The 135,034-nt window shown below is 41.3% G+C and overlaps 5 protein-coding genes across 10 annotated transcripts; 2 read left to right on the plus strand and 3 right to left on the minus strand.

Annotated features, from left to right (window-relative positions):
• Positions 1-1,012: 1,012 nt before the first annotated feature.
• Positions 1,013-12,953, minus strand: dis3l2 (DIS3 like 3'-5' exoribonuclease 2). The gene is made up of 21 exons (XM_062404443.1): positions 12,850-12,953; positions 11,286-12,062; positions 11,070-11,200; positions 10,548-10,601; positions 10,208-10,309; positions 9,945-10,128; positions 9,674-9,723; positions 8,980-9,209; positions 8,728-8,901; positions 8,121-8,200; positions 7,868-7,980; positions 7,591-7,698; positions 7,234-7,467; positions 6,563-6,642; positions 6,207-6,390; positions 5,440-5,526; positions 4,962-5,109; positions 4,542-4,672; positions 4,114-4,218; positions 3,723-3,827; positions 1,013-3,270 (listed from the first exon to the last, which is right to left on the minus strand). Exons 2-21 carry the CDS (start codon positions 12,034-12,036, stop codon positions 3,169-3,171), a joined length of 3,153 nt encoding a protein of 1,050 aa, XP_062260427.1. The 5' UTR covers positions 12,037-12,062; positions 12,850-12,953; the 3' UTR covers positions 1,013-3,168.
• A 7,876-nt stretch (positions 12,954-20,829) lies between these two features.
• On the plus strand, positions 20,830-81,976 carry gpr158b (G protein-coupled receptor 158b). Its single transcript, XM_062403568.1, has 13 exons — positions 20,830-21,798; positions 28,138-28,243; positions 47,220-47,322; positions 51,009-51,220; positions 52,492-52,560; positions 62,354-62,463; positions 64,036-64,274; positions 68,817-68,955; positions 74,156-74,261; positions 76,822-76,968; positions 77,206-77,449; positions 77,943-78,499; positions 79,147-81,976. Exons 1-13 carry the CDS (start codon positions 20,948-20,950, stop codon positions 80,116-80,118), a joined length of 3,855 nt encoding a protein of 1,284 aa, XP_062259552.1. The 5' UTR covers positions 20,830-20,947; the 3' UTR covers positions 80,119-81,976.
• Positions 81,977-83,088: 1,112 nt separating this feature from the next.
• Positions 83,089-89,920, plus strand: anxa13l (annexin A13, like). Of its 2 annotated transcripts, none has more exons than XM_062405244.1 (11): positions 83,089-83,237; positions 83,888-83,963; positions 84,879-84,973; positions 85,059-85,229; positions 85,862-85,895; positions 86,313-86,392; positions 86,857-86,925; positions 87,871-87,972; positions 88,075-88,150; positions 88,240-88,352; positions 88,782-89,920. In XM_062405244.1, the coding sequence occupies exons 1-11, from the start codon at positions 83,223-83,225 to the stop codon at positions 88,899-88,901; spliced, it is 951 nt and encodes a 316-aa protein (XP_062261228.1). In that variant the 5' UTR covers positions 83,089-83,222; the 3' UTR covers positions 88,902-89,920. The 2 variants fall into 2 exon arrangements, with proteins under 2 accessions (XP_062261228.1, XP_062261229.1); XM_062405245.1 differs by having other exon boundaries at positions 85,062-85,229.
• A 3,302-nt stretch (positions 89,921-93,222) lies between these two features.
• Positions 93,223-98,243, minus strand: si:ch211-252f13.5 (uncharacterized). The gene is made up of 6 exons (XM_062404329.1): positions 97,526-98,243; positions 97,188-97,393; positions 96,738-96,908; positions 96,244-96,396; positions 96,029-96,095; positions 93,223-95,915 (listed from the first exon to the last, which is right to left on the minus strand). The coding sequence occupies exons 1-6, from the start codon at positions 98,241-98,243 to the stop codon at positions 94,342-94,344; spliced, it is 2,889 nt and encodes a 962-aa protein (XP_062260313.1). The 3' UTR covers positions 93,223-94,341.
• Positions 98,244-113,016: 14,773 nt separating this feature from the next.
• On the minus strand, positions 113,017-133,335 carry LOC133968681 (abl interactor 1-like; the record flags this gene model as incomplete). 5 transcript variants are annotated; one of them, XM_062404852.1, is given in 10 exon segments in its annotated part: positions 113,017-116,166; positions 116,279-116,464; positions 119,336-119,425; positions 121,419-121,628; positions 122,467-122,567; positions 123,576-123,716; positions 123,885-123,988; positions 124,557-124,571; positions 127,487-127,663; positions 133,168-133,335. In XM_062404852.1, coding segments are annotated over 10 exon segments (1,368 nt in total), but the record flags the coding sequence as incomplete, so codon positions are not given.
• Positions 133,336-135,034: the final 1,699 nt, after the last annotated feature.

Here is a 135,034-nt window from a genome sequence, read left to right on the forward strand (position 1 = left end):
GGAGAAAACCTCCTGCTTTTCAGCAATCAGCTGGATTCTCCATTTTGTTCAACAGGTAGTTGCGAACTTTGATATTTAAAACTGGACAAGTAGGGAAGATAATGTGTGGAAGTATTATTCATCGGGTGGGGAGTATACAGCAACTATAGTTTCAACTGGTGGTCATAAACTGGGACGGAAGTCCAATCACAATCTGCGTCACACTGTTGAACTGACCTTATGGTTGATTAACAACAGGCCCTCCTTGGTAATAAAGAGCACAGTTTATCTGTGTATTCACTGTATCAGCTCAACAGGGGAGGGCAGTGCCAGTGTGGTTCATTAGGTTGTGGAGTCATAAATGCATCACTCACAGCAGGCGTGATCGCTCACTCACACGCAGAATGGGAGTTCCCTCACTCATCTTCAGTGACTCACCTCCAGGTTTCAGTCGTTTTAAAACAAAACTGCTGCCCTGAAAATTAAAAAACAAAATGATCTGTACCAGTGGTGAGATGTAAAAAAGTATATTTACTTAGTTACTTACATTTTTTATGCATCTCTAATTAAGTACATTTATTTTCGATTACTTTTTACTTTACTACATTTATATAATGGATTGACATAGTAGATTAAAAAAAGTAATCAATAACAAGGAGAATTGTTCTACTGATCCAATCAGAGCAGGCAGGCATTATTAAACCCTGCCTCCTGCAGCAGCATTGCTGGTGAAGAATACACAGGGAAATGAATCAAAATGAGGACGAGACTCTAGTCCATAATGATGTAGTGCTGTAATAGGATACACTCTGCAGAAATGAACAAATATGTCCTCATACAAATGTTGCAATGTTAAAAAATATGTCCCAGATCTGGATCTAAAACAAAACGTAAAGGGGTCATCCTTGACCCTACAGTACCTCATCCTTCATTAAGTTTGCTAGTGATCCATTAGGTCGTTTTTGCTCAATCTTGCTTACAAACAAACAAACAGATGGTGAAGACATAAGCTCCTTTGCAGAGGTAAGAAAGAAACACAATTGGAGTCGTTATATTCCCAGTGGATGTCATGTACATATTTATTTACTTAGACACAAAGACAGCGCTCTATTTCTCTGTATAGTGGTGTAGCAGAGAACAAATGCACTTTGAATTTTTAACCAGAGTGTAAGATAAGGGTGAGTGTATTTTGCAGAAGATACACAGAGGTTGTTGTTAAATCTCATTCTGCTGTAACTGGATTCAAAGTTTAATCACAAACACACATTTACGACTACAGTTGTTTTCGACTACAAACCACTTACTGGTTTAAATATACATTTAAAGCTCATGCCACATAATGTCAATGTAAAACTAAATAAATTGAAAGCATCAGCTGGGAGGTATTTGAAAAGAAAACTCTGTGACGGGCCTAAAAATTATGGCAATGAAAAGGAATTAAAAAAAAATTGTGCAGAGGTAGCAGCTAATCTGTACGACTACATGGCACAGTTCAATTAGAGTCAGAATGAGGAGGCAACTGAAGACAAACACTGACTCGAAGCAAAGGTGGAGCCCACGGCCATTTTAAAATGTGCAGCTGGAATGAAAGTCAGTCCGATGTTGATATTTAAAAGGTCTATCAAGTACGGGTGCTGCACAAATTTGATCATTAAAAACCAAACAAACAAACATCATTCATTCCAAAGAACACATCAGCCAACACAGAATTAGTTATGATCTTAAGGCAACTAAACGTTTTCAGCAGCAAATCACATTCATACGCTGGCGGAGACGCCTCACACAACTGGGTTAACAGACACAAATGCAAAGGTTACAACACAACGGAAACACAATCACAACGGATGAGATCGACTACAGATGTTGAGAGTAAAAAGGGCAGACTTACTTTGCGTTGTTAAGTGAGCACTGAGCAGTTGTTTGTGAAAACCTTGACTATTTGATAGCTAATAGCTGTAAGTAACTCTGCACTTTTCCATCATCAACGTCCATTGTTGCTCACTTCCATTGTGATTGGATTTCTGTTGTGTTTTTTTGCGTTCAGGTTTTCTGTTAAAGTGTTTGGGTGGGACGTCTCGGTCACCATACATTCAAGTCATTCCCATCGTTTGTAAAAGAAAAACACTGAGTTGATAAATAATGAAACTTTGGCCTCTCTTGCACACCACTGCTACCTTCTGTGAGAACATGTTAGATGCATGAAGCCCTCATTTAAAAAAATGATCATCTCCTGTGAGCTGGACTTCATGACTAAGACATGAAAAGCCTGAAGTCGTTCCCTTGCCATGACTGACACCCGAGACACATCCAAAAGAAAACACGTCCTGTATAAAACTCTATAAATACACAAAGGTTCTATAAAAACTCACAGATGACACATGGCAGGAGGTATTATGTTCCTAAGCAAACGTTCCTTTACCTGTTCTTTGAATCGGATGTAAAGGCACGTTCACACATACACAAGCGTGAAGCGAATGTTGTGGGGCAAAGTCAATCTAAGTGGAACTCCCCTGAAACATTTGCATGTGTGCGAGCGGGGCCTTAGTCCTCTACGCCCACCACAGCCAAACATAAGTAGTGATATGGTTTGCAAACCCAGACATGGGCGTCCTCTCTATCAATGATATTAAACTAAAATTAGTTAAAAATCAGTTTTCACACAACATTGTGCGACAGTTATATCACATAAACGCTGACCTCATTAGGTCAATAAATCATCAGCAAAATAAAAGTCATTGCTGCTTTGTTTCTTTCACAGTCAGAACTGAGCCCAAGTTCAATTTGAAATCCTTACTGAGTTACATAAAAACTGAAACATTTGACCATTAGGGTTTTATCTAAAACTTGAATGGATTGATATTATCTTAAAACATATTTGTTTCAAATCACTTATCATTACATACATAAGAGGAATTCCAAGTTGGAGCATGAATATTGGTGGTTTACAAATGTGTGCTATCTGTGGGTTTAAACTAGACTTGCAATAGGTGGGTTGTTTACATTGAGACAGAAACTCAGTAGGAACTTCAAATGAAATCTGACTCTGATCTGATCTGTGACATCCCCGCCCCCCCCACACAGAAATACTGCTTTTAAACTAAACATCAAGTCTACCCATCAACAAAAGAAAAAGTGCAATCCCAAACTTCTGTGTAAGTGTCGGTGTGCACCAGCACACATTCCCTGTATCTATGGTGCGCTGTCATCGGGCCTCTTGAGCACTGCGCTGTATTTCATCGGAGCGCTGTCGTCTTGTAGCTGCACCTCTACCAGAGTGAAGAGTGAAATGATCTGTAAAGGAAACAACAATGTTATGCTGATTCTGCAGATGACAATGAAACTTGGTGAAAGGGAGGAATATAGGTCAGTAATGAACCCAGAACATTTTGAGGAGGATCCAAGATCAGGGGGCAGAACTAGGATTTTTCACCCCCCATTTTCTTTAACATCGTAGATAAGGCTTTCTCAGAGAATAATGAATGAATCTTGATAAAAGATCCAAAAAAAGAGTTCAATTGGTTTCATTAGGAGATTGTTGGGCCTTAGGGTCCCTGCTGTACTGAGTTTTCTCCTGTCACTTTCATATATTATCGAACCATGCTTAGGTATTATTTTAAAAAGAAGACGTACATGATAGATATGAAACCTTCAATCTCTTTCTCCATTTGTATGTGCATTAAGTAACTTAATCTAAGCGCTGGTCAGACTGTAACAAAAATCCTTTTAGTGGCTGTGGTTCTCACCTGCTCCACTGGAGCTTTCTCTAAGTCTTCTGGTGTCCAGATCAGGGTCAGCTCAGATTTCTTTCCCACCCTACGATGGTGAAATGAGGCCAGGCCCGCAACAGACTGAAAGTGAAAACAAATGGTTTCAAACCGGTCAAGATGAAATTGTCACAGGACACTCACACTTTCGCTCTCTGGACCACCTCATTTCTTTCCTTTTTTTAGTAAGTAAAAGTGAGCGTCCATCTACACAGTTACATGATTAAGAACATATGCAATAATGTGATTATGAAGCAAAAAACTATAAAAGTTTTCCTTAAATTGAGTGCATCTGAAAAACTAAAAGTACTAGTATGCACAAATTTCCTGAATATATTTAAAGCTGTTATTGGAGAGAATTGCAGCTGACCTTGCAGTAGATGCGTTTCTGTACTCCGTAGCGGAGAACCAGCACATCAAACGACTGATCCAGCACCCCCATCACCATAGCCTCAGAGTCCAGGGGGCCACACTCCTGTGGAGAACAAACAGACCTTTGAATAAACTATATCACATTTAAATCATGCAGCTGAATTGCTCAAAGCATTTCTATATTTAAGGACGATACATTATAACCCACAACTCTATGATCACAGCCCAGGGTAGAAGCCACAGGAAATACTACTCTCAAAATATAATAATATGAAACTGTGGTGAAGAATAAATGTCCCATATCAAAAAATACTAAATGTTTCCTAAGACTTAAAGATTAAAAAGAAATATCACAAATGATGAACTTGATATAGAAGTATTTGGTTAAAATCACACCTGACGGTGTGTTGTTATTTTGTTACCCACCTTTACATAAACTCCAAAGAAGAGCTCCGAGCTGAGCTCCTGGACTCGCTTTGACAACGTCTTCTTGTCATTACAGTGCGATGCCTGTTTTCCCACTTCCTCTGATGACAACCTTAAGTGAGGCCCACACTCTGTATGAGAAAGTGGAGAGGAAAGACATGAACAAAATAAGAATGAGCCAGACAAAATAAATAATTCATACATACAGGTAGGAAGTGCGTAAACAACGACAAAGGCAACAGGAAGAACATTACATCAAGTCAGAATCAAGACTGAGGCTGCTTTGATCTTTTCTACATTAACAACCAGAAATGTCCTAACCCTAACACAATGAAGCATTGTCCTTGACAAAGAAGGCATTCTGTTATCTGCTGAAGTGTGTGTGTCTTAGAGAGGCTGTTTCATAATGAAGGTACACACTCAGGGAAGAAGCCAGCAGCCGGTGCACAATGATGTCAGCGTAGCGCCTGATGGGCGAGGTGAAGTGTGTGTAGAAAGGAACGTTGAGGGCGTAGTGCTTGAACAGAGGCTCGTCCTTCACTACGCCTGTGGAGAAGTACAGCGCCATCTGGAAAACACCAACAATCCAGATTAAATACATACACAGATCCTAGAGATTAACAGTGTGTAATCTGGGAGATAAATAACATTGGTTCATTAAATATTACAGATTTATATTCAAGTTGTCTTCACTTATCAATCCCATAAATATTATTTTATATTTATAACTGATTGAACAACCATATCAAAACTTTACATCACAATTGACTCATTAGGTTATTCTTCAGTTTACATGCAAAAGTCAATCCATCACAAATTGATAATAGAGCTAAATATTTGTCTTTATATCGATTATGAATATGGACAATGCTTTTCTGCAGTACAACTGAGCTCCCACCTGCATGGGTCTGGAGCACATGTGGGTGAGGACTTCTTTTCTGTAACTGGAGTACTCATCATCACCAAGAGTAGTATTGAGGCTCCTCTGCATAACAAAAAATAATTCCATCATTAATATTTTCAGGTTTCCTTTAACATCTTTTTCATTTGGGGACTGAGATGAATGATTGTATTAGGACAACAAATAACATATGTATATATAAACAGATAAAATAAAATAATGAATAGTTTGTGATGAAACAGGCCATTTCTGTTTTTCTACATGTAATTATTATTACTTTATGCATTTCTGTGTCCATATGTTAATTGTGTGGGCGGGGTTGACTTAGTCTACAGCCAGATTGGTTACAGAGGTGTGTCATCGGATCCACTTCTTCGGTCTTAAGTCGGTTGGTACACAGGAGCTTTGCCTAAAGCTCAGTATAATCTGCTTTCGTTTAGCCAATAGTTAAGACAGCGAAGCTATTAAATAAAAAAATATATGTAGGTATACAGAAATACAAATAAATGTAGGAATGTATTAATGAATGAATTAATGTCGAAATTAGTTAATAAATGCAGAAATAAATATACAAATGTAACAATACACAAATAGCCTTTTTCATCACGTAATTATTTTTCATTTGAATTTAACGATTTTATTCTTTGTGCGATGATGCAACACAGATGACAAACATTGTGAGAAAAGGGACAAATGGACAATTTAACACAATTTCCCCCCAATTTTGAGCCGAATCAGGTGACATCTGCATCATGAGCACCTACATGCAATGCTCCTGCAGACGACAGGTCAAGGTCGATGCCCAACTGCTCACACAGCTCCTGCAGCTCATCCACCATCTTGGCTTTTGGTGGAGGGTGGCGCCTGAGCAGGGCCAGGTCAGGAAATTTGCGGTAGATGTGCTTGGCGGTGGCGATGTTCGCAAGCAGCATGAATTCTTCCACCAACCTAGAGAAAACAGTTAAAGTGCAACAGAGGAGGAATTTAAGAAGAGGGAGGAATGGAGGTTTGATCAAAAGAATGCATTTGAACATAAGTTATAAATCTGCCTTGTCAAATATTTGGGAGAGAAACAGAAGAACACAGACACAGATGCATCTGAGGAGGGTTTGTTACTCACTTGTTGCTGTCTCTGTACTGATAAACATAACAGCCCTGAGGCATCATGGTATCTCTATCCAGGGTGAAAGAAAGTTTCATCTAGAATGAAGAACACAATGCAGGTACACAAGATAATGTTATGAAGCTGCCAAACAGGAAAATCTGGATAATTGTCAATTTATCTTTGATAATTGTTCTTATTTGGAAATAAAGTAAGAAATATCAAAAACATTGGCAGGGTTCTATTTATGAAAAATGAAAGAGATTGTAAAGATTCCAAAAAATATGATGAATTACAAAGACCGTATGAAATTCTCTTTAGAAATTCACCAAAAAGTCAAAAACCCTAAAATGTTAAGATGATTGAATTGAATATGCTTCCTGATATGTTTGAAGAAATGGTACCCAGTTACCTCAACTGTATTGATTGGGCTGCAACCCCTTAATCTCCCGAAGTGTATTGTGGACTCAAACACTACCCTCACCCCTTCATCGGCACAGTGTTGAGTAGATAAAGTGGATTTTTCTTTTTCTTTGAACTATCCCTAATGGACCTGTATTGAAAACTCAAATAAGTTGAGTTAGGAGACATGATGGTATCTTTCTGACATTGCTGTCATGGACCAGTGTGTAGTACGTTGTTTAGAAAAGGCAGCACAGAATAGTCAAATAGCAGCATGTGGTACTGACCTGGTCGAGCCTGAGGGCTCCGCCTGAGAAGCGTTGAGCTCGGAGGTTCTGTGCAATAGAGTGCAGGTTGAGCACAGCCTGGTGGATCTCATCGATGGGGTGCACAGGGTCCACAGGGGGCAGCTCCCCAGCGGAGAACAGTTTCTCAGGGGCCTCGATCATGCTCTGAGCATGGTCATAACTCAATTTCACACAGGAGCGGATCACTGAGCGGCCAAACCACTCACTCAGGATCTGGAGAGTGGGCAAGTGAAGTGGAACCAAAGAGATGAAATAAATCAATCAGCAATCCTACCCTTCACCCCTCTATATCTGTGACAATTATAAACAGCTCAGCCAATTTTTAATTTATCGTACCTTCCCCTCGGGTGTCATTTTCCAAATGACAGAGAAGGTAAGTCTGTCGGTGAGAGGGTTGAGACTGCACAGCTCCTCACAGAGCAACCGAGGTAACATGGGGATCACCTGGATGATGAAAAAACAGGTGAACACACGGAGTATACATACAAACAGTTAGGCTGCAACAGAGAAATTGACAGTCACATCAGTAATATGTGGATTGCTGCGAAGGTTATGGTCAAATACTTTGATGAAGCATCTTGTTATAATTTTGTGTTGCAGCAGGTGTCCTCACCTTCTGAACCATGTACACACTAGTTGCTCTTTGGCTGGCAATGGCATCCAGAGCATTGTCCTCCTCCACAAAATAGCTTACGTCAGCAATGTGAACTCCCATCTCAAAGTTTCCTGTTTGAAAAATATCCAGTGTAAACATAATATAACCAAAGCGTCATAAAATAACAACCCTTCATCATGAGCATCACACATCTTTAATCAGAACACATCATCATCATCATCATCATCATGAGAGTCAGACAGCAGTTTACCATCTGGGAGTTGTTTACAGGAAAGAGCATCATCCAAATCTCTGGCAGTGGCGGGGTCGATTGTGAAGATACACTCGTTCCTTTACGTAATGAAAAAACATTGCACAGTGAATCTTGTTGTATGGACACATGGTCTTAATTAAGATTTGATACACTTGCCTGCTCTTATTGGATGAAAAAGCTTGAAATTATAAGTAGTCCTATTATATTGTGCACTGTAAATAATATACAAGTGGTGTAACAGATCAATCCCAGGAAGCATTTAAAGTGCGGATTAACTGCAAAGATTACATATTAGTGTAAAATGCAGTTTTACTGGTTGCGACTTTTTTAAGTAATGATAGACTGTGAAAGCCATGGGTATGGACAAAAGCGTGAGCATTAGGCAATATGAAATTGCTGCTCTGCAAAATGATCAAATCCTCGACTCAAAACAACCATCTCATCCAATCATGAGTTTTGGTGATCCAGAGCATCTCAAATTATCCTCAAGTTAAAATCTATATCTATTCAAAAAGTGTATATATATATTCCAATTCAAAAAGCATATTTCATAATAAAGAGGGAGGGAAGGGTACATAGACTTGTAGTGATTTCACAGTTGTACCTCAGGTCTCTCCTCTTCTTCAGCTCCTCAGGTGGGATGGTCCAGGGAAGGTTCTTGGGCAGGCAGTCCAACACGCTATCTGAGAACTCAGAACAATCCACATCATACTCCGTCAGGATGCCCTCTGTCTCCGGTTCGATTTCTCCAGCTTGACCCAGAGTCTTAGCCAGTCGTCTGAAGGGGAAATCATTAAGAAACAATCAGAGTGGTTGCAAGGTTAAATCATTTACCGCTACGTGAATCTATACACACCCTTCTGCAAAGTTGCTGTCGGCTGACCAGTTGGTGATGCGACAGATGAACAACGTGTTAATGTAGTCCCCCGGGCGGGAACTAAAGTCGGCAGGGCAGTCAACCAGGGGAACGTTAATGCGAGGCACCCGGTGGTCCACGGGGGCAAACATGGCAAAGGGCTTGTCTGGTAGGAACTTGATGAAGCCTGTCGCTGCTCTGGAGTGTTTCTTCTCAACAATGTAGACCACCTGGTAAACAGACACAAAAGGGAGAGAGGAGAACAGTGAGGACTCATTTCCAGAACAGTAGCATCTATTCTGTGGGATATTTTTTAGCAACTTGTTTTTCTTTTCTAAATCTCTGTTGTTTTAACCACTTAGATAAATTTAATGTGCACAAGAATTATGAGGAAAAGGCACTGCTGATGAACAAGAGAAATAAAAAGCAGAACCTTTGTAGTATAAGAATGCCATCTGTAAATCCCCAGGTTTTTCAGTAAAGGCATCTCAAATGGGTGAGTTACACTTTGTTTTATTATCAAGTATGAACATTAGACTAAGGATATAACAAATTAGCCAGGCAGGGTATGGACTGAAATCTTTAAAAGACAGTTGGTTTGTTAGGTTGGTCGCGTTAGATTTTTTACACTGCACGTTAGTAATTAGTGAAAATCTGATCTTGCTCTGCATATTGAAGATAAGTAGAAACTCACTTTAGCTGTCTTTTGGAGTATTTCCCCGTTGGACCGAGGGGTTGACGGGTCTTCAAGGAGTCCAGTGAGGAGGAGAAAGATGATACAGATTATGAAACTATTAAAATTAAAGATCATCTGTGATTGACACGCTCTTCAGATTAGTGAATAGTCATTGAAACAGTGTTTTACTGACAGGTACCTAATTGAAACAGAATTATAAGTTTGGGTAAACACACTTCCTGAATTATGATTTGCAATGGCTGCTACATTGACTACTTCTTCACAGTACCTGTGTCAGTGAGGCTGATATTCTGAACCTTGCTTAAGAGTTCATCCTGGTCCCTACAGCGATCGCCCACAGTAGCACCAGGTCTGGGGGTGTGCTCTTTCTTCTTCTGGGGTGTTTTCACCAGATGTTCTCTCTGTGTATCTGACTCACTGGTGCCCTCACAGTCAGTATCTGACCTCACAACCTGGACCGACACAAAGTTTGAGATACGAAGCTTCACACTATAAGAACACTGTACTGAAAAATAGGTAATTGTACTTTACCTTCCACTGCTCTCGAGGAAGGACTTGTAACACCACCACATCTCCGTTCAGCGCTCTGTTGCGAGCTACAATCCCATCCAGAAATATGTCCCGCAGGCCATCCTGCAAACACACAAGAGATTTCTAACTTCTCTGAAGACCGATGTTCTGGTAATGGCTAATACAATGAAACCACATGCAAAGTCACACTTCCTCATATACAACCGGATAGCAACCAGTCGGTTATACAGAACTAAACCAGCTACGGAGGCTGGAACAATTATTTACTGAATTCATTTGCGGTGCAAAATACCTGGAAATTAATAAAATAATTTAGCCCTATAAGCTAAATGAAACTTACAGGAGAGGGGATGAAAGCTTCCTGGTACTTCTTAGGGTTGATTCTTAGTTGTCCCTGTAGAGGAAGTAGGCAGAATTTGACAATTAACTTGAAGAAAGTGTCCTTGAGGCTGAATTATCAGAGATGGTAAAACAATCTGCCACAGGTTCCGGAGGCTCCACGCCTGTTGTATTTCAACTAGTTTCGTGCTCATTTGCCTTACATTGACATTGAGTGAAATGACAAAGGGACTCAGGGTGGGTCTGTATCAGTCAGGTAATTTCAAGACTTCACAAATTTGTGATTGAATGTTACAAATTCATGGTTTACCCCCCCCCCCCCCCCTTTTAAAATGACAGTAAGGTAAAGGGAGTTAAACGGGACAAAAATACAAAATAATCCTAATAATAATTTTCATTAAGTTGCACTCATGACATTATAATCAAATAGATTATTAAACGTAGAAAAGTAGCATGTCTATATCACTTCACCCCCTGTGTAATGTTGTATGTTTACTATGGTTTAGGAAGAGTTAGAATGTACTTGAATAAGCTCTCCTCTCTTCAGGCCATGGGAAACGTCCTCAGCTGTCATGTAAGGTTCAAACACTTGTTTCCTGGATCCTTTTCCTCCTTTGTTTTTGCCTTTGTCTGCTGGAGAATTGGTTGTCGAAGCTAAAAAGAAATGGAAATTTATATAATCCATGACAATACAATGTGTCTACACCTGCTGAGAATGAATATGTCAACGGCACTTTACCTCTGATCTGCTGCGTTTTCTTGTCTTTACCATAAGGAGACTTTGGCCTTGAAATTTGAGTAATCGCTCCAGGCACTTCTGGGCTCTTCTCTTCTTCTGCATTCTGGGGCAGATTCTTTTTCTTCAGCTTCTTCATCTTCTCTTGTTCCTGTCCACTTGTGCCGGCTTTCTTTGGGGATTGGGGACGTCCATCAAAGTTGGGCTCATTAGAGGCAAAGAAGTCCTTATTTTTCTTCTGCTGCTTCTGTTGTTTGTGGGAATCACTAATCGTGACAGAGCTAAACTCCTCTCCAGACTCAATGTCTCCATCTTGGCTGGTGGTGGTGTCCCTCCTCTGTCCCCGTCGCTGTCGGTCAGTGATATCTTCCTTCCTTTCACAGTCCTGCAGCACAGTGCGCCCGCTCAGCTTCTCCATGTGCAGAGCCAATGAACTCTCCTCTCCTTTACTTTTCAAAGATGAGGGGGAGAAGTCACTTGAATCGGAGAAATCATTAAGCACTTGGTCCCTTTTGCGCTGGGGTATATTCAGCCTGTCACTCTGGGTTTTGACCAGCGTGCTTGGCAAATTTCCTTCCCTTTGAAATGACAAGTCCTTTGCATATTGGTCGAGATACGAATTGAACTTGCTGCTGCGGTGCTGGCTGAGAAGTCTGGCATAAGCATCTTTCTGAGGAGGGGTGCTTGTCTGATCGTGTTTGCGCCTCGGCTCTCGATTCATGTGAGCCTTCTTAGATTGCTGAGGAGAATCCATGTGGCAATCCGTTAAAGATGCTGCCTCTGAAAAAGCACAGAATAAAACAGATTTAAATGAGAAGGTGGCAAACACCAGGGAGCCCAGACTGGACTGGTTTGCTGAGATCAAGCAAAGTTGCCTCATATGAAATATTTGATTCCAGAGCATTGAAAGATGGGACAATTAATTTGATTAATTAGAAAAATTGAGTAAATATGCTGTTATTCTAAAGTCGTAGACATCACAGTTCTTTGAATGTACTGCTGTTTGTTATTGTCATGTTATGGGAACTATTCCTCTTTGTCCTGCGTATTGTGTTAAAATCTGAAAAGCTTCAAAACGATATTAAAAAATAATGTGTTGCCCCTCGGCATGAGTCAATAAATGTGACTTGCATTCAAGTAGCTTTGTTTCAGGATTAATGCTCATCATTCGGGGAACTCGAAATAGAAAGGGGAGATCATCATGTAAACCTCATGTGAGGAATGAAAACAGCTGACATGACGTAGTCCACTGATCTAAACTCACATGGCCATCGCATCAACATGGCTGTCATGCAACATAGTTACTGTTAGCTTAGCACCCACGAACGTTAAATGAGAGTAGAGCTGTGTCATCTCATCGTCTTTGGTAGAGCCTTTCTCAGGGTAAGCTAGCTAGCAGCTAGCCGCTCGCTAACATTACATGGCAGATGTTAGCAGAGCAGGACTAGCATCGGCTAGCAACTTACAGCGCGGAGGGTTGGTTCAACGTTGAATAACAACTTGTACGTCAGACAACGACAAACGAGTGAAAACCACACAGGTGAACCCACAACATGTCTGACATTACCTGTTCCACTGGGTGTTAAACTGTCTGCTTGCTGTTCTACTGGCTGTTAAACTGTTAGCTTCAGGGCAAAGTGCTAACTGCTACTCTGCCTCCGCTGACATGAGAGGTTTCGGGCAGGCTGCATTTAGGTGCAGTCGGAAATGTCACAATCAGCCGACATCACAGAAATGTCCCGTCTAGATATCTTTTCAAAAACGTACCCATATACTATCAACAAAGAATCACAAAATAAAATGTAGCGTTATGTACTTTTAAAGTGATTAAACTGAAGTTTTTTTTTTAAGTATTAGTAGAGCAAATAAAGGAGTGTTGATGATGTTTGAGTGGAGGCTCCATCGACATTGAATGTAGACAGATGTTAGAGCAGCTTGTTCATGAACATGGCGTCACATGTTACACTGACACACGTGTGTTGAGTATCATAACAACGTATTATAAAGATCTCTCCATACAGTGACAATTTGAGCCTGTCAGGTAAATAAGGACAGAAACTGACATTGTCCAACATTTCTTATCCTGAAGTCAGAAATAACTGAGATGAGCTTGAAAATAAATCCAGTGAAATCCTCATGTTGGGACAAGTGTCTCCACAAAATACACAAACTGTTCATAACAACAGGCCCAACATGTCCACTTTTTTCAAGACATCATCTCTCACACACTTTCTCCAGCTGTCACTTTTCTCTGCTGTGAACCTCCCAACATTACACAAACTGGACAGAGGGTGGTCTCTGGTTCGTATCCACGGAGTGACAACAAAAACAACATACCTGGACGGACAACACCTGGAGAACACCTGGATCTGTTCCACACTGTCAAAGTGCCTACCCCACCCCACTGTCTAAGTGCCCCTGAGCAAGGCACCTTACTCCCCTAACACATGCTCCCCGGGGCGCCGTGCATGGCTGCCCACTGCTCTGTGTGTCCTCCTGTGTACACCAGATGGGTCATAGCAGAAAACAAATTTCCCCCCTTGCATGTCGTGTGTGTGTGCATGTGTGTGGGACATAAATGTATCTTATCGTATCTTATCTTACGTATGTATAAAACGTCACTGTGTCAATTTTCTATTGATTATCTTCAAATATTTATTCAACCTTTTCCGCTCTGCTGTTTATAGACTCTTATTCAAACTGTAAATTTGTTTCCATTATGTCAAATTGGTGATTCTGTTCATTTATCTACAGCAATGAGGTGAGCTTCTCACCTGTTTGTTGGTTTGTTAGCCAAATTAAATAAAAAACAAGACAGATGTTTATTGTGTATTAAAGCAGAGATAAGTAGAAACAACATAACTTTTTCTTCTAGTTACACCTGGTTTGTCACAGAGGATATGATCCATGTGTTGGACTCATGGACTGTAAAGGCTTTGCCTGGGATGTTCTGCTGTTATACTACAGCACCACCTGTGGGTCCTGTTGTCTGATGCAAGTTCAGAGTTTTGATATTTTGTGTCAAAGAAAAACCCTGATTTTAAATCTCAGACTAAAAGTGATTTAAATGTGTTTAACTTTGTGTCGAACAAAATCAATTTGTGATCTGAATCCAGGAACTTTAAGCACATAAACAAACAGATACCCAGAATGTGGTTTTGCACACACATGGATATATACTGACGAACGAACGTTGAAAATAATGAAGGCAAACTTAAATACACTATATGTGACTCTTTATAGAGTGTTTATATATTCTGGTTGGTGTAGTGTCATTTCAATGAACAGATTCTTCATGTGAGTAAACACAATTGGTCACGAGTGACAATATTTTGGGGCTGTGTGGTGGTTGGCACTGTCCCCATAACAGCAAGTAGGTTCCTGGTTTGAATCCCGGCTCAGAGGGGGTCATTCGTGTGGAGTTTGCATGTTTCATCTGCTGAGTGTGTTTGTGTTCACTATATCGGACAGAATAAAAGAGTTGGAGGAGGTGGAGGAGTGTGAGAGTGTCTGCAGACACTGTGTCAAAGGACAGAGCAGTGGCAGAGCAGATACACTGATGTGTCCCATCCAGGAACACACAGGGAGCATTGTGGACTGGACACTGTGTGACAGTGGAGCTGATCCCAGAGCGGCTAACCTTCTCTGATTCCTCTAAAGCTCTGTCTCCACTCTGCCTCCCAGCAACAAGGCCCAGTCAGAGCCGCTCTACACACAGGCTGCTGCTTCTTCAGCCTCTGCGGATCATAAGGACACAGCTCAGCCTCCATCCACACAGACACTGTCCTCTTCACACTCACCTTTACAAAGATGGCGGCTACAATCTGTTAAGTAGAAGAAGACGTCAGTGTTTAATGAGACTCACTTCATCAGCTGTGGGTCAGTGATGCAGCACATCAAGTATAAAGAGCGGCAGGGACTTGAGTCCTGTTCAGAGGTGGAACAGCTTCCTCTCTGCTTCATGTTCACATGTCAGAATAAACACGTTAAGAGCTGCATACACTTTTACCATCAAGGACCTATGGACCTATTTTCAGGAACCTGACTGAGTTCATCTGGTATTTTGGTGACAGGATGAGTCGGAGCATCTGGAAACAGAGAGATCGAGATGCAGTGGGTGAGTTAGCGGCTGAGATCAACATAACCGACCAGACATTGATTTAAACTTCCCTTATCCTTCCCTTTAAGGAGAGTGTGCACCACATAACAACGTGGTGTCACTTTGGACAGTGGTCGGTTATCAGATTAAACCTGAAGTTAATCTGAAAACCACAAATCCTGTTTAGTAGTACAGACTCTGGATCTTTAGTGGGATCCAGTTCTCTCAGAGAGGGGTTGGACCTCAGGACCTCGGTAAATTTACATGCGGTATATTAACATAAGGTTTATTTACATACTTCGTAATTACATAGTTTATATTTAATATATTTAAATTCTTCATATTTAAATACTTCATATTTAAATACTTTATATTTACATCAGGATCCTCTCTACGGAGGCAGCCATGTTTTTTTTTTTTTACAGTAGTCCAAACTGGATAAACCAACCTTTTGAGTTTTTATAACAACTGAAGCTACCACAGCTTGGAGGGGGATGGTGCGTTGAGGGATGTTCAGCTGCAACATGACACTTCACCACTAGATGTCACTAAATCCTACACACTGCAACTTTAAATGCTTAACAGACTTTTACTTCTTCAGAGTTTATACGATCATAATCACTTCATTTCTATCAAGGAAATACGTGGACATCAGCCTCAGGTAATCTCTGTGAAGTCTCACTTACTATTATTCATTTTCAGGTGACAAACAAACAAATACATTATTCTGCATGTTGGCTTATTTAACACACGCATGACACATTCAGTAAAGTCTGTTTAAGATTAACGACGTAAAAATTGGATGTAGCCGACAAGTTTAGTTTTCACACATCCAAACTAATACTCTAAAAGAGCTTTGGGAGAAGTAATGCTACTTAAAACAGCTGCTCTCAAAATGCAGATTTGATGTTAGATATTCACGTTTCAGTTGATCGCAGTAAATCAGTTTCTGCATGATGATAATCTGTGTTTGGGGTAAAATTAAACTATTTAAATCAACGTTACTACACTGTACAGCCACAATAACAAAGTCTACCTCAAAGAGTATCCCACTGCAGCAGCTGCACTACCGTTATTTCTGAAACAATCGTCTAATATGACATTAATACGGCCCCGTTAGATGGTATCTTGCCTGGAGGCTAGCGGGGCTAAGCTAACAAGTCAGGTACAGAGACACATGCATTCTCCTCACTACAACACATATATCAAATACAGTATTTTACTTAATAGAAACTTGAGCACAGACGTCTTAGACTCCTCAACCAGGACAAGCAGCCGAACAACAAATTGTAAATATTAGTGCTGTCACTTTAACGCGTTATTAACGGCGTTAACGCAAACCCATTTTAACGCCGTAAGGCCGACATGAAGTAAAAGGAGCGGGCGAGTGTGTGTGTGTGCGTCTGTGTGTGTGGTTCCAGATAGCGCACCGTAGCCCCGCCCCCTACCCCGCGCACTCGCTCAGAGAGACACAGTGAGATCAGAGTAGGCCGACACTTGCCTGTGTATTTTGTTTGTTTGTTATTTTGTTGCTTGTCTGTTTGAGAGGCCTGACTGCTATGTTCACAGCAAACTTGAAAAAAATAAAATATTAAACCATGGTTTAACTGCACTATAGGCCTTGTTTACCTGAAATGTGCACTTTCTAATTTTATTTTGTAGCGCCCTGTTTGGCAATGTTGTTTTTCAATAAGATAAAACATTTGCATAAAGCAAGCCAATCCACTTGTCCAATTTGATAGAGCATTAAAAAAAAAAAAAAAATTATGGGGAAAAAATAAATGAAGGGACATTTAGAATAGATACAAATTTGCGATTAATCGCGATTAATTTTGAGTTAACTATATGACATTAATGCGATTTATCGCGATTAAATATTTTAATCTCTTGACAGCACTAGTAAATATGCATCCGAATTTGTGAGTGAAAAATTCTCGACACACTCAGGTCCCGTTCAGTGCTTCTGATGTACAGCCTATGCTCCAGTGACCTGTTAGCTCAGGTGAGGGCGAGCAGGCAACAAGCTAACAGCTGTTGATGTCCATCAAGTGACAATTATGCATAATTTCAAACCTCTATATTATCTAAGCGAGCGAGTTAGAAAAAGATTCACTGCCCCTACAGTGATCATGAAGAAGGACCCGATTGATTGAACCAGGCTCTAAACAGGTTTAATTCTGCTCTAAACCCTGGCTTTTTAACAAAGTCACTTGGAGCAAGCCTCAAAGTGGCCACTCTTCAGTTTTCAGCTTTTTGCACTTCCGCTCAGCCCGGGATGTTGCTGCTTGATTGAGAGAGATCATTAGAAATCCAGTAACAAACCCAGTTAAAATACCAGTAACAAACCCATAAACAAACCCAATAACAAGACCAGTGGTCCATTATTCCTGTGTTTACTGTGAATGCAACAAAACAATTGAAATAACCTGGTTACAACCGCTAGAGGGCAGCAACCACCAATCATTCTATTTATATATATATAAATAGCAATTATTGTGTGTGTTTTTGTGCAGTAGGACCTTATGCAGCATGAACACTGATTTAAAGCGCACCAAAGCCCGCTCACAAGAGGTTGGGTTAAGCTATAGAAGTTGTAAAATAGGTAGAATAAAGTAAAAACAATTGAAAAACCAGAAAAATATCAGAAAATGAAATAAATTCACACACACAATGACTGTGTTGTCTACAAATATACAATGAAACACTAAGCCAGGACTGCAAATAGGAAACATCAGATAAATAGTGCAAAAGAATATAAATGGACCTGATACCAGAGGCACTGGCAGGGTTTAGTAAAAAAAAACGTGCTCTAAATACCTAACGAGCACTCTGAGCACCAGTGCCCCTCAGAGTGCTCATTAGGAATTTAGTTTGGATGGTTAGGTTTGGGGTAAGAGGCTAGGGAATGTATTATGTCGATGAGTGTCCGCACTAAGATAGAAGTACAAACATGCGTGTGTGTGTGTGTGTGGATGTGAATGTGCATGTGTATGTGTAATTTTATAGACAGACTATAGTTCTCCGTTACCCCTTCATTTGCTGGTGGTTCTCTTCTCTCTGCTGAGAAGTGGATTTCATATCCGTCTGTTCACGCTTGCTTAGTGGGTATGCGTGTGCGCTCGTGTGTGCAAATACACACACCCTTCACCATGAATCTCCAGGGTTAGTGTGGGAGTGCTTTTCGGTCAGACAACACTAGCTATGTGTTTTCGTAATCGTTCAGTTGGAGCTTTCAGAAATTTGAGAGTATGATTCACGTGAGGTTTACGTGTCTCACCTTGAGAAAGGCACAGGATTATTCACCTGCATAAATGAACTCTCACAAATATCCACACACACTCACAGGTTGTGATTAAGTTATTTCAGAGCTTTGCAATATCAAGGAGAATACATATCACGTCTGATGGCTGATCTTGTGCCAAAGACGTCATTTGGAGCCAGAGTCTGAACAGCGGTGATCTGGGGATGGAGCTGTAGTGTCAAGGTCCTGACGATGCAAGCTGTTAGTCTCAGCTGTCAATCCCTGTTTTTATGACATGAAATAACTAATCAAAATGTCACTTTCTGTCAAACAACTCCTAAGATTGAGGACAACAAGATACCACACTTAATTTGACAATAGATTTTCTTTCGAAAGATACATTTGAAAGCATAACAATGTCAACTTTTCTTAGGTAAAACCTTATTTGAGCCCTGGTCCCTCCTGCGTGTGTGTGTATGTTAACGCATAAGACCTTTTTTTCCTTCCCCCTGCTTTCTGGGGTAATCTGAAGGAACCTTGGGGAGAACAGAGAGCGTGGGTGAAGGAACGGCTGGTGCAGCAGCCTCGCTCAATGTTGCGGTCATACAGACCGAAGTTGTAAAGCATGCAGATGAAGCAGCAAATAACTATCAAATATTCATCAGGCCAGGGGAGGCAGTGCAGCTTGTAAAAGAAGATGAAATAGAGGGAGTGTGGGGGGGCAGGAGAAGTTACTTCATACAGTGTGTCTCGTCTCATTTCCATTCATGCTCCCCTTTAACTATTTTTCTGATTCAACTTCTCCACCATGCATCTTCTCTGATGGAGCCTGTAGGTTGCTTGGTTATTTATCTCGATGTATAAAATATAGGGAAGTGTTGATAATCATTTATGTCCTTTACTGGTACTTTCTTGTCAGCGGTATCTGTCTTGTTACTGGTTTTTCATCCGTCTTTGAGTGTATGACCTCTGCGTCATTACACAGGGCTGATTGGTGTGGGAGATGTGGATACTACCGTTTTAGCTTTAGACCCTTCAGGGCCAGGTAATACCTTCCGCTACACTGGCTGCAGTGAGCAGCGGGCAGATCTCTGTGGTCACCACCTTCCACTGCCATGGCAACGGCCTGCGAGTCACCCCGGGCGAGCTGCACACAGCAACGACCATTTACAGTCTGGGGCTGACTCCTGATCTGTGGTGTAGGGGGAATGTCAGAGTCATGACATGTCAGAATGTCCTAGATGGACGTATGCACTCAGGCACACACACACAAACACAAACATACAACCAATGCTTACAATGTTTTGTAACTATTATTGTACTTTTATTGTACATACTTGCCTGTTATGACTATGTAGCTGTATCTATATATATATAATAGAAAGTATGTCTACATCTCTGCTTGTCTGGAACAATGCTTAAAGAGTGGTGATGCTTAAAATGATATCACTCAGTTAGTGTTTTAATTCTTGAATTAATGCCAATTTTTACGTTAGTTTTTTTTATTTATGAAGCACTTTGTTACTTTGTGTTGAGAAGTGCTAAACAAATGAGATATAATAATTATTATGATTATCTTTGACAATTATTATTTTTATAGTGAAGACGGTAAGGTTTTTAATACAACATGCAGCAAATGTTCAAATGTGTGTCTCCATTATAGTTACCTCCAGCTTTCCTTATGATTCGGTCTGACAAACACGCTCCTCCATCTTAATCTTCATCATCACCACCCACCACCCTCGCATCTCTTCTTCCCACGGGCGCTACTTTCAGCACCGGACAGCTCCAGTCGTTTCCCACGCTCCGCCCACCTCCGGCAGACTGGCAGCGAGGAACAACCACACACGCCGGTGGGCGACACTTCAATTGGCCTATTACGGTTTTATTGGGTGGGACGGAACTTCGGGGGCAATTTGCCTCGTTCCTCGTCATCCTACTCTTCTCACATGGATCTCAAGAGAGAGACACTCGGCTCTAACGGCGCTGCATCTGAACGGACTGCTGAGGGGTCCGTGCTGTCTGATCTTGAGTTAACGCACCGCTGGATCTCCGTGCAGCTGTTTGGATTAGATGGTGGTGTTGTGACACGCAGAAGAGGGGAGAGAAAGTGTTGTGGTTTCTGAAGATGCGCTGGACGAGAAGTGGGTATCAATCATCGTGTTTAGCCTGATGATGGGTATGAAATCCAGGGCATCATCTTATGTGTGCGACTCTAAGTGTCTCATGCCGTGAACCAGCGGAACACCTGAGAGTGGCTTTGGTTATGATCAACACTTTTCCGAGTGTCCGCGCTGTCTTCTCTCTGCCCGTAAAGAACGCGCCATGGTGGCCCTACTGCTCCTGGTGGCCCCGCTGCTCCTGCACACAGGGCTTGCTCTGGGATCAAACTTCGGTTATGTGGAGTGGTCCGACAACGAAAAGGACGAAAAGAGTCCACCGGTCTTAAGCACGCAAAACATCAACAGGGAGCCGCCCCACCACCCGACCTTATACCCAGTGCCATCCACCGAGCGCACGGTGGTGGCGCACAAGATCGAGGAAGACCTGCCGCGGGTGGTGACCGCTTTCCTGCACACAGGCGACCCCTCGGCGCTGAGACAGGTGAACTGTTCTCGGAGGTACGAGCTGAGCAGCCTGCGGGGCGGCCTGCACGTCGCCTCGCACTACTCCCTGCACAGCATCCTGGACACCGTGGCACACGCCACAAACTTCCTGAACGCGATCCTGCAGGCCAACAGGTCCCGGGAGCAAACCCTGCGCAGGGACATCCACTGGTACCACGCGCTGGTGCAGAGCATCCTCGAGGGGGACCCCAAAATCCACAGGGCGGTGGTGTCCTTCCACACCGACGCTCCGACGCCGGGCCCCCACATGTTCCTGCAGGCAACGAGGACCGAAAAAGAGGTGGTGCTGCGGGACCTGTCCAGCTTTGCGCACCGGCAGATGAGGAGCAGGAGCCAGGAGTCCGACTGGTTTAACGAGTTCAGGGACGGCAGGAGACCGCACTTGCACAGAAGAGTCAAAGAGAGTGGAAGTTACCTTCTGGACAAGAACCAGATCAAGTGGTCGGCACCGTATCTCGAGTGTGAACACGGGGCGTTTGTGCCCTACTGGCTCCTGACCCTGTCTGCTGGTTTCTATGGACTGAAGAACAACTCTGCTCCGGAGTTCAGGTGAGAAAGTGTGGGTTTGAAACAGAGAGAAAGGAAGAGGAGGAGGAAAGATGTTTGGATTCGTTTTGGTTTCATAATGCAGAAATAGGATTTAATATATTCATTACATTAATAGGGTGTTCTACACACTGTAAAATAACATAAAAAAGGTATTTAACATTTATCTATTATATATATATTTGAATGTTAAATTACTCTACATTAATTCTATGTAAAATCATTCATGCGTATCTGTATCCTAAAAAATAAAACAGCATCACAGCCAAATCCAATACAATTGAAATAAATAATAACATAAACAAAATAAATAAAACATAACATGTCTACATACTGTTCATGTGGTGTCATCAAAGTGTCTCTAGACCCTGACATTCAAATTCGACTCAAAAGGGCAACATTTACACAATCTTGCAAGATCATTGAAGCTCACACATAAATGCATATATAAGTAAATAACATTTAGGTTGCAATTCATTTGTTATTGTTATTTTGCCACTATTATATTGGCAACAAAATAAAGTAGAATGAGTTGTTTTTGAGTTTAAATACTCACAAACTTTCCAAAGGGCGATAACGTCCATCCTTCAATTCATACCACTGCACTGATTAACGCAGTCAGCTCTCAGCCACAGCTATTAAATAGAAGTACCTCATATTGATTGACAATAATGCACTGTGTGATTTAATGTAAGTATGGATCCTGCTGAAGTGAGGCCTTGATGCAGGAAACAGATGGTGTAAAAGCTGCTTCACAGACACAGGTACACGCTTCATTTCATATGCTCACCTGTCAAAGCACAGCTGTGCGTCTCTGCTGCTGTATCCTGCAGCCTAATGAACACTGCAGGCTCAGGGTCTGCTGGGGAAGGGATTGACACAAGCTGGATTTTGTGTTCAGTGTGTGTGTGTGTGTGTGTGTGTGTGTGTGTGTGCGTGTGTGTGTGTTTGTGGGGGGGTGTAGGTGCATAAAAACAACGAAAGATCTCGTATTTCAAGGCTTCAGTCCAAGAGTGTCTGGAAAAGATCAATTTATTCATGAATAAACAATGAAAGATCCACAACCGCAATATACGGCCTCTCTGAATTTCATGCGCACTTGACTCTCACATCAATCTAAGTGGAGACGTATCACACAAGATGTGCAGTTCAAGATAACTCCACTAGTAAATCTTCGGGACACATTAGAAAAACAGAGATTGGTGCTTGACAATCACTCAATTTTTTTAACCAAAATTCTAATTTTGGAGGTTCGGATACATATATTGCTCCGTGGTTTGTAGGCAGCAGTCGTGCAAGCGCCATGAGCCTATGTTGGCAAGAACCCACGCTACTGACGTGTCCCTGAGCAATATGCTGCATCACCACCTGCTCCAGGGACACTGATGCCATTTTTATGTTCGCCTGACGAAGATTTCTGCAGCGAGACCAGATAATTATCCGTTTATAATCTTTATCTTCACTTTCAGCTTACATCCCATTTGCTGCAACAGCTCAAGAGTTAAGTGTCTGCTGTACATCGCTGTAGCAATCTGTCAGTGGTGTTCTGCTCATCTCCAAACATCTAACTCTCAACATGCTGTGATATTTAACCAGATGTGAAAGTTGGCAGCTCTGCTTTGTTGCCAGTCATCTGATGTGTCATGCAGGTGTCGTTTATATGAATCCAGTGAATCAATTCAGTCATTAAATAGTCGACTATAGTCAAACTAGGCCAAGAGGGTTTTGAGTGAGTGTCAAAGGACTTGTAAACTGTCACATTATTTTTACAAGGGACAGACTGGAGGTTTATTTCACACATTTGAAAATACAAAAAGAGGAGAGGAATCCAGAAGATGAACAGTAAATTCCAGTATGCTACAATAGAAAACAGGTTTTGGTTGACTGAATCATTAATTAAACTAGAATTACCAGCCTGCAGTTGGATGCCTACAACAACCCAAGCAGTTTCAGTCCACACATTTCTTTCCTCCAGACTCAGGTCACTGCGACCTTTGACCTATGACACAGTGACAAAAAAATAAAGAAAACCTTTTCAACATGCAGAAAGACTTTGACTTGGCATTATTTTATTTTGTAGCCATTTCTAAATTCAAAAAGTAATTTCTGTCTTTGTCTGTGACGTCAGAAGAGGGAGCCACAGGTGAATGAAGGGGGAACATAATAAAGTGGTTATTTACGACCAGCGTGCCTTTAAGAAGGATAAACACTCTATTTGGGTATAAAGGTCGGCTGCAGCGTCACAAACAGATGCACGCTGACGTGGTCTGCAACTTTAGGTGGGTTATTCCGTCTCACGCCTATTAGGACATTTCTACAAATAGAAAGTTTGTTGGTTTACGATAGAAAAACGTCAGCGAGTGTAGATGATGGATTCAGTTCCACCATTTTATCATCCTTCCACCTTAAGGCATCCACCTCCTCGTCTTTTCTCCCTCTTTTCTCGCTGTCCTTCCGGGCCGGATTTAGAGGAGAATACAAAAAGCAATGGCCTTCAAATTTCAATGATAGTTGCAGATGTGAAGAGGAGTGAGGAGTGAAGGAGGGAGAAAACCTTGAGGCACACTGTGTATATCCAGTGATGCTCTAACTACCCTGTCAATAAGAACCACAAGAATGTTGAGACATCCAAAATATCTAATGACACCATCCCTCTGTGGACTGAGCCCTCAACAGACTCAGCCTAGGTTGGATTAAACTGTAGCAGGCAGATGGAGACAATGGGTTTCAGGATCATCTGCAAAAAACAAAACCATAATAAAAGAGAGAGACAGGGAGAGATAATGTGTGAATCTGCATCTGGTTCCGATGGTGGAGGACAAGGGCAGGACAGGGTAAATCATAAATGACTAAATACTGACACATTTCAATACTTTGTGTAACATACAGATAATAATGCAGGTTATACAGCAGTAATATGTATGAGTTCAATATATATTTTTAATATTTGTTTTTTATAATTACACTTTACTCAACACACCTCTATAAATATGTGAAATGTGTGAAAAAGTTTCTGCAGCCCTCTCATCCACACCTACTTATAAGAATCTGTCTCCCACTTTACTGCTCTTCTTTCTGTTGTTGCTCTCGAGAGGGGCTCCACATATTTACAAAATTGACTGGAGGGTTTTTGGTCTCTGGCCCCTTTTGTCAGATTAAACACAAATCACCTCCAAAGACCTTCATGGCCGGGTTCCTTTCCATCAAATAAATCACAGCACAGACATCACTAGACCGGGTTACATCTGCACTTTGAATTAAGCCATATTAGTTGAAGTCCAAGACGGTTTTCCTTCAATGTAGTATTGCAGTCACATCCCTGAGCAGTATTTAACACAATTTATTTACCAGCTTAGAGCTGTAATGCCTCACTGCTGCTAAGGAGAAGTTGCACCACTTCCACTTCCTGCAGAGATGTTTGGGTCTACACAAATTGATACAAATTGATATATATATATCAATTTGAAAAGTTGCACCACTTCCACTTCCTGCAGAGATGTTTGGGTCTACACAAATTGATATATATTTATATGTATATGTGAAAAGGTGAGGTGCAATGTGATCCCTGTGACAGTAGAGCATATATACATATACTGTATATATGTACATACACATAAATTAAATAACATCAATATCTTCGCTATTCCTTTAAATCCCATGAAAATAGATAATCCAACAAGAATGACACTCACCGCATTTATCATTAAGTTCCAACCCTATCTCACAATGTTAAAGAAAATAAAAATAATATGCCTGGATCCATCCCTGGACCAACATGTAATGGGTTCTTCCCAGACCCATGCCTCATCCTTCAACCAGGTTTCAGTGAAATCTGTTAGGCTTTTTATATATTATCTTACAAGCGACATCTTCGGTACACTGTCTCTTTAACTTTAATGACCATAGCTGTTGTTTGTCCCTCTGATACAACCCATTGGCAGGATATTTGCCACAGATTGTGTTATTATAATTCTGACAAAGTAAATCTCTTGCTTGGTTTAGTCACGAAAACGGCCCGGTTAGTGATCCTTAGGGAAGGATCCGGGTCTAATATAAGTCTATGAAAAGTTGGCTTATAATAGCTATAACTAACAGAACTGATATACCCATGGTTAAGGTAGTAGAATCATCACGATCATGTCATGGTTAAAAGAACCCCTTTTTTCAAAGCAACACTGGATTGGATTTAGATTGACACTTCTCCAGATTACCAGGCTCACCAGGGCCATAGATGGGACCAAATATCACACTATAAGCTATTGGCTGAGTAAAGATAGAATCGCCAGCATGAGGTTACTTTATGTGTGTTTTATTTGCAGAGACAGAAAGCAGCACAATGAAACGGTCAGACCTCCCATCTGACCTTTCGCTGCAGCAAACAAACCTGAGCAGGCACGCTTCAGCGCCGCTCTCTGCAAAACAAGATGTGCAATTGAGCCCTTAAATTGAGTTCTGAAGAGGTGCTCCGCTCGCCTTTACGACTCGCCAGTGGAACCACAGCGAGTGGGAAGCACAACACTTGCGTGTATCGTCCTTCACGACATCGCTATACCAGACGCAATGACCCGCTCTGTGATGACTTATCGGATGCATCTGAGCCTTAGGAGTGTCTTCTGTTCTCTCCCAGCATGAGGCTCTGATTCATCCGTGATGATTGGGTTTTTTATATACTATTTATGTTTGATATTGGCAGTTTGAGAAAATGATCTTCTTTATCTGCTTTATATACTCCATTACAGTCACAGTTACACAAAATACAAACTAGAAACCAGGGGCTGATCCATGGGCAGGGTCAGGGGGGGCACTGGCCACAGCTGAAATCTGATCGGCCCCTAAAGTAAAAAAAAACAACAAGTCACTTTTAAACAAAACCAACAATAAATATGACAATTGGCTAAGAATAAAGAATGTTACACTTTATTGAAGAACAAATGTGCTTGAACAATTTGAAAAAATTGTTGACGAGTTGTGCTCAAAGCCATAAAGTCAACAGTCAGGCATGAATGACTTAAATGTAGGCATATACATATACATAAAAATCCTGGATTCACAACTGACTTAGAGAGTAATAACTTAATAATAATAATACCTTATCTTGTGTAGCACTTTTCAATTCAAGTAACAAAGAGCTTTACAACAAACAATACACAATTCACCAACAGAGTAATACATATCTCTGACAATATCTCCGCCTGGGTCTGGATTTTTATTTGGATCTGCACCAAATTGCACACACTCTTAAATATCTTAAACATGTCTGTATTTGTAACAGAGGTTCCATGAATTATTTTCTGAGAAGTCAACTCAAATTTTGCCAAACACCCAATCTTGCAGTATTAAAGAAACCATTATGGGTTCTTCCATGACCCATCCTTCCACCAAGTTTTCACTGAAGTTTGTCCAGTCATTTCTGCATAATCCTGCAAACTGACAGAAAAACAATCAAATGCAGAAATACGCAAAAAATGCTTGGCTGAGGGGAAAAGGTCTGCATTCAGCATGGTGTCCATTTAATCCAGATCCAGACATTGTTCCCAGTTCCAAGGCTTAATCCGATCTGACAGGAGAAATCAATTCAGATTACATTTGAATTACTGGGCCCACCGTTTTAAGAATAGAGAGAATACAGATAAAATGTTAACACAAACTGTTTACTCTATGTTGGGTTGGAAAATTTAGTTTTCTAAAAAATAAGGCAGAAAGCTTTGTGATTTCATATTGTGTTGCATTTTTTTTAAACCAAATAAATACTATACTATAGCATTTCTAAAATAGCATAACCTTGTTTCTCAAGTATTTTTTTAATATTTCAACCTCTTCTCTGTCTCACCTTTCTTTCCCCTTATCTCCCTCCCTGCCTTCATTACTCACCTCCATCATTCTGGATTTCTTTCAATCTATTTCATCAATTTCTGTCCATTACTACACTCCCTTTTCATTCCGTCCACCCTTGACCTCACTTCCCCTGAGCGTCGCTCTTCCTGTTCGTTTTAATTTTCCTCTCTTTCACTCTGACCTCCTCTGCCTCTTCCTCCTCTTTCATCCTCTACCTCTACTCTGATTTGCTTAACCCTGCAATTTCTTTTCCCCTCTTTCCTTTTTTTGACACCCTCAAAATTGCTTTCCCTCATTTTCTCACTTCTCACCTTTCTCCTCTGTTTAACCTCTCTTTACATTCCCATTAATCTCCTTTCTTTCTGTATTTTTCCCTTCTTATTGTTTTCACAATCTACTGATTCTGCATCTACCCCAATTTCATTCAATCCCTTCATAATTTCAATGTTTCCCTCCACACTCCGTTATTTCCCCCCTCTCCCCCCCCTTCTTCTTTCCTGGGCACAGAGGTGTCGTTCGTGTGGACGTGAACCTGCAGGACGTGGACATTGACCAGTGCTCCAACAGTGGCTGGTTTGCTGGAACCCACCGCTGCAATCTCACCAGTATGGAAGTGAGTCTTTCACAATTAGTAATAACTGGAAGTTTCTGTCAATTGGATGTATTGCAAAGGAAGTGAATCTCTTTCTGTGTTTCTGTTCCATTCAGATATTTGTTCAGCAATAGATCTTTCAGGGCCTATTAAGTAGATAAATCCACTTTAAAGCCCTGAAATTAAGATGGTGATAATTTCCAACAGTAGTGGTTTAGATTAACTGTTGGATATAATCACTGGTTTCTGTAATATTCTTAATTAAAGTGTCCTGGAGCTGCTCACTCACTCTAAGAACGTTTCTACACCTGAAAGTCCAAACTGAGGTTCATGACTTTGTTATGTTGGTTGATCTGGTTAGTGTTGGTGTCACTTAAGACTTTGTTTTTTCATGGCTTCCCTGGGTTGCTTTTATACTTGACATTGATTGTTTTGTGAGTCTGACGTTACCAACAAAGTTATTGTTCTCAAACATTTAAAAGAGGTGAAGAGCCGATCGCGTTTGTTCTACGTCTTCTTTTGTTTAATGCTGTCTCAAATTCCCTTAATCGGTCAGACAGACGGGAAATAAAAAAAAAAAGGGGGTTCCACATGGTGCACAATCCAAACCATAGTTTGGTTTGATCCGCACAGAGGCCACATCTTATGGTTAGACTAAATTAGCATGTTTCAAAGGCACCTTTCACACCTATTATTTTGATTCTGACTAAGCTGAATAGTCTGAAGGTCCCGACCAGACATGGTTGGTGTGAAAGAGGCCTAAGAAAAATGGTTCAGAGCATAAGCTGATTGACACTGAACCTAAAGAACCACATAGGTCTACAACTGTTTGATGTTGTCCAAGAATGTTTTTTACACACAGTCACCCCAGAGCACCCAGGCTGCAGCCGATGGTTAACGCCCCTGCTGCAGCAGGCACCCGGGACCTCTGCCATCATTTTGACTCTTTTGAACATGCAGAGGGAACTGATACCAGCCCTTCATTTTTATGGTTAATGAATACTGTGATGATGGAACAGCACTGATTGTACAGAAACATATGTTATTCAATTTCAATCAAAACCAGCATCAATCTTCATACCAGAGACTGGAAAATTTGTCAAATTAAAGTTATGCCACATTATGCCTAATGTCGCTAATTTACCTCATACCTTAGTTTTATATCTACTGTAAATGCGGTATTGTAATTAACAATCTCCACTTAATTTAGCATCTGTATGACAGCCAAAAACACAAGTAATATTTTTTTTCTATTATTGGAAATAAATTCAGGCAGTAAGGGAATAAAACGTTGTGGCGTGGGTTGAAATAAGTGCCATAAGAACGTTCGCCATGGTAACAGTCATAAAAATATGGTTAAGGTTGTGGAATTACATCTGGCACAAATGTCCACGTGGACTCAAGGGTGAACTGATCTCCACTGGTGAAAGGTCCCTGTGACCTCACAAAACATGTGTTTGGCCATTACTTTTGTATTAATATGCTAATTATGATTAATGGGACAAAATAATTGGTGACATTTTATACCCCAAAGGGTGAGGGTCAAATTCCTTGGGACATCATAATGTTCAGCACTTTTCTCGCCATCAACTCAAGGGGGGGGTTGTGACCATATTTCCTGCAATGTGACTGGTTACAAGAGGAATGGACCCGCAAGGCGATAATTCTCGTTACCTCTGCGACCACTGTGATGGAACCAGCAGCAGCTACACATCATGTTCTTGTCACCTTACAGGAAGAGGAAGACACAGAGAGCAAGGCCATAGTTCTGCACTTGTGTTTGCATGTGTGTGTGTGTGTGTGCGCGCCTCCATCAGTGTATGGACTTGCCTGTGTGCTCCGCCCATGTCAGTGCCACTGCGTTGGTTTTATGGGATGTATTGCAGGAGGCGTCTCTGACTCCAGCAGATGAGAGGAGCTGCTCAGGCTTGCATGGCATGTCGCTGGCCATATGATGTATAATAAATGCAGTATAATGGATTGCAGCAAGATGTGTGAATAATTGACTATGCTCTTTGTCTGTGTGCCCCCCCCCCCCCCCCCGCCTTCTCCCTCCTCCTGGTGGGTCATGATGGCGGGTTCCTTCTGAAGGAGACACGGGAGGTCTTCGTGTTCGTTTTGATCTGTTGTGTTGCTTCTTCTGTTTTGTCCTGTTTCCATGAGCATCTTATTCAAATGGGATGTCTGGTCAAACATCTGGTGCCACAGTCCTGTCCTGTGGTTGAGATCTTTATTAGTATATGAGTGGGCAAATGGTGTCTGTTATCTTTCATATATCATCACAGCTGAGAATAGAATAAGTGGGGGCTTTAAATTATCTTCGGTGGGTGATCTGTGTGTATGTACACAGATTAAAGTTATTTATTTTCCTCATAAAATGTCTGCATGTTGTAAATGAACTTGAAATAGAACCATATTTGTCCGAGTGATATTCAGTGAATCCTTGTATAAATTCACTACAAATATTTTGCTAAAGGGAACAAGAATTGACCACGAAACTGTATGAATCTGTAGCAGTGTCATTAATCTTGTCCTTCTATAGATTAATTCATAATGACCTCGTCAATTGGAAGAGGCCGCCTGCAGTGTTAACGTAGACATTTTATTTTTATTTCAAAACAATGCCCTTGTTTGGCTGCAGAGGTGCCGTGTTTTAGTTTATGCTTTAAAAAGCTTTACACGGGACAGAAATGTGAAACGCTAACCTCAAAATGCTGATTTGCTCATAACGGCGAAACTTGTTTTCGGGATGTATGAAGCTTGACATCTTTGATTCATCTTGTTAGCCTGCATACATTTGCTAATTGGTGCGACGCTGAGGCAAAAGAAAAAAACGGACTGTTCCAGATTTCACAGAAAAACATCAAGTCGTTTTGGAGATATTTCCCTCTGAACTAAAGTGGTGGAACAAACAACCGACTAACTAATCTCTGTAAACACATTCTGCATCTGAATATGCAGAACTCGAAGGTGAGGGACAGGATTTTGTGGTTGGAAGTCTTTTGGTCTCCGTTTCTAGTTTGGCCAATAACGGAGGGGCAGGCTTTGGTTGCCTGCAGGTAAGAAGGGTGTGTGGAGAGCCAAAGAGGCTGAACACCTTGATCGACATGCATTGGTTATCAGTTTTTTTTTAAATTGTATATGCATTTATATGCATATTAGCAAAACTTTTGTGTGGCCATAACCCCCTCCCCCCCAAAAAAGTACAGCTGTTACTGTTTTGTGTGGAGGAACATGAGGATAACTGCCTTCTGCACTGGAAGCTTTAGATATTGACCATTTGCCCCCAGAGGCTAAGTTGTTGTGAGAGGATGTTTGATGGGCTCTATCTGCTGATGGACCAACAGACTGATATCGGGCTAACATCCATGAAAATCACATGAAAACATTGAGTAAGTAAAATGTAGGATACAGTTAAAGGGCATGTCGCTGAAGGTGTTTTGAGTATTTGTAAAATACGAACAGAGGAGAGAAGCACACTGTATCACATTAGGTGACAAAGAGTTGTCCTAATCTTAGAAAGGAAAGTGAGTATAAAGCAAAGTATATCAATAAACAGCAGCTTTTAAGGATGGCTTAAATGTTTGCCTTCTAAAAAGGAGGTTCAAATATGTGGAAATGCAAGCACTTTTGTGTTAAAATTATAAAGTAGTCTGAAGTATATTATCTTTTTAAGCACATAACATTGCTGTATAAAATTTAAAAAAGCACATCACTCGTTGAATTTCTTTTCCCAGCTTGTTGCTTATCGCTGGTGTTCAGCCAGCCCATTATCCTTTTTATTATTTCTGGCAATACCTCAGATTTTTAGTCAATTCAATGACTAAAATTCCTTCCAGAAAAAAGAAATATTTAATCTGTCCATACACCACATATTATTTTCCATTTAACTAAAACCAATATACACATTTTGTAACTTGTTAAACCAGATCAAACCAGATATTTTTTTGTTCCAATATCCACATTAAAAACCAGCTTATTTCTGAAGCTCACAAAAACAATTTTTGGTAAATGGGCTGTGGAAAGTCATTGTAAGGCTTATTGCTTTTCCCATCGAGTACAAACACACCCTGAGGCTCTGTCTGCGGGAGAGAGATCATAACAAGACTGGCTGTGGTAATGTGACGGGTCTGTTCTGCAGAGTGTGCAGGGAGTATTACAACCTGATCTCTAATTGTGAATTATGTGCCGGCACAGTGATAACATTGCAAATTGCTCAATTAAGATTCAAAGTATTATGGTGAAATCTTCTCGCCACCCAGTTTTTCAAATGTCTTGGACCTTACAGGGCCAATGCTGACATAGAGTAAACTGTTTGGGACCTGTCTACGCCCCGCCTCCCAGCACTGTTCCAGCGAGACACATCTCAGACACTAACAGTTCCATAACGCTGAGAACATTTTTTCCAGTTACTTTGGAGCGAATCCTGATAAACGGGCAGATCCAGGAATTATTATCTTTTCACTTTTGTTAACATGGTGAGATATGAGGATGAGGATGAGCTCTCTGAACACCCTTCTTGTTTGAAATAGGATTTATGAAGCATAACATAATTCTCAGCTTGTTAGCTCGCATAATATTGGCTGGTGATGTTGAACTAAGCTAATCTTGGTGAGTTCATTTAAACGATTTGTTTTCGTTAATTACCCAGTTTTATTAATCGCTGTCTTGATTTTAGTGACAGCTCAGAAATGTCAGCTGCTGTATTAAGACTTGTTCCAAACATCTACATTATTGGATTTTCAAAAATTGGTCAAAAAATTTAAAATAGTCTTCAGGCAAATGAGAAAGTTGGGAGTGGTCTGAATTTTAAAATTGTTCTACAATCTGTTGACATGCCTGGGCAATAGAAAAAGCTGTCATTTCATATAAAGTGCTTCACATTATACCATAGAACATTTAAGTGTACTGTAAACAAAAATTGGACAAGTAAGCTGGTTTTAGTGAGGACAAAACGCCTATGTAGCCCTTTATTTATAAGCTGTGGGTTGAATTTAGCTGTAGACAGTTGAGCATTGTTCTGCTCAGATAGAGCTTCTTCTTCCTCTCTTTTCTTCTGCTTCTTCTTCGTCTTTTTCTTTCTTCTGCTCTGCCCAGAAACAGCAAGGCTGTGGAGGAAGGCGGAATGTGTCACCACGAACCAAATACAAGACTTCATGCATTATGGATAGTCAGTCGTAGGGAAAGTATCTTACATAAGGAGCCACTGCTTATATAATTAGACAAGGAATTGAGAGTGATTAGTGTGGGTGATTTGTTAGTAGATGCATCTAAGTAGGATTTACTATTTTCTCTTTGTTTGTGCTTTTCAAATGTAAGTAGACAGTAATGCGAATGTGAGGTATGTTTGCATATGCATGTATGCATGTGTGTTCTCTCTCCGTCCTGTGAAACGTGCCGCTGGAGATAAAGGGCTTCAAAGGCACAGCTCGGCTAATGAGTGTAAACTGCTGTGACAGCCAAGTAGGGTTACCCCCTCTGTCTCTCCTCTCGTTCCCTCTCCTCAATCAGCCTCACATCCTCTTCTCTTTTATCCGTCTCTTTTCCACACTCTCTGTTACCATGGCTATTCACACCCTCCCAAATTTATGTTCTTACCTTCTGGTAATTTTTTGGGGGAGACAATTAAAGGGATAGCGCAACCAAAAAAGGAAAATTCACTCATTATCTACCGCTGCAGTTCTTAGGAGAACTTGTGAGTTTGGCCAGAACTCAGGTACCATGAGTATGGTGAGAGCTCGCGATAGCTGCAGTTACTGCAGCAGGAACTTGAAGAAAGACAACAGGCTAAAAACATGGTGTAAATTACGCTGTTTTGAGTCGAATATGAATGTCAGGGTTTACGGACACAACAGGAGCAGTATGGAAGCATTTTAGGTGAAATATCCCTTTATCACCTCAGAGGAAAGACAATCCAGAAATGATCCCTCCATCTGTCAACATGTCATTCCCTCTTTTCTGCCAGCACATTAAAGTCATTAATGAGAAAAGCTTGTCGACTTCTTCTGCTGCTTCCTTTTCTGCAGCAGCATCCCTCACTGCACAAATTGGTGTCCACGCTTGTGCTCGCTGCAGCTTCTTCCAGGGGACACAGGTAATTTGTCGATTCACCTTTACGGAGACACGGACAGCACCGTCTGACTCAGGAAAGGCAGCAATGTCTTTATTTCTGCCTGCAGCTTGGTTGCTATTTTACAGTCCCCTCTCATCTGAAAAATTAATTACCTGGACATACATGGCCTGGTCTGCTGCAGAAAAAATAGCTGTGTGGGGGGAAATATACCAATGTAAATATTTATTTCCTTACTGTGTCTTTTGTTGTCCTTATCGTCTCTGGCACATTGTGGCGGAAGAAGAGGATTTAGGCTACAAAAGTCTAAATTCAGTAGAAATAGTCAAATTCCCAGCTGAATAAGACTCTATGTAGAGTGCTCACAGTCGAAGTGGAAGGAACATCATGGATTCTGGTGCTTCTGTGTCAAACCGAATTTGTCTGGAAAGCAGAAACTCACTAGATTGGTTATAGCTGCCTCATCTTGAGCAGGTAAAAAAGGTGACTTGAGGAGCAGCGGGGACAGAAAATAACCTGTCTTTTTCAGTTTCACTCTCCAGTTTCTGTTTTGTTCTGCCAGAGGCTCTCTGTCTCTCCTCGGGGGAATTTGAAGTTCTACAGCGAGCGCCGGGCTGAAGTGCTTAAAGACTCAGAGCATCTGCACACCAGTTGTCGATGCATATGTGTGTTTGAGAACATGTGTTTTCTTTTTGTTACATCATAGGAACCATTAGTGTTTGTAATGGAGCCCACGTGACCCACCAAGTTCAAGTCAAGGTAAATAAAGTGTCCCTTAAATGAAACAAGCTTTTTTGCTTGGAGGCTTTCCGTTTATTCATTTCTATAATCACCTTCGTCTGCAGGGAGGAAGATAACAGAACAGGAATTTACAGGCATGTCCAATAGTTTGACCGTAGCATCAAAGCCGACTCTGTAACTCCAAGGTTTATCTCCAAATGGGCCTGTTCAATGCAACTGAGCCAATATAATATCTGCTTAGTGCTTGTTGTGTGCATACTCTGACAACAGTATTTCTATAAGGGAGGGATACATATTTGTACGATACAGTTCTAATACAAAACTGATTAGCAGCTTTTGTCATGTCCCAATACAAATGTTAAGACAGGGCGATGATCAATCTAACAATCACAACAAACTAGAATGGCACTCCGTAGGGCACATACCTCCACCAAGGAACAACAGTATCCAATCAATCCATCCAAATTCAATCAATCAATTTCCTTAACTCATAAATATCAGCTCCCTAAATGTCCCTGATATTTCTTTTCATTTAGCTCCATTTCTTATTCCCTGGTAAAACAGGGGGAAATATTAAAAAACACCCCATCTCATGATAAAAAAAAAGAGAATTCTGTATCTGCACACTGACTATCATCTGTGCAAGTTTTGCGGTAATTGGCATTCCAGGTTTTCTTTTACTTTGAGAAGTCCATGTCATCGCAACCTTTTGGAAGTGATCAATTCCCCCCCCCCCCCGCTTTTTTTTGCTGCTGATGTTTTTATCTTTGTTTTTTTATGTATAGTTTCAATGAGTTGGTCTCGTCATGGCCAGACGATGCATGGATCCGTGGTAGGATGATTCAGTCCAGTTCATATCAGCTTTGGTCTCCTGTCAGGATTAACCACACAACAGGACAGACTTGACGTGGCTGTAGATGGACCTTAGTTTTTAAGCTGTACTGCTTAGACTTCCAAATGTTGTTGAGTGCAGAACACACACTCTTAGCTTCAAACAAATCGTCCCTATGTTCCTCTTTGTCCCACTGTCCTCGTTGATAAGGCTGTTTATTATCTCCGTCAAGGAGGTAATGTTTTCGTCTGGGTTAGGAGTCAGCAGGATTACACAAACACTACCCGACGGATTACCATGAAACTTGGTAGAAGGATGCGATCTGGGTCAGGAAAGAAGCCATTCAATGCTGTTGTTGATCCTGGATCAGGGGCGTATCAATGTAGTTTTGAAGCTTTAACCTAATCTATAAATATCTCCTATGAATAGGGTCCTCTACAAAGTCTGCTTTCTGGAAAGTGCTTTACACTGTGATTCACATACTACTGCACATATTACCAAGAAAAGAGATGTTTGTAAAGAAAACTGTAGGTAGCATTCCTCTCGGCAGTATATTCTAGCAGGTCCAGCATATTTCTTTGAGCTGTAATTAGGCTCATGAAACATGCATGATAGCATGTAGAGTGGAAGGAGAGTGGAAGGACACGGATGCGTATAGGATGGAGAGGAGGACGAGCTTGGGAGGGAGGAAGAGAGGGAGGGAGGGAGGGATGAGTAGTGACACAGGAGAGGGACAGTCGTCTGGGAGGACTCATCCTCCACAGAGAAACACCATTCACACTCTAATCTGTTGCCTGCAGCTCAGTAGCTGCCACGGCAAAATGTAAGAGCCTGTCAAGTCGGCAGCAGCAGTTGGATCTTAATTGAGAGAGGCGTCCCGTGAGTCCACGTGGGGAGCTGCGGCCCACCTACCCAGATGTCTGTGTGGGCAAACTGAGGGGCTCCAGTTTTAAAATGCCAAGTGAGACTTTCATTTCACTTTTGACACATTTCCTGAGGCTGCGCAGCCAATCCCAATGGTAACATTTTTAGGGATGAATTTCTGACTCTACAATTAAATCACCTCTGTTCCTTACGCTAAAGTCCTTTAGAGATGCAGGGGGACTAACGGCAGCACTCAGCTCGTCCCCCTCGTGGTGACACCCCCTCTGGTCACGTCACTGTTCCCGCGGCAATTCACCGATCGATAACCGGCTATATCTCTCTGGTTTTCGCCTCACAAATTGATGGGGAAATTCCAAATAGGCTCAAGTCCAAGGTATCGACTCCGCAGACATCTACTGTTAGCGGCTGGATGTCTTGTGGAACTGCAGCAGGCAGATTCCCCACCCAAGAGACAGAGTGATTGTAATGCTTTTAGGGGTTTAATGCTTTCAGTGTATTTATAGATCTCTGAGGAACGCAGAGTGCTCTCTCTCTCTCTCTCTCTCTCTCTCTCTCTCTCTCTCTCTCTCTGCCTCTTTTTCTCTCTTTGCCAACTCCCATCTCGGTGTCGTGTTCACAGCTCTTTATCAAATTACACGGTGGGAAAACAGGTACCACAGGCTGCAGTCCAAACATGAGGGGCCTCCATTTGAAAGTTACGGATAATTCGATTTTAGGTTGAAGGCATTTCTGTGGAGGAATTGTTTTCATGTGAAGAGCTGTGTGATGGCGTTATGTGATATTGTTACCTGGTTTTCTGCGCGAGGTTGTATTGTGATTGTGTGATCGCTGGGCAGACGAAGAGTTTAGGTTTAATTGCCTTGTTGTGTGGTTTTTCTGGGATTTGTGAAGTTTAAAGGGATTATTTTACACAGCAATGTCTATTTGGTCCCAGGCGCCTGCTGTTAGTCTGAGTGTGAATATCTGATAAACTTCCTTAAGTCATGTCAGATCAGGCTGTTGAAGCTCAAGGCAATGTCAATTTGTGAATTAAAATAGTGTGGATTTAAAGGCTGACAACCTTGGCAAATACAGACAAAAGATTAACGGTGTAACTGGAACTTTATAATTCAAAGTCATCCCAAAATTGCTGTGGTGGTATAGCGTTGGTCATCGAAGCACAAATCACTGAAAAGATGCTGGTATTCACCATATAGTGTTTCCTCTGTTACAGTATCCATCAATCCAAAATCTCATTTTAATGGCTTCTCTCCTCCTCAATGAAAAAATGGTCTGCTTCCCTCAAATTAATCCATTTCCCTCCCCCGCATTATTTACATTTGAGCACCTGTTGCACACGCAACCCATCTCCTACGTGTTGGTGGATGAGACAAAATATAAATGTAATATACTTTTCTCAATATTGTTTCTGATATATGAGGCAGTTATACGTCTTCGCTTTACTGGTAAGATTGGTTTGAGTTAGCTAATAGATTTTAGTTATTATTTACTTATTTAATGCTATAACAATGTTGACAGCTATGACTGACCAGTGATTGGCAGGACCTCGATGCTGCTGCTTCATCCATGAACACTACTCAGTCTCTCCCAATCCTTGGCGCAAGATGGCAGCGTTCGTATCCAGAATATTTTGACTTCATTCATTGTGGGAGGAAATGGAGACACAAATCTGTTTGACTCAAATCTGATGTAATATTAGATTGAAACACAGTTTGTCGACCTTGAGTCTTAAATCCAGTCTTAAATGTAGTTTTCACCTAGGTTTGCAAATATCGCTAGAGAAATGGTGCAGTTGTTCAGGCTGTGAAGAATGTTAGCAATCTTTACTACGACACATTTATAGTGGGCCGCTATGGGGAAAGACTAAACAAAATGTTTTCAGGTTAAAGGGATAAACATTTACATTTTTTACTGATTTTTAGGTTTTTCTTTCACAAATATTTTAGTTTTAATTATGATTGTGTTAATATCATAAGATCCCTGCTGTTACCAGTTATTCACTACAAAAATATCAACAGAGTTGTTTCATATTCCAGGCCATCTAAAACGTATGCAAGGATCAGGTCTCAGCTCTGTTATAAAACACCCCCTCCCCAGGGTGCCCTTCTTTAAAGTCTATCCATGATTGACAAGGCAACCTTGAACCCTGGTAGCCAAGTGGAATTAAATGTCCCCAGTCGGCATTCGGAGCAAGTTGCAATTATAAAATACTTCCTCACTTTCAGTCTGCGGTGTGATGAAGGTGATCCATCAAACGGGGACAAGTCAAACAGCCATCTCATAGCTCTTTCATGGGGCCATGCCTCGTGAGCATTGTTGTAAAAAGCAGCGGTGGTGATAGATGACATATGGAGTTGCTAAGGTAGTTCAGAGGTGCTGAGTGACTTATGAATCCAGTTTTGATGGCTCATGTCAATATCCTGCAATCTGCACTTGACCTTGGTCAGAGAGATTGGACAGAAAAAAATCTTATACTTGTTTACTTCAAAATAAGCAGGTATTGGTGGGTTTTTTGACTCCTTTTCCATCTGCACTTCAAGGAGTTTGCCCGTTTCTGGTTCTTACCCCAGTGAGTCATGTTCTGTTTCACAAACGCACCGACAACGAAGGAGGTCTCCTACCTTGCTGTCTTTCCCAGTGTAGCAGCTTGCATGATACAGAGACATTTTCTGTTGCTGTTGCCTATTGTTCCCAAGATGTAACATTAGGGAAACACAAAACGTACAATGGCCATTTACGAGCCAAAGCCAAAAGTTCAGTGCGTGTCATAACGTTACACACGCAAAGGTGCAGAGCCAGCATCCAGCCTACTGAATAAGAGAAGAGGAAGGAATTAACGCATTCACCTGGGTGCTCTGTTGCCATCAATGCCAATTGGAGACAATTAGAAGCACATGTCATTTTACCTGTGAGTGAATGACAATTGTTTCTATTTCTATTGCAGAAGAAAAGCGAGATGTAGGTGGCTGTTAGTGTTTATTTGTGAAAGGTGTTATATTCTTTTTCCCCTCTCCAAAAACGATGTTGCCACTCAAATATTCAAAGCAACACACTCAGGTGTTTATTCTACTCACTTCTTTGCGGTGCTTTAAAATGCCCTAGGGAAGCAAGTAAGTGCTTGTGGTGTGATAACTCAAGGCAGCCTTAACGGAGGCAACAATTCAGATTCAAGGGGTCCAAAAAATAAGCATCATGTTTTCTCCTTGTCTTATCTTTTAGAATAAGCAGAAAAGAAATTCATAACAAATGCTGCATCTGATTGGTTGTGGTATGGAGGTTTTTCCATCCATCCAGCCATCCATCCATCCCTTCATCTATCCATCCCATCCCTTCCCATCCCTCATCTGCTCAGTGGTTTTTGAAAGTTTCAAAGTTGGACTCTAGCTTTAACGGGAGGCCCAAGGGAGGCTGAGTTCTCCGCTCGCCACCTGCTCCTCCAGGAGAGACAGATACATTCTGGCCAAACCCAAAGTTCATTTTTGTTTTGGAGGAACAAAAAAGTGAAAAATAAAAAAGAGGAAGATTTAGTTCAAACCAGTGCCTCTGTGTTTGGTAGAGTTTCATTTCACAGGTATGATCAGATCGAGGCACAACTAATGAGACACATTCAAAGATTGTAGTCGTAGAACTGGTTGGTGGAAAAACTGCGACAAAATTAATGACACTTACGTGGCACAAGACTGTGTGAAAACGAGGTGTTAATCTTGTTTTACTGACTAACATCCTTTTTAAAGATTTATGTGAAATTCGAGGGATAAAAAGAATAAAGTAAAAAATGATGGAATCACATTTGATCAAATCTAGCTGCTTGCCAGTGTGGTTTGTTTCAGGTCCTGTAGCAGTCATGAAAATGCGCCAAATAACTCAAAGCCTCTTTCTCTGGGGTTCTTTATGGTTCACATCATAAATTTCTTGCAAAAAGACTGTCCAGTCTTACACAATGGCTGCAAGTGAATGAAAAATCTTATCAGGGATTCAGTTGATGCTTGTATTGTTGATCCTGGTCTTTGGTTGTTTATTTGCTTTCATAGGTAAACCAAAAGTAGATTTAAAGATCCCCACCTGACACAGACACTTCAGAGTAGTACCTGTAAACCTCAGTCAATCAATACCGCATAGAGCAGTGGTTATCAACTGGGGGTACTTGAAGGTACTCCAGGGGGTACTTGAGATTTTTATTTAATATATTTAAAATTAGAATCCATTCAAAAACCCTTGACATTTTTTTATTTAAAAAATATTCAATAAAATATAAGTGTAAGTTCATGAACTAAATTGTATATTCAATAGGCTTTTCAATTTCATTATCCTAAAAAAACAGAGTCTCCCCCATACCGATGGTTTGTCCCAACCTGGCACACGCCACCTGTCATCACCTGTCATCACTGCCGCCTTGAAAACTTCAACAATGGAGTCGAGTTGAAGTGCAGCAGCAATGCTGCTGAAACACGGAGGGACAAGTACCAAAGAAGGCGATACCAGAGCAGAGAGCCTTCCCTAAACAACACCGTGAGAGCTTGTGCCTCTTCGGAGGGTCGCTAAAATGTAAAAGTTTTCCGTTGTGAAGTTAATGATTCATAACAAGAAGTCCGCGTCTCTACCGGTACCCTTTCAAAATAAAAGCATGTAATACAAAAACGGAAATGAAATTGTATGACCTTAAAGCGAGCAAATATTTCACAATAAAATAACAGAATGACACTACAACAATATTAACAATAACATAGATTGGGTTATTTACACTTTTTGTTTTTTCTGTGGGGAGAGATTAGCCAACAGTGGCATTAAGCCACCATATCATCAGCGGTATCTCCAGACAAAACATGAAAGTCATGTTGGTAAGCCACCTGAGTTTTTTAAGAGGAAACTTTCTGAATTCAGGTCATCTCAAGACACGATGCGAAAAGACTCCCATAAGCAAACGGAAACAAGCTACCTGTCAGTATTCTTTTCGATCCTTAAAGAAGATATTTTAAGATGATAAATATTTAAAAAATATGTTTTGAGCTAATCTTTTATTTAAAACTAAGTTAATGATTTATTTTTTGGGAAGAAGTGTTTAGCTGTAATTAAGTTCATGAGTTCAACTTGAGAATATATCTTTATTATGATCCCAAAAGAGGTCACTTTAAGTTGATAATTATTTTGATGTGTACAAATCTTTATTTATATTTAGATAATAATAAAAGTCTTTAGTTATTTTTATATCTTTTTATTTCCAAATATTTCAAGAGAGACCACTTCAAATGAGCAATGTTATGGACATTGATGGAGGTTTAAATTTGAATGTGTCTAGTTACAAGGATTAATAAATCACATTACATCTTTCTTTCAACCAAAAATGCTTTGCACTGGTTAGGGGGTACTCTGCAGAATTATTTTTTTCAACGGGGGTACGTCACTGAGAAAAGGTTGAGAACCACTGGCATAGAGGATAAAGACATGCAGTCTCAAAGGTGTTATGCTCACATTTTCCTTTCATAAAAGTGGAAGCATGTTTTAAAAAACTCCCAGTCCTGCTTGTTTTCACTGGCGCAACACTGAGGTAATTATTTAGTGAATCTGTTTATTCTGTCAGCCATTTGCACTTCACTGAAGACATTCTACCCTCGGCAGCCCACCCCTCCGGCTGCTGCTTCTCAGTTAAGAGATTTGGGGGCCGTTTGTCAGCTTTGAAAATCAACTCTCTGTGCAGAAGTTAAGTCGGCAGCTGTAGCTTTCGGAACTCTGCCAATTTTGAAGAACATATTAAGACAGAAAGAGAATAACTATCCAAAATGACAGGCGAGGACCCATGAAATGTCTGTCTCAGAAATCTTTTGCTGTACATTGGATTTATATGCTTCTTGTTCGCATCATTATCTGCTATAAGCTGAAATAAAGTGTATATCTAAGCTTGCCTCTGCAGCGAATGAATTGCAAAAATAAAACCTTCATATGGAAGAAGCGGGGTCATTTCGTGGTCAAGATGAGATTGCAAACGTTTTTTCCATTGCAGCAAGTAAAACCCTTTATAAAAAGCAATCTCATTCTACATTTAAAGGACTACTTTGACAATGCCTTTAACACGCCACTCCATTCCAGTTTAGAATTGTAGCACTTTCCTAAACCAACAGTTCAACATTTTCACCCACTGCCCATCAGTGCAGAGCTGTGGTAGGAAATAGGGTAATATAAACCATTAATTCTAATTAAAATCTGGAGCTTAGTTAAGGTAATTACCTGCTGATTCTAGTTTACCTTGCACGCAAACATAAGAGAGTTTAATTATTAAAACACTGTATTTCACTGGTTTAATGCCTCCACAAATAGAAATGTACAACTGACAAGACATGTTTGTTTGACAGAGGATCAGCAGTGCAGATAGTCTTGGACCATGGACTATATATACAAAGATCCATGAAACATCCCTACTTATATACAAAAGTAGGAGGTCACTCTGAGAACACATAGCTCTAACTATAGGTCATCATGTCAAAGAAATGTTTCCCATTACCTAGTTTGTGGCGGTCTGCTATATTCTACTATGAGCACAAAACATGTTTTACACTTCTCATAATAACACAAGGGATCTCTAACTTGGCATTCTGCTCCTTTACATTGCAGCAGTGTGCTTGCTTGTGCTATTATCCGTAAAGTTGTTACCATCCCAGCAGTTAGACCTCATTATTTAAGATGCAGTCGTGTATGCATCTGCACCTGGCGTGTGAGAACTTGTCTGTCACTCTGCATTCAGTGAACCTGTTATTTAGAATCTGTTGTGCGTCGGAGCATCATATGTGAATGTACGTATGCACCCCCGCTACTGCCATTGATTGAACGAATTCTGTGGGAAACAAAGAAGGAAGAAAGTAAAACAAAATTCCTAAATCCACTCATTCATGTGGAGTGGTTCTTTCCTCACCCAGACTGTATCCTTTCACTATGGTTTGTGGTATCCATCCTGTTCATGTTGCGTAATCTAACTAACCTATGATATAAGCGCTCAATTTCAGTCTCAAATTCAAGACAATATCATCAAATAACTAATTAAACCAAATTTATCAGAAGCATGAACACTTGAGCATACATCAGTGTGATAAGAACTAACTAAAATGACAAAAGCCATCATGGAGAATTTCTTGTTCATGTGTCCATGTCAGCTAACATGGAGGAGGCGGGGTTCATGACTTCTACTGCAGCCAGCCACCAGGGGGCAATCAAGATTATTTGACTTCACTATTCAGGAGCTATCATGTCATTCATCTTCAGATTATCTTTATTTTGGACTGCTGAAGGTGCCAGGCAGGCTGTTTCCAACCTGCTGCTCTTAATGCCAAGCTAGGCTATCACCTTGCTCTTTTGCCAAACACAGTCATGAGAGTCGTATCAGTTTTTCTCAATGAACTCTTAATAGGAAGCAAACAAGAATATTAAATGAATATGGGCTTGTTTCCAAAACATGGGCGGTATTCTGAATAATTTTATACCAAAAAATCTAAAATCACTGATTCATGAAGTATAAATATGGCTGCAGTGTTCTTCCCAGCAGCCATCCCAGAGGATATATAATGTTTTTACTGTAAGCATGCAATATAATGCACTATTCATGCACGTTCATGTCAAATTGATTACAGCTGTATTTTGGTCTATTTTCTGTTCACATGAGTGTGTCCATCCTGGTGCCTGTGTGCGTGTGTCATTCAGTGTGTTTTCAATCCAGATGGTCTGTAAGCCGACGTCGCTCCCACAGTTATAGATGCGAGCTGGATCTATTCAGACGCACTTAAATTCTGCAAACAACCCTTAATTCTTAATTTAGATATTAATTAGTTTCCCTGTTACTTGGCAAAGCCCTGTGATTTCCCCCGACACCAGGCTTGTTTATAACTGGGGCGTCTGCTGCCTCACGCTGCAGAGAAGCATGTAGACAGCGTATAGGAGGCTCAATAACATGATTGAAACAAGTTCATAAACTGAGACCAACCACTGCAGTGGCACTGAGAAGGCGCATAATCATCAGACGGCAGGGAAAACACATAGGAACTGTGTTTTATTCAGTTTGTGATTCTGTTTTAACTGATGGGACCATGGATAATATTTGGATTCAGTAAAGATGAAGAGCACAGTGCAGCCTCTGTGTCTTTTGCATTATACATGTTATACTGGTTCTCTATTGGTTAGCTGTACTAATCCCAGTGTGAGTTGCCATGAATCAGTGAGTTCCTTCAAAATACAAATATTGTGAAACTGCAATGTTAATATTACTCAAAATGCATGGTAACGCATATTTTTGTCCGCCAGATGTGTTAACTTGACAACTCTTCTAATTGAGTTAAATTTTTGAAGGATATGTTTGGCTATCTTTAGTGCTGCTACCCAGTAAATGTATTCTTTATTTATTAAACAAAATACATTTTTCCATGATGAATTGGTTATTTTGAACGAAGCCTTAACTGTAAAAAGAAACTTCAAACAGCTTTCGAAGCGTGACACTGAATTTAATTAAAGTTTTCTCAAATCAAATTTGGAATTGTGCTCGTATCACATAACTTTGAATAGAACAAACTTAATCAATTTGTTTCACCAATTGAAGTAATTCTTTCATTCTTTTTTTTGTTGTGTAAGATAAACTGTTGAGATATTTGATTTCCTATAAAAAAAAAATAATAATCTTTCAACTTTATAACTTGGAACCATTGACTTTGTCACATTTGCTTAAAAACATACTTTAAGCCACAATATGTCAGTCAGCTCCTCCTCCTCTCCTTCCAGCTACCCCTTCACATGAATCACAAAAAAAAAACTTTTAAAGAAAATCTTAAAAATCGAATAATCTACATGTTACTTTGACAAAACTTCTTCACCTGCATCCTTGCCATGTTTAGCTGATGCAGGACTCTCTGATTAAGCTGTAGCAACATTTTTTTTTACAGAAGCTTTAACTCTCTTTAGACCTGGGTGTGAGAAGAGTATGATAACTCTTAGATTGACAGCTGTGAGCTCCCTTCCCTGATTGGTTAGAAAGACGAGGGAGGGGGGGGGGGAGTATCTCTGCACTGCTGCAGGGCTTTGGTTCACATTTCTACATTACAGTTACATATGTTAACTACCATGTGCTTCAGTGTGGTCCCTTCTGGCTGTAAGGTCAGGATGAGGAAACCTCCTGCTATGTTTCATCACTTAAACACATCACAGCGACTCTGAAGAAAAGGGGAAGTGGATGTGGAGTGGGCCACACTCCGAGAGAAACGCTCAGTCTGCGGGGACGCGCTCGCACTGATGAACCTGGCATCGCTAAAGAGAAGCAGTTCCAGCCGTCACACTAGAAAGGATAGCGTGATGTATGGTAATGATGATGATACTAAGTTGTCAGACTAGTCTGACATTTTACTTTCATCACAGCAGCTCCTCCACTTTAAATTCTGTCCAGTGACATAATATGTACATGTTCAATAATTTGGTAGGCTATGGCCCCTTTGTTATGACTGTGGTTATATAGCATTTGTATGAATGTCCCTTCTCCAGTGGCCTGAATGTTGGCATGACGTGTGAAAATGTGTGTGCGCATGCAAATTGGTCTGTGCCTGGATGGTGAGGTGATTGGACGACTTCATTAAATCCTGCAGCTGATTGACTCCTGCTTGTTTCGAAGATAAGGACCCAAGATATCGCCGTGAGCCACAAACGGGGAAATCATCTCCCGCCTGTCCCAACAACCAGTTCGCTGTTCCTTTATTGTAACTTGTGTTTGAGAGTCAGAGCCGGTGCCTGCCATTGTCTTTTGACCATGTTTTCTTACGTTTATGTTAGTCAGGAAGGTTAGTGATTGTAATTGAGCCCTGATGCATGGAGATCTGCTCTAGTAGTAAGCACTGTGTTAAGAATAACATCAGTTATCCACTAGAAAATTGTTTCCTGTGGCTTAGGACTTGGGGAAGATGGGGAGTTAATTTTGTGTGTTTGTCGGTATATCTATATAAATAAAATGGCCCTTACTTGGAAAATATGTTCCCCATCCTCCTTAAATTGAATGAACTCTTGCCAAAGTTGTTGCTTATTAATCTATGTTGATGAACGCATCGATTAAATTATCATTTCCATTCTTAATGTATGTCTGTGATTAATGAGTAGTATCACTTGGTCTGCTGTTGGTTGGCTAAATTAAATAATCCTTTCGAATGTGTTGCTGTGTAAAATGACAGCTAACCATCCGATTTTATTTCTGTCTGATGTTGTTGTCGCTGTGCCCTGTAATATTTAAAACCGTATTTTCAATTTCACTCCCACTTGCTGTTGGATTGAAGAAGCAGGGAGCTGCGTTGGCTGAGTCACCGAGTCGGTTGATCATCCTCCTCCATGCCGTTGTTTAACGTTCATTTTCTCCACAGCTTCTCAGTATTGCTTCCATGCAACTGTGATCTACTTGCAGTTTACCCAAATAGGTAAATAACCAAACACTCGTCTGTCTCTGCCTTTCTGTCTCCCAGTGCATGCCCATCGGTGGCCATGGATTCGTTTTGGACAAGTACAAGTGCCAGTGCAGGAGAGGATTCTACCACCCACGCAGAGTGGCCCTCAATGGCTTTAAAAGTAGGTTACAAATCCCTGTGTGACTTCATCTTGCAGCGAGTGCTTGGATGAAAAGTTTGAATCTTTCGAACACAACTCGTTTGTTTTTTTTTCAGTTTTAAGTGCAGCCACACATTTTGTTAGAAATTCTTGTCATGTCTTTGAGCAGGCGTACCGGGGCTTATGAGGTCATAGAAAACTAAATCTGCTGTCAAAGGATTTCTCAGTTTGGAAATATCTACTGTGGTTCTATCCAGAGCTCGAGTGGGAGCTACTGGTGGCATCTGGATCACAGATATGTTAAATCCATCCATTCATCCATTATCTATACCACTTATCTGTCCGTCAATCACAGCTGATATTGTGCGAGATGCCAGGGTTACATTCATATTGCTTGAATAAACCAGAATAGGTTCATTCACACATTAGATATTCAATGTTCCAGAGTGTTAGGGCCATGTTGAATTAAAAAAAATTCCAATCAATGATGCACTCAACGTTCTTACCAGTACAGTTTTGCCATTCATTCGTTCATACAAGAAATATGTGCATCATCATCCCTGCCAGCAGAGCCATCAGGGGCACTTCGTGTATCAGAATCTTGAGACAGGTATCAGACCACCAACTTTCTGATTAGTGGACGACCCCCTCTTCTCCTGAGACACCAGCCACCCCACAAAAAATAAATTGGAGAATAAAGTCCCAATTGAGGAGAATGTAGTAATATAACGAGAATAAAGTTATAATTTAACTAGGAACAGAATCATAATATTGAGAGAAAAGAAAAACAAGTGGATTAAACAACTATGAGAAACCAATATTCTGATATTTCCCATCTAACATGACATGCAGCTTTACATTCAACTGTTTTACTTATATATGATATAGTAAGACATTATTCTCGTAATATTATGAGTTCATTTTCATATTATTATAACTTTTTCAAAAAAATAATACAAACTTAGAACTGTTAAAATTAGAGGCTAAAACCCCTTGAGATGAACCATCTCGTTTTCAAGGGGGTCAACTTCTGTTGGCAGAGTAGTAAACTTGTTAGTGGGGCAGGTTAATGATTCCAGCTTATGTATTTAGGAGAAGAGACAACACATGTTGACATCCAATCAATTCACTTCACTTTTGTTTTTCACTTTTGCAAAGACATGTTCCGCCTGATGACGGATTCAATGAGCAGCAGATCGATGTTATCTGCCTCACTCATATATTTCCATTAGCTCTTATTTTTTTCAGGTAACACAGTTTTAATGAATTATAATTTGAATTAACATCTGCACGTGTACACACAACTTCGCTTTAGACCTTTTCATCCTTTCACCCTTGTAAATTGACCTTGTACCCATAACGTTACCCGCCTGCTGCTGCTTTGGATTTGAATTTGTGTCTTGCCACCGTCACTGAAAACGCTCCAGTGTCCTCGGGCAGAAATCTCGGCCCTGATGAGGGAGATAATCAAGCAACTGTGCTTGTTTTCATCCCTGACTCCAACACCACTGCACCTCGGGGGGATGATGTGCTAAGCTGGAGCTTTATTGTAATGCAGCGTGATGAGGCCTGTAGTGAAATGGCTCAGTCTGTGAAGAGGCTCATCATCAAAACCCTGTGCAGACCCCGTCATTAAAAACCACTGCAGCTCAGATTGGGTCGCAGTAGCAGTCGAGCCTGTCTCTTATTCCTCATATACCCCCCCCCCCCCCCCCCCCGAAAAAAACAGACCAGACTGGAGACAGTTTCTTTTGTTCCCTAGCAACAGGCCAAGGGACAGATATCAAATGGGAGAGAATATGGAGAAAGAAAAACTACAACATGCAATAATAAATTATTATAAACAGACTTATAGATAGTGGGAGATAGATAGATAGATAGATAGATAGATAGATAGATAGATAGATGGATAGATAGATAGATAGATGGATAGATGATAGATAGATAGATAGATAGATAGATAGATAGATAGATAGATAGATAGATAGATAGATAGATAGATAGAGAGATAGAGAGATGGATAGATGGATAGATGGATAGATGGATAGATAGATAGATAGATAGATAGATAGATAGATAGATAGATAGATAGATAGATAGATAGATAGATAGATAGATAGATAGATAGATAGATAGAGAGATGGATAGATGGATAGATGGATAGATGGATAGATAGCTAGATCACACAGATAGCTCAAAACAACCTGACAGCAGTTGAACTCACACAGTGATTGTGAGTAGATTGCATGAGTAGAGAAGATGAACAGACCAGATAAACAATGATCTGTATAATATTCCTCCTCTGAATTCACAGGGATCTAGAGCAAAAAGACAAAAGACAGTGCGAGGGAGAATCACAAGTTGTTATGATGGAAAAAAGATAAAAACACTGTGAGTTCTTACATCAGCCTGATTGCTTGATATGTTCATAACCATGTGTGTAAATGTAGCACTCTATTCTTATTTGACTTGTTTAACCATTAACCCCAACACTTCCTGTATTCTCTTGCAATAATCCTCTACTGAGGCACTTTAACACAGTGTTTTCATGCTCTGTGAAGTCGACTGATATTTATCTAGCATTATGTTCCAGAGGAGCTGCACAGTGTCTGTGCTGGAAATAGAAGAGTTAGATCCAGAATGATTCTAAATACAACCACACCGGACACATTGAAGAATCAGTGGCAGATCTCAGATTGTTCTAAATCAGGGGCCGTAAAGGGGCCACAATTCACACAAATGGGCCAATTACATGTCCAAGATCCATGCACAGTTCCTTATTCAGCATACCACAGTTTCAGTTTGAAAACGTCACTTTCAAACGAAAACTATCTCTGTCCACACACACGTTTTGGCTCTGGTCATACAAACACGCCTGAAAACCAATATAAGGTGACTGCTCATCTACACACGTGCCAGTGTACACGGTACTTGTTGCAGATTGCTTGAGTAACAGATATTTTCCGACGAATATATTGTATCATTCTAAAATGCAGAATTTAGCTGAACAACAGCTGATAGTAAAGACAATAGGATCAGCAACGCTTGAAATAGATTATCCATGATGCCTTCTACACTGATAGCCGAGGTTAATGCTGGTTGTTGGAGGTTTTGTGTTAGGAGCCTGACGAATCAGTGAAGTCTACGTCATGACTGGAAAGACCCAATCAGCAAAGGCTTTTCAGTGACATCGTTTCCAGGACGGGGCCCTTCAGGGGCCAAGAAGATTTCAGCCAGTGTCCCCCTGGCCCCACCCCTGTACCCGTCCCTGTGTTGAATGAGGACTCTGGCAATGTCTGTTTCTTTCAATTTAGTTGCTTTAACTCTTCTGTAGGAAGAAACACATCCATGCACCCTTTAAAATACTTTAAAATGATGGTGGCAGAAAATAAATCCTATACTGATATAAAACCTACACAGACTGTGGTGATAAGGTGAGCAGTGTCACAGATTTATCCGCCTTTCCCTCATTATTCCCTCATCTGCTTAATTAAAGTAATTATCACTCAAGGCTTTGGGATTTATTGGTTTGACATGATTGAGTTAAACACAAATTAATTTCAGCGATAATCCTTGAAAACACAAAAGTAAATCACTTCTGTGCTCTGACTTGTGATGAGATACAAAGTCGCCAGATTGATTTCTGTTATCGGACCATCGGTTACATATCTGATCATCATCCTCATCAAGTGCTCCCACGTCCTCAGGTAAGGAGCTGGGCTCTCACAGGGATGAGACCTCGGACGTGTCCAACAAGTGCCTGCCATGCCGCAAGGGTTGCCCCTACTGCCGGGATGACACGCCCTGTCTGGTGCCGGAAGACGGGGCTCTGCGGCTCGCTGTGGCCGCCTTCCAGGGTCTGTGCATGGTGCTGGACCTGGCCAGCATGGTGGTGGTCTACCACTTCAGGAGGAAGAAGGTGAGGAGGGTCAGTGGTCACTGTCAGGGGGGAGCGTTGGACATAGAAGAGGAGGAGAAGTAAGAACAATCTTCTGCTCTGTTCTGTGGCTCTGCAGAGCTTCTTCTCAAGTGAAGTGATGTCATCAGAGCTTATGCCGAGCCTCAGCTTGGTAACAGGAACATTTCAAAGAACCTGAGGGGCTCTACATCAAACCCACCCTTTCCCAAAATAAACTCCACTTGTTTTTACTAATATATTTATATCCCATGTCTAGTCTTATTGTGCAAGTAAAAGGATCCAGTAGTCTTGGAGCACCAAGAAGTAAAAAGTCACAAAACCTCAGACTTTGATTCTTCAGGTTTAACTGTAGTTTTATTTATTTTTTAAACCTGTCTCTCCAGAGTCTCCCTCTTGATGGAAGCGCAGCAGCAACCCCCCAGAGAGATCTTTGACTTGCACAGCTAGCAGAAGCTGGAAATGTCAGTGTCTCAACAGAATGTATCCCATTTATGAATGGAATGGAAAAGGACTTTTCTAAACTCACATTTCCACGAGTCCTTATAGAGAATCTAAAATCCAACCAAACATTATTAGAGATTGAGGCAGTCGTTGGCTGAAGACACTGGCTCGACAGGAAATAGAAATATAAATTTAGATAATAACATAGATAAAGAAGACTCTGTAATACATGCATTTTACAGAGGATCTTTATTCCTATATCTTAAGATAATTCAATTACTACAACACCTGAACCCTCCGTGAAGCTTCGTCACATGTTATAACACCGTGGTTGCATAACACACACTCTCGCTAATAGAATACAGTGAAATAGAAATGAGAACCTTGTGGTGTATGATAATTACAACCAGTCCTCAGGCAAAGTTGACTTGAATCGTTCCCTGTGTGCTATTTATATACGTTTGTGCTGTTGCCACAGAATCTCCCACATTTCCTCTGTTCACAAGAAATGTCCCCGGAGCATTGTGAATCTACATAAGAGACAAAAAAAAAAAAAAACATCTTCTTGGAGGAAATGCAGCTAATTAAACCCAATGCAGAAATATTCTGTTGTCTCTATTTTATATATTTGGGGTGAAGCATTATAAAAATATACTGTATAATAAACTCCTCTTTGGGTTTGTTTTGTTTTGAAAGGGGCATGAATTTGCATATATTAACATGTCATGTGTTGCATTACAGCCCATGAATAAAAAAAACGTCTGCCTGTCACTGAATGATTGATTCATTAATTCACTGATTATTCGTTCTTGCTCTTTCCTCATCGACAGAGCATCCGCACATCTGGTCTCGTCCTGCTGGAAGCCATCTTGTTTGGGGCGTTGCTGCTCTACTTCCCAGTAAGTCTCTTTTGTGATGTTACGTTTCTTTTGACTCAGGCTGTCTTGTTCTTCAAGTCATAAATTGTTCACATTAGCTCTACTTCTTAGTATAAGAGATCGTTGCGTCACAATTGTTCCTCACACGTGATGTATGTCTCTTTTCCATTGCACTGACTCTACATATTGGACATCACCTTTGAACTCAATAGAAAGTGTTCATCAGTGCCAACAGTTGAATTTTATCTTAATGTGTTGTTCTCTTCAAACGCGTCACATCTGTTAAATATGTAAAACCTAAGCTAAAAGGTTATGCATTTCATTAAACCATAATAAAGGCTAAAAGTACAAAAAAATTGCATTGTACATAACAAATATTCTGTGACACTCTAGAAGTATTCTAGTATTTGAGACATGCTCACTTTCCTCTTCTCCCCTTCCACCACTCTGTGGCCATCATCAACACGTTGTGCACCGAACAAAACAAAAAGTGAGACATGATCACAAACATACAACAAGAGTCGCCTCTCTGCTGCAAAATGTTTTCACTATCATGTTTTTTACTAAAGATAGATCGGCCAGTTGGGGGCCTCCTGCAGGAGGTCAGTCTTCTTTCCTTAGTATTTCAGTCCAAGCTCCATCTGAGCCATTATCTCCAAACTCCCTGACTCCCTGAGAATGTGCTCTCTATCACTCTCAGATCGATACAGTCGTTGTGTCACTGCAGAGTTCATTCCTTGAATGATACCCCCCAACCTACACACCTCAGGTTATAGTCACACATTTACATTCAAATTTAATATTGAGAACATTTTTGAATCTTAACTCACATTTTCTTATTTCTGGGTTGTCAAAGCAGAATTATTAATGATCCTCGCTCCCCCAAGCTGAGTTAATACGAGTCTGACACATGAGGGAAAAAAGATTTCAGCTACGTAGTTGAATTATATATATAATTATATATGTAGGTTGTCCATATAGAGTGGATTGGAGTGTCCCGCTGTCCTCGCAGTGAGCGTTTTCCTTGATTATTTTCCATTTGGAATGTAATTTCATTCAAGCCACTTCAAGATGAAAGGGATATGAGGAATGTGAATCCATTCACCACAGCCACTTCGATCTATTTTCTGTATCATTATTTGGGACAGTGTAATACCTTGAGACATACTCTGACTTTTTGTATTATAGATTTGAGATAGAGTTGTAGATGCTGCAGAAAACACACAGACTCATTCAGTTAAAATTTTATTTCGGAGCTTGTTATATCTAATTATTCTTTGCGGTTTTACACACGTTATGAGTTTTCCACTCTTTTATTATTGTTTTGATTAAGAGACCTGTAGCGGACAAAGTTACATATTGTACGTTTAAGTAAATGTCCCATTGAGCACATGAATTTCCGAATTAATGACATGCTCAGCCAAATTTTTAGATAATAACAATTAGTCAAAACTGTAAAGTCAAAATCTCACCAGTTATATGCATTATATTTGTTTTTAAGTGTAATTCCATGATTTGATCCTCCCACCGTTCTCATAATTCATTTTACAGATATCTCCTAAACTATTTGCAGCTGATTTGCTCTGTTTTGCTAACGGTACTGTAGCACTAACACAAACATCTGATGTTGTCGGCCTTGTTTAAACTCTTTAGATGTCAAATGTACCACTGTTGGTTTGTTGTCTTCGCTGATCACAGAAAAATATATGATGTAAATAAAACATCAAACCCTGCCTACTACTTTGTCAGTTGTAGCTCGATGTAGTGGTATAATGTACTTCTGATCATTTTTGGGATAATAAGTGAGAGTTGGATGTATTTACAGTAAGTGTTTGTCTTCTAGCGCGTGTGTGTGTGTGTGTGTGTGCCTCTGCCAGCCTTTGTGTTGTCTCATACTTGCGAGTGGGTCCATGTGGGTGGATGCCAGCCCAGTATATGTGTGTGCTTGCACTTGTGCACAAAGCCCACAGTGCACCTGGAGTGCGACGTCAGAGAGCCCATCTTTAGCAGGGACACAGATGGAAGAAACCTGAGTGTCGTGTAGCAGGAAGATCTGATGGAACCGGGGGAATTCACTCCCTTCAAATACTCACAGAGGCTGCCAACAGTGGGCCACTGCTCCCCTCACACTACACAGAGTCTGATGGCTGGACGTTAGCCATGGTGAGACAGAAGAAAAAAAGCAAGCGGCAGAGCCTTCGTCTGACTCTTAGAACAAAGGTTTTGTTCTTCTTTTCAATTTCTTGTTACCTTAACAGGGACATTTACACTAGAATAAAAAATCCTGGTAGTTTGGTTGCAGCGGGAATAGAGCTCAACAGCGTGGTTCGGAAAGTGCAAAAACTATATTTTTCTGAATAGAGATTTTTGATGATCATCCATAATATTGCAAACATCCGAGTTAGACTTACCACTTATCACAAGACTGTGAGACAATGCTATAAGCTCGGTCCTGTAGAGGCCCCAAGTATATACGACGTCAAAACATTTTCTATTCGCAAATCAAGAAGAGGAACTACATTACCCACAATCCTCGGGTACAATAGCGACAGCTGTAATTAACCACGCAAATCATGTCAGCTACGATCGGTTCGTTCAGAGAGACATTACAATTACTACAGAGCTGCCATGACTTCCCTTTCTAACCTGCTGCTGTTTTTAGAGATGATGAAAAGAAATTCAGAGAAGCTGAAAATCAATACAACAAGCTGGAAGTCGTTGGAAAGGAATCATTTGCAATGGTTCATGGGCTGCGTAGTTCCCTCACTCTTAAAATAACAGCCACACTGTCATCTGGCCCAGATACCATGTGGAATGATCGATATTTGCTCCCGTTTACCAGATTTAAGCCAGAGAAACACTGCTTGTCAAGTAAAGGTGCCAAAGATGGCCCAAATTAGTTTAGTGCTAAATGGGCCATATTCACCATTTACCACACGGGACACTTTAGGTTCACAATCAGATTACACTTTGCAAAGAGCAATGCATGTTTGCCACAATAGCCCCACATTTGCTCTAGGACATTTGCTTTTTGACAAGTGGGCCACTTTAGGCTCATATCCATTTAGTCCAGGCCACATGAAGGCCAGAAGGGCTGCATCATTGCCTGAAGTGCCCACTTCCGTGTGCCATTACTTTTTTTCTTCAAATCAAATGTTTAGTGGTCATGATTTACCGTGTAGCTGGTTGCTCTGGTTCCAGGTCTTAATACGTTTATTTTTTTCAAAGGATTTTATGAAACTTCATTTCATAAAATGAATGGGAAACGTAACCGCTCTAAAAGTGGGTGTTCACTGTTACGCTCTATAGATCTCCAGGCGCTGTACGCTTCCCTTTATGTGAACACACCTTGTGTATTTCTGCTGTGATGCTCAAAATAAGTTTGATGTTGCATCTGTCCATCCACTCTCTCCCTCATTCACCCTGACCAGAACTCAAGTACCAAAAATAACTCCACAAAAATATCCTGCCGCTGTCCTCTGCTCACACACACACACTTGAATACACTCATGTGTCTCTTTTCCCTTTGCTGAGCTGTTTCTCAGCACTTTTCCTCTCGTGCATTTCTCAGCACCTTTGCTGTCTGTCTCCACCTTCCTCCTGCCCCTTCCTTCCACCATTGTCCTCTCATTAGCACCCTCTCTTTGTGTCTGTCTCCTCTCCTGCAGTCCCAACGTTTGTTTCTGCCGTTTCCTCTCCGCTGCCACCACGAACCCTCCTCAGCCACTGCAGGCTCGCTGCAGCTGCTCTTCTCTGGTGCCCAATGCATTTTTAAACACTCCATCAAGTTCTAGCACAACTTGTTTTAAAAATACATCTGCTGATTAATTGATGGAGGCGGCATTGGGAGGTTGGATGCGAACCAGGAGGGCTACCTTCCACTCTGAGCGTTATAAACATGTAGCCTTTCTTATTGTGCCGTCCCCTGGGACTTAATAGTCCACATGGGTAGCACTGCAGAGAGGGTGTGACGCTGTTTGTGTCGGCCCATCTCTGGGTATATGTTGCCATGTGTGTACACAGGCAAAATGGAGGACGGATTATGAGTGCGCTTGAGTGGATTTGAGCTTTGCATTTTCCCACCACTGCGTGCATGTGGATTTGTGCATGGTTTTGCATTTCTGCGTTCGTGTCTGCGGATGGAAGAAACAGCGTGGCCTACTTATACCTCTTTACATTTGCTGAGGTGATGTGTTATTTTTGGTCCGTCATGTAAAGACCAGAGAGCTGGAAGGCTGGCTGCTCGCTCAGGGGGCAAAGCGATGGAAGAAGAAGCCAGGCGGGATGCTAATCCTAACCACGGGATGGCATGGATGTGAGACATGAGAGGAGAGAGGACAAAAGGAGGAGAGACACAGGAACAGTGATTGTTTGAAAGGACAAAAACAAGTGTCTGGTGAATTGTCTACATCTGGTTGATCCGTTGTTTCTCTCTTGTCTCCCTCCATCTGTGATCAATACGGTCTCATTTAATTTAGCACTCTGAGCTGCAGAGTGTATGGTACTGTAAAAAAAAATAGACAATTGTGTTAAATGGAAAAATCTTATTGCAGTTAGCTCAGGATCAAACCATTCTCCTTTTTATTTTCTGAAACTAAGTTAGGAACGACAAAAAACAGAACATTCATCCATAACTTATCCTTACTGCTTCATGGGAAGCTGGAGCCATTCCCAGCTGACACTGGGAAAGATACGGGCCACATATCATAGAGACAAACCACTATTCACTCTCACAGTCACACCTACACTTAATTTAGAGTCTCAAATTGACCTCACCCCAATCTTAGCAGTCAGAGTACCTGGATAGTACCCAAGCAGAAAGACCCCATGACACCCTCACAAAAATAACTAGAACAATAAATATAAAGGTTTAAGCTGCACTAATCAGTTGTTCTATACCTATCATCAACTCTTTAATGTTAAAGAAGCTGGTTGTAATAACAAACCCACAAAGACACACTAAGGAAACGACATTCTGGTGCTCTGTTTAGAATTGTTTCCTCGCTGAATATGACAAAAGTAAAAAGTTTATAATGACTTCTATGTCTTTTTGACTGTTCTGCAGTTTGACAATACTCCTGGGCCTGATTCCAATAATTGACAATACCGGTCAGGTACACACTTCTTCTCACCGGATATGCTTCCTGATCACCCAAAGTTATTCAAGGCAAGAGCAGGTGTTTGGGGTGAGAAGTGGAAATGAAAGTAGCATACCTCTCCCTATCTCAGTGAAATATCTAAAAACTTTTGAAACAATTTTGAGGAGTGAGTAATATTAACATAAAATGATATACCTGTCTGTTTCCATATAAAACTGATTTATCAGATCCTGAGCTGAACCAGCGACTCAGAGCCAGTGGTGGAGCATTAAAAAGTAACTGCTATAACTCCTGTTCTTGGGTATAAAATGGACTCCCTGCCCGCTCTCTCATGACCAGCATACCAATGACAGATTGTGGCTCTGCAAGGTTTTGATGGGGATTGTGGATGGAGGGAAATTGATGCTGCTGCTGTGCTCTGACAAATGACTGTCATGTTGTTAATCAGGTGAAGTGAATGAGGAGCGGACGGACTGAAGGCTGGAAAAATAACAACGTTACAAAGGTTTAAAGTTGTCCCCAGAAATGTCCAGCCTGAAAGGGTGACATACATCTGGTCAGGCTATATTAGATTATCTGTGTTTTAATTCCACAGATGTCTGTCTGTCTGTCTGTCTGTCTGTCTGTCTGTCTGTCTGTCTGTCTGTCTGCCTGTCTGTCTGTCTGTCTGTCTGTCCGTCTGTCTGTCTGTCTGTCTGTCTGTCTGTCTGTCTGTCTGTCTATATTGGTGTGGAACACGTCTCGAGAATCATTCAACTTATTAGCTTCACACTTGATGTGTATCGTTAATAATAGGTGTGATTTGGACACACAATGCATAATTATGAATAAGATGAAATAGACAGGCGGTGCCCTTTAGCAGACAGTGGGAGCTGGGGGGCGTCCATGTTGAACATGTTTCCTTCGACCAATAATATCTGTCCTGCCAGATCATTTAGATAATTTTTTATGCTATAATGCTTTATATTGAGTTGAATTACAGGGCTTTTATTTTGAAAAGTTGTGAACTTGGTTTTGAAGATCGTGTCAGTTGCTTAACAGACCTCTGCAATAGCCAACATGCAGTGTATGAAAAATACACTTCAATTAACAATTTAAACTTGAACACATGTGAAGAGTAATAAAGCAAATTCTGTTTCATTTTATGAAAAGCATTGGTTATAAAATCTTCATTGTAGTTAAACCAGGTAGGATGAACACAAAGTTTTCTATCTTCACTGTCTGCACAATATACTGTTTAACACAGGCCAAGCAACCGCTCATTTCTGACTGGAAGGTTTACAACAGGCACTGCATTGGCAACACAAACATTGAAGAAAGATGAGTTAAAGCCCGTAAAAGTTGTAGGTTAGTTCACTGGTTGGGATCCTGTGATATTTTTCAAAGCATCTAGACTCACGCCTTGTTGTAACTGTTTTACTGGTAGTTTCCTGATTCACTGTGGAAGATGGTCTCAGTTTATTTTCCCTGTCATTTCATCATTCCGTCTTTCCGTCTAACCCTAACCCTAACCCGTTCTCTTAACACAGCATGAATTGTTCTTTTTTACACCTATATAGTACTTTTCTTTGAACACATCTCACAGCCAGACTCTTGCAGCCTCAGGTCTGGCTGGTTGTTAAGGACTTTTGACGCTCAGCTTCGTTTTCTGCTGGAAAAGAGGTTACAGGTGCTGTTGTTTGGTAAGAGTAATTACGCTGTCTCTTGAATGCCAAGACATCGTAAGAGCGGGGATAAATCACGGCCTGCGCTCCTCAGGGAGGCGCTTCCACTACATCTGTAACTGCCTCACTACCTCCCACAGCTGGACATTAGTCAGTGTGATATACAGTGTAGTATGGATGAGAATCAACTTGACACTTCAGAGATTTACTGATTAATCATTAATGTTACACAGGTCGTGGAGAGTTTGACCCTGTACTAGTTCACATTAAGTAAGGCGTTAGCTACACTCTGGACAGCAGTGTATCACTGGGTTGACACATACAGAGACTATATAAAAGAATAGGCTGAAAACACAGTGTAGGTGTAGCAATCCTACAATTTGACTGTTATATATATTTATAGTGTATATACTCACTGTTATACTCAGGTAGCTACTCTCAGGTACAGAGTACAGGTGATATGAAATCTATATATATTGTGATATATAATGTATAATATATACTATTCCATACCGTTTCTGTGAATTATATTTTACCAATGATGACCTTTTTTAGTTTGTCTGAGCAAACCTTCCATTCATCACCCTCTGATAAACTCTTAATACACATAATAAACTTACAGAGCCACATGTATATTAAAATAATTAATGGTGGCTGTATTTATTCATCCTGTCCACACTGGCTGCAAAGAGATTCATATTTAAGTGGACATGATTGGGGAGAAAAAAAATCTCATGACTCATCACTCTGTGGAAAAAAATTAATTCTAAAGTTCAGCTGAATTTAATATACGATTTCAGCAGTCTAAGTTTGTTCGATCAAAGTGACTCAGAGAAGAAGTTTGATGGTAAAAAAACTAATTTTGGAAAGTGACTGGTCCAACTCAAGTCGCTGACGCCTCATCCCCATTTTTTAACAAAATGGGGACTTTGGAGGTTATCACAACTTTTATATTGCATGATGAAGATGTCCTCTTTTCTTCACCAAGACCCCATTTAACCCAACCCTCAACTTTTTCCTTAATCTGACTCTTTGTGCGTACCGCGAATAAATTGCGTGATTTTTTCCTGTTTCTGAGGGTAAAGGACAAATCGGTGTGGCTGCTGAGATTGAAGGACTTTCTGACTCAAACACATCTCTGACCGGATGCTAGTGCTGCTCTGTGTATCTGTTTATCTGTGTAAATGAGCCATGTCCTCTTTGTAAGATGATATTAATTCAAAGATTGATGACATCTTCCCGAAAGTGAAGCTAAAGTGCCTTGATCGCTGCCTGGTGGCTGGCTGCAGTATAGGTCATAAATCCCGCCTCCTCCATGTTAGTGGATGGGAAATGGGCCAAGTTTAAATGTCAAAGTACAGGCCTATTATGTTTTTCTCAAATGTGGTTTCTGTAATTTTCCATAATTTTCAAATATGCAAAATCCAGGATATTTTAGCTCCATTTCTGGATAGTAGGAGGAAGTGGATACTCATTGTCCATCTTTATATAGTTTATGGTTTACAGCTTGATGTGCTGCCCAAATCAATCAAAGAGTGCAGACAGTGACTTGGTAAAGGCAGTGACAGACAAATGACCACCTCTCGTGAAAGACATGCATCTTCTTTATCTTATAGCCTTGGGATGTGTTTGTTGGCATGTCTTCCATTGTAGCAATGTAACACAAGTTTTCGGGAACGTTTTTTTTCTTTAATCTCACTTCAACTCTTGATGTACTGGTTTGCAAGACTGCAGTAGCTCAAATATTACCGTGTGCTGCTGGCGGCTGCTACTCCTACGCTCTGCTGTGTGCGTCAACGTAACCTGAGGTAGCGCAATTCTTTCATTCTCTCTATTCTATTATTCTCATTCTCTTTTGCTGTTTGGGTTGTCTGTCAAAACATGGATGGAATGAGTTCTATTGACATTCTATCGACCAAGTCTTATATTTCTATCGAGGAAAAGTTATTACCCAATTAATTATCTTTATGGTTTTATCGAACAGTCCTAGCAGACAGAAATACAGCATCTTTAAACAGTGTGGATAACGGGTATCCACAAGCTGAGTGAATCAGCCATTGTGGAAATTGGCAAAGTCTTGAGCTTCTCTCAGGTCACTGAAGATTTGACGGGTGGCGACCTGCTGAAATACACACCCATGAAATGAAACACATTTCAAAATAGAAATTCTGATCTTTACAGCTTGATATGTGAGCCTCGTCTCTGTCGCAGCCTCATCTTTACCTGTTATACGTTCAAATAAACCTCGAACCAAGCAGAAAATGAAAGGCTGACATTTTACCAACCAAGGACAATTTCCCTACTTCCCTTCAAATCAGGCAGAGAGTCAGAAAAGACAAATACAAATACAATACCTGTGCACAGACACACTTGTTTATGTCAATGCATGAATAAAACACGAATCAATCAAGTCACACATTAGGCACGGTAAGGCACGTTTATTCATAAAACACATTTCATACATACGGGGAGATTCAAGGTGCTGTTAAAAACACAGAACACAGAAATATCAGAGAGCACAGTTCAAAGCAAATTCAAGCTGAACAAAAGAGATTTAAAAAAGAGATAAATAGAGTTAAAAGAAATAAAAGGGATAGAATCTATCTTTTATTTAAATTTCATTAACAAGTCGAATGTGTCAAGCAGTACAAATAAAATTCATAGAAATGTGTAAATGGATCAAATAGAATAATAAGGAAAAACTAATGGTAACAAACCCTTCAAACTCTTTTCTCTGTAGTGCGCTGGTAGCTGACATATGAACAACATACAGTTCAGAGATGTCAGCGGGGGCGGTGGAGGTGTGAGATGTTCACATGTTAAAACCTGCTCCCAGGTCTGGTTCTCACACGCTGCAGATTCACTCCATTTTCATTTGTGATTCCTTCTGTGTGACCATGAGGAACATGACAGGGAGGGGATTTGTGTGATTTACAGCTTACAAGACAAATAATTACATTATAATATGATAAGTGTGTCCCAGAGTGTGTGTGTGTGTGTGTGTGTGTGGTGTGTGTGTGTGAACACTGACGCTGCTGTGCCTCGCTGCAGGTGATGATCCTGTACTTCCACCCCAGTGTGTTTCGATGTATCCTCCTGAGGTGGGTCCGCCTCCTGGGTTTCGCCATCATGTACGGCACCATCATCCTCAAACTGTACAGGTACTGGAACCATCCCCACATGAATTCTTCTTCTCTCTAAAATAGAGAACTAAATATAGACCCTTTCCCTTTCTCCTTTCTCTCCTCAATTTGTTTCCTTATATCTCCAATGCTCTGTCTCATTTCCTTTTATTGTTTCCTTTTCTTCTCTCCTCCTATTTCCTCCCCTTGTCTCTACTTTCCTCTTCTCCTCTCCTCTCCTCTTCTCTTTTCTCCTCTCAATAATTCAGCCCCCTCTCAGACCACAAACCCCTGTGTGCACCAACTCATGCATGCAGTTTTGCCAATAAGCACATTTGAATTTCACATCAGGTCCAGTCTATCTCTGTCTGCCTCCTGAAGGATCTATTCAGACAAACACACACACACACACACACACACACACACACACACACACACACACACTTGCAGCTCTGAGCAGGTGTTGCTGAGATTGGAGAAGGGGGTCAAAGGCCCACCAAAGAGTTCTCTGGGCAAAATTACAAATTAGTTGATATTTTTCTCGAGCTTGCAGGGCGTGAAGTGTGCCCCAGGGCCAAGCTCTTACAGCCTGGTCCCACTGAATATATGAGAGATACGATATTAGTCATGTCTGGTAGAGGGAAGGCAGCTGAGCAGAGGGAGCATAGAGCTGACTGCTTTTCTGTCTAGAGTATGTGAATCTTTCTCCCCAAACAGTTATACTTCTCTAACATCAGATCATCTTGAGCTACTGCCATGGGCGGATCCAGGGGCAAGGCCAGGGGGGCACTGTCCCAAAGTGAAATCTGATTGGTGCCTGTCTTGTGTCAGTGGTCTCAAAAAAATAACTAGTCACCTACTAGCAACACCAACAATGGATCTGACAATTTGTTAAGAATTTGTATTCTTCGGAAAAAACAATGTGCTTGAACAAGGAACACTTATCTAAATATTTACCACGATGTGTGGCTCAAAGCTATAGAGCTAACCTTAAATAAGGATTGAACCAAATGTGAATCTTACTAAATGAATGTTGGACATTTAATTGGGCCCGCTGTGTCGGTTGTGGCCCTTTTATGGCCTTTGAGTTAGAAAAATCCTAGATCCGCCACTGGCTATTGCAACGGTTCTGGCTGAAGTGTTGCGTTTTAAATTCCCTTTTACGTCATGTTGTCATGTGTGCGTGCAGTGGTAACCACAACTGGGCAACCTATAAATAAGTTGTTCTGCATGCACTTCAAGGTTTATGTCAATCATCCGCCATGTCCATACACCTCCGGGTAAAAAACTACAAACAGACACCCACGAGAAATTTACCAAGGGGTTCAATTTCATGTGTTGCCCTGTGTTGCTCTGGTGTTACTCTATTTCACCCTGCAGCCAAAGAGAAGATATATTAGCATGAATTAAACTGAACATACTCAACAAACACGAATGAATTACAATATCATCATCTCCTCTCCCTGCTGCTTTTTAATTCAAGTGGGCATGTTAATGAGGTGTCAGTGTCGGAGAGAGCTTCTCTTAGTGACCTGTGCTGCTCATCATGATTTCCTGCAGCGGTCTCTCGTGTTCATGCTGCTGTTGTCGTCTTCTCTCACCTTCTCCCAGGGTGTTAAAGGTGTTCCTGTCCCGCACAGCCCAGAGGACACCGTACATGACCAGCTGGCGCGTCGTGCGGCTGCTGGCAGTGATTCTCCTGGTGGTGCTTTGGTTCCTGGTTGCCTGGACCTCAGCCGTGTGCCAGAACCCCGAGCTGAGTCGGGCCCTGATCGCTGCAGGCCTCACCCCTGAGGGACTCCAGTTCAGCATGTGCCTGCTGGACCGATGGGACTACATGATGGCCGTGGGTGAGTGTGTGTTGTGCACGTGGCCGCTGTTGACGTCTACAGGACAAGAAATCATCCAGAGTGAGGAAATGTTGGTGCCACTTTACTCTAAGAAGCTTTTGGGCTTATAGCTCGGGTCTACGCTGCCTGGGTGAGGATTAAGATTAAATTTAACTTGGAAACTTTTTGACTTGTGGTCAGGGTGAGGGGGAAAAATGAAGAATAGTGGTGGAACGTTCTGTAAATGCTTGTGGTAATATAAATCAACTTATTTAGGCTATTTTCATTTTTGATATTGACATTTAGGCTTATGTCTATTAAGTGTTCTAGATGCTCTGAACTGAACTTGAGGTGTAATGGATAGAGTTGCAACTACTTTAATGTGTCCAATGTATGATTACATTTTTCCTGCACAAACAGTTTAAAGATGTTACCACATGTTAGAGAGGAAGACTCTAATAAAAGAGATGGAGTGTCGCTGGCTCTTTTTGGACCCTGGGCTGCCACCAGCATGAAAGCAGAATATCTGCAGTGGGCAGAGGGCATCTTTAAAACTCTAATTTATTTATCCAGGCCTTTACCACAGGGAAGGCCCCAAGGATGTTCCAGAGGGTGAGCCTGCCTCCTATTAACCAAAGGCAATAATCTATTGCTCAATAAAATGCTGAAATGTTGTACACAACACATAAAACATATGAAAGTTAACAGTATAGTCACAGTCTATTCACCACATGTATAGGATTTGTTATTGGAACTGAAGGGAAATTAAATGCTTCCCTGAAATATTTTTAGTGTTAATCTGTCCTGTAGTTACTGTTGAGAATAAGTTCTAAGCCACACATAAAATGTAAATCAACCAGACTCTTTTATTGAGTTGTCCCTGCAGCCTTTTACCAATTTTGACCTGTAGCCTAATTACAGCCTCTTAGGAACTGTGCACAAATAACTGGGGTGGGTAGGGGGCTGAACCTTGTTTGTGATTTGACACTGACAGGTTTTTATTATTTGCTTTGAAACCTTGACCTTGAAGAGAACCGCATCAGATTATCTCCTAGTATCTTAAATCTATCCAAATTTCGACCTTATCCTGCTCATGTGCATTTAAAGCAACATGACATATGACATAGGTTTGTCTGCCTACCTATTGTGTAATACCAACCAATCAACACTCAGGAAATTTCAAACGACCTACCCATCACCTTGGAAACACTGTGTTCACTGGAGGATGGACAGAATGTGAATTCTTACCACACAAGTACAGCAAAAGTACAGTAAATTTTGAAGCGGCAATTGTTGTGATGATAATTTTCCATGTGCTCACATCCCATGTCTCTTGATATGTTACAATGATTTATCTCAATCTCTATAACATTGAGCGGAAGCAATTTCAAGCATCAAAACAATTCATCCACATGAGTAAAGGTGTCTTTTTATAAGGAATTTAAGCATACTTCAATTTTCCCCCTCTAAGGCCAAATGATCAGTTTACACAACACTCTATAGGTCATTTGAGCCTCACTATGAGAGAGCTGAGAATGTACCGAAAAACACACATGGGTATCCTGCTATGTGCAGGTGCCATATTAGGTATGTGGCCTGAATTGCACATGAAGAGTGGAATCAACAATTTCCAAATGTGCTAAAAGTTGGTGATGATGCTGCTTTTGTTGACAGATATCATGGTTCCAGCAGGTTCTTGTAAATTGAAGATCAGTTTGAAGATGCGACAGAGAGACGTGATGTTGTCCTCTAAATCTAGTGAAACACATCATTATTAAGATGGCCTGATCTGATTAGGACACATACAACTTGGGAATATATGCTCTGAGCTGTTAGTCCCTGGTTTGATTCCGAGCTGGCTGGACTGAATGTGTCATTCCCTCACACAGTCGTTAAAATGTAAGAATTTATTGCACTGATCCGCTAACATGTATAAAGAGTGGGTTAATTCTTTAGAACTTGGAGGAAGTATCCTTCAAGTGTCTCTAGACCCAGACGGCCTTGTGTGTGAGTCACTTCCTAATAACAGATTCTTGAAGCAGGAGGCAGTGATGGGCACCTCACTGAAGCCAGTCTGACAGCAGGGGACACTAATCCAGTTTGGAAAGAGGAACAGGATGGATCCCTGAGAAATGCTTGGTCTGCCACTGAAAACTGATAGACAGACAGAGAGTGAGAGTGGCAGGGGAAAAGACGAGAGGAGTCTGTGAAGTATAAAGCTTGTAGGGATGTGGGCAGTGGGGCGAGGAGAGTTTTCCAGCAGCCGAGGAGGAGCAGGAACGTTAGAGGAAGAGAGCTGCTGATGGAAGGACAACTAAGGACACTCTGGAGACGGCAAAGAGGAACAGAAACATCTTCAGAGACACGGCCTTTAAATGGAATGAAAGACGAAGCAGTGCAACAGTCCCTCTGTCTGCTTCCTGCATCTGAGTGTTTGTGTGCATCAGCGTGCATTTGTGTGTGTGCACTCTAGTCCTGTGAGTAGATGAGGGAGCCCCACTGTTTCCTCTGACAGCCACTGAGGACACCCTGGTGTTTTCTATGAAGGGCAGGAAGCAACCAGCGAAAGACAGCGATAATTAATCTAATTTCTGTTTATGCTTGTTTTGTCTTGGTACCAACAAGACAACACATCTGATAAAAAAAATGGATAAATCATCCAATTTTGTCCTGAAACTGATGCGACACAGCATTGATAATGTCAGCAATGAACAATTCATATGAATCAACAATTCATCTTCATTAATGGGATTGTTATCCTTTCCTTCTTGCATACAGCTCTCTGTGTCTCCCATTCAGAAGCTAAGTAGCATGTAATTAGTGATGATTTATAGACTGGGCCTATTCATAAATATTAATGTCTGTAATCACTGTAAAGACTTTATGGCCTTGTCTGCCAAAGCTGTTCTTGGCACATTCCTTAGTGCTGTTTGCTGTCTGGAAACTAAAACCACAAGTTTGTGTACATGATACCAGGAGAAAACCTCTGACTTTGCGGTTGTCATTTTCATACACAGCACATCCACCTACGAATTCCACAAACGAACGCAAACCCCCTGTCTTATCGGCTTCAGACAGTAATGTTAAAGGCCTGTGAAGTGCAGTGTTGAGTTTGTTATGATTTGGACACACAATACATTCTATATATTCTAAATATAATTTAAAAATGTTGTATTCTGTAGCAGTCAGTGGGGCGGGGGGCAGAGAACTTGGGTCTGAAGATTGTGTCTGAAACTTAAGTTTAATTTTATGAAAAAACATGGACTTTAAAATCTTGAAAATAATTGTGAATAAACCAGGTAGGATGAACACAGTTTTCAACTTCACTCTGCCGCGACTGTTTATAAAAAGCTCTGCACACAATGTCCAGCACACAAGCAATAAAAAAGTAACAGTATATCGTGTAACTGTTCGAGGAGGACTCAGAAATGACAAGGAATAATTCTGAAGTAGCACCAGAGCTTTTAACACAGGACAAGAGAACAGCACATTCCACGTATGTTTATAACGGGCACTGCACTAGCAGTAAAAGCATCATCTATTTGTTCTACACCAGAGAGCAGCAAGTACAAAATGTATTACACGCCTCTAAGACATATTTTCATGCCTCTAAAATGCTGTAATGAATCATCTTCATCACATCCAAAAATATAACTATTGATTTTAGAAAATGATGTTCTGTAGACTTTCATTACACTGACATTGTAGGTAATCATGAGTTGTCTGTGCACACACACTGTGCTGAATATTCCGAAATATCTTGATAAGGAACTGCAGAGACACCTGCGGTTTTTAATAAACGCATTCTCTGTGAATTGTAGTCGGGCTGTGTGACCTTGGTGAGATCAGACGATAGGAGGGATGAGTCAACAAGCTGTCGAGGAAGCAGATGCCTCGTTTGGAGGAAACGCTTCAAACACTCGGGAATCTCGCTAAGTTAGGAACTGCTAAATTTGAAACTTCATTATTGCAGTCAGCACTATCAGCGTCTCGTGGCAAAGCAGGTTTAATGTGCAGTGAATTCCAGGACAAGAGTTGTCCGGTTAAAAATACTTTAAATCAATAAGGGTATTTATTTTTCCAAGAGTGAGACAAGATGATTGGTGCCACTTTCAAGTCTGACCAGGAGGTGATTAGCCTAGCCTAGCATAGACGCTGGAAAAATGAAAGAACAGTTAGCTTGGATGTGTCCAGAGGTTTGAACATTTTAAAGCTATCAATGTAACATGTTGTGTTTTATTTGTTTAATCCATCAAAAAAAGTAAAAATTCCAACGTGTCTTTATTACAGTTGCTACTTGTCTCTACAGTTAACTTAAACCTTTGCTTACCAACTGTTTTTGGAGGGAGAGATGGATAGACTGTAACTCTCTTAAAACCACTGTTTTTAAAAACTAAGGTCAGGACACAAATGCTAGTTACAAAGGAGGTATATTATGCACGTCGCAATTTTTAAGTGGGGAAAGACACTCACTTTAAGACAAAGACAATCACACCTATAAATCACATATTTCCTCTTACCGTCTCTGTGTTCTTATTGTTGTTTGTTCTGTTTGTTTCCCAGCGGAGTTCCTGTTCCTGCTGTGGGGCGTGTACCTCTGCTACGCTGTCCGCACCGTGCCCTCGGCTTTTCACGAACCACGTTACATGGCTGTGGCCATATACAATGAGCTCCTCATATCGGCCATCTTCCACATCATCAGGTGAATACTGAAAACCGAGTGGAAACAGGCATGAGCTGGCATGAACAGTGAGTGAGAGAAAGCAATTTGTGGCCAGAAGTGCAGTCTGTCTTTTTGCATGATGACTGAGAGAGAGAGAGAAAGAAAGAAAAAGAAAAGAGGAAGTTGTAGAGAGGGACACGAAAGAGGCATGAAACAAGACTGTGGAACGATGAGGCATCCCACTTTGACTTGATTAATGTCTCTGACAGTGCAGGAAGTGGCACGAATAGTGACAGGGGGCCTGGATGACTTTACCCCTTCTCGCAGTACAAGCTGCTGTTTAATCATGATTATATTTCCCTGTTAGCTTGGGCATTACAAGTGTTGATCGTGTCAGATGAAAGGCAGAGGCTTCACCCGCCCCCTTCATCAGGCAAACGAACAGTGTCAGCCGAGTGCAGGGTAAACCAGTTGAAAGGAGGTGAATACAAAATGTCTTCCCGGATGCACAGCGTGGATCTTCTGTACCAGAGACCAAAATAAACTCTCAGTTCTGTGTAACTGTCTGTCTCGCATGGAGCTTTAATGCAACTGCTCTAGTTACGGAATTGTGCTCAATTAGTCAACTTTTAGGTTATCATAACAATCTTTTAAATTTAGTGACTCAAATGAAGTCAGAGAAACCAAAGACTTTCATTGAGTTATTTACCCGCTAAAGAGCCAAATTTGTCCCTCAGGAGTTAATGGAGACCACCTTAAAAATAGATTGAATATTGGACTCCATTTACTCGTAAAGGGTGATTTGAAATATGTTTTTTTGTGTTTCCAGGCAGCTCTTTGTTTTAATTTGTTCATGTGCTATATAATGTTTTTGAATCACTCTATTATTCATCTAAAGGCTCACCTATGCAGCCTCTACATTCAAAAAGAGATACGCCCATTTCATACAATGTAACCGTCGTTGCGCGTCTTACAAAGCAATTCCGCGCCAGAACACTAGGCGGAGTAATGCTTTTTGTCGAAGACGACCTGAGAGACGCCTTCTTTGTGGGTGTGGCAATCGTTGTTGACTGTTTATTTACCTTCTACCAGTCTTGTTCTCCATTACAAACACACGGTGAACCATGGCCGAGAGTGTATTCACGATTCCAACCGAACAACAATTGATTGAGATGGAGCTGCTGGACATTGAAGAGCAACTTCTTATAATTAGTCATCAGGAAAAGCGACTGGAGAGGAGACGGAGGCGTAGGTGGTCTGTACGGCCATTAAATTAAAATCTCAGTGTCCTTTTACTCGGACATCGACGGGTTATAAAGGTGCTCATATTTTCGGACCTCTTCCGACAGGAGTTCTTCGCGGTTGTCCATTCTTCTTTTTAAAATCTTCCGTTGTTTCTGCCTGTATTATGGGGCATGAAACCGGAAATGCAGCTCCAGAAGGGATGTAGAGCAGACCAATCACAGCCTTGCGGGCTGAGTGAGCTTGCGGAGCTTTGCCGTAAATTTTTGAAAAATGGGGCGATGCCTGTAAGCACGTAAGAAGGGATACATAAGCACGTAAGGGACCCGGAAGGGCTCTTGCGCTTACGGGCCCGTGAAAACGCAGAAGCATGTTTCAGGCTTAATTCTATTCCACGAGTCCTTTACGTTTGCAATGGTTTTCAAGCATTCAATACTGTGCCCAGGTGAAGTAGCCTGAATTTCATTTTACCAAGTCTCTCCTCAAAAGTTCCGCCATTGTTGAAAGTCAAATCTTGTGTGCCTCATTTTAGATTACACTGTATTTACCACCGTTGTTATTAATGTGTCTGTTTAAACTTATTGGAATATCTGTGTAAATAAGACAAATACAGCAAATAGTAAAGGTCACATTTGAACATGACTCTTAAACCACGGAACATTTTCTCAGTCCGGTTACAGTGGGACCAAATGGTCATGTGATCACAAAGCGCCTGCTGGAGCCCCGGGCAAAGCAATTCCATTTGTCACACTTCTTCCGATAAACCTGCTCCTGATTGAATATACTTTCATTTAGGCGGCAGTCCATTGTGCTCAGTGGGACAAAAAAACAAGAGACATTCTTCTAATTTGTTAAGAAACTGAAAAGTCCAGTGGGTACACCTTTGTCAGTGCTGTGAAACTGTTATAAATCAAGCTGTTCTTTGCTTTCTGGGGAATAAAAACATTAGAGTGTTTCTTTTTTTTCTCGGCGAGCTGACAGCAGTCTCCTGCTGCAGTCCAAAGATAACGCTGGACTTTTGTTTGTGTAGCACACACACACACACACACTGCTTTTAGATGTCTAATATAAATTATGAATGTGAATTTGCTTATGGGAGTAGAGGGCCAACGATCTCTGAGTCTCCTTGGTGGAACTTTGATGAATGAAGGGGAAACTCACGCCATCTCTCGTCCCAGTCTCATCAAGAAGTCTTGGTCCTGGCAGAGATATATTTTCACACACTCAACAGAATATCCACAATAATTATAGCTTCCATTGCTTCTTCTGTCATTATGTGTGGCTTTCACTGGCTGTGGAAAATTGGTGCTGAAATACAACCATTCATTAGAGCCGATTAAGGTTTTTGTGTATTTTTTTAATAGTCCACTAATAATAGCTGCAATTAGCGGCTCTGGTGCTCATGAATACAATATCAACTCTGCTTTAATGCACCGGCGATAAGAGTAATTATGGCATGAAATGTTAAACACAAACCACAAGCAACCAACATAACTGCTGTGAGTTTTGTCATAGGTTCTGCACCCGTCTGGATTGAGGCAGTGGTGACAGAAATAAGACAAGATTTACTTGAGCGAAAATAAATGGAGCTGCTGTTTTGCTGATGGGGACAGAAAACAATATCCCTCCTCCGTTCTATGAACTTTTATAAAATATCTCAACATCTAACTGATGTGAAAATCCCCAACCATGATCAGGCTGGAGGGATTAACATAACCATAAAAATAAGCTGAAAGTCTGAGCACGGCGACTTTAAAAGTAGCAAGATGCTTTAAAATCCATTTAAAAGTCATTAGGAAGGGCAGACCGTTAAAGGCAGCGAGGATTTATAAAATTACATCAGTCTGCATTCCACATAAAGTCTGCATGTGGAGTATAGGGAATCGTCTGCGATGCTCTTTGCCAATCAAGTCCGAGTCTATTAGGTTACTCTATCCATATTACACTTTCATTGTCTGGGGTAGCGGTCCATTTACCTGCATGCCATTACACAGCCAAGAGACCTGACATTTTTATTCTCAGCCACACCTGTTTAGATGTTAGGGAAGTAGACAAGCGTTACGGGAAATCTTAGCAACAGGATACATTTGACGAGTTATCAAGCCAGAAGACACGGGAATACATTATAGTATCATTTGAGATGGTGAAACCAGTTGGGAAAAGATGTACAATGAAGCTGAAAACATATAGGGCTCCTATTTTAATGATGGAAGGGCATGGTCCAAAGCACACAGCTTTAGGTTCTCTTCAAAAAACACTTTTTCTTTAATGGCAGAAAAAAGCATTTCTACACCTCGCTCAGTCAAATGAGTTTTACCTTGTCTCTTAATCATGGTTAGGCTTTGGGCAAACTTACGATAAACTAATCAGAGTGCCATCTCCGATTCCCTAAAGCCCGGTGAGCTTGCCCCTTTGTGGATTGTTTTTAAAAGGATGGATTTAAAGCCAGGGTTCGTAATTCTGGAAAAGCTAGCAAGAGCAAGCTACTCTTTGAAATGTGCACCCCATGATCTCACCCCCTACCATCGGCCCTTTCTTCAAAGCTATATGGACGTGCACCGCCCAACTTCTGCTAGAAGGCGACTTTTCCATGAGTTGCTCACAAACCATTGGCTATCATCTCTGCTTCAGTGGTGTGTGCCTATCTAGATGAAGACTCCAGTCATGAACAGTGAGAACACAGGATTTGTGCACCAAGGCAGGTCAGTTAGTGACAGACAGGTACACTATCCAATCATTTCATTTGGTCCAAATGAAATGATTGGTCTTGTTTATTACAGTCCTGCCTTGGCCACAATGGCTTTTTTTTGCAGACGACTTTATTAAGTGATATGTATTAGGACGTGAAGAGGGTTTCAACAAATTGTACAAAAGTGTTTCAGAAACAACTTACCTACCCTAACCTTTATTATAGAAGGGTCGTCTGCAGAGGAAATTATCTCTGTAGGCTGTTCAAAGGCTCTGGGCAAATGCTGATATCGCTGGCAGCACAACCGGGTGCTCAAAACCATCACAGAGCTGTTCTGTAGCACCGTCACCAGCTGCAGGACCATCAGCTTCACCAGAGCCAAGCCAGGAGCAACCCCTACAGCAACAACAGGGTTTATCACTGTACCGGACTGGCAGCTGACAGTTGATATGGGAAAGCAACTCAAGTTTGCTCAGCACAGCCCTCAGACTTGACAGACTTGACATCATTCTCTAATCAGACAGTGAAGAATGCTGTCATGCTGGAGCTGACCATGCCATGGGAGGACTGTGTGGGGAGGCTGTTAAACCTTGTCAATGACTGCTATAGACATGGCAAGGTGCTTACCTGGAGGAAAAGAGCTGTAGGGCTGACACTGCATCCTGCATCACAGGAGGAGGGCCACCCACAAACTATAACAACATGGATGCTGCTGAGTAAGCCTCCAGGTGGCTCTGGATCAAGACTGAGACTTGTTCAACGTCAGCTGGGCCACCTGACTCTTCTACATTTTATACCAGTGACGCAGAGGAACACCAGAGAATAATAGAAAAAACGAGATTGAAGAGTCCACGTCATGCCAGCTGTTCTCTGAGGCTGTATTGTGAAACCTGAGCTAAATGATAACCTCAGCATGTTAAAACCTGAAAAAAATATGAAGCATTCAAAACGAATAGTGCCTGAGCAGAAAATAACTGCACAAAACCAAATGTAGTTGTAAAAAAATGTCAGAACCTCTCAAAAGGAGGCATATAAATGCTACTTTTATACTTTTCAAACAGTTTTGCTTTAACGCCTCTCTTTACACTGGAGTCGAGATTACCTCTGGGTTTGTGGAACATTTCATTCCGTTCTCGTCCAGAGATTTGATAAAAGCTGCTTCTATGTCTGTGTGTGTACTTGAGAATGAGAGTATTTCACAGACAAGTACTCGGTTCAACTGGCCTTCAAATATACTTCAAATATGCCTTTGAAAAAGTGCTGGTGAATGAACAGAATCCCTCCTGCATGTTTGTGTTTTTCCCGCAGGTTCTTTCTGGTGCCAGGACTACACCCTGACTGGATGCTCATGCTGTTCTTTGCTCACACTCATCTGACAGTGACTGTGACTCTGGGTCTGCTGCTCATTCCAAAGGTAACAAACAGATTCTCCCTGGAGCTCACAAACCATGTCAGTTATTACTTTACTGGGTTGTAAGTTATTAACTGAAGCAAATTTCAGGACTCAGCCATATATTAAAGACTTCTATTAATGAATGGCCTATAACTCTAGTTATCTTTGTGCTAAAATCTAATGAATGAGTTTGTAAAAAATACATTTTGATGACAGAATATTTGTAAGAGCATTATTCAAGTACAATAAAGTACAAATTGGAGTATTTCCATTTTCTGCTACTTGTGCTCCATTACATTTATCCTACAGATGATGATTTTTCATAAGAACAAGATAATGATATGAACACAAACTGGTGGTTTCCAGCCTTTAGTTCTTTTGAGCTCTATATAAATTTAATGTGTTTCAGGGCTCTTGTCATGTGTCAGGTGTCCAAGAGATTTATCTTGTAAACTTGTAATACATTTTTGAGTCTTGACATTTTTTTATGTTAACTTAATTGTCCGAGGCTTCATTTTAATGATATATTCCTTGTTTAATTGAGATTTTGATTGCAGGACATTTTCTGGTATTTCTCATTATAATGTGGGTATATTTTTTCCTCAAATACTTATCTACTTCATGTACTATGCACCATGCTGTTGCTGAAGGCTCCACCAAATTCCTTCCAAAAACATCAAATTGATAAATGACCTCATGTTTTTATGTATATGCATTCTTGGCATCATCCATAGGCTCAGTGTGTGGGCGAGTCGATCAGTTAGAGCACAGAGAGGCGGGTTTTAGAGCAGGCAAAGGAGGAAAAGTGACTGACAGAGGTTGTTATTGCTGGTAATATAATATTAAAACTGTCAATACATTCAATGAGCAACATGTTTTAGTCTCTCAAATGCTACTGTCATGCTCCAAATGTGTCATTGTTTGCTCAGAATTTAGCTCCAGCTAAGATTTATAGGTATCTACAATAACTAGTCAATAGAAGAGCAGCTTATACAGAAGTGCAGCAGAGACGAAATCCATGTAGAAGTCTCACTTTTCTTTCCTGTAGGAGTTTTTATTTGAAAGTCCTGCCTTTGTAGTAGAAGTACTTTTCAGCACAGAGAGATTTCCATAATGGGCACTACTGCACAGTAACTTGCATAGCAGTTCATTCATCATCTTAACTTCATTCGATATTAGCAGTGTGCAACACATACAGACTTACAGCTACCATTTGCTACCATTAGCTTAAACTCATTCAAACTGCGTTAGTGGTTATTTTAATTTAGCTGAGCACTCCCGCGGGTGTCTTCATGTGCAGTCTCTAAGTCTGATGGAAAACATTAAATTCTCCTGCTGCGTGAGCAACGCAATACACCATCAGAGCTCTCTGTTCTTTCATTCTTTCTTAATGAGGCACCTCACAAGTGCAAGTCAGTTGAGTGTGCTGGGATAATTAAGCATAATAGGCGGATGCCAATCTCACACAGCGTCTGTTCCTGCAGCTCTCTGTGCTCCTGAGTTTGTTATTCCAGAAAAGCTAAACAGTTTGGCCACGGACATCGAGTCAAAACCAAACTGCTCTTTAAGGATCAGACTTTCTCCTTAAATGTGCTGTGTTGTTGCAACAATCGAGCCTCATCTCACCTTTCCTCTCTGCACATGGGAGTCCAAGTGAGCAGGGGATTAGTGCTTGCAAACATAAATTAGAATTTGTAATACACAGCTTGTGATGTTGCATAAAAAAAAGAGCGAAATTTAGCAATGTAACTAAGCAGAATAACTTATTAATCCTATTAGTTTTGCACATTCACTTGTTGTCAATCACATAAAACATGGGGATTAAAAGAGATCATCCTAATTTAGTGAAATTATTGCATGAAATTGGAGTCCAGATCGATGTGGTGGTGATTATTCAAAGCAAGAATCAATTACTGTCTGTATGAAATTGATCTCCTATCATGTTTCTTTTTTAATGCTCTGCAGTCAAAATCTCATGGTATTACAAAGACTATCTGTTTAAATTTATCAGAGTCGACTGCGGCAAGCAAAGTAGCTTTTTTATGCCATAAAGTTTCAGTAAATTATGCTGCAGGTAACTTTTGCTCATCCCCGGTCCACCTTACATGGACCCTGTGGCCGACATATTCATTCCGTCAGTTCAGTAAATAGAACAGAGGCTTCCTACTTTTCTTTCAGAATCAGAAAGTATTTCAGAATCAGAGCAAGAAAATATTTATTGCCTAGTAGATTTACACCCACCAGGAATTTGCTCTGGTAATTGGTGCATACAATGTACAAAAAAGTGTCAAATTGCAATATGCAATGTAATGCAGTATAATATAATATAATACAATGTGATAATTTAACACATCCTTGAGGCGTGGGGGCGGAATAAAAGTCAGAGCCAGGTGGGGGTCCCGGGCCTTGTTGATAAAGCCAACTGCAGCCGGGAAGAAGCCTGCTTGTGGCAGGCGGTTTTGGTCCTGATGGACCGCAGCCTCCTGCTCGAGGGAAGAACCTCAAAGAGTTTGTAACCCGGGTGGGTCTCTATGCAGTGTCAGTGATGCCTCCCTCTAAACTTGCTCTCCATTCGTCTCAGTTCCTGACCAAAGGGACGCAGGCCAGGGATGATATTGCCACAGAGGCGTACGAGGAGGAGCTGGACATGGGAAGATCTGGCTCTTACCTGAACAGCAGCATCACCTCGGCCTGGAGCGAGCACAGTCTGGACCCGGAGGATATACGGGTGAAGTAGCTTTTAGAAGATATTAACTTTGGTTGAGTCTGAATTTGTATTTAATGATTAAAGGATACATGTTTTGTTAGTGGATTCTTGATCCCAGTGGTTCTTCATAATGGCAGAATGATTTATGAATAGCAATCACAAAAATGTGACCATCAAAGGTATGAATCAAACAGTTTTGCAGTAGTAAACTAATTACTCAGTAGCTGCCCAGCATTTATAGTTTCCTTCCTTTTCCAGGATGAGTTGAAGAAGCTCTATGCTCAGCTGGAGGTCTACAAATGCAAGAAGATGCTGGCAAACAACCCTCATCTCCAGAAGAAACGCAGCTCCAAAAAAGGCCTGGGCCGTTCGCTGATGAAACGGATCACAGAGATCCCAGAGACCATGCACATGCACCGCCAGTGTAGCCGCGAGGACGGCAGCGAGCACGGCAGCAACCGCAGCACCTTGAAGAGGAACCCGTTTGAACCGAGTCATCATGGTACGTCTCTCGTTCCACCTGTTAAATTGAGGATGGGTGATATTACTGAGTTTGACCTGTTAGGTAGGAATTAGTTTTCAGATGAGTTAGAGGGGTTTTTAATTGTCTGCGTGTTTAAAAATCACCTTTAAGTATTAAAAAGTTTTTTTTTCATTTTTCTGAATTTTGCTGCTTTCAACGCATGAGGCATGTAAATATAGAGATTTATACCATAAGTGTTTAACTGAATATTTGACCATTGGTGGCACTAAGAGGAAATTTAAGCAATCATATCATGAGGATTTCTCCTCTGGGGACTTCAATGTCTGTACAAAGTGGCATCCATAGTTGTCTGGGACGATATTTCAGTTTTAACTAGCTCCAACGCTTGAATGGCTTACACCTAAATACATACATTCATTAATTTACGTAAACAGGTATTTTAAAATTAGATGTCAGTCAAGGTGGTAATACTTCCCACTTCATACAGGTCTGGTGATTATTCTTCCCTCAGGAAAAGCTCGGGATGACTCCCTGAAGAACAAAGTCATGGGCTTGAAGAAATCTCTCAGCTATGATCACGTTTGTGACCAGGATGAAGAAACTGGAAGCCAAACTGGTTCCACAGCAGGAGACAAAACGACTCCTGTCGGAGGCGGCGGGGAGGGATCCCTTCTGGGCTCCCTCATTGGCCGCAGACACGCCAAGAAGCAGCTGGAACCCGCCCTGACCCCACCGAGAATGGAACCGGCCGAGTCCACCGAGTCTGTGCCACTGTTCTGGAAGTCAGCCAGCGCTCACAACTTGACACACGAGAAGAAACCCGTCCTCCTGCGCACCTCCATCATGCAGAAGTCTCTGAGCGTGATCGCCAGCGCCAAGGAGAAGATGCCAGGGATCACCAACAAGACGCAGAGTGTGGAGGACGCCAGTAAGAAGGGCCTGAAGGGACAAGAAGGCAGCATGCTCTCTGAGGTGGACGAGATGCCAGAGCATTATTCAAAAATGATCGTCAGCCAGTCGGTGGAGTACTCCAAGACCCCCATGAAGATGGGCATCATGAAACAACAGGTGAAATTTAAAAAATATGACACAATTGATAGACGCATATTAACTCTAGTGCTGTTTTTCCAACTTAAATCTGACTTCAGGGTTTTTTGTGTTGTGATCATACGACACCCACCTTCTGAGCAGAACATACTTTCCCTACCTACAATATAGTTAGTCAATCTTATATTTGGATTGCATCTCAGTGGATGAAGACCCTCTAACACAGAGCAGAATATCTTATTAGTGAGGAGGAGGATAAATGGAGGTGAAGCTTGTTTGTTTTGTTTGTCTCTCTGGGCCAGTGTAAATGACGGGTGGATAATAAGAACCCTGCCCAACTTTAGACCGGAATAAACCAACACAAGTATCCCAGTGGGGCTCCTTTATGTGGCTGGAGAATGTTTGACCTGTCTTTAAACCTGCAAAAGTGGATTTTGTGTCCACTTAACAAGCTGTAAACACAACATATATATATTAACACCCTTTGAGTTGAAATGGAATGGTTTGTTTATTTCAAACATTGCAGTGTTTGCATTTGTTTATAAAATGTACGATCAGTCCAATCGTCACTTTTAGCTCTGTCGTAGGCAAACTACACTAAAATAACTTAAATAACACATACAATGACGGTTTAGGTTATTTACCTGTCTTTTTCCTGTTTGTAACAGGTCAGCGGCAGCCAGCCGTCCATTTGCTCTGAGATCGGGAAGAACCTTTATGACGTGTCCGAGGTTTGTCCCTGGGAAATGGAGGAACCTGAGACGCCCTCTGAAGGAAAAACACAGAAACATGTTTCTATCGCTCCTGGAGAAACCACCGGTGAAACCCGCAGGAGAGGCAGCAGCAGCAGCTCTGGGATCTCTAAAGGTAGCCGGTCCCAGCAGAGGCAGAAACCAGGGCAGTCGCCTTCCAACAGACGTCGCTCCAAAGATAAAGGAGGAGAAAAAGAAGAAGGAAGGGAAATGCGAAAAGCTCGGCCACCCAGGTCACCTCTGCCCCTCAAGCTGGATGTGTGCCCCTGGGACTTTGATGACCAGCCCATGCTGGGAGGAGATTCAAATTCCATCTCTCCAGACAGGATCAGGCGAAAGAAAAGCGTCACACCCACAGATGGGAAACCCAAGGGCCTCCACTCGGACCACTCCAAGTCCACAGGAAGCCTTTTACAGCCTCCCTCCCTGATGGTAGAGATCTGCCCATGGGATTACAACAGCCCGCCGTCCCCTAAACAGGAGAAGACCTGCAGCAGCCCCACGACGCACAAGAAGAAGCGGAAAGGCTCCTGCTCATCCAACCACAAAGCAGAGAAGGGGAGGGAGAAAAGCAGAGAAAGGCGGAGCTCCTCCAGCAAGCCACCATCAGAGAGGCGACGGGTCAGCCAGTCGTCTGAGTGCAGCGGGCCGGTGTCTGAGCGGCGAAGGAGCTCCACCAGAGACCCAGAGATGATTGAGGTCAGGAGGGCAGAGGTTTTCTCCCAGGAGAGCGAGCCCAGGAACACCAGCTTTGCACAGAAAACTAAACCCTCACCTGAGAGGAAGAAGGAGAGCTCTAGTCACAAACCTGAAGTCATCAGCGGAGCCCAAATGGCTGATGTTTGCCCATGGGACTTTGAGGAGCAAAACTCTGGGGAGAGGGCATGATGACTGGTGCGACGATTGTTATTTTTTTTTACTCACAGACTGACAACACACGACAAAGCAAAGAAAATGATTGACAAAGATCCAACATTGTATTTGATATAAACTTTTTTTTTCTGAGTCACCTTAGTGTAAAAGATCCTGCGAGGAAAAGAACATCCCTCCTGCAGTGCAATGATGCAATCCAAACACAACAGTTTGCTTTACATCGTTAAATCGCAGAGAATGCAACTTCAAAGTCACTTTCAAGGAATGTTTAGTCTGCACTTTTGCTTGCCCATTTGTCACTAAATTGTGTGTATGTTTTTATTACACTGACTACATGGAGGTGACATGTAAAATCAATCATATTTATCAGCAGATCAGACAATATTTTGGACACAAACAAAGTCAATGCTTCAACTAATGAGCTTTTTGTATGCCACTACACTGACGATACTCTACTTTACGTGGGAAACCAGCGGAGGCTTCATCCATCAGCTGCTGATGAGGAAAACCATCAGACCGGAGGAAAAGACTGTATGTTTAGAGACACTGGACCAAAACCCCAGACGGAGATCTGATGCTTTCCCTTTAGGTCAAATCCAAAATTCGTGACACGACGATGATCTGTTTGATTAGAGAAACGTGGGATCGCAGTGCAGCTCAATGAAGACGGCTGTATGTTTCGATAAACTCAATATAAATGATGTATTTCTCTAACAAAAGCCATAGCATGTGGTAAATCATCAAGCATCCAAATAACTAAATGTTTATTGGTTAACTTGTTCTCAGAAACAACAGCAGAACTGTTGTTATGGTATTTGTCTCACTCTGATGCTTCTGAAACGATGTACATTGCTATCAATAATGAACATGCGTATCTCAAATGGCTTTCAAATACATTTGAGTAGTACTGAAATATCTATGAAGCGCTCCCTTCTGTTTATTTACTGTTTACTCCTCTATATTTCTTCCCTGAATGTCCCATCTTAAAAAGGGGAAAAGAAACAAAAAACGTCTTTTGCATTACAGGCTGTAGAATCCACACACATAGAGAAGATGGAGTCTTTCAAGGACCAAACACAACCCTGACTACAGTGGTGGATGATGTGAATAATGCATTATTTTCTGTCGCTTAGTTTCCCTTTTTACATTTACATGAATGCACCTGCCTCCAAATCTATTTACGTATCCAAAACCACGACTATGCACGACCAAAGATTATGTTTTTGCCACTTTCTCCCAGACAGAAAAATGACAAATCTACCATTTCAACACAAGTAACGACAACAACAACATCATCCTTTCTGTTCTGTGATCAGACACCCACCACTGACACCTGTGATGCAACACAGTCACACACAATAATCAGCTCTGTGTCATTATTAGTGTGTGCATGACAGTGAAAATACATGGGGCCATGATACACTTAGATTCACCAGAAGTCATAAAAGAACAGGCGCACACAGAACACGCAGGATAACTTCAAATATAGATGTCATATGTCATCATATATCCATCAAGTGTTTTTCAGAAAGAGCTTCCCGAGTTGGACTGAGACGTGTTTTGCTGTCTCTCAATCGGCATTCAGTAACAGCATTCACAATTTGAAAGGCTCGATAAATAAACATGACCCACCGATGAAACTCTCACAAGGTGTTTTGCCATAAGACGGTTTTAAGGTTGTTGGAAAGGAAACGTTGCAACTTGCCCACTTAGTGTACTTCATGCTTGTTATACTGTATTTAAAGTGTTACTCGGAAAACGTTGCAAACTGTTGTAGCATCCACATGGGAGTATTTATACTGTACATTCGTAATGCGCTGCATGTACATACAGAAAATACCCTGTTCTCAACTCTGAATTAAATATTTCTATAAAACCCAAACGACACTGACTCAACTCTCAGTTTGCTTCTGGACAATAAAGTTAAGCGTTACAGTAGTAATTTGCATATATTGATCACCTACGAGTGTCTATCTGAATGGAAACACGGTGCACTGCTCCTCTTATGCATATAATTACTGTGATTAGATACAACATTTTAATTACATAAAAATCATACACCATCACAAATATTTACCCATCACAACCCATCAAAGGGTATTAGAGATTATCTCATTCACAACCTCACACACTGTAAATCCTACTTACAGGTACTTGATGTCAAAGCAGCTTGTACAACACTGCCACCAAGTGGACGAGAAGAATCACTACCATGTATAAATTGCTGAAAAAATTTCCTCGGGATAAATGTGTAAACCTAAACAATTCAAACTCTGAACGACATATTTTGTATCTAACAGTCATGGAATGTAGATCCAATACTTGTGTTAAAATGTAATTTATAGGTACTTATAATATTCTTTAGACGTCTAATTTACCAGGTCAGAGCGATATATAGTACACTTCTTATATTACTATATTTAATTTTGTAACTTTATGTACTTTGTATTCAAGCTCATCCTGTCTCTGTCTGTGTCCCCAAGGCACAAGCAGTACAACTGGTGGAGGAATACTGAGGTAATTCTACTAAAACAAAAATATTACTACCAACAGAAATGTTGAACATACTTTGATGCGTCAAGTAAGCAGCATTTAATTTTTTCAGCCCATAGAGTTGAAGCTTATTTTAGAATCAACTGTTCTACTTCAAAGCTTTACATTTAATGAGCTGCTCGTTCTCCAGGCAATTTTGTATTAGTAATGGAAGTAATTACAAATTAACACAATCAAAAAGTAGTAGAGTAGAATAGTATGTAAATTAAACTATTTAAATAGATTAGAAGTACCTTAACATTTTAATCTTATCAAGTTGTAAACCATTGAAGTTCAGTGCTTGATTAAACCATCGGTCACATGTATCCTTACACTAATGATATCATCAGTATCACAGCGGCTAGTGAAGACAATTATGCAGCCCCGCCTCTTCAATCTCCCAGCTCCATCCTGCTCGTGCAATGGAGAGCAGTGACGTCATCGCTGCAGCACCGGACAGGGCTGAGTCGTAGCACGGGAGGCACACACACATTAGCTGCAGTCACAGCACGGCACGGCACGGCATCAAAACACACACCACTCAGCGTTCATCTGTCTCACCTCCCAACTCCGAAGTCTGCAACATCATGGGCAACGTTCAGGTGAGGAAACTTTGTTTGTTTATTTGTTTATTCCAACTTCTACTGGTCAAACAACATTTCACTCTGAATGCGTATAATTGTTTTGCATATGTGGGGTGGGTGCGATTCCTCTCACGTACTGTAACAGTGCTGTAAGTTTTCATGTAACATCAGAAATGTCATAATCAACAGGGGCAATGTCATTAAAGTCCACATCCAGCACACATCCAGTGTAAACTAACACTGTGTACACAGTCATTGTGTGATCTGTTTGTACAGGGAACAGAAGTGGCGCAGTTTACTGGAGCTGAGGGAGGGTTCCCTCATGTCAGGCCGATGAGGCAGCAGCAGCAGCAGCAGCTACAGCTACAGCAGGGAGGAATTTCCCAGAAGCGCTGATCAATAAGGCCGCATTGTGTTAAATGAAGGGTGGGTGTTGAGAGGAGGAGGAGGCTGGTGCTGGTGCTGCTGCTGCTGCTGCTGCTGCCCCATGACTCAGCAGACACTCAGGCTGCACCCTTTTCCTACAGGAGAATATAAACAAAAACCCTTCCAGTCCCCAGTCGCAAACACTATTCTGCATTACTTTGAGTATTTTAGATTTAGCTGCTTTGAATAATACATCATTTCTCACATTATATGAATGATCCTGTCACTTGTTATTCCCCCAGCCAACCATCGTCCCCTTTGAGGACTTTGATGTCACAGCTGATATCAAGGCGATCAGACAAGCTTGTAAAGGTTTCGGTAGGTGCATGGTCGACTCATTCCTCTGTCAGTCATTGTGAAATATTCTCTTTTTCTTCAGTCATATCATCTTTCTCCTCTTTTTCTAATCGCTTAAAGGCAACCAGTTGCGCCCCGTTCACAATGAGTGATGACTATTATTGCAGTCTTTCATATTTACTTAATAAAGAATCATCTCACTGATATTAAAGCTAGGTTGATTTGTCTTAGTGCCGCAGTCTACCGAAATTAGTCATCGTAATTGAACATATTTTGATGAGAGAGTGAAAATTTCCACTGACATGAGAAGATAAATTTTGATTCTCCGGAGCAGCTTACATTCTGAGTTATCCTCCAGATTGAAAGGATAAGGCTTTATCATATTACTGCCTGTAACACAATCATCCTCCATCAAGTGGTTTTATTGTTGCGCGGTGGTTAGCACCGTCTCCTCACAGCAAGAACATTCCCTAGGTTTGAATCTTGGTTTGAATCCCGGTATGACCCGGGTCTTTCTGTGGAGTTTGCCTGTTCTCCCCGTGTCTGCGTGGACTTCCCTTCTCAGTCCATGTAGATTCAGGTTTGGGTAACTGAAGAGTCTAAATTGTTGTTCTCCCCCCCACCACCACCACCACAAACAGACACACAAACACACACACTATTCTAAAGAGAATAAATGGTAGAGATAATTGATGATGTTTTATTGTATATGTAGGCTAACGTAAAAATCAAATATATAAATATAAAAATGTAATCCAATATATTTCTGACTATTTCTTTCATCCAATTTAATAAAAGCCATGTGTAGGTTTAGTCACAGGATTTGTAGAATGCTCTTTAGATGTCTGGTACTACTGTGATATTAATATAATGGTTGAGCATTCGTACTGTGTTTGAATGTTTCTGATGTCCACCCTCATGGTGTCTCCTCTCCAGGCACTGATGAAGAAGCCATCATCCAAATCCTGGCCAATCGCTCTGCAGCTCAGCGTGTGGAGATCAAACAGGCCTACTTTGAAAAGTATGATGATGTAAGTATAGCTACCTCTCTCTCCTCCCTGCACACGTGGCAGTGCACAGCATGTTGTCTTAGTGTCCACCTCTGTGTTGGCTCAGGAGCTGGAGGAGGTGCTGAAGAAGGAGCTGACAGGCAGTCTTGAGAAGGCCATCGTCGCCATGTTGGAGCCTCCTCACATTTACTTTGCCAGGGAGCTGAGGAGGGCCATGAAGGGGGCGGGTACGGATGAAGCCGTGCTGGTAGAGATCCTGTGCACGGCCACCAATGAGGTTTGTCAGTATGTGGTACTGTTGGCCGTGCAATGTGTTGCTATTTTCATCAGTTCAACTGTGATAAACTCATCCAGGCCCCCTACACACCCACAGGGTTGCCTCCATCAGCTGAGGGACGTGAAAACACCGGTTTGGGTGTGCACTGTTAAAAATAACAGATACACCACTTCCTTGTTATAGATCCTGTTTTCATTCCTGTGTGATGACTGCCCCTCTCGCACTTCTTTTAATGCACTTTTGTTCATGTTCCTGATGTTAAACAGATGTTAATCCTGCATTAATGTGAATGTTTTACTGGCTGCTCAGGGGCGGCATAAAGGATGAGAAGCAGCATTTAGATCCTGAGCTTCTTCAATATTTTCAACAGCTTTGTCTGTCACAGTGGATTATCCGAGGTTTAACTATAGAAATTGAAGATAATAGATAAGATCAGTTAGACTGAACCAAAACTACAACATATTGGGCCATCGAAGCCATACATTGAACAAAAAGGTGTTAGAATTCTCTGTGGATTTGTTACCACGAGCTGAACGTTCCCAAACTACACATGGTCACGTGATCCATTTCTAAAATCAAAATATAAGTAACTTTACTGGGAGTAGCTGATCTCATCTTCCTTTTCCACACAGGACATCATGAGCTACAAGGAGGCGTATGCCCAGGGTGAGTCTTAATCCACACTGACGCATGCTGGAACATCATTTAGATGTTCCTCTCACATTGGAAACTGTGGTTATGGAACCTACGGAACTTGGACTATTTCTTTCTTTATGTTTGGGCGTATCCCTTTTGGGAATACTGATGAAAGGCTGCAGCACTCCCTTGTGGCAAGATGTTTAAACTGCAAAGCAAAAAAGCTTTACTGAATTAATCAATAAAAAAAACAAGTTTCGTCTGGTATCATTTTGTAGAGTAGGATAGTTGATAATTTTAATTGTTTCTAATATTTTAATTTAGTTTTAAAACATTCAGTGTATATTCTGTGTGGCCTATGATGAACAAATATAGAATATGGTTTATATAATGTTAAAGATTCAAGTTACAAAACATCACAAATGTATTTCTGGTTGTACTTCGCAGTGCAAGAGCGGGACCTGGAGGCAGACATCGAGGATGATACCAGTGGAGATGTGAGGAACCTGTTGATGTCACTGCTGCAGGTAAACCGCTCCTTAAATTGAAACAAGAAACATACTCATAGGATTTCTATGGCTGTAGCTCTACAGTACTTCTCGTCGTTTTCATGCTGGGATTCGCCCACTGGGACATTCAATACACATCACATCATTGTTTGGCGTTGCTTTGGCCCATGTGCCATCCAGCGCTCCCACCCTCCTCTGCTTCCCCTCTCTTTTCCTTCCTTCTGGAAGAGAAGACAAACACAGTGTGACTCATGTTGTACAGCGACGTCTATCCGAAGAGCTGCCGCTTTAACGGCCTTTGAATGCTTCCCATTCATGTGGAGCAGATGATGGTTATCCCATTTAAATCCTGCGATTATTTTATGTAATCTATCTCTTTGACCTTGACTTCACTCACTGAAGGTTTTACTTCACATTCTCCTTCCTCTCTCCCTCTCTCCCAATGCCCCCCTTCTTCTCCATGTCCCCGTTTGTCTGCGCAGGCGAGCAGGGATGAAGGCTATGAGGTGGACGAGGACTTAGCCGAACAGGATGCCACGTCTTTGATCGAGGTAAAGTTGTCACGTTCAAACTGTGCTGACAAATTAAAGCCCTGGTTCAGCATTTGCCTTTTTGAATCACACCGGCGTTTGCAAGGTAATGCGATCCTGGATTTACATGTCAGAGCCTGCGAGCCCAGGATGACTTTTAAATCTCTCGTGGAGGCGTGAATCAATCCAAGCTTGTTCTTGGGGTGATGTGGCTTATATTACTGCACAGAGCTGTGGCCGCTGTGTTGAAAAGTAGGGCAGTAATAATATAAAACTACGTGCAGGGATAATACTACATGGTGTGCTTCTCTCTAAGTGGGCCATTCACTGTTAAACTGACGTGATTCACAAATATTTTCAGCCACAACAGTTGTGGCAGTCAAAGTGTTTTTTCCGGTCAGTCCACCTGCCTCTAGAAGAACTCTAACAGAACATTTAATAGCTGGAGAGTTTTTTTCACAGCAGCCATTTTGAGATGAACCAAACTCAGGTGTTACTAATCACACAGAACCCTGATTACTGTCATCACTGACACCTGTGTTTAACTCTATCAAAATGGCTGCCCCTGAAAAAAATGTCTACAGCCGTTCTTTTCTGGTGGTTGGCCCAAAACAACTTTTAGGTCCATTACCACCAGCTTCTGAACTGGAGGGTTGAACACTAGAAGGATTCATATTTAAAAGAGTGATTTTCAAAACAATTTTTCGAAAAAAAAATTATTTATCTTGAGGGAGGCTTAATTTTAATATTTTTTGTTGTTTATACTTATACATATGTACACTGTGTGATAAAAACTGAATACATGAAATCAATCAATCAATTGAGCTCAATGCCCTTTATCCTATCTAGGAAGTTAATTTATCATAGGTTTAACTGGTCATGTTAAGGATTTCAATTAAAGTGACACATCTACCATTAAGACTATATAGATGCATTCATTCATATTCCTGTTTGTTTTCACGACAGGCTGGAGAAGGAAGGTTTGGCACAGATGAGTCTACTTTCACCTTCATCCTGACACACAGGAACTACATTCAGCTTCAGGCCACCTTTAAGTTCTATGAGTCTGTGAGTATTTACCTCTATCAAGAGAAGGCTGCTTTTGCACTATCTATTTTTAAATTTTTTTTTTTATGATGTTTTTAATGTGATATATTTTCATTGTTTCAGCTTTCGGGGACAGACATTTTGGACACCATTGACTCCGAGGCCACGGGGACCCTGAAGGAATGCTACATCACATTGGGTATGTTTTGGAGAAAATCACAAGCCATAGCAAAACCAGTTATTAATTCTAGTAATAACACAATCTGCCGCTGTGTGTGTGGTTGACAGTGAGGTGTGCCAAGAACCCACAGCTGTATTTCGCCCGACGCCTTAATGCTGCCATGAAGGGACTCGGCACTAATGAGGACACACTCATTCGCATCATTGTCGGCCGTTCTGAGGCAAGTATTGTACTGCTGTGTCGCCGAATGTCTAACCGAACTGAGGAACCGCTCCGTATTCAGAATGCTTCCAAATGATTAATTAATTTTACAGCATGTAAACTAGCTGGTAGGCACAGATTGTACATGTCCCACCGATGGAGTTCCACAAAACTCCACTCCTCAATTATATAGTTGGAAGAAAACAAAGTTTATTCCGTAAGTGTTACAAGAAGGTAAATTCATTGAATTGGAGTTTTATCAGTCAACAGTAGCTTAGATGTTGACATAGTGTATGTTTTTTATTGTTTCCTACCATTCATTTTTAAAGGAATATGTGTTCTGAAACTAAAGTTAATGGTGGGCCATGAAGAATCCAGTTTAAAGACATGAATGGACGAAGGCAGGGTGTTTGTGGTGACAGCAGTGTTGTGTTGTGTTAACACACAGATCGACCTGGAGACAGTAAAGGACATGTACCTGGAGAAGTATGACGAGACCCTGAAAGACGCCCTGGATTCAGAGTGTGGTGGAGATTTCAAACGCCTCCTCATTGAGATGCTGCACTAAACTCCTCCCACCGACCCCCGTACAGGCCTGGTTTAACCTCTGTGTCTACTTCCACTTTCTTCTCACTCCTCTTTCTTCCACTCGATTCACTCAATCACTTTGTGGACTTCTTTCTTTCTCTCTATCATCTCACGGCTGTTTTCTTCTCTCTCTCTTCACTCTTAGAGTCAGTTGTCTTTGCAGCATGGACCCAAAACCAACTCATCATTGTATCATGCAGTGTTGGACACAGTTTGCTAAGACCACCACACTCTGTGAAATTCCTTACTGATATAATCCAGTATACAAGAGCAGTGCAATGAATGTTTGTGTAATTTATATAATACTTGTGCAGCCGAAACCACATTATTGTATTTATTCAAATCAACGTCATTTATTCACATTTAGCAGCTTTACGCTCTCTTTGTATGTCAGCGCCAAAGCACCAAACATAGAGAAGCTTCTTACTTTATATTTATCACTTTACTCATCTCTGCCATCCTTATGTCCACTTCACTTCTATTTGCCTCAAAGATGCCTTTTATAGTCATGCAATTTCCTTTCTGCTGCAACACTCAACACTCAAGTGCCGAATTATCACATTTGATCTCTGACATCTGAAAACACAAGACGATAATAGATGAGGACGTTACCCGAAGCCTGAATGCTTTAGATATATAGTGAGTTTTTTGTAGTCACATCCCCAAAGGCTTGGTGGGGTTTTAACCATTTGTAGTCTTCTTTTTAATCACAGCTCACAAACTGCCTTCTTCTCACATTAGTACTCATTATTAGATTGTTCCCTTTTTCCTGTTGTCATTAAATGAACAATAAGTTTCTGTCATATACCAGTAAACTCTTATGAGATCATTGCTCTTTCAAAATTATTTAACAAGATATGAATTAACCCTTTAAGTTTACAATCACAGTACTCGCCCTGTCTGTATCCATGTAGTCTATCTGAATGAATGTCATTTGCTGTAATATAAAAAGACTAAAATATGCTGTTGTGTTATCATATTAATAAATTAATGCATTGATGTATGAGAATGTATCAATTATTAACCTGTTTTAATAGCAAGAAAATATGTGTGTAGTGATAATACATGTTAGCTTTACCAAACGTTACTGTGTTGTTATCTTTATTTCCTATAGGGGGCAGTGTTGTACCACCTGTAATATTGTTTGCTGCCTTTTAAGAAAAAAAAACGGTATTTGATCAGAGTCATAGTGAAATCAAAGGTCGGGGGTACAGTAAAAATGTATATATCTAGATATATCTAGATATATCTTATCTGGTGACTAAAAACTCAACAGAAATTGTATATTAAATCTGCCTCAAAACATTTTGAACTTTCTACCACGCACAGAAAGCGAGCGATGCCTCTGGGTGACTTGAAGACAGATAGAGGGAAAGAAAAGTTCAAAACAAGTGAGAACTGCTTCCAGATGCTCAGGCAGAAACCTCTCACTTTCCTTCTAGCTCCCTTCTCTCCCTCATTTCTTCATCTCCATCCTCCATCCACATCTTTCTCTATTTCCGCGTCCCTGACTGTGAGGTAGCCTGGCTCCATGAACAAGGCCAATGGCCTCCTGCACATTCCATCTACCTGTGTATGCAGTCTGTGCACCATATGTAGCCCAGTTCACCATCCACCTCACGCTCCACTCAGACTCTGGCATCATGTCTGCCTCTCTGTCATGCCTCTTAATAAACCTATAAGCTGCAATGTGAGCTTTTTTTAAATGCTGTGGATGATCAGTGTACATCTGTGGCCTGTTTTGAAAGATACTACCCCAAACCATCCGAAAGTATTTTAGTGCTTCAAATACCTCTGACAAGGACGTTATGTTACATAAAAATTACTGGATTGATTACCATGAAAATTGGTGGATGATGTGGTATGGATCAGGCAAGAACTTTTCTTAAATATAACGAATCAAAGCAAATTTCTGTTGATTCTCAGTGAATAATAATTCATGGATCAGACATTGCTTAGGGGGCTGTATTGTATACATATTTAGAATATTGTAAAGATTACAAGTGTGTTAAATTTGGTTCACATTCAAATATAAATCCAGATCTAAGATATAAGACAAAGGTGGTTGTTAAGGTTTCATTCAGTGTTTGAACACACACGTGTGAGGGGTGAGAGACACATCTGAGAAACATTTGTCTCAACATATTGTAGCTTTTGGAAAAGAAAACACTCCCTGCCCTCCCAAAGAATTCAGACTACCTATAACCTTTCCCCTTTTCTTACCCTCCTCCCTCACTGAAAAGTGTTGCTGGGTCCACAAATCGACATGACTTCACTGACTTGTGAATTAAATTGTCAATCTTAATTTAAAGACAGCACAGGATTTTTTTTTTTTTTACCTTTATTGCATTCAATTTCAGTTCTTTTTTATGTGTGGATCCAGGGCCTGGGCCACGGGGGCCAGGGGGGCCTGGACCCTGCTTCTGTTATCCTTAAGAGGCTGTGGAAATTGACAGTGGATACAAAATTGAATTCTGAAAGTCTCCAGATGATGTCTCTAATCAGGGGTCTTCATATTCAACATACAAACACCCATACATACCAACTCGGCATATTCATGCAGTGTGTTTGTCTCCCCCTCCATCTGCAGTCTATTACCCACATGTAGATGTGGTGGGCCAAACAGATGGAGCTCCTCTTTCTACACTCTGGGGCTTGGACCTTTTCCTCAAGCATTTATCATCCACCATAACTCAGCCAGCCACACAGCCGTCAACCTGGAGGTGGTTTCAGTTTGTCTCAAGATAAGATTTCTCTCTGTTCTCTCCTGTCAAGTCAGGTAGAGGTTGGTCTTTGGTCTTCTGTGTAGTTCTGTCTAGTTTTTGATACAGATCATACAAAATTGTAAGGCTTAAGACATAAATTCTGCTGCAAGTTCTTTATTCTTAGCAACGGTCTGAACTTGAGGGAGTTGGTTGACTGGAGTGGGAAACTGTCATGTCGGCACTCTTTTGATCCCTGACACTCCATGCAAGCCCCTTCAGGACATGACCCTGCATATTAATGGCACTAACCTGCTAAAAATCGCACACACTAACCTGGAGGTCATGACTTCAAAGGCTGAAATAATAGCATTAGCTGGTCTACTGGTTTTCATAGAACATATGCCGAAACTCGCAGTTTGCTTTTTGATCTTGCGCCAGCACACAGAATGAGAAGGTTTCTGGTGGAAGTGCGTAGGAAGGCCATCAGGAGGTTAACTACCCAGCTAATATAAGTTTGACTGTTTAAATTCATGATAAAGGACCTCTCCTTTTTTCCATGTAATGGGAAACACCTGGCAGCTTCTGCCAAGAGCAAACATCAGTTGAGGATCCACATCTGAGAGAAGCATGTAGGGATAAGCTCATTAAAGGATTATTGCACACAAGATTACCAGTTTCCTCAGACTTTCAGATGAAACATGTTAATGGCTGCAACTACAAAAACACATATCTGAGTACTAGCTTCGTCCTTATAATTATTTTAAATGCTAGTGCTGGTGAATGATATTAAAACGTGATAATACCAGATGCTTAGCTACCTGGGGTTGTACATATACTCGCTTTTAAACTACGGGCCGCTAGACATCCCACGGTGTAGGAAATGTACATTTTCCGATGTATACATTACTGTGGGATTCCTTTGGAGGGCGCGCCAGGTCCCTCAAACCATATAAAACTAAAACTACCATATACACATAGCATGACTGCAGGAGGAGTTATTTGATGCTATAAAAACAAGGTAAAAATACATGATTGACAGCTGAGTCTAACACGTGTATCAGCAAGACCTCGCTAGCACACCTCGATCACCCAATCGCTATAGTGCTCAGACTCCAAATGCGCAAGATGGCGGGATTCATATTTAATATTTCTCTTCATTTCTGAATAATGGGAGCGAGTGGACACATGTCCATCTTTATTTACAGTCAACGCTGCTGACGCACCTCTGTCTACTCATATATGTCCATACTGCCTCTACACTGCCCCTTCTGTTCTTCAGCATATTACATCTCGGATAGTACTGATTTCTGAGGATGTGCACAACTAACGCTCCAAATGGACAAAAGACACTCAAGGCAGCCGGTATGTGCAGGCAAATCCGTAGTTGAAAGCATGTGTGTTCCTGACCGAAGACTCATAAAAAGTATTAAAGACACTCAAGTATCTCAGGAATGTCCCATCACAGCAATCTCAAACAGTTATTACTCTTACTAACAATAGCCGCAAAACAATAAACTACAGCCAGACCCAGGAAAGCTGTAGGAAGTAAAAAACAGTAGTAAAATTATTGGTTTGTTTTGTTACTGAGAAGTTCAATTTATTTGTAAGACCTTACCAGACGTAAGTCGGGATTTAACTGATCACATTGATCATGAGTCCTCAGATACATTAAAAAAAAAAAAAGTAAAACAAATATTTTTATTGGCTTTCCTCTAAAACATAAAATATACACTTTGTTGCAGTTTAGTTTGAGTAAACAGTAACTATACCCTAATGTATTAATAACTGAAATATCCTGTCGTCTCTGCAGGACAGTTTAATGTCAGCAATTGCCTCAGTGATACACATGACTCTCGTTTAGTCCATAATACGCAGAGAGCGGTCATTAAACAAGGCATGCAGTTGATATTCACATCAGAAAATGGCGGCTAACATGAAACACATGCATTTAAGGAACAGTCCTGACTGAAACCAGCACCAAACGACCACTATCGATGACAGCACAAAATGCGGCAGTCACAGTGACAAGGATCTGAAGGTCCTCTTGCGTCAACAGGCTAACTGAATTACATAAATAAAACACAGACAATACAACACGTGGAATTCCTGAACATGAACAAAATATCCGGGAGCTGCATGAGAGGTTTCCAGAGCTGTGTCCTACATGATATTTGTGCTTAAAGCCATTATTTATACCTTTGTAGAGATCATTACACAGTACTATGCTCACATTATATAAATACAAGGAATTATGCCTAATGCTTCTTTTTTTAAATAGACATCTGCATTGGAGTTTTTTAAACACCAATTTAAAAAAACTGTCAATTTACCTGCTGTCTACTACTACAAAATAATAAAGCTCAAAGGAGTAGTACGAAGTTTGGGGAATACTCTTATGAAGAGTTTTGCAAAGTTAGATGAGTATATGTAACTGACAATTAGCTTAGCTTATCTTAACTTAGCTTAGAACAATGAGTGGATCATTAATCATCAGTTAGCCTAGCCTGGAAGATTGAAAGTCGCCTTGGATAAAAGTAAGCATCAACTAAATCACATGTAATGTAATGTAACTGCCTGGTCATTGTACCTTTGTATTTAATAGAGGGAAAGAGGAGTGGTGTCAATCTTCTCTTACTCTTAGCAAGAAAACAAATGACTGTATTAGATAGAAATCCTATAACGTAAACAACACAGCAGAGCGTTGTCTTTCTTTCATCATGCTTTCACCCACAGGACTGATACTCCACTTCCTGTCTGGTGACTGATCTGGTTGACCCGTCCACGCACACAGTCCAGAGTGAAGAACACTGCTGTGCCGTTGTAGACCTGGAAGGACGCCCGCAGGCTCACACCGGCCCACTGGCTTCCCTCTGCCATCTGGCCCTCCACCTGCTGGGCCAGGGTGACGGGCCGAGCTGCCTCTGCCTCCCTGCCTCCTCCGGACCCCTCTGGAACACTTCGCCTGAGCAGAGTAACTTTAACCAAGTTGCAGGAGTGAATGAGTTTGAGATCCAGAGCTATGCTGGCTGTGCCGCTCTCCCTGAAGACAAAATCTCGTTTCTGCTCTGTGGAACCCTTCCCCAGCAGCCCCATCTGGGACACCTGAGCACTGGTCTGACGGAAGAACAGCGGCTTGTTTCGGACAGCTCCTGAGGGAAGGCCGGTTTGAGCCACAGAGGCAGACAGAGACGAGGAAATGGCCGCAGGGACCCAAACCAAACTGAGGGTGCTGATGCCCGTCTCGTCGCCAAAGAAACGAACGTTACACTGAGCAGGAGAGAGGATTTCAAAGCCCAGTGTGTCCCCGGCACCGACAATGGTCGCTCCAGACATAGATATAGACGTATCCCGGTAGTGGACACCTGGTTTGAAGCTACGGCCCAGCTCTGAGCCGGTTCCATTTTGGCTGAGGTACGCCAACAGCTGGAAGCCTTCGCTCACACAGGCCTGACCCATGGAGTACAAAGCCTGCTGGAAGACAAATCGCACTGTGCCACCTTCAGTAAAACGGATCCCGCGGCCGTCATGTGTCAGCCCCACTACATAGGCATCTGACGTGGAGGAAGTGCGGAAGACTGGCCGATAGTTTGTGTGATAGTGGGCGGACACCACTGCCCTTGCTGTCATGGCGACTGCCCCGGTGTCGTGGGAGAGCCACAGCAGGCTGAGTGGAGCTGCTGAGGAGTCGTAGAGCTGCAAACCCTCTCGGCTTTGGTTGCAGTGCTCGCTGGCACTCCGGAGGAAGAGGGAGATGATGTGACCCGGGGCGACCTCTGCTACCCCACTGATGCTCACGCTCTGGAGTGACCTGGTCTCCCGCTGCTCCAGCCTGATGCCACTGAGGTCCTTACTTTCAGAGCCATCCGTGTTGTTCAAACGCAAGCACACCTGGATGAAGCTGCGGCAGCCGTGGCTCACCGAGAGATTCTCATCCAGCCAGACCAGACCGTGCTGCCGGAGCACCAGACGCCCGTCCTCGGCTGACACCAGACCTGCATCACCTCGTCCTTGAATGTGGAGCTGCACACCGTGGACGGCATGAGCCAGGATGTGGCCCTTTGTCCCCTGCAGACTCACCTCTCCGTTCCAGGACATGGAAAGGGCGCTGTCACTGACGGCGGGACCAGTGCAGGTTGCGTCTGTGACGAAGGTACAAGGTGTTGTTACAGGTTCTCCATCACACTCGTTACAGGCTTGACATTCATCCATGTCCGAGTTGAAGAAGTAGCCGTGGCCACACATTCCTGAGTTGGCGTCTCGCTCTGTCATGCCGTGGCACCTGAATCCACCTGGTGATACAACAGCAGAGAAAAACTACATGTTGGTTTACAGCTTCCTCCAATGTTTGGCATTACCTCTTCATATGAATCATCAACAAGTGGCTGTGGCTTTGGTATTTTACCTGGTGTGTTGAGACACTTCTGTTGATCTCCACACAGATTGGATATTTCAAGGCATTCGTCTCTGTCCTGTAATGATTCATAAATTATTTATTTATTGAGTATGAAAAGGGTCACTTGGAAAGCAGAGTTTTGTTAGGTCTTAGAGACTATAGCATCTTTCTGATCTTTGTTTTAATTTTTTTTTTGCCCTCTAAAAAGACAGTATAGTGCTAACCTGACAGATTCTGTCTGCGTGGACTGAACACTGAGCGACCAGGAAGAAGCCGGCTGGACAGATGGTGCACCTCTCACAGCGGGGATGACCGCTGCTGAACCCGCAGTACTCCTCAGGGCCGCACCTACCACAGCCCAGCGTAGAAGGACCAACCTGATGGCATCAAACATTTGTTCACGTCCATGTGATGATCAGAGATAAACTGAACATCAACAGTCATGTCTGTACATCATATAAATAAAGGTTGAGTGGAAGTTAACCAAAAGTTACATTTAGATCTGATTTGCTGGTAGTATCCATACAATACACGCAAGATGAGACAAAGTTTACATTAAATGAAATTAGATTTAGTTAAACTGTGATTAAACAGGTCAAAAAATGTTATCTGCATCTACAGTATATCTGTAGATTGAATAATACTGTGTTTTTAAGTTAAGTATCATATTTAGCTCTTTCAGTTTTTATTATCTCCCCCCCCCCAACGTGCAGCTCACCTCCATCACACTGGCCTCCATGTCCACCTTGTGAAAAGAGAGAGCCTGCTGTGCTTTGTGGGCTCCAGCCGGCCCATTCAGCGTTTCTGTGGGATTGTCAACGTCGTCCTGCAGGTTCTGGAAAGATGTTTGTTTGATGCCGTCCATCAATATGTTGTACTGGGCTTTCACCTGGATGTAGGGAATTGAATATGGACTATTACAATCCATAACCCAGGAAGATATAAACTGAACTAGCCAATTTGTGTTTTTTCTACTCCTTGTGTTCTCATTTCAACTTCATCATAACACAGAACATTCACAAACTCCACAGGGAAGTGTGTGTTTCATTTGACAAAATATTGTTTTACATTAATCTCAATTACACTTGTTCATCTCACTACCGTCCAACAAGGAAACCACAAACATCAAAATGAACATCTCTCTGGTCATCAGTCGCAATAGCCTTACTTGTTCCATCTGTTCGTACATCCTCCTCTGTTGATCCAGTATCTCTCTCTGCTGGTTCACCAGCGCCCCCTGCTGCTCACTCATGAGCCTCTGCAGCTCCCTGACCTCGTCCTGCTGGCCCCTGAGAGCCTCAACCAGCTTATCCTGGCTCTTCGACAACTGCAGCTGCAGCACAAGAGCGTCCTCTGAGGGAACCTCGTTCGTTCCTTCAGCAAAGAAAGAAAACTGTTACATAGTATGTCAACTGATAATAATGTCCTCACAGCAAAGGCTGTGCTTTGAATAAGATGAGCGTCTCTCTTTGTATTTTGTGGGCAATGACTCAGGCTGAAACTGACCTGGTTTCATGTCGCATGACAGCTGTATCCACGCTCCACGCTCCGACCCAAGGTCTGGAAGCTCATCCAGAAACTGTGCAGCTCTGTCCGTCACATGAACCGGAGAGGAGCCCCCTCTCCCTTCGTCTCCTCCGAAGGAGCTGCAACCGTCTCCAGCGCAAGCCCTGGGTTTCTGGCGCATCCGGAGCGGCAGCTTACATCCGATCCCTTTGCACTCCCGGGTTGTGCTGTCGTCGTTGGTTTGACTATGAGAGACACTGGTGGGACAGGACCCGCCGGCGCAGCCAGGGTGAAACACCTCGGCTGTGACGGTCCTCGGGTTCGTCCTCCTTGTGCCATCCGAGCCCGACTTCTGCGCAAAGCCTCCCTGCTGCGGGTGGATGATGTACGGCGCCAAGGGCGCGCTCTGAGCCTGGTGGTGGCTGAAATGAGCGTCCCGCTGGTGACTCGGGTAGACTTGTCCTTGTGTGGATTGTGCAGAGTGATGGAACTGCCGTCGGGGCCCAGAAGCCTCCGTGCGCCCCTGGCAGTGTGCTCCGACGCACGATCTGCTCCAGTCCTGCCCCGAGAAACAGTGCGCCCCTCTGCAGATCTCAGCAACACTCCCTGGGCCGACTATGGCTGTGACAAAGAGTACAAATATGGTCGAGATACGGGCCATGATGCGATGCCGAAAGGTAACACTGGAAACAGAGTAGATGATGTCACTGTTGCGCATCAGCCCCGAATACTTTGTCTGATCATCTCTTCAAGATAAATAATATCCTCAAACGATTTGTCCATCCGCGTGAATCTGTGTTGAACTTGAAGAAATGGATGCACAGACGTTCAGCTTGTCTCCATTGTGCGCTCCGTGGTTTCTGCCCCCTTTGCCCCTTCTTGAGATAGCTCCGTCTATAGCCCGCATATGGCGCTCACTGTTCCTAATTGGCAACAGGTTTTTCTCCTAGTCTTAAATTAACCCGTAGCTTTCCCGGCCGGACATACCACTCTGTGGAGTCACTCAAGTTGCGCTCATGATGGATATTTGGACCTTTACCGTTATTTTCATTCTCACACTCCAACAGGTCACACACAAACTCATGACTTGCTCCACGTGTCAAAATGGAATTCTAGAGGTTTAGTTCAAAGGGGTAAAGGTTGCTTTATTTCCAGCTTTCTTTTCTTTTGCCATCCATTTAGATGACAGGATAGGCCCTGAGGCTTTTTAATCAAGTTCTGCAGAATCGAAAAAATGGCTTTAAATGGCATCAAAGCTTGGGCCCCTTTAGTAGTTCTGAATTACAGTGGTATAGTACTCTTAAAATACAAACTCTGTAATATTCGAAAAATTGGAGCCAAAACTGCCTTCCCCCTTAAAAACGTAAACTTTTTAACAGTTTATTACCACTCTCATTTCCCCTCTCTGAACCCAGATGGCTCTAATTAAAGCTGCACACCACATGAGAAGCATTTTAAACATTTGCCCCCTTCTTCTCATGACAAACTTTACCTCACACACACTAAATATATGCAAGAGCTGCATAAATCATCCTGCCTCTGGCAGTAGTTTGTTATAAATCACTCAGAAACGCTTACAAACAGTCAACGTGGTTGATTTGCAAATTTGGGATTTTCTCAAGCAACAGTTGAAAGGCTGAACCAGCAGTGAGCACACACACACACACACAAACACTGATACTGTGTGTAGCTACTGTTATTAACTGGGTGCTTAGAAAGTAAGTGGCACAAAGTCTAAAGTCAGGACTTCTGAAGTCATCAATGTCCATCTCCCTTCTTTTCATAGTGATGGTTATCTTCAGTAGCATCTACCACATTGATTTCATTTTTTTTAAAACATATTTTTTATGATTTTTTACAAATATATACTCTATTTACTTACAACTGTTGTTACAAAGGACATCTCTGTCCCCACTTAACTCTTACTGTTGCTTTTCGAATGCATTTTCTACATTTGGCTGAAGATTATTGTCCATATAAGATTATAGTGTGTGTTTGTGTGGTCCAGGTATTACTTATTTTGTGGGGACTTAAATCTGTTTACACAGTCACGTTATGTGAACTTGTCTTTGTTATGGGGACAAAAATCAAGTTCCCATCATGTAAATGATAACCGTACACCCTAAGGTTGTATTAAGTTAAGTTTAGGTTTATTATAGTGAAAAGGTTAGGTTAAGGTCAAAGTTGGGTTTGTTTTTATTTCTCTCTCTCTTCTCTCTCTCTCTCTCTCTTTCCCTCTCCCTCCCTCTCTCTCTCAAGTGTGTGTGAGCACTGTATGTTTACATTACAGCAGTCCTTTGTCTGCGTCCTAGATTAGCCTGAGTTTGCTTTTGCTTCACATGCTGTTGTGCTTGAATTAAACTCATGTGGCTGGAGTCCTGACAGGTAATCAGTCACATCCATCTCGAGCACTCTGACATCAGGGCAAAGCTACAACATGTGTCTAAGCGTGTGACCTCACCACAGCCAAGCACAAACACGTCTGATTTACATACTGTTGGTTCATCTCTGAAAAAAAACATAAATCACTGACAGTTAAAGAAGGTTATTTAGGGCAACCACCAGAGAATATTAAAAAAATCAAATAAACATTGTTAGTTATTTGTTCATTTTTTGACAGTATACATTTTGAATAATAACGGCAAATAATATTAAAATTAAATGTCATGTTTCAAATCATGAATTAGCTTTTCTTTTGCTATACCATTAAATGTCTGCTGCAAAATTGACAATTAAACGCTCTCCTTATAAGACAAGACTTGTGAAGTGCCTTACTTCAGAATTGTTTAACTATTTATTTGTTATTACAGACAGACATAAAGACAAATAACCCTATATTTGATTTCCTCCACTTGTGAAGCTTGTAGTCTCAGGACTGTTGAACTGAGTTCTGAGCCACTTTTTCCTCACTGATCCACTGTGGCTTGTATTGTTTGTACACTAGCGACAAAAGCATCTGACAAAATGGAAGATAGATTTCATACAATTGAATTGTACAGGATTGTAAAGGAGGGGGGATGAGTGCGGTTACAGTGAAGTTCAACATATGAATGCATTGCTGCAAATTTAATAACAAAAGTTTTGTGGGTTATTCCCCCGAGATACTGTAGGCCCTGGCTGTGCATGAAAAATAAATGCTTCTCCTCTATGTTTTGTTTTGACTCTGGGATCAGTGAAGAGACGTGTCCCAGATGATTTCAGAGGTCAGGACTGTTCGTCAAGTAGCATCAGATCAGAGGTGTATCTGGCCATATAGTGCTTGGTAAACAACAATAGAGATGTTATCATAAATCCATTCTGACAGACAATGTAAAGACCTGAGAGTTGTGTATCACTTTCTTGTTCTCAGTGAGGACTCCCAATCAGCTGCTGCTGTCTGATTGACCTTTTAAAAGTTAAGGGTTGAAGTTGAGTCTGAAAATGACACAGAAAGAATGAACAGCACTCTATGTGCAACTGAACCAAGAGGCCGAGTAGGAACCTAATGTAAATCAATTATGTTGCATTCGTGCACACAAGTGCTGAAGATAAGTGAAGACACCTGTGTGACGGCACCATGAGGAGCGGGGCTGTGTGAAGTGCATTGTGGACAGTGGCTGGAGCAGAGAACCATATGAACGTAGCATATCTAGAAAATGAAACCCCCCCCTCTGGTTTACAAGAGATACAGTCAAATGTAGTTCTCGATTTCACAAAAAGTTCAGCTACTATCTTCAGAGGCAGTGCAGGCACAGCAGTTACAGACTGACCCCTGAGTGCTGCAGCACTGACACACGCCTCATGGTGCCCGCCATGTGTGAAAGACACAGAGAAGGTAAAACAAAAAAAGTGAGAAAAATTGGTGATTTAAGAGCAATTGCTGCAACTGTGTATTGAATAAATGAAAGATGCATTTCTCTGTTCAGTCGGCCCGTTAAAGAGTTAAATACTTGAGCCGTCACGTCAGCTTTGTTTAGGACAAACACATGTCCCCTCGCAGCGACCAGTGAACGGTCGTGCAACTAATTAGAAAACAGTAAGAAGCTCTCGACCACAATAAAAGAGAAAGCATTTTGGTTTACTGTCAGCAGCCAACGCTCTTTGGGGCCTTTCATGCATTTAAGTCTCATTAAATTGCTTTATGTGTGCTATGGCTCTGGCTCGTCCGCCCGCCTGGACGTCCCCCTCCTCGCCGTCCCTCGTCTTGTTGATGTGTGAGACCACAGTGGGAGAAAGCAGCACCACTCTGACATGCCTGATGGGAGCATGGAAATCCATAAACAAATGTGGTTTCGCAATAGGTTCCGTGATCAGCACATGCTCAAATATAGTATCACTGACATGTTCCAGTGATAATAATTGAGAATGGATTTTACTATTGAGAGTAGATGTAGTACGCCTTTCTTTAAATACGAGCAACAGAAGTCAGGATTGACTCTCACATGTGGGAGGCAGAAGGTCTGAGAGGCCGCAGAGGTAACGTTCACGTTCTGGATCCACAAATTTCACTTTCATATGGGAACAATAGTTCGACCTGTACCTTCCTCTTCACTGCTCCCCCTTTAACTCATTACAGTTTAATGGATGGCCTGTTTACTGTTCAGCATAAACACAGAATGAGGCCGGACAGCACAGCAGAGGCAGGCCTCTCACTATTTGTGTTTTCACAGTCGGCTGAGCGTAAATGAAGAAGAAGTGGTGCAGAGCAATAAAGAGCGAAACCTAGAAATTGTACATATATGAACCCCCATGTAGGAGTGACTGTACCTCCAGCTACAGCTTTACCGTATACACCAGAGGTCTTCAACAGGGGGTCCGCGACCCCTTGGGGGTCCGCGGAGGTAATAATGTGGCCGTATGTGTGACATCCAAAGATGGCTTGAGGATTCACTGTCTCTTCTACATGCATGTTTAAAATAAAACATGAATCTGTGAATTACTTTAATAGCTCAGTGTTGTATGCAAGATGTATGTTTATAAATGGCAGTGGCATAGCAACCCTGTACCTTGCACATGTTTAAATTAACAACATGAATAAATTAACCCTTGTAATATTTGATAAGCTTAGTATTGATGCACAATAACAGGGTAGCTATGTTTATACAAGGCACTAGGCCCAGTTTAATATAAAACACTATTTTATAGGGGAGAGCGGGGTAATGTGGGACATCAGGTAATGTGAGAAACGCCCTGTATCTAGGCAACGCACCACATTTGTGGTCATTTGACCAATATGTTTTCAAGCCCCTCCCATTCCCCCCTTGCCACGAAGGCGGATTTGGTGCTGGTGCTGTGGAAAGTATGTTTTTTCACCCCAAAAATGTTTTTGCATGTAAAAGTACATTTTCTTGCTTTGAACTTAATCAACTGTTCATTATATATTACATTATATATGTTTTATTTTTAATGTCATAAACATTGTAGAAAAGCCATCATGCCAAGAAACTACACCAGGAAGACAACCTGGGGCCACCCCCCCTCACAGAGATGGAGAGTGCAGCCGCTGAGGTCATGCAAGGAAAGAAGTCCTTAAGAAAAGCTGGAAGGGATAGAAATATTGATAAGACAACCCTCAAAAGATTCATGAAGAAAAAAGAGAAAGGGAAAGTAAAATCAGTAGCCTGGGGTGCAGTAGCTGAGGTAAAGAGAATATTCACAGATGAGATGGAGGAGGAGCTGGCCAAACACTTGAAACAACTAGCTGACCAGTTACATGGCCTTGCTCCAGTTAAGTGCCGTGAACTGGCATTTGAATACGCAGAGAAAAACAATATCCCTGTCCCTGCCAATTGGATAGAGAAACAATTTGCAGGTTAACTAGGGTGTGCAAGAGATCACATGAATCATAATAATCATAAATGTGCATAATTGACCAATCCCCATGATTCTGTTACTAGTCCAATATTAGTGGTAGTCAATCTAGCTGTCGGGATTTTAACTATTACAACATGTGTTGTTATGGTAGTTTTAAAGTGGAAAAAGTAAGTGGACCACTTTACCCCAGGTACGGGGTAAAGTGGGACACAAGACCACTTTTTTTAAAACAATCATATTTTCACTGCCCTTTGTCCTGAAGACATGCTGATCATTTCCATTGCTAGAAAACATCCTGAATTAATGGGAAATGTGTACATTTTACTGATATATCAGTTAAGCTCGCCTAGGGGGGAGCAAATGTAAAAAATTTCCCACATTACGCCGCTCTCCCCTACTATATATATATATCTCTTGGGGGTCCTTGGCCTGAAAAACGTTGAAGACCCCTGGTATACACTATTTCATACGGGGGAGCGGTGGGCTAGTGGCAGAAACTTGGACTATGGGCAGAAAAGGTCTACGGAGTAACAACAAAAGAAGAACCTGGATGGATAACACTTGGATCTGTCCAAAAATCCAAGAGGATTCTCCCTACCCTGTCTAGTGCCCCTGAGCAAGGCACCTTACTCCCCTAACATCTAATCCCCGGGCGCTGTACATGGCTGCCCACTGCTCTGTGTGTCCTTCACCAGATGGGATAGAAGCAGAGGACAAATTTCTGTGTGTCTGTGCATGTCTGTGTATGTGTTTGGGATAAATAAATGTATCCTATCTTATCTTATCTTACTATTTCAGTTTATAGACAAATATATTCTAATGGATTGTTTGCTGTACCCTTCAGATATTTACACGGACTGTGTGTTTCATCTCTGAGATATTAATACAGAGTATCTCAGATAATAAGTCATGATATAGCCTGGCGTGGTTCATCTCTGGTTGAGAGAAGAGCAGCAGTCTTTTGTTGCTTATTCATAAATAAGCAGGATTGCTATTAGTGAGGAGCCAAATAAAACAGTTTGCAGCATGGCTTTGTGTGCAGTTGAACTTGGGTGAACATTGACCAGTGATATCCACTTCACATTTGCCTATGTGGGACAGTGTTATCAAAGAGCCAGTGTTTGTGATGTCAAAAATTAAATAAACCAATCATGTCCTGTGGGTGGGGCCAAATATAATATTCAGACATCCCAGTCACAAAACAAGGACAGATGATGGAGGGCTACATATTGAGGCCATGATAAACCTTTTGAATACTTAGTTTTGTGCGTGTAATAAGATGCTGGAGTTGGACTTTAAAACCATATAAAACATCAGTGTTGTTTTGCAATCTTGTTTATGACGCCTCAAAGAGATTAATTTGTGTTTAAGGTCACAGGGTTTCTCCTATCATCCACTATGCAGAAGGCAAAATAAAGACCGAATATGTGAAGTGGAACATGGTTAAAGATTTACAGCATTCAGCTACGCAACACAACAATAGCACAATTTAATTGCCTACAGAGCAGAATCGAAGAGAGCACAATACAAAATGTGAATTCATGAAAAATAATCAACAGCAGGGACGAGAAGTTGTTGGTGCACAAAGAGACACAGCATGCGTGACGGGCCCCGTATCAACAGTTTAGCTAGGGGTGTTTGTACAGTGCAAACACAAAACATATTGTACATGGAAATGTTTTTGTGTTTCTGTGTAAAGATCAGACAACCTGCAAACATACATATACAATATTTACATGTCAGTGGCTGATTGTGTCACAGGGGGTTTGTAGTGTGTTGTGTCTACAGTCATATATGCGTGTCACCAGGTATTCTTCATGTCCCAGGACTTTTCCAACATGTCCATGATTTTGTAAACACTATACTGCCTCTCATACCACAAACAAGTTCTACTTAAAAAATATGAAGTGATAAATTAACAAGCAGTCAAACAAGTAGCAAATCACAGAAAAAAAATCTTCAAATAACACCTCTTGTTTGGCTGTTTCCTGTGTTTGGATATACTGTTCCAAGTTTTCATGCATGCTGAATATGGATGTGCAGAGTTGTAATTGATAACCGCGCAAAGCAGCAGACTCAAAGAGTTGGCAAGAAACCAAGAGCTCATTCTTCACTTGGCTTTTTTAAACTGCTCCACATGCGCCATGTAGTTTCGACCCTAAAGCTGGCGAGATGCCTCCTCCATATGGACAAACCCAGATGCACAATTGCGCTCGATGAAAAAGGTTTGGGCTTCAGTCTCTTTTTGAAATCATTTATTACCGTAATTACTAATCCAAAGACTGTTAGCTTGGGTACGTCTTCTTGTGCGTGTGCAGTGATAAAAATACAGAATTCAAAAATAAAACCTATCATCACCAGTTCTTCACAAACACATTAATACCGAGTAGTTTTATGATATTTTAAAGAGCCTTAATTCTACTCTCCATCATCTCGAGTGGGGACTGTCATCAAAGTACAAGGATTTACCAATAAGTCACTTTCTACTGCAGCTCATGTGCAATTGTGTCTCCGTGGTAGACTGGACGTGCTGTGTGATAAGACCAGAGCAGATCCCAGATGACCACTTGAATCAGTTGATTACAGATGAGGTTTGCTGGAGGGCGATAAAAACAACTTGTGTAACTTCACAGCCAGAGCCACGTGGAAGCCATTTGAACATGTCACCCAATCGTGGCTATGACAGTGATTTCCAGTGTTTGTAAATTTGAACGTTTTTTTTTAAAACACAGAACACATTTCTGGTTCTTTGGATGATCCTTTGAATACGGTGTTTTATTTACAGCTATGGCAGACACATCCCCACTGCTGTGTACGTGCACGCATGTGTCCAAGAGGGTCCCCGTACCACAAGACTGCTGATAGTTATGTTGAGCCGTCAGTGCAGTTTATTATCACTTGCTGCACGATGAGCTGTTCAGGACATTACTTTAAATGGTATAAACTAAAACTAGACTCAACTTAAACTGAACTAAGATTATCTAATAGCTTTGTTTCCTCACGCTTTACATTTTCCTCCTTCCGTGCATCTTTGCAGAAATCTAGATCTGTTTTACTATTCTCAGATGGAGGGCATATATGCTCAGTGAACTTCTCAGTGAAAAATAGATTTCTCACTGAGGTGAGTTGGATTTCAATCAATCAGTTTATTTCTATAGCCGATATATTCACAAATCAAAATTTGTCTCATAGGGCTTAATAAGGGGGGACACCCTCTGTTGTGAACCCTCAACAAAAAAAACTTGTAAAAAAATGTAGAAACCTCAGAGAGAGCCACATGTTAGGGATCACTCTCCCAGGACAGACAGAAGTTGAACAGATGCTGCGTGGAACTGAACGAATCAACAAAAAAAAAAACAATATTTACAACACTGATTAGAAGAAACAGTTTTTAACATAATGGAAAGTGTATCAAGTATTTGTAGATCCGAAAATGTCTGATAACGATAAAGGGAGCTGACATTACATGAAATAAGGAGTTAGGGTCAGTAGTAGAACATGTGAGTCGACTCATTGTTTCTTTCTTTAAAAACAACAACAACATGCTAACTGTGCTGTGTGCTAAATGTTTATGCCAACATGAATGGCCACCGTGCAACACATGTAGCAGGAGGCACATTTACATGTTAACATGGTGACAATTGGCTATTCGTACAAAAAACAGTACAGCTAAGGCTGACGGGAATGTTTCTAGTTTAATGTGAACCGAATAAAAAACATTGTTTTATCTGATGAACCTGCAACGAAAAGTCAGAGACAAATTCATTTATCCAGCAATTTATCCTGAGTAGGAAGATGATGTATGCATGAGGTACTTTCTATTTTTTGGTTTAGGCAAAACCCAGACTGTTGAGCTTCTGGTGCCAAACTAAAATTCAGGGGATCACCAAAGTCATTAGGATTCTTCGTCGATAATGAACATCTGTGACAAACATGAGGGAACTCCACCTATGTTGTGTTTACACTGCCCCTGTTGCTGATACTAACAGCTGTCGTGCAGGTGAAGTCTTTCTGCTAACACACATAAAGGAGACAAGCTATTATTTGACCATTTAAACATCGGCACTGTTTTTTCATGTGTGTTAGTATGGAGTATAGTACTAGGACGGACCAGCACCGCCTTCACTAGAGCCACACCTAAACATGGATTGGATAACATGGATCAGTGAATTTAATCTGTAAATGTGATGTCAAACATCTTCAGACGCATTCTTTCTTAAAAACGTGACCAGATGAGAATCTCAACGTTCCCCTCGGTGCTTTTTAAGTCAGGAGCTTTTACAAGAAACGAATCAGACCAATCACTTGATGTTTGCCTCGCTAATCTGGACATTATCTGGTTACCCATGGCCGTCTTTGTTTTGAAACCGAGCGTCAGACAGAAATATGCCAAGCGACACTTAAATGTGAAGTCACCACATCTGGATCAGTCTGCGAGCTATACTGAAAGCGCACATAAGCTGCTCATCATATAACTGCAGCTCAGAAAACAAAACATTACACATCTCAAACGGATGCAAACTCGGCCTGAGGCACAGATCAGCATTGACCATTTCAAGTCTCTCCGTGTAAGCTGAACGAGCGCAGCCCTACGAACGGGATCAACCGCGAACATTACATCAGACATACGTGAGGAAAAGAATCTATATGTCACTTTGGCATGCGTCCTCTTGGAAAGCCGTCACAGTGACAAACACCACTCCACAGACTGGAGAGAAACGCATTTGAATAACGCTGTGATCCTCTGAGATTCTGAGAAACAAAAAGGATTTGATGTAATTCTTCTTATTGTCTCGACTGGGTCTGTTCGCTCTCTTGGACCCAGAAGACAGGGATCAGTGTTTTTTGTTGATGACCTCGGGAGCTTGGAGGTGTCATTTGAGCAGCAGCGCCAGTTTTCAGCGGCATTCATCAGGGTTTCAAGTACATGGCCCGCAGGCATCATTTAATCTACAGGGTGGCTGTGAGCCCAGCTCGTTTACAGACTATGACTGAGCCTGTGGAGTCTTCTGTTAATGATTAAGGTATTAAGAGTTTAGATATAAATAATTTTTCCATCATGGCATTGAAATTCTTTAAAGGTTCAGTGTATAGAATTGAGTGACATCTACTGGTGAAGTTGCATAATGCAGCTGAATACCCATCACCTCACTCTCCCCTTCAAAACATGAGAGAGAACCTGTGGTAGCCTTCAGTTGTACATGCTGGGCCCCGTAGAGAGGTTTGCTCCCATGATAACAAAATCCAGGTCTTGCTGGTTGTGTAAGGGAAGTTATTCAGATTCTCTCCAAGTGGCAGTGGAAGTGGGTAGAGCTGGTACAGCTATACGCTCGGATCACATTCATGGACTTCTAGGGGTAACTGCATAGAAGGGACTTTCTGGATCAACTGGTTTCCAGTGAATAAATACCCCCATCAGGAGCTGCCTGAAGACCAGCATTATGTTGGGGAGACTTCCTATTTTTTCTTTCACATTTGCTGTGAGCCAATGGCGGTGCTTCAGGTGTTGAGCGATTGCAGGTGTGTCTGAGTCTGTCTCCTCTGCTCCACTTGAGCCACATGCAGCAAACACTGCTCTCGTTCTCCTGTGGGTTTGTCTCTGGGCCGAACGAGGTCACTGTCTGAAGACAAAGTTGGGCTTCGATGGCTGCAGTGTGTTGCCGGCCTATTTGGTGTCGATGGCTCAGTGATCACCATCAAGAAACGTTCAAAAGACGCAGTGAAGAAGAAAGCAACCAGCTGCAGTGAAGCTGACCTTCAACCTCAAACTGTTCTTCCTCTCCAAGTAGGATATTTACTATTCCTTTTACCTTTTTAGAATTAGATCACCTCCACTTACATGCAATGCTGGACTTTTGCATTTCTGTATAGTTGTTTATGAAATAATAGACTTTTAAACTATCCTGTCATGTGGTCTTTTGCCCTTCTATTGAATCTGTTTGGTCAAGATTATTCCGTGTAGGCCCACTACAGTCGGTGATTTAGATTGTTCCTTTGATATTTTAAGTAGAGACTTAACTCTTTCCGTGATCTCATGCTGACTGTCAGCAGACGTTTGTGGAGCAACCACTTAATCACTTTTTAAAAATGCAGCATATGTGATACACATGCATTATGTCAGTCTGAAATGTATTTTAGAACATTACATGTCATTACATTGGAGTTTTTCTCCTCCAGTCGACACGGTGGCTCCCGATTCACTCAGACAGAGAGCAGCTTCTCCATCGGCCTCCCAGACCTGAGTGGTGAGTTGTCATTCACATGATGAGGCTCTCATCCAAAACAAGTAGGATCAGCAAAGAGTTTTGCTCTGAGAATGAGTGATGTAGGAACCATGCAGGGGAAGATGTGCTGTCTCTTAAGAGATACGATTTCTATTTGAAGTTGGGGAGTGACTGTGACTTTTTTCTTGTGCCAGACGGTCGAGCCAACCTCTCGAAATCCGGAAGCCTCCTCCTTTTTCCAACAGCTGGATGGAAGTGGCAAAGCATCCTGTAACTAGATTGGAACTCGGTAGAGCACACACCAACTTCAAAAAAATAAAAGGAGCATAAAGTGTCAGGTTTTCACACAGATTATATCAACATCTAGTGGAAAACCTGGTTAGTGTTGTATTTCTACCATCCGAGCGGGAGAAATGGATGGAGGGGGGAGCAGTGCAAGGCAGATGTGCAAATCGCAAACATGAGTGAGCTGCGGGAATCATCTGAGGCCAAGGACATGAAGCTGCAGGGGATCTGGAAAGGATAGTTCATTAGGCAGGGAAAAGAGAAATGCCTAAAATCAGACAGCAAAAAACATCCTAGCTGAGTTTGTGTTTCAGCATCCTGACATCCAACCACAAGTTAACTAATTGCCACGCATGAAGAAATCTGACCAACGGAGCTGCGGTCATCGACCAGGAAATTAAACAAAGAGAGAACCGCACTCATCCTCCTTGGGTCACTTCTGCTTCCTGGATTCTTCACCCTGTAGTCTCCAGTGAACACCAGCATTGTTGCGAGTGCTGTTGAATGTGTGAACACAATGTGCCTCTGCTTAAAATCAAAAATGGAAGGAATGTCAAGACGCTGTAGAGAGAAAAACAAACTCCTCTCCCTGCTACGGAGCTTGATCATTGGACTTTCTTTGAAAATTAAATGAAGACAAATGGCCTCTCTCTGACTTGATGTCTTTTAAGTAGCTTCATGATTAGAACCTCCCAAACAAGGAACCCAAGATAAATTAACTTCTCTAGACAACATGCTGAAAACAAAGCCTCGGGACAAAAATAGCGGACGAGCTGCCTCGCTCTTGAAAAGAAATGGCTTGATAATTGAAAAGCACAAAATCCTTCCATTATCGAAACTACACCCGTATCCTTTTATGGTCTCGGGGAAGAGGGCTGGGGCCCGTATACATATATGCACAACAGTTTTGATTTAGCTGTGATGCCAATATGTGGACAACACATGTGGCGAATAACCTGAGACTTATTACTGTACGAGCGTATGACAGTAATTATGGTTGTTCCAAACAAGTTCTCAGCGACGTATATGTTCCACATTTGATTCTGTCACATCGTGATAACATCAGGTTATAGTGTTCTGCTCTGTTCCAGGCTCTCTCTCTCTCTCTGTCTGTCTGTCTGTGTGTGTGTGTGTGTGTGTGTGTGTGTGTGTGTGTGAGTGTGTGTGTGTGTGTGTGTGTGTGTGTGTATGTGTGTGTGTGTGTGTGTGTGTGTGTGTGTGTGTGTGTGTGTGTGTGTGTGTGTGTGTGGGTGTGTGTGTGTGTGTGTGTGTTATATAACAAATTAACAAAACTAATCCTCATGTGCGTTGTTAAATGACATTATCTTTACTTATATGGTGTTTTTTCTGTGTAAGAGTGCGACATTCAGCAAATATTCGAATGACACTGCGTGCACATGTTATGAAGTACTCAGAGAATATAACTGTTAGCTCAAATTGCCAGGAACATTATTATGTCATGTTGTCAGGAGGTGAGTTACGTGAATTAAAACCTTTGTGTGTGAGGTGTGCGTTGAACAAAGTGATCCTCAGCTGTGAGAATCCTGCCGACTCTACAAATAAATACCTTTACACCTTTACAAGACGTGCAAAGATTTATTTTCTTACAGAACGACAGACACATCACAGAGTTGTTTTTGTGTATTCACTTGAATGAATCTAGAGGAGGCCACATTTGCAATGAGTGTTTTAACAGTGAAACCAGTATTGTCCATGCTACTTGGTACGGTGCAGTTACAGTTTGGTACAGTGTGCCCCCTGCTGGCTCCTTTGTTCACGTAAAATAAAGGTAGAGATGCAGCATCTGTATTTACAGCGGAAGTCAGTTTTACACATGTTTGGTTTAGCTGTGAGGGGGACTACCCAGCTCGAGGCCACATGTGTTTGTTGTGCTCAGTAGCTCTGAATGACCTGATCAATCTGTGAATATAATCCTAATGATGTTATAGTTACACTAATCAGGGTAATTTAATTTTGACAATACACTTACAAGAGAGCGTGACAGTGATGACCCACTTTTCTAGAGTAAATTTTGAATTCATCTTCTCCAGTGATGTTTCAGAGAATCCTTATAAATAGTGAACAAGTTATGACACTGACATGAGGCTGCTACAGTTTCACAGTTTTTGTAGTGGTTGAAGTAAGTCTACCTGGGATGGTTAAAATATTATGGCTAATAATCGAGATATATATTCAGAAATTGAATGATTTATATTTCTGTAACCACATGGTGGTTCTCTATAAAAAGCCTGATAAAAATGATTAAGGAGTTTGAAGGCTGGGACTTAAATAAAACATTGCATCATGGGAAATGTACAAAGCAGTGTTTCTGGAGCTTCATATAAGGTCAGAAACGTTGACTATAGCAGAATACATCTGTTGCAGTGGTTTGGATTAATCCTTAAAATTTTCGATGATTCTTTTATGCAAGTGCATTGCCTAAATAACTTCAATGTCCCTGTAGCATAACCGCCACCCCTGCATGTACCATTTACCCAGCATCCCTGCATCCAGGAAGAGTCTCCCTACATCAAGTTTCTGTGTTGTGACCTTGAAGACACACTGTTGCTGTGGGTCAACTCCATCAGAAAAGCCAAGGTCTGATTTCACACTCAGTCATTAACACACATATCTTTACTGTCGAAATGACGAAATAGTAAACAGGACTTTTATTACTGGTTAACATGGACATCATGTGACTGAAATCAGCCTAATAAAGGCATCCCAGATTACAAACTAAGTGACCTGTCCCAGATTATCAATTTCAGGCATAAAGGACACTAAAAAGTGTTTCATGTCTCCTGAAGAAAACATCTTAAGGAAACAGAAAGACTGTAATATGTTAATCGGAATTAGTCACAGAAGTCAAAATTGCAAAAGATGTCCCTGATTTCATTAATTCAAACGTGGAAGAAAACATGATTGGCTGCTTGACATCATTACAAAATCTGATTGGATTACTGTAAACAATCGACAGTCATGTGATGAGAAATGGAAGGGAGAGTGTGACTTAATGAGACATGAGAGAATTTCTCCCTGATACAAATGACACCACGTTTCATTGGTCTGGATGTGAACTGGACAAACATGTGGTATTAGTTCTAAAATGCCCGATGCAAAAATAATAAATGTATAAAGTTCTTTACTTCCAAATCTATAACAACTTTTATTTGTGTTTTGTTTCGGACAAATATATTAACATACATGACAGTTAATTGCATATTTTACTACAGCTTTAAAGAAACAACAATAGCGGTTGTGTCCATTGTTTCAATGTGCTGTTTATTACAAAAAGACTGTACATAAATTTCGATGAACACATTCTATGTACAAACTGAGAAGACAAATATTGAATTATGTTCCCATGAACATTGAACTTGTGGATCCCCCCCCCCCCCCCCAACACACACACACTTTTGATCATAAGAAAACACATATCAAAGAAAGGCGCCTTGACCTGTGATGCCCTGAAATGCAAGACGTTAAGTGGTAAAACATTACAAAGTTCTGCACATCAGTGGTTGTCTCATGATTTCTCTATGAAAAAGTATAAATAAATCCTTTACATACAAACTGCTAACGGTCCGTCCTCAGCAGTCTCAGACATAAGAACAAGTTGAATGCAAAGCTAGAAAGACAGTAAGTAGAAAAATGTTGTTTTCCTCACAAACAAATCGACCTCATGATGGAAAGAATACAATCAACGATGGGATGTAGTGGCAGATCACTCACTGTAATGACGTTAAGATACGTTCATGCACGGAGGAGGCTCAATGAAATACTCTGGATTTGACCGAGCTGTCGTCTTTTCTCGTGTGCAGAAACCTGAAAAAGGTTTCCTCGGAATCCATTTCAGAATACAAGTTCATGTCCAAGGCTCATTAAGTACACATGATTATGTTCAGCTGTTAGAAACATGTACAGTATTCTGAGGTGAGCGTTTGCTTTGATGATATTTCACAGCGAGTTTTAATGGCACCGACAATCACTTTGAAAGAGCAGGAATCTTATTTTGCCAAAGCAGTAGAAAAGAAAAGAAAACGGGTCATCACACCAGCACTGTTTTTAAGCCCTCGGGATTCGCTTTTCATTTCTTTACCGCAGATAACAGGCGTCAGTCACGAGTAGTACAGACTCTGGACATGAGAACATTAGTAGCAGGCTGATTATAGCTGTAGTACATTGCTGCTGAGTCACCTACATTCAGTGTAGAAGTGATTGGGGATCAGTATGTTCACCTTCTCTAGCAAAATAAGGACACTGAAACCCTCTGTTACATTTCGATGTAGAGCGGCTGTGTTTTGAGGTTGTCTGTAATGGTGATTGTGGTTATTGAGCACCGATGTGAAGCACCACACCATCGATGGCAAACCAGCAGAAAACTTCAACACATGTAAAAACACTCCTCAGAGAGCAGCTGTTATGTTGTCCAGTCCTCACAGTCGTCGATAACTAATCAGTGCAGCTATTCCAACACAATGGAAAACATGAAAACATACGAGTTAGTCCTTCTTTCTCTGCTCCTCGTTCTGAAGCAAGAAACACGTCGGGGCTCTGCTACAGTAGCTGGACAGCATCGGCAAAAAAAGTGCCAGTGATCGTTAAGATAAAAAACTGTGACTTCACACAAAAATAAATGTTTGTACACAGCCCCTCTGCCTGGGTGAAGTTAAAACGACACTGTGAATGATGAATGAAATTAATATTCGATAAAAAAAAATAAAAAAAACTATCTTGGCACCACTTCCACTGATGCTGATGGCAACTCACAGGTGAAACACACTAACTGACAAATGTACTGTACTGGCAGCTTCTCACATTAGTCTATATACACGTTTCCCGTTAGAGAACGGAAAGAAACTCCAAAGGTCTTCTTTCTTTTTTTTTGTTATGCATTCTGTACACTCACTTCACCCTTTTAACAGCGACCTCACCGACACAGAGCATAGTAGATACACAACGCCAGGTTGCTTTGTTCAACCCACATCTGAAACATCTTGTGATTTGGACATCGACAGCACGGGACATTCAGTCGTGTCCTAATGCACTTGTTGATGTTCGTGTGTCCTTTTAGTCCTTTTTTGTTTTTTTTTTACGTTGATGAGGAGAAGAAGAGATGGATGTTCTGGAAAGGAGGGAGGAGTTGGTCTGCTGGTCTACAGTCTGTGGAGCATTTTGTCATCACCGTGCTACACTGCCACATCTGTTCAAAGTGTGGTAATACTTCACTTTCACCATTGCTACTACAGAGTATTAGGCCACGTTAAGGAAAATAATCTGAGATCAAGAGAACTAAGTTGTATTAGGTTGAAGCTGTAGTATTACAAGATTAATGTCATGACATTTCAAATAAAAATCGTAATATCACAAGATTAATGTCACAATATCACAAGAAGTTGTAATATAAGAAGTAAGTTGTATTATTACAAGAAGTAAGTTGTAATATAACAGGAATACAGTTCTATTATTTCCAGAGGGAAGTTATATTACAAGAATAAAATCCTTTGTAGAGAAAATGTTTATTAGTGGTTGACTGCAAGGTTATTGATATGATATTCGGAGCGGTTTCATTATTTTTCAAGAACCACTGAGATTAGAACAAGACTTTGGATGCAGAATGAGTGGGACTCAGGCATGTATTCTCCTTACTGCTTTTTCCTTCAATAAAAAAGGTGTTTTTCTTTGAAATATCTCAAGATTTCAGATTCTTTGTTTCTTCAATGTGGCTTTTAATCTCAGTTGTATGCTGTGTGCAATAAATACTGGAAGCGTTGGTTGCACATACCCAAAGTAACACTATACCTCCATATTTGTATGGTGTTCTTTGTAACGATCTTGATTCATTGTGATTTATTGTGAGGCTAAATGTGACCCGGTTTGAAGAGTCCAACCGACAGTGTAAACGAACAGACCACAGTCATCAAAAGCTTCACCCCCCCCCCCCCCCCCCCCCTCATTTGGACTTTTTTTCTTTTGGAACATAACCTTGGAAGCACGAGCTCCCCTAAAAGAAAAGCATTTAGTATATTCCAAAGACTTCACCATGGCACTTCATTGAAAACAGGAGTTGAATGAATGCTATTGCCACACTGCATACATCTGTACATCTTCAGGGTTTGATCTGTGCTCCAAACTGCAGTACTGCTTTTGTGTCCTGCTCTTTTTAGTCAGCATAGTGCATGATGGACTCCACGTAGTTTCCTGGGAAGAGTCCGGTGACGCCGTTGGCGACGCCTTCGAACCAGCCGTCATCGTTCTTCTTGATTATGTAGATGATGGATCCCTCCATGAAGGACAGCTCATCCTCCTTGTCCTTGCTGTAGTCGTAGATGGCCACAACTGGAAAGAGGCAGTAAAGAAAACAGTTTCAAAGAAAACAAGCGGTTCGCTCATGAGTGGAGAACAGAAGTATAAATAAAACTGTGTCCACATGTGATTTTTTTTCATTAACCTTTCTCTAAAAAAATCTTGGGGGCCCATTGGGGGTCGCCGTCAGCGTAGGGGTCACTGTACTGGACCACTGATGCATCCTCTTCCTCGTAGTCCACAGGTGGGGGAGGAGGAGGAGGGGAGGGTTCCTCAAACACTCCCATGTCCTCGGGTGGAGGAGGGGGAGGCGGGGCCGGGCTGTCTGTTACTGAAGGAGAGAAAGAGTTTGAGAGAGGACGTTAAAAAGAAAATGAAAAAAAAGCACAAGAGAGAAACAACATTGATCTAATGGTGCAGCATGGAATTGAAAATCTCCTGCAGCAGCATTTTCATAACTTTTTCCCTATATCAAAATTCAATGATTTTTCCAAAGATATTTTTCTGTTGGCTACATCAAACCTGCAAAAATAAACAGTATTTGATGATTTAACTATATTTGGCAACAACAAAAGCTACTGTGCGGAGGAAGCATGCACAATATTCTAGACTGTTAAGTTTACGATAGAATATCATCATCTTAACCAAAAGGGTTGAGCCTTGTTATAATGATGAACACTTCAGCTGTGTCAGTTTTCCATCAAATGTCCTCTTAAACGTGCAGTAATCTAATTTTACACTAGATGGCAGCTTAGGGTCTTATTTAAGTTTTAGTTAGGCAGTTATCTCACAGCATCTACTCGTGGTTCTTAGTTCCCTTAACTATGACACATATTCAGATCAGGAATCCTAATCACTCAACACTCAGTATTTATTTATCCAATTAGTTCCATTATATTTTCTGTAAATTCAAACATAGTGTATATATTTTATTATATATTATATATATTTTATTATATATTATATATATTATATTGTTTATATTTCAACACTGACAGGAAGTAGCACCTCGAGGAACTTTGAGAGAGGAATATTATTCGATTCAATTATTAGTGCAATTACCCTAAGATACAGTCAGTAGTTATCACATGTGTTATTTAAAATATATTGAAAATCACAAGTGTTATTTATAATATATTGAAAGTCCTGCAGGTTAATAAAGCCCCGTATGTCCTATGTGAGTCAGTTTAGTGAGATCTAAAGGATTCAGCAGAAAGGACACATTCTTTCTCTCTGTTGTTGACACAGCCGCGATGTGGTTAAATGGGGGGATTGGTTTTGTAGAGAAAATGTGGTTTTAAAAGCTTAACTCGGCTCTGACCTGCTCCCACTGGTCCTTCAGTCTTTGAGCTACGTGTGTGCTTGTGATACGAGTGTCCCCTAGGAGCAGGTCTCCCTGCAGCATCCACTTCCGTGATTAAAGAAAAACTGCACATTTTTATCTCAATCATTTATTAACCTGCTTTTCCAATTAAAAACTAGTGATAAAGCAGCAGAGGACTGGATTTATCTCATGACTTCAATTCCTTTGTGCTAACATACCTGTTTTTCCACTAGTCTAGCAAATTACTTTATCCGTTTCAGCATCAAGAGCTGAAATATAAGCTTTACTATAACATAACTCATCTTGGATTGTATTGGTGTTATCCATTTTCCCTTTAAAAGGTCTGTGTAAACACATCTTGTTTTATAATAACTCAGAGTGAAAGAATCTAGTTGGCGAGGATCATATCTGACTGAATTCCCTATGTGATGACAATTACAATTCAGGCAGAAAGAAAATCTCTGTTAAAATATGTTATTAAGGAGTTGATCTTTAAGATCAGAGTAGACATTGCTTTTCATATTAACATTACAGTTCCTCTTATACTTCCTACTTATATAGAATTCCGTTTTCAGTTAAGTACTTTGGTTCAGTGGGATGTCACAATTCCTCACGTTTGAGCAGACTCCGCCTGTCTGCAGAGATGCAGACTGGCGGAGTCCCACATCTCCGCCAGTCTGCATCTCTGCAGACAGGCAGCAGGAGAATCAGGACACAGCTTCAGGTCACATTTTCTCTCCCCAGTGGACAGAGAGTACAGGTCGCACGCCTTCAGTGACCCATTCATCACCATGGCGACAGACAGAAAGACGTCTGAGGGGCGAGTGCTCTCCCTCACACCCACATAGAGTGCAGGAGAAGATGCACTGAGTGTAGCAAGCCACGGAGCAGGCTGGAAATGTGAGGCGGTTTGAGGATGCAGACACCATTTCAGAAGTATTCAAATAGATGTGATGAAAGTAATTTTCACATGTCTATTTAAATGTTTCTAGAATATTAGCAAATTACCTCAAATCTGTTCAAAAGTACAATTTTGCCATGATGACAATATACTGTTTTTACAAATAACCTTTTTCATATATCAGTGCAAGTATTTCCATAGACTGTATATAAAGAGAGACGATATGATGGCTACAAAAAGTGAAGCCAGTATCTCAATTGCCCTCTAGTGGCTAGCTGCAGGGTAGGTTATGAACCCCACCCATATTAGTGGATGGAATATGGACCAGACTAAAGAAATAAAACCAATATTAAATACACTTTAGCTTTAGGTAGCTCTTACCAGAGTTAGTGTATGCTCAAGTTCTCATTTTTCTGATGCGTTTTGTAAAATCTGTGGAAAATTAAGATTGACAACTGAGGCTGACTCCTGATTGTTCTGGCATGTGTATTGGGCGGGACTTCAACCCCATGATCACTACTGTGCAGACTTTGGTTTCAAATGGGCAAGGACATTTTACTTAATTTCTAGCGAGTAGGAGGAAGCGGCGATGTGCTGTCAATGTTTTTATACAGTTTAATGCATTTCCTTTGCTGTTATAGCCCTGCATTAGCAATTAAAACTACTGAGGTGGTGGTTGGTTGAACATTTGGTTATATGTCACTGGAGGACTTTATATTTCATTCAGTTTTTTGTCCAGCCCTATCTGCTGTTTACGTGTTTGTTTAGTGCAAATGTATCTATGAGTGAGTGGATGTGAGCAGTTTTGTAGTTTCATCTTTGTAAGTGTATGACTTCATAGTTCATAGATATGAATGAGTTTACACCTGTGTGTATATAATGTATATTTGTGCATTTAACTACCTGTAGAGCAGGGCCCACTGTGTGTCTTCATTGATAAGTTTAAGTAAATGTCTATGTATCTGTCGAGTACTTACTGGTTTCCTGCATTCTGGCTACAAAGCCGGTCAGTGGGATCTGTGGGGTCAGCTGGACCATGGGAGGAGGAGGCGGAGGAGCCACAGACACTGGAGCAGCAACACCCAGAGAAGCCAGACGAGCAGCAGTGAGACAGAGAGCGATGGAGGTGGTGGACAGAGAGAGAGGGACGGTACAAGAAAAGAACAAACCACATCATGGAGGGATAAAGCAGAGTTGAGAATGATGAGGAAAGAATAAGACAAAAAGCTTGTGAGCAAGTGAAACAGTGGAGCAAGCGTCACTGTCAGTGTTCTTTTGTGCTGCGTTTTCCAAGCTCGGCTAAAGCTGCTTTTTACTCTCAGTCTGAGAATATACCAAGTCAGCGTCTGCTAGGACCAAAGCAAAGCCTGTAGGCAGTGGTAGCTGCTAATGGAAGTGGTGCGATGTGCTATAGTGACAAGTGAGAATGCAGTAGCAGGCATTTGTTCCCACAACAGCATTGACATGTAGCCGCGGCATCTGGATCCGACCCAATTCAGAATATCATTAAATGCTCATTAGAGCGGTGTGTGTGGATCAAGAGCAACATTTACTGAATGAACTTGTACCTGTATAATGTCTCTCTTTGGCCCCTATAAAGCAGCTTTTTGTTTGGCTGTCTTTAGAGAGGAGATAAATGAATGGACACAAAGAGAAACACTCAAAGACATGATGTCAAACACACACACAGGCCAGGTCTGACTCATAAATCACATGTAATGGAGGGGCGTCTGTAATCTCGCTGGCCAGTAATGTCTTATTATTCCACCCTGCTCTCACCGAACGGCAACATCCATCCACAGCTACACCCTGAGGGCTCAATGAGCGGCCTCTCGTACCAGAACAAGGCTTTTCATTGTGAAACTTCTATTACAGCTGCTTGAAATGCAAACTTTACTTTGACTTTAATTAATTTTCAGTTGCAGAGATAATGTGATGCCCCAGTTTAAGTCTCTGGCTGATACAGACTCTGCATCATAGTCTCTCTCCTCCCAGGCAAGACAGGCAGCCTCCTCCTCCTCCTCCTCCTGCGTTTTTGTGCTCGTCCTTTGAGACAGGATCCATCGGAGGAGAATGGCCTGGAGTGATGTCTGCCAAAATAAATTCTACTCCTCCAACAGAAAATATGCATATTTCCTGGGATCCCCATGCCGATCCTCTGATGACGTTTTTTTTTGCCCTGAAATGCCTCTTTTCTTCCCTTAACAAGAAACTGACTTCAGCTGACTTAAGTGATAATGTCATAACTCAATTAGAAATGGTAATGAAACACTCTGCTTCAGTAATTATGATTCATAATTAATATGCCTGTGCAGGGCCTTGCCTGTGCATATCTCTTAGACCCAGAGGACTGATTTTAGCAGTTGAGCAGCAGCTATAGGAGAGGCTGAGGATACATACATAGGAGGTTTTTGTTTCAAAATGGTGTTTTCACCCGTACATACCCACAAGCCTGAATAACTTGTACCAATGAATAACATCTCCTACAAATGTAAACTGTTGTATCATTGTAAAATTCAGAATTTAACTGCACAACAGCAGTTAGCTAAGAAAATGGTAAGCAACCTTTTGAGATTGATAATCAATGGTGTGGTTAGCAACAAGTAGCCAAGAACTTATGTATGTTTTTTTCTACCAGATGGGTTTCGGCAAGCAGTTGTGAGTGACTCCCATTTTGTTTCCAGACAAATCTGTTTCTGCCCGTCCAGACTAAAACACAGACCTGCCCTTTTCAAACTAAAAAGCCTTTCGAAACTTTTTAGAACGTTTCTGCAGCTCTAAAACTCTGGAGGACGCCAGGAGTATCTGTACCAGCAATAATGTGTTTTTAATTAAACCTAGTGGTGTCAATATAACATGAATTTTACGTGTAAGTTCAATTATATTGAAAAAAGGCGGCTCTGCATATTTTGAATGCCAGTAAATGCAATTTAAGATCTTTCTCCCTTGTTGTTAATTGTTGTTACCAAAACCCTTATTATACACATTTCATCACACCAACCATTTAATAAACCACACAGTATATAACAAACTCATATAAAGACATTAAATCTGAGTTACTTGAGTTCTGTGTGTAAGCAGGGCCCCCGTTGACGTGCGGCTGCTGGGAGGAGACGGAGGGTGCTCGACGGTAGGTGCCGGTGGCTGACACCATGGAGGCAGAGGAGGTGGTGGAGGAGTGACGGGAGATCTGGCGGGAGATGGTGCCGAACTGGGACATGGGGATGGGACCCAAGCCGGGGCCCTGGTGCACTGGGGCTGAGGACGTCGCTACTGAAGGAAACGGGGAGGAGAGACGCTATTACTCGCTGTTAATACATCTGCCTGATAAATCAATTTTAGCTGCTGCTGGTATAATAAGAGTATTTAAATTCAGTTTATTTTACAATGCAATTAGTCAATAAAGCTATAAATTAAGCTTGATGTTTGAGACTTATACCTTAGTTTAAGGCATTTTATTTGTTAATCCCTTGTCAGGCAACAAAATAAGGCTTGAATAAAAATGAATGCCGCCAAATGCTACGCATTAATATAAATTTCCTCAAAAATAAGAAAAATATTGGCCTTTTTTTTACTTTTTTAACTTTAAGAAACTCCTGAGGAGAAGACTAGACCAATGAGAACAAAGAAAACAAGCAGCAAACACAGATTGTGTGTTAATTGGAAAAAATTGTTTTTTGACTGGAAAACTAGTAAAATGAGCAGCATCTCAAGTTGTAACAACTTGGAAAATCTGTGAAAATTCCAATTCACATTATACAATATGCTCAGAATTTAGCCTTTAATGTGAACTTAAAATCTTTGAAACTATGTCTGTCACACCTGAGTTTTTTTTTAGCTCTTTGTTATGATGCAAATGTTGGAAAGAGGTGTCAAGGTGTCTAAACGCTCTAGACAAATCAATAAAACACATTTTGTTTACAGCGTCCATGGTTTTTCTACATTCAGACTTCAAAGCTCATGAACACACACAAGTCAAAATAACAATTTCACAACTCCGGGGGGAGAAGAAGCACGTGAATGCACAGAGAGACAGAGGAGAGCCTTCACAGCATTTAGTTCGTACTGTGGACACTAGAACAGTGAAATTACAGATGCTGAGGCTCACCTTGCCCCAAACTGGGAGGGGATGGGGTGGGAACTGCCAGAGGGAGACTGACTGCACTGCCTCCACTGTTCTCCCTTCCGCCACTGCCCCCACTGCTGCCACTGCAGAGAGAGAGAGAGAGAGAGAGAGAGAGAGAGAGAGAGAGTCTTTAATGGTGAGCATATGTGAGAGGAAATCACAGCAGTTGACATCCAATCATTACTCCCTCTTATGTCATTCTCTCAAAACAATATTAGCGTCCCTGTGGCAACAGATTATTTGTGGGCAAGCTTTGTTGTGTTTTTGGGGAAATTTCACACGTAGATACTGAAACAAAGTCAAATTTGTTTTACTTGTCAATAATGGCTCCAATTAAAAAAACATCAGCAACTTTGGACGGGGTCATCCACAAAAATGATGCTTCGATCCCCAGCACCTAGTATGGCAGCTTATTAGGAAAATTAGGCTACTCACTATTTATTATATCAACCATCGCACCTTTCACTTATAGTAAGTAATTCAATCGAATGGACCAGATTTTAGGAAAATCTTCTTTTCAGTAGCTCTAAATTCAAGGTATTTTACCTGGTAAGATCTACATGTCACATGTTGAGAATGTGTCTGAATTCAGAGACACATCTTTCTGAGGTGTCTCGGCTGCATTTGAAGACTGATTGAATCACAGCCGCATGACTAGGCTCCTTCAAATGCAGCCTTCCAGTCCTTCACAAAACAAAGTATCTACCAGGTGGATCCTTCTTTGGCCAACCTATCTCGCGATTCATTGCACACTTGTGACAAAGCTATCGAGCTAGCTTTTAGGATGGCTGAAGTGCAGTAAGAAGCTATCGATGCAAATGGTCAGAGCAGGACAAGCTGGTGACACAAATAGGAAACCCTCCATAGACAAGACGGTCTACGCGGACTATAAAGGCCTTTCTACTCCAAACAGGTCGGGTCCTCTGAAGCAATGGTATTCATAACATGAATGATAACTCAGTAAACATAACATTGTGACATAGAAGCAGCATTAACAACAGCAGCACCCTGAAACGTATTCAGCTGAGTATAAAAGTGTCCAAACCGATTATATATAAGCTTCAGGCATAAGAGGAGATGGTCTATGCTACCTGTGTGTCCTGGGCCTCTGGTTGAGCGAGGCTGTGCGTGCAGGGCTGTGCTGGCTGCCCAGTCGTCCTGGGCTCGTCATGTAGTCATTAGGCACCACTGGGGGCTTCACAGGCTCCAGTGTCTTGTAGGGAGTGTTACGCCTGCACAGAGACAAAGAACTTGCTTATGGAGCCATAGTCTGCTGACCCTGGTGTCATAGATAACCTTTGTAAAACTGTGTCAAAACAACTGTATAACAGTGTAGATTTCACAAATTTTAACAAATAAAATGCATATTAAAAACTACCACAACTGCTTTAAGTTCTTACCCCAGGGTACCACGACCAGCCATGGGAGGACTTGGGGGCTTCTGTGTCGGGGGGTTGGTCCTAGCGAGGGTTCCTCCTCGCCCTGCTGCATTGTTCCCATGTTGCTAGAGGAGCAAGGATGCGTTAAAATACTGCTTTTGTGTAATTCGAATAGCCGACGTCATTGTTCCCTATGCTAATAACTAGGACTGAAGAATAAAAGCAACACATGGGTTATTTTGATATAAGTATCTCAGCTTCACTTTTATAAAGGCATAATATTTTGAAGAAAAACTGGCAGAAAGCTACGGAATAGGAAGCGAAGAGAGATGGAAGGAGAAGCACAGAAAGCACCCCTAAATATGTGACTAATTTCTTTACACTAAGACACAAGTAAAATGGGATGTCACTCACTGGTTGTGGGTGTATGGATGAAGAGATACAGAACATGGGAATACATGTTGAAGAATAGATGTATTAATAAGTTTATTATCTCCTGTTTCCAGTTTTCTTTAATTTACTACAACAAACCAAACACATTCAATTTAACCTATCATGGTTCACACATGTCTATACTTGGAATAGTTATCATGTCTGTTTTGCAACTGAAAGCTAAAGGACAAGAGTGCATGGATACCTTGGAGGGTTTTGACTTTTATCAATAAAAATAAGAGAAAGACAACCATTTCTTACCTTGGCTTTAAGCCACTGAGTGCAAGCAGGCAGAGAGAGAAGACAGAAAATATGCTCATTGGTTAAAAGTGAGTTGTATTATCATTGTAGTGAGAGCAAGCATGAAAGTTAAACATCTTGTATAAATTACTCTTCGTCAATTAACATTTACATACAGTATGTAGAGTGGAAAGAGTGTCTTGAGGAAAAGAGTAAGAGAGTTGCATAGCACATCAAGGAGACTAATAAAGAAATATGTCAAATAACCAGAAATAAACTCTAATGTGGCATTTATCAGTGTGTTTGTGTCTGAAAACCTAATTATTACAGCTCTATAACCATCAGCGCTATTGCACAACATTCACATATTTTATCACATTTAGACCAACCATTTTCATTATCATTAAAAAAATTGGGGAAAAAAATGGTGAGGCCGTTATTGTAGCAAAATTTGTGACAAATGTGAGTCCTAATCCGTCCAAGTGTAAAATAATCTCTGCAATATGCGATTTGTGAATGTGTAAAGGGACATATTTGCATATATTGACTTATATATGCACAAATCCAGTAACACACACACGGATTTGAATGCATATTAGTAGTTTTTTTTACACGCTTTCAAATCTAATACAGATTCAAGACACATTTGTCAATAGTTTGTCTACAATGACAGCCCCATACCAATTCTCATTAATATTTTTCCAGAGCATACGTATCATATTTAATAAAAATGTCAATGTTCAATTGTATAAAGCATAGAAAAGCAACAACTTGCAGCTTAAATGTTTGAATAATTGCTGCAATATGTAGACAGTAATTGTTTCAAAACTTATCACATTCTCAACTTTATTTGGCAGATTATCTGTTACACTAAACCCTGTGCATATCAGCACTAGTATGTCTAGTCTGTGTTCATCAGTGTCTGGAAATGTGTTACAAACTGTAATCACAGTGAGAGTTACTTCAATCCTCAGACACAGACTGCAAATAATTGAGCGGTGGCTTGACTTGACTCAGCTGTGCTGACATTGTAAGTGTTGCTCTGAGAAACGGTGAGGTCATAAATAGCAGGATTGAGGTGCTCAGACTGTTGGCGTGGCTAAAACTGTGTCACCCTGGTAACTGCCAGTAACGCCAATAAAGCCTATTACGGTGAAAGGTTGAGCACAGTCATCCGTAAATGTGTGAATGGGTCTTTTCCATGCTCTAGTCTGACTTCCCATCTACTCATGTGCGAGTTCCCCTGATTATGTGGATGTGGAGGCGGTGATCTCGCCTCCCTCGCTCGGGGGATTCCACCAAGGCAGGAGGAAATAGGCTGAAAGGTTGGAGTGCTAATAAGCTGCTGTTTTAAACACAGCAAGAATACAAATTGGACTTGAAAACAAATACACAAGCAGAAGCACGTCAATGCATGACATTCCTGTGGTGTCTATCTGCATTGGCCGTAACAACGTGTGGACTGTAGAATGAGCGTGCTGTACAAGAGCGAGCACACTGCAAATGGCGCCGCACACAGCTATGGAATGCAGTACCTGAGCAAAACACCAAGTTTGAGATGTCTAATGTTATAATGAGAAGTGTAAAATATTTTTTGGTTTATTACAAAACTGTGGCAGGACTAATTTAATCATGGCAGAATGCCACTCAAGATGATTGAGGGGAAACACCGCACATGAAAGGCCACAGATGCAAATCAGAGATTTCAAATCAAACCAATAGCCATGATGATGATGATCTAAACCGGATTGAAATCAACAAACTTGATGATGGTGCTCTCCAAATCTAGAACGTCCCAAAACTGCAATTTTACAGATTTCCAGCTTGTGTTTTTCTTTGTATAATGAAAGAGGAATAAATATTGCACATGTTCTTGCATCTACAAGGGTCTGCACTGATTTCTGCAGTGATCTATAATTTGCAACCTCCATGATTGATGCTTTATTTGCATAGCGGGCCCGTGACAAATGTTTCTCAGTGAGCCAGCTCTCACAGGAGGAAACACAAGCTTCTGAATTTGAATTAGCGGATGTTTGAAAATCAGCCGACAACCACTATCTCCACAGACAGACACGCGGAGAGGGATGAAGAGGCCGTCTCAAACACACAGCAGGAATTTATGATTCAATCAATCAATGTACATGAATGTGTGTACACACTAGTCTAATGCACACAGACACAGAATGCAGTGTAAAAGAGGCAAAGAAGTGGGGGGAGGAGAGAGCGGATGGATCATGGAGAGAGAGAATGAAAGATGGAAGAATGAGTTGGAAAAAAGGATGAAGGAACATTTTCCCACGATTCAATTCAATGTGATGGTATGAGTAACACTTGGCTGAAAGGTCTCTTTCTTGCTCACACTCTGGACTTGACAAACAGACAGACACACACACACACAGACACCCACACACAGACACACACACACACACACACACACCACACACACTAATGATTTCCAGCTTTGGCATGAACAAACAAGGACAAACAAAGCTTTTAGCCATGGTCTGCTACCAACGTATTCAAGGGTTGTTACATTTATATGGTCCTCTACACATAATGAACAAAAAGGTCAGTGTATTGATTGACCTGCAGTGTGTAAGTGAGTCATGACGGCACACAATCTTGCAGACAAAGCTTGTTCACATGAAGGTGTGAACTCCACTAAGTACGTGTTTCCTGTCTAATCGACGCTGCAAATCAGGACAATATATCAAAGTAATGAGTCTGGGCTTCACAGAAGCTGCAGCAGTCTGGATTTGGAGAAGCTAGAAGAGTTTCAAATTGCTTTTTAAAAAGCAGTAGCGAAAAAAAGAACACATATAAGGATGCTACAGCAATATAGGTAAATTACTACATTGTCCTTAAATTACCTTTAAGTCTTTTATGACTATGGAGTTTGCTCTGCTTGCAACAGGGGTTTTATATTAAAATGACAATCAGAGAAATCTTACCTTGACGCCGTGACCCACATCATCCAGCAGCGTGTAGTCGATGGGCTTTCGGATGTAGCGCACCGGCCGCTCCATGTTGCCCGGGGCGATGATCTTGTGGGTGCGAGAGGTGTTTTTATTGGTGGTCAGGATGCCGATCTCCCGGCGTGCCACCTTCTCTTTATGAATGTCCACTGTCTGCAGGAGAGGTAAGAGAAGGGAGCAATGACTGGTGGGATATAACAGATATCTAAGGGTTTAGTTTGCTTCCGGTAAATTCTGTAAAATAAACAGCTTAATTTTAGAAAGTTAATTACGAGAGACAGGCATGATTCTTACCTCCAGCGAGAAGATATAACAATATATCTTTATCTATCCATGCATTTATCTATCTATATATATGTTTCCATATCTATGACACCTGCTATAATTACAGTAATGCAATTTACAATTAACCCCTTTCAGGACCATATTGTGTGATATTAAATAGCCACAGCAAAAATAGGAAAGATAATAATAATGCATTTATATGTAAAGGATAATTGTTTTTGAATATACTCCAACTGAATGCTCTGTTGAATTAAAATCCCCAAGTCATCCCACTGTTTGGACATACACTCACACTCTGGGTCCAGACTATTGAACTGCTCTACTGGCCTACACCCCAGGGCTGTTAACACAAAGCTCTCTTCTCTAACCCCTCACTCGAGGACCAATTGAAGACACCAGTGACCTCCATCTCCTCCGCAATTTGAGTCATCATCACTCAAGCGCCTGCATGGACTGCCCTTCAATTTATGAATGATGGATGAAAGTGTAAGAAGTGAGAGATGTAGCGAGCAGCCTACTAAATGAAAAAAGAAACACGAGGGAATGTGGAAGATGGAGGGCTTCATCTGATGAGTATGAGGTCAAACTTGGGAGGATGCTGATGGATTTAATATAGTATACATATACACTGCAAACGACACATTGCTGTTTGAGTGTGTATGTGTGACTTCATTTTTTGTAAGTAAACCCACACAGCAACGAGGTGAGACATCAATAACCGCTCATATGTGTCAACCAGCAAACCAGACAGTTGCACAGCTGCAACCGCCTGGAGGAGCGGAGGAGCCGACAGCGAGATTGAAAGTCTGAGAGTTGCTGTGATGTTGACCCACAACCGCCACTCCCTCCTGCTATGCAGTAACTCCATTTGTGTGTGGCTCCGTGAAAACGTAGAGAACATGCTCTTTTTTTAGGAGAGGAAACTGAAGCGACACACCCTGCTTCAGTTAGGAAGTAAAAAAAAAGAAGACCTGCCTTCTTCCTGTCAGTGACAGGCGGGTAGGGGCAGAGTGCAGATAACAGAAGGTGATGAAAACTAAAAAGGACAGAGAGACACAGACAGAGAAAGAAAAGAGATAGAGACAGAAACAATGTAGAGTAGAAACTTCTGCCACGATCAAAAGAAAATAAAGAATAAAGGAAAGTGGTGATGGGATAGACACTGTAAACAATTTAATTTAAGGTCTCCAGATTTAGGCCTAAACCTTTAAAACTGTACAGCAAAATACAAATGACGTAACCATCCACCGTCTGTTACTGTTTTACAATAATACATTTGTCTTGACAATGGAGACCTCTTTGCTCCGTTTCACTATTTCCAATACATGCAGATTGCAGAAATATCATAATCAAAATAAGGTAATCTTTACAAAACATCTAGATGTAATTTACCTTAACGGATTATACGTGTGGATATGCAGAATCTGTAGAGAAGGGAAAATATTCTAGGGTCAGAATCCTTATGGTTTCCATTTCGGGTTTGACCAATTACATTTGAGAAGGATTTGGTTGCCAGCAGATAAATACTGACTAAAATGCCTCAGCTTTTTACTTGATCTGTATTTATATGCAGATAGCAGTAAATACAGATCAAGAGAGTAGCAGAGAGTAGCCAAAAGGTTGTTTGTGTTTTGTGTGAAACCTTCGACTCGTGTGATAAAAAAAACTAGTCGGAATGTAACAGTGTACGAGATTCTTGGCCTCGATATCCGCTGTCTGTACCAGAAGCCCCAAAATATTGTCCGTTGGCTCCAGAGACTAATGTCGATAGCTGACGGGCTCTGAGATTGACTAATCCTTAACTCTGTCTGTCCTTCCTTCACTCACCCTCTTTTCTGCTGTAATAGTAATAAATAGAACAGATCAAGCTGTAACGCTCAATGTCACATCTATACTTATGCTTAAGACAAAACATCTGAGCTTAGGCAAATCGTTCTTTACTGCACCCAGTGGAGCAAGCTGGTGGTATGTTTGCTGTTGCTGTGTTATTGTTAGGAGGAAAGTAATGATGTAGACTGAACTGAGATGATTTCATACACCATGATCTCATGTAAGGCTTGGTACACAAATACTCTGGAGTTATGGAAGAAGCCTTCAAACTGTTTGGATGTGTGTCATTATCCCTTTTTAATTTACACAATTCGATTTTAGCTACTTTGATCAATGAAACTGAGCTCAAAGAGGCAGAAGCGGGTCACTGAGCTGATGAACGACAAGAAAAAAGGAGGAGACGAATCAGAAAACAAACAGGCAGAGGGGAATGCAGGAAATGGAAAATAAAGTGTATAACGACTCATGAGAAGGTCCTCTATGTTTTCCATGGGAATAGAATCAAAAAGAAGTAGTTCCAATTTGTTCACTGGCGTGCTGTTTTTAGGCTCAGACACAATAACTGACTGCAAACCATTATGTTTCACTGCTACACACAAAGAGGGGAAATAGAATGCTTCAGCTGTGCCTTGATTAAACACGCTGTTGTTCTGTATTGAGGTATAGCAGCCTTCTCTGCTGTGGGCTCTCAACTCCTATAGATAGGGGACTTGGGTTTGGCAGCAATGTTTAATACCTTCCTCTTACGCTCATATAACACTTTCAAGTCAAGACAATTTGCACAAACAATTCAGTTTTGTCAATTCAGTTGTAAGATGTTAGTTTCTTGCTCGATACTTGGAGACGAATGATCTCAGTCTCACCCACAAATAAGTGACTGTTTCTGCACCAGTTTACTGTCAAGTGTTCACATCAATGGGAGAGAGCCTTAAGTGCTGTAATATTTGAAGCGATATCAGACACATAGAGCACCGCTGACAATCTCTTATCCATAGAAGACTCTCATTGTTCATCATTACTGCAACTAACTCTGCTTCATCCAGCAGCCTGTGGCGTAGAGTGGGAGCTGGATACGCTAACCGAGCCAGGGTGCTGGTGTCAGGGCTTCACTTCAATGCTGACAGGCTTAACGAAGCACACAGGGAGAGGACGGGGACATTCACTGTCTGACAGGCAGGGAGGCTGCGCGCACAGAGAGAGGCTTCATGTGTTAGACAGAGAGAGGACTGCTGATGAAGCAGGACTGCGGGACTGAAGAGGGGCTATGGAGGTCTGGCAGCTCCAGCAATACCTATTCCCCCTGCCATCTCTGGCTGTCTGTATAATGTTTGAATGCGATATGCTGCACTGTGGCGTTATGGAACAAAATAATAATTTGATGTTGTCAAATAAATAATGTGTGGTGTCTGACTGAGACAGCACACGAATCAGGTGTGTCTGTTTTCTCTCAAAATGCTCTTATTGTAGCTGAGCAATCATCAGGAGGACGATGGTTTTATTCAAATAAACAGAAAATATCTTGAGAGACATATTTGTTAGGTTGGCACGATATTAGGAAAACATGCGATAACGTTGTTTATTATTGCGATGACGATATGACTTGAAATTAATAAACAAATGCTTAAGTGTATGATGTTAAAGGGTTCACTGCTAACATAAACCATATAAAGTGAGTGGTCTACACAGCCTTGACATGAAAAAAGCATTATTTCCATTCCAACAGCATGGTTTTATTGGAAAATTCCAAATGGCTACGGACACAGGGACCACAGACAGGTCCACACCCCAAGTGGGAGGGGTCTCGCAATTATCTATGCAGGAAAATCCCTGGGCAGGACCATCAATGATCTGAATATCTTTAATTTATTATCTAGGGCAGCAGGGCTCCATCTGATTGGCCAAATATATTGACATGCATGGCACATGGAACACCGTTTAACGAAGGTCAATTCGTCTTTTGCGATATATTGTGCAGCACAATACTACATAAACACAAAAATACTCCAAAACCCCCCACAGATTGAAGAAGTTAGATTTATCATCATTGTGATGTTGGTCAGAAGAGAAATCTCCTCCACAGTTCAGGTAAAATCTAACTATAAGTCAGGGAGAACTGAGGTGGGATAAACGTTTATGCATAACGTTAGATGCTCCAGCAGCCCAGTGATGTTGTGTGATCTGAGCTGATTCATTAAAACCCCTCTTTTCTCTCTGTACTGATGCACTGGTCATCCTGCTCCCTGCCGAGCCTCTCATCTCTACAGGACGGCTCGATTTACAATGCTTTAATAACCTATTATCAAGAGTGGATTTCTTAAATAAACACATAAGCTGACCCTGTGTGAAACAGCATATTCAAGTAATTAAAAGCACACTGTTGAGTATATCATGAAGCATATGCTGAGAGGTATAAGAGGATTATTGCCTCAGACTGTTTAGAATTAAACACGTTTATTGCAAAACGGGAATTTTGTGGGTGTGACACAAAATTATTTGCAACATTAATCCTTACAGACAGGGCTTATTTTCACAAAGAAATGTTCAGACTAAAAGGATCTTAGTCCATGGAGTTACAATGGAACCGAGATCGTCTCAGCCTTAGGATGATTTAAGAAAATAGGGCATTGGTCTGCAACCAACCACACTTTGAACAGCTACATCCATACTACTACACACTACAACAGAGTTTTAGTGGTGCTAGAATGGAGAAGCTTGGAAACGCTGCTGGCCCCGTTTTAGTTTGATAACTCCGGGTTGCATTTGAGTCTGGGCAGGAAGAAGCGGAGATGTTTGGAAAGTATGACAAAGACACTTAATAAAGGCTTGCTGATTGGGTCTTTTCAGTTCCGATCACCAAGCTTGCTGTTTTGTCAGGCTCTTATTAAATCACTTCCAAGCATTGCTGAGCCTTTCTTCTTTGATAACAGCTGTTGTACAGTTAACCTCTGCATTTTACAACAAAGCACGAGCATGCCCAATATATGTGAGTAGTCACGTGATATGAGTTTTCAGGCATGTTAGTATGGATGGGGATTAACACCGATACTGATCCTAAATGCTTGTGAGGCCAGTTAAATCTGATTGACAAGTTGTGAATCAAAACAGTATTTCTATATGAGATGAGAGACATGTTGAGAGACTGTAGAGATGAATTAATACTGCGTTAGAGACAAAAAGTCAATATGCAGTACGTTTTGAAGACACAGCATCAACAGCTAATTTAAAATGGCCAGGTCAGAAAGAAACCAAAAATATAATGCACTTAGAAACAGGAAGGACATGGTTTAATATTACTCTGTTTTAAATAAATGCCTGGCAACACAGCAGTTGAAAAAAAAAAAAAAAAGATCCCATTATTATTTTGGTGATTGTCAATAATTTTGATTCAACATTCTGGATACAATGGTTAAAAAGTTGTTAATACAGTTTAGTTTGCAGGAAAAATACAATTCCAAACTACATGAACAAGGTGAACTTGTCAAAACAATGTAAAATACTTTGTATCTTGGTGCATATGTATCTTCTGGGGCCGTGGTGTTTACCTGGGAGATGTGGTTGATGGAGGACTCCATACGTCGTAGTTGCGAGGCCTGGATGTCCAGCAGCTGCAGCACATTGTTAGCTAAGGCATTGATCTGGTAGGCCACACTGGCCAGAGACTGGGTGGTGTAGGCCTTGGTCTCCTCCAGGGCCTTCCTCTTGTCTTGGGCCTGGCAAAGACAGAGGAGGAGAAATTAAAATATCAAGAGAAAATACTGTATTCTTCATTGTTACTATCCTATCTGTTGAATGAGTGGAGAGTGACAGGGCAGTTGTTTTAGCAGGAGCATGAACTCACGGTCGGTAAAAGAGCGATGATCTGTTAATATATGAATGGACGTGAACAGGAGTTTATGACTGTGTGGGGGGGCCATAGCGGAATGCAAAGCAGCCTGGAATCTGACAACGATAACTTCCGAATAACTTAGACAAACAACATGAGACAGGTGCAGGTTGGGAGCTGTGCCGAGTGAGCGGGAATGCCAAGACATTGCACAAATCTGTTCCTGGCAACTTTAAATAGCAATGGAACTGAATGGACGTATTTATTTATACTTCGGAAACACACCAGGGATGCTGAAGGTCAAATAGAGAACTACTCCAACAAAGGACAGTCAGGTCATTTTCAGTGTAAAATATTGAGCTGATTTTTCTTTTCCTCAGATAGCGATAAAAAAACAAAGACAAAAATGAAATGCAGGGGGAAAGGATTTGTAACTATTTTATATCATATCACCTTCAAATAATCTAATTTTGTCAGAATAACTTTAAATTTAAAAAACATTTAAAACTTCCTTGGAATCAATTTCAGAATCAGCTACACTTGATTGACAGACCAATCACTTCAGTTGAATTATTCACACCTGGTAGTATTGCATTGAGTAGATACAACAATGTGAAGTGGCTAAAGCCTGATCAAAGAGTCACAATATGAGGTAATACACAAGTGACCGTTTAATAAGCAATCTGGACATATAAGCGACCAGCATGTTGGTTCTTCTGTTTATCTTTTTGCCTTTCTCTTATTTTCTGACCTCACATATAGAGTATTTAATACAGCTGTCAGTCAGCCAGTTCTACACATGTGTGTTTCTAGGGCCTCACTGTTGCTGTCCAACCAAAAATAGAAAATACATTAAATTTCTCATTTAACTCGCAGGGTACCATGCACGCTTTCCAAAATGTCAAACTATTCTTTAAACTGCTAATACCAGCTGAGTTGAATGTGTTGCCATTTGTTATACTGTTCAGTAACTAATTATTCTGAGCCTACTTTTAAAGCATTTATCTAACAAATGCATTTGAGTTTGTCACCAGATAGAGTCATTTAGGTTGCGGTTTCCAGCCAACAGCTTTTATTTGTATGTGTGTGGCCTGTACCATGACACCTCTTTACTACAAGACCACCTGCTACCTTACAAACCACCTGCAGCAACACAATCTATTGCAGATGTCTGATTAGACCTGCAGGTCAGCCCTTGACTGTGCCACCTCTTACTCACAGTTTGCAAATCACTGAGGCAGCAGAGGAAACGTTGCAGGTTTGCTCAGCACGATCCCAGAGATATGAGCCTGAAGCCTGTCCTGATACCTGAGCATGGAAACGCTGACTTATTCCCAGTGTCATATTCAGACGAAAATTCCCTGCAGAATCAAATGTAATCTACTGTATGTTGATCTCATGAGTCCATTACACACCATGGTTATCAATGGTGTTGAGATGGTTACACATTCATACATATAATTCATCATTGACACAGTGTAGAATGTGCAGTAGAGAGGGGGCGGATCTGAGGAGAGGTGAAAAATTCAAATAGAACCAAACTAATTAAAATAATCTGAAAATATCCTGCACAGAAAACCCCCTGG

Source organism: Platichthys flesus, chromosome 14 (assembly GCF_949316205.1).
Source record: "Platichthys flesus chromosome 14, fPlaFle2.1, whole genome shotgun sequence".
Lineage (NCBI taxonomy): Eukaryota > Metazoa > Chordata > Actinopteri > Pleuronectiformes > Pleuronectidae > Platichthys > Platichthys flesus.

Coding starts and splice junctions, on each gene's coding strand:
- dis3l2 (XM_062404443.1), bottom strand. CDS start 12,036: ATGGATTCTCCTCAGCAATCTAAGAAGGCTCACATGAATCGAGAGCCG. Junction 9,724..9,944: donor TATCAGCCTCACTGACACAG/GTACTGTGAAGA, acceptor GACTCCTTGAAG/ACCCGTCAACCCCTCGGTCC. Junction 5,110..5,439: donor TGTGCTCCAGACCCATGCAG/GTGGGAGCTCAG, acceptor GGTGTTTTCCAG/ATGGCGCTGTACTTCTCCAC.
- gpr158b (XM_062403568.1), top strand. CDS start 20,948: ATGGTGGCCCTACTGCTCCTGGTGGCCCCGCTGCTCCTGCACACAGGG. Junction 76,969..77,205: donor TGGACCCGGAGGATATACGG/GTGAAGTAGCTT, acceptor TTCCTTTTCCAG/GATGAGTTGAAGAAGCTCTA. Junction 78,500..79,146: donor TGGGCATCATGAAACAACAG/GTGAAATTTAAA, acceptor TGTTTGTAACAG/GTCAGCGGCAGCCAGCCGTC.
- anxa13l (XM_062405244.1), top strand. Junction 86,393..86,856: donor TGTTGATGTCACTGCTGCAG/GTAAACCGCTCC, acceptor TTGTCTGCGCAG/GCGAGCAGGGATGAAGGCTA. Junction 86,926..87,870: donor ATGCCACGTCTTTGATCGAG/GTAAAGTTGTCA, acceptor TTTTCACGACAG/GCTGGAGAAGGAAGGTTTGG.
- si:ch211-252f13.5 (XM_062404329.1), bottom strand. CDS start 98,243: ATGCGCAACAGTGACATCATCTACTCTGTTTCCAGTGTTACCTTTCGG. Junction 97,394..97,525: donor GTCATGCGACATGAAACCAG/GTCAGTTTCAGC, acceptor TCTTTGCTGAAG/GAACGAACGAGGTTCCCTCA. Junction 96,909..97,187: donor TGTACGAACAGATGGAACAA/GTAAGGCTATTG, acceptor CCCTACATCCAG/GTGAAAGCCCAGTACAACAT.